Below are 141,131 nucleotides of genomic sequence, written 5' to 3'. Positions count from 1 at the left end.
ATCAGTTACCCATACCAAGGTTAAATTACACCTGGAACATGGCAACATGCTCTAGGCCAGTGGTTCTCCAACATTTTGGTCTCAAGACTCCTTTATATTTTTAAAAAGGATGGAGGACCCCAAAGAGCTTTGGTTTATGTGGGTTATAACCCAACATTTACTGTATTAGAAATTAAAACTGAGAAATTTTAAAGAATTTGACTTTGCAGACCTCTTGAAAGGGCTCTGGGACCCCAGGGGTCCCCAGACCAGGCTTTGAGAACCACTGCTCCAGGCAAAGCTCCCCTTGAAGAGCTTTTTGAAAGAAAAATATAGCACATCTGGGCAATTAATTTGTGCAGCATAAAAGGATTGCACCCTCCCCCATATTAAGAACTAGTTCTTCCCCCAGGTGTTGGACCAGGATGTCCTATGAGATGGGTGCCTGGACCCAGAGGGAGGGCATTTTAATGTACTGTGATGTTTTGAACACGTATAAGTCAGCCAGAGTTGCTTGGCATATCAAGTGAACAAAGAAAGAGGCTTGCCCTTGTTGCCATTTGTTTGCCAGGCTCAAATCAAGACGCTGGCTGGAGGACTTATAGGAGACAGTTTCAACCAACTGGCCGATCACATCAGTCTGCTAAAGCCTGGCCTAGCCTTCTTGGAGGAGGGAGGGGGGAGCGGGGCACCCGAGAGAAGGAAAGCCTTGCAACCTATGGTGCTTTTATCCCTTTTTTAAAAAAAATAAACCCTCTTCTGAGCGCGAAACTTGTCTTTTGTGAGCTAAGCAGGCTAGTAACCCCTGCAGTTGTGCTTGGGAGTCACCTGTTCAACAGAAAGGGACTCAATTTCAAGGAAGAAAAGGCCCCCGCCAGAACGTGAGAAGAGGGCCATCACGGCTTGGGAGAAACGAGCCCCTCACCCTGTCCGGAGTGCAGGAGCAGTCGGAGACGAAGGGCCACTGGGTGAACGTGGCGAGACGGTTCTCCTTCAGGTACAGCTCGAGACCCGGAGGGACCTGCAGGCTCGACTCACCGGGAGACATGGCAGTTTCAAACCACAGCGGGAAAGGGGGGAAATAAAGAAATAAAACACAACGGCCGTGCAAGGCACGACGGGAAATACGCTCAGAAGCACCGACGTTGAAGACGGACGCCCGGTGCCACGCCCGACGAGCGCCGAGCGTGCTGGGAAGCGTAGTTCTTCCTACGATCGCAATCAGCGCAAGCGATCTTTGTTTTACAATTAAACAAAAACACTTTTATCTCAACAGCACCTTTTAAAAATGGCTCTGTAGAACCTTATTGATCTGTTGTACCAAAATGGTAAAACAAAGCAAGATCTCCAAGTTGTCATTTCAAACTCTTTTATATGCGGTGTAATAATGGCAGAGGTCCAAAGAAACAATCTATACAGTACATTATATAATTGTATAATGTACTATACAATTAATATTCAAAGGGAGACCGTTTTCTGTTTTTTGCAGCAATAAGAGCGAAGATTTTTGTGGCCCCTTAAATACAAACAAGTCGGTTTTTGGTCTGTTATTCAGCATTGGTCTGGGTAAATGCCGATGAAGCTGCAGTAGATGGCAGCACCTCGCTGACCTTGACTCAACTGGGTAAAAAGTTAACCAGGGTTGGGTATGGTTAGTTATTGGACCAGGAAATCCCCTAGCTGTAGGCTAGCCTAAGAAGTTGAAAAGGACTACTGTATAGAGAAGTCAATCATAACCCTCTTTCATACTGTATTGTGGTCCAGAAAATTACTTGTGGTTCCCCTAATTCACCTGGAGGGAATCTTTTTAACACTTACTGAACATGATAGAAGTCATTTTTGAGTGCATATATAAACATAGATAAGTTTAAAGATTTTTTTCCCCTTGGCAATGCTCTAAAAAGGAACTTGCTGACTGTCAGATTCAGCTGGATCCTCAGGATCCAAATGGGATCCATCTGAAATTGCCATCAAACAGATCAGATCTATTTGTACAAAAGTACCCATAACAACCACTGATCTACCATTTTTTACTGCCAATATGGAAAAAATAATAGGTCTATGGCATAGATCTTCACAGAACCATATTTTTTACATGCAAGCAAGCAAGCCATGGGCTGAAACATTTGTAGCAGAGATACAGTGCAAAAACATGGATCTAAGATGCAGGTCCTTTTGAATCCTCCCAATTGTACATAGGATCCATCTGAAAGTACCATTAAAACAGATCACTTCCTTATGAATAGAATGAGTTTTAAAAGTCTCCTATTCAATTATTTTTAGGCAAGAATGGCAGAAAATGTGGCTATAACAGGATGAAAAAGAATTGGAACTGTGATTCTTTGCAGACAGCTGCGATCTGGGTTTTGACAATGCTCTCAGGTGGAACCCATACACAAATCATGAGGACCCATAAGGAACCACATGGATCTCACATCTTTCTTTTTAAAATAAAGCAACATTTTACTTTTTTTCAAATTATATGATTTGCCAGGGAGAGTGAGCACAAAGTACAGCAAAAATAGAAATGATATTTAAAGAAAAGTACATAAGAAGCTCATTGCCCAGGCTAACTCTATGCAATTTATAATTTTTTTTCCTACAGTTGCATTGTTCTTTGGTTAGCATGCCCTGAATTGCAGTTTTGAGGTCCAGTTGTAAATGTAAATTCTTGATGTTTTCTCTCTCCCTGCTCTTGCCTGCCTTTTTATCACACTTTTGCCAGTTAACTCTTTCTGATCTTTGCTAATGTTTAATACATAGACATCAACTATATTTTCTGCTAGCTGAACTGAGTGGCTATGTCCTTGCTCTGATCTAGCTGTAGGGATTAACTAAGATTATGCTGGGTGCAAACTAAGCTGGAAATTAGCCACAGTAATTTTCCAACAAAAATTGCTTTGAGGTAGGAGGAAAATGGGCTGGATGATTCCTTTCTCTTTTTTTGAAGGCGTATGTAGCCCTCACATGCACAGGGAGCTGCTGCCAATCAGAACAGATACCACTGAGTTAACTCATAGTTTTACTACTCTGAATATGGCGGCTTTATGCACCCAGAACATCAAATATGCAATTGCTATTCAAAGGGAAGAAAACTCACCTGCATTTTGAGACTAAGTGAAATAAAATGGTAATTTATGCAGCAATTTTGTCTTTCCTGAATCTCACAGATTCATTTCCAAGCTGTATCCTGTGGGCCAAATGATTTATAGCTACAGTAAAGATGCAGTTCAGGCTCTGGTTTTATTTAATGTTTTCATCTCTCATGCCATAATAGAAGTCACAGTGTGGGAGCAGAAGAGGGCTGTTTCGAAGTTTCATGTGCAGATCTCTGGTCCCAATGCATCTGCAGCTGAGAAAGGAAAGGGGCAGGAAGTTCACTCCTTGTCTGACCTAAAAGAGCACAATGGAAAGGCAGTGGAGAAGGGGACAGCAGGCAGACAGCTGTTGTTTCATTCCTGGCTTCAGCCACTTGAAATCATGTTCAAAATCACCTGGAACACCAAGAAATAAGCAGAGATTTAGTTCTTTTCTTCTTGCAAGAGTGATGAGTTCCCATTGAATCAGCTGCCACATCATTGAGTCAATGTGCGCTTGCAATGAGCCTGTGAGTATAGGCTTCTTTGCTGTGTTTTACAAAATGGACTTGACAAACTCCACAAAGCAGAAGGTCAGGTTGCACTTTGGAGACACGTGCATAATCCGTATTGTTCAAAATGGCCAACTGAATGTATTTTGGCTTCCTAATTAGCTTTCCACTGAAACAGGGGACAGATGTGGACAGAAAAAGCCCATGTGACCAGCCACATCCACCTTCATGCAGGAATAAGTGTGCTTTATGTTCCCTAATAAGATGGGATCCTGTTGTAGGTCCGTAATGCTCATGCTTGGGCATTGTGTGGAAACCTCCCTGCTTATTCCATTTCTAGCCTGCTTCTAGGTTGGCCCATTTCTTCAATCCTTGAAGGGCTGGATCTATCCATAATTTTAACTGGATTCAAAGAGGGATACAGAAACTACAATTTTCAGTTCTCTGTGAGTAACAAATTACTTACTGAACTATAAATGTCAGGCCCTGTCTGAGGCATAGTTTATAGCACAGGTTCAATCCAACCTATTCCCGAATGCTGTCATTTTTACTACCAATCTCTTAAACACTATACCTGTGTGAGGAGATAGTTCTCCTGGGAGAGCTGCTCAATGACATCAAAATGATCTGTCTCTCCAAGGTCTAGCACGGAGACCCTCCAACCTGCTGTACGAAGAGCCTGTGGTGAAACAACAGGAATGTCAACAAACTGCTCTCATCATGGGAGTTACAAGTGCTTTTGCCCTAAGTTCCCAACAGGTAGAAAGGCAGAAGATAAATCAAAATAACAGCAGCAATAATAATGTAGAGTGGGCAGATCTCAGGATAGGAGAATATGTATTTAAGAAAAACAAAAACCAACAAACAAACTTTTGTGACGTGGGTGAGGCTAACACTTTCAGATCTATTTGTCTACTTGGGGAAGCTGAAGTGTCACAATGTAAGGGATTCATTTGACAACTCCTTGGGCACCTCTCTCCAAACAGAAAAAATCTGGTCCAAATATCCATTTTTAGTCTTTTAGATATATACATGTGAGTACACATTTTACATGCACTTGTAAATACTTTGATTTATCCTCTATTATTTCACACTGGGCATTCAAGATCACTAAAAAAACAATTAAAAGTTAAATAAAAGCAGTTAAAATTATTAGTTATGCCTCTTAAAAGGACTGGCAGAAGAAGATGTAATTCCGTTCATACTTGTTTAAGCCCGCATGAAATATTTCTGAAGGATCAAAACACTTGCATGTTTGTTCAGGCACACGTATTTCCATACCGATGTGATGGAATGTCTCCCTGAGGAGTGGGGTGATGTGATGGATCTCGTTGCTGAGGGAGGAGAGAGTGCTTTCCAGGGAGATAAACATTCTCACAGCACAGAGAGCACTGAGAGGCCAACAAAGAAAGTTAGGCTAGCCCAGCCTTAGAGTCCCAGAGTTAGGGTACCTTTAGTCTGGATCAGTTAGGGTACCTTTAGTCTGGCAAGATTCTGTATATGGTAGGAACAATAAAGAAACTAGAGTGCAACTCTGGCTAAGCGTGGTTGTTGCCAGTTTTCCTGACACAAAAGGGCATGCACAGATTTTTTTTAAACCGCTTTCTCTGGTCATTGAATCCCTACATTCCATGCTTGTATATAGCCAATATACCTGACAATACTCCTGAGACTGTCTGTGGAACTCAGGTGGGTCGTGTTGGGCTACCGCAATGAGTATCTGGCAAGCTTTCTTGCCTTTCACCTTTGGCACACACCACACAGGGCTATTCTGTTGGGCCACTGCACTGAAGAAAGAAAACACACTGTTGAGATGGTGCAGTGATGAAAAGAAGGCAGACTTTGACAGATGAGCAGGCCTATGAATGAGGCAAAAAAATAACCCTTTCTACATATAACTCTAGTTTGAATGCATTTATTCCACTGGATGCAAATGAGAGAACAAAGTCCATGGATTCAGAAAATCTTCATGTGGGAATATGTCTACTGTGTTTGGGATATAGTATTTATGCACATAGGCTGAAAAGGCATTGTGGTATGCAAATGGAGGAGACAAGAAGCTAAGAAGCAAGGTATATATGCATACATACATAGAGTGCACAGAAGGCGATAAAGAGAAAAGTTCTAAATCAAAGATATTCAACCAATCAGAGATTTAAATTATTTGGTCTTATACTTGTCTCTCCCTGTACAGATCACCCAGGAAGTTAAAGGGTTATTAAGATAGATTATATAAATTACTGCAGATCTACCTGTTCATCTAACAGTACTTCCTACTAGAAGCCAACCTGAAGAATTGGCAATTGCAAGAGACCCACTATAGTTTTTCTGCTCTGCCCAAATTAAACAGTTCTATTCTAGGAATGTTCCTTACCAGCTCATGCGCACTAGATCATTAACATAGGTGTGTGTGATGGGCTCCAAGTCATAAATGCCACTCACCAAAAAGGCACCTAGGGTGAAAAATAAAAATCCACACTGGATTACAGTTTGGTCTGATATTCCAGAAGTGCATGATGTTCAAGCAAGAAAAACTGAGGAAACCATGAGGCAAAAAAAAAGAGAGAGAGAGAGAGAAAATGGGATGAATTTCTCCCAGACAATACCTTTGATGTTTGGCTCAACACCAAATTTGGTCCAATCTGTGGAGAGCACCATGGCTGCCAGGTGGGCTCCTGCCGAGTGCCCAAGCAGGTAGACACCACTACAAGAAAAAGGAGACATATTTACAATGAGCAAAGAAGAGGTGCTGACTGGGACAGAGAAAGGAAAATTGGCTGAGGAGTCAAACGCCCAAAATCTACTGAGCTGAGTTCTGGATTTGGGCAGGTTATCAGTGGACCCCAAGCTTCTCTTTCTCAAGGTTACATGTTTATTGCCCATGCAACTTTCATAGCCTTTCCTACCTGATCCCTGTGTATTGCTGAACTGCAAAAGCCACACTACGCCGCACCTGCTCGACCATCACCTCCAGCTGGCCTGTGCGGAGAGCAAAATGTCATGGTTAGTCAGAGGAGAGCAGGGTGGAAAAAATATCTGTGCCACCGTAACATACCTTTTGGAGCCACATCATAGCCAACTGCAGCCAAGGTAATGCCTTGGTTCACTAGGGGGCATGCAGCAAAGCCAGAAACATCTTTGCTAGACAGAAAGAGCAATGTCAGTTGTTTATACCAGTGAATGCCCCCCATCTATATCCCCCCTCAGGCCAGGCAACACATTGGTCAAAAAAAGTGGTTCTCCTAGGCAGGGTGCCACCCACTGAGGTCCAGCAATCAGAAGACATGGACCATAGCAGCCTCCAGTACAACTCACCTCAAGCTTTGCCAGTAGCCACCATGAATATAGAGAACCAGAGGAAAGGCTGAAATGGGATAACAAGTGACCAAAAGCATGTCTCCTGTAACTTTCCCCAAATGTACCACCCCTCCCTTTCTTTGTTTGTCTTGTCTCTCATACATAGTATCAGCCCTTGGAGGTAGACCAGGTCAGGATATTGACACCACAAGGACTTCTGGAATTCTCGTGTTGCAGGGTATACAGTAATAAGAGAATATTGAAAGCCTGACAGAAACTCCCTCTCTCACCTCTTATATCAAAAGAATCAAGACGGGGCAATCTTGAGTTTCTTCCTCACCCCCTCCTCCCTTTCAGAGCTGAGGTTTACCTAACAGCTACCTTCTTCAAGGCCATTTCCTTACTTATCTACCTACAGCCAGACTTTTAAACCCTCCATTTTCCTATTTCCCTATCCTACTCCTTTCAGAGACCCCCTTGTACTCTTACTTTCAACATGCTTTTTAGGAAGATACACATCCAGTTTCTCTCCCTCACTGGAGCCATAGGGGACATTCAGCAGAGTCTGGGTGAATGTGTGGGCATTTTGAGTACCTGCAGGGTATTGGAAGAAAACACCAAGAAATGCAGCAACCATCCTTCCAAAACATTTTTGGACTACCCTCCTAAGAAGTTCCAGAGGTCACTGTATCTGTAGAGTCACAACTGCATGCCATTCTGTTTGCTTCCTGGGAAATCAGAGGGCTCTCCCCTTTGATACAGCTTTGAAGGAAGGAGGTCTCCTCTTTATTGGAGGGTTTTTTTTCCCCCAGTCCTGTCCAGCTATTCCCAGAATATGTTTTTCTTCCCATACCAGGGGATGGGTTGTCTATAGATCTGTGTGGCCTTCTCATTAGAAATGCCATACCCACCAATTTATTTCAACATTTTCCATCTTCTGGAAAAAGCTGAAATTTGAGCTTTTCTGGAGGGCTTGTTGCCATCTGTTGTGTTTTGGGCTTTCTTTGCTTTATTTTTATGCTGCTTTGTTTTATGGTAGTTCTTTGTCTTATGATCAAGCAAGAGTCCTGTGATCACAGCAGCATTCAAATTTGATAGATAGATCAATAAATACATACAGTCAGAGTTTACAAAGCAAGGGTACCCCTGCCATGACATAACTAATCCTAGCAATGTAATCCTGTGTTCATAAAAGCATGCATGTTGCCTGGAGCAGACTCAGGCCCTCTAGTATATTTTGGCAATAAAGCCAGCAGCCAGAGGTACTGGGTGGTCTACAGGAAGGCAGTCTTTCTGCTAACCCCATTATGCTGCCTCTAGGGTAGCCCGTACCTTCAGTCACTGCTTTTATGTGAGCCTCAATCACCGCATCCTTATCCAGCCGTGGAGACCACCTGCTAGGGGAATACTGAGACTCCAGCTCCTGCATGGAAAGAAAACAGCACAAATGCAATGGCATCAATACAGAATATGGACAGTTTCAGAAATACTTGCAGATTGAAATGATACTAACCTCAACTAAGAGAAAGTGGGTAGCTACCTGCGAGAGAGAGGCAAGAAGGTGCCTACATGAATTGCTGCACCTGTGGACCCCTCCCCCTGCATGTTCAAAATGCCTTGCTGATTTATTTGCCATGGGTTAATTAAGTTAACCTTAAATTTAATATTTTGTGAGTGCTTATGTGTGTGTGCATCACAGTAATATTTTCCTAATAGTAATATGCACCCTTCCAGTCACATACCATTTATTCCCTAGAATTCTCTTAGCCTTAAGACTAATAACATTGATCTGAATACTCGGTTGAGCAAGTCTCCTTTCTACCACTCTTGCCTCTTCTCTGAACCTGGATACAAAACTGCAGTATGTTGCAGAAGAGCCAAGAGCAGGAGGAGGCATGGATTGGTCCTCTGAGAAGCCCTAAAGAAGCAAATATTTGTAGCTCAGGGTTGAACTTTGGAGTCCTTGGTGCTCTCTGAGCCTTGTTGTTTTCTTGCAGACGTTTCATTGCCAGACTAGGCAACATCTTTAGTGCAAAGAGGGAGTAGGCCTTGCTCTCAGTTTATATACTGTGGCTTGCCCTGCTTGTGTTGGTAGGGGTGTTGTTCTCTCCTTGGGAGTTCTTTGATTGGGTTGTTGTTTGCTGCTTGGTTGATTGCCTGAGTTATAGTTCCTTGATTAGGGTGTATTGTGCTGTTTGATGGCTCATCTGGTGTTAATCCTAGTGTTGATTTTTGCATATCTGGGTGTTGACTGCTGGCAAGGGAGTGTACTGGTCTTTTGGCTTTTCTATTGTCTCTTCTGAATGGTATGTAAATGTTGTTTACCTCTATGTGTCTGTTGATGGCTGCTTTGTCTGAGTGCCAGGCTTCCAGGAATTCTCTGGCGTTTTTTGGATTTGGCTTGGTTTAGGATGCTCACAGTTTCCCAGTTGAAACTATGGTTGAGTCTGTCCATGTGTTGTGAGACTAAGGAGTTTTCATCATGTCTTCTGACTGCTAGTTGGTGTTTGTGGATGCGCTCTGCTAGTCTTCTGCTTGTCTGTCCTACATAGTGGCTGTTACAGTCTTTGCATTGTATGTTGTAAATAACTCGTTTTTTCTTCTTGGGCTATTGGGTCTTTTGGGTTGCTTAATATGTTTTGAAGAGTTTTAGTTGGTTTATGTGCTATGGTGATGCCATGTGGTTGTAACAGTCTGTTGGTGGTTTCTGAGATGTTTCTGATGTATGGCAGTGTTATCCTTTTCATAGTCTCCATTGGTTGGGTTGTAGTGGGTTGGGTGGTGAGGCAGTTTTTGATGAAGTTGAGCGGGTGTCCATTTTGTTGGAAGATGCTGTGCAGATGTTCTTTTTCTTTTTACAGGTGTTCTGGGTTGCTGCAGTGTGTAATTGCTCGTCTGAATAATGTTCTTACATAGCTTCTCTTGTGGGAGGTTGGATTGTTACTTTGGTAGTGGAGCACTTGGTTGGTGTGGGTAGCTTTCCTGTAGACTTGTGTTTCTAACTTACCATCATTTCCTCTACTGATGAGGATGTCCAGCAATGGTAGTGAGTTGTTGTTTTCTTCCTCCCTTGTGAATTTTATTCCATTAAAGATGTTATTGATGGTTTTGTGGGTTTCTTCCAGTTGTTTATTTTGTATTATGACAAAAGTGTCATCTACATACTGGATCCATACTTTGGGTTGCATGTGTGGGAGTGCTATCCTTTCCAGATGCTGCATTACGTTCTCTGCTATAAGTCCTGAAATTGGTGATCCCATGGGTGTTCCTTTGATCTGTTGGTATATTTCTCCATCAAACTGAAAGTAGGTTGTAAGGCAGAGGTTGATGAGGTCCATTATCCTGGGTATTTCTATTTTGGTGTATTTGGCTAGGTCAGGTGTGTTGCACAGAACTGCTGCCATAGATTCTTTCGCTACTGCTGGGTCTATGGATGTGAAAAGAGCTGTAACAACGAATGATACCATGATCTCATCTTCTATTTTTATGTTTTTTATTTTCTGGAAGCACTGTAGTGGGGAGTTGATCGAATGTTCACTCTCCTCTGTGAGGTGTCTGAGTTTCTTTGTAAGCTCTTTAGCTATATTATATGTGGGATGAACCATCAAACAGCACAATACACCCTAATCAAGGAACTATTAACTCAGGTAATCAACCAAGCAGCAAACAACAGCCCAATCAAAGAACTCCCAAGGAGAGAACAACACCCCTACCAACACAAGCAGGGCAAGCCACAGTATATAAACTGAGAGCAAGGCCCACTCCCTCTTTGCACTGAAGATGTTGCCTAGCCTGGCAATGAAACATCTGCAAGAAAACAACAAGGCTCAGAGAGCACCAAGGACTCCAAAGCCCTAAAGAGCCATGGAAGCATTTTACACTGCAAGGGCAGTTGCATTGCAGACTGCGCCAATATTCTTGCCACAAAGGGAGCTGGTTAAACCTTCTGGGCTTCACTTTTGTGCTGGGCATAATCTTTGTGGCAGGGCCCAAGAGCAGCCTCAGGTAGTGAGGAAACTAAACTTTCAAGCAGATTAATAACTCCCCTGGGGTGAGTCATTTCTTGTTCCTCTCCTCTCCCCATTCTGGAAACTCCTAAATCTTTTTTTGTAACTGTAAGATCCACCCACGTAAAACAAACACTGAAAATCTCTCTTCCCTCCCTTCCACAATCATACACACACAAGCTCTACAGCCATACCTCCTTTGTCATTTCCTGCCACTTTCTCATAGCAATGGCTAAGATGTGGCTATATTTCTTCTCCTGGCGACCCTGGGCTTAGGGTAAACAAAGTGACCAGAACATGTGATCCAATATAGCCTCTGACAAAAAGCACAGACCAGATCAGGTGTTCCTCCCTGGCCTATGCCCTGCTCTGACATACCTCAGCAATTCCTGATACATCAGCTGTACTCATTGCTCATATCTGCATTGGGACTGTACTGAGAGCAACTGTTTATTTGCTGTCATGTTCACTGTAGAACAGAGACACTGAGTAAACTCTGCTCACTGCCTTCCTTGTTGCTGCAATATTCAAGCGCACTAATTTGGGGGAAGAAATTGTCTTAGTTAGGCAATGTTATCTCTCCCCCACCCCAGTTTTTCTAGTTAGTTTTAATCTGATCTCTGTGTCTTGTATGCAAATTGTTCTGCCGTGCCTTCATAACAGTAGGTATGCTGAAAATGAGTCATTGGCAAATAAGCTAAAATTTAACAGTGGTTTTAAGCAGAGATAAGTGAGAGAGGGCCAATCAGCTTCTAAAAATAAACGCTGTTTTAGAAAAGTTTTTATTCAGCATACATCCACTTTTAGTTCTGACTGCACCCATGCATTATTAATACAGGCAGAACATTTACATACCCAAAGGACTTTATTCAACCTGCAAAACTATTTTAATTTTTTAATTTGCTTTAATATACTGTTGGAATATTGTTTACAGTAAGGAAAGATTGTATAGAAAAGATAGAAATGCCATTTATAAAGGCTGGTTCCTGCCAGTATAAACAAATGAATATATCACATAGCAAAACCTATGTAAAGAAAGATATATATCTTATGTATAGAAAAAATAAAATGCCCATTGTTTTTGTTTTTTTCTCTTCTGGACATGCATGCATAATTCTTTCTCCTTTGTTACATGATTTCTGTACTGTTTTTTGTTGTTGTTGTTGTTGTTGTAAGCCACCCACAGTTCTCATAGAATCAGGCAGCTTTATACATTTTATATAAATTAAAAAAAACGCAGCTGGACTGAAATCAAAAGATGTTTTGTTTGAATATACTTCCATTCCACAGTTTTAGACAATCTGGAAAAACCAAGTTGTTTTAGCAAACTTGATTGGTGATTGGATGAGCACAATTACTAAGGCCCCTATTAGCACATAGATTTAAAAAATTGTAGTTTTTAGTCAGGGATCATTCCCAACTGTAAATTTATCATGTGAATAGGAGTCAGAATCATGCTTCCACTTAAGACCATCCAAATACTCCTTGTAGCCTTTAATGCTAGAGATAAGAATAGAATCTTGACTAAAAAAGGAACCTTTCTGCCCCATGATATCAGAGGGATTGCAAAATAATTATTTCTGCTTCTGATTTCCCCAGAGTGTCCTCTAATTGCCTGACACACAAGCCAATTATTCCAACACCAAATTATATATAACAGGAGATAAGGGATATTTTTAATGAGTTCCACAAGATATAGTGATAGATAATTCCATTTGTAATAATCCTGGCTGATGGTTCACAATAGCACATTTTATCTAATTAGTAAAATAAAAAATAGAACAAAAGAAAATATATGTATCATTTCACCAAACTTTGCTACAAACATTTGAATTTATTAATATTAAGATGATAATTACTGGATAGAAAGAAGGGCAGAAGGCACTTTTTACTTTCTCTTTGATTTCTTTTTCATTTTTCTTTATATTAGGTTGTATTAGTTTTTATATTCTTTTTTAAAAGTTTCAATAAAGATCACATATAAAAAAGGGCAGAAGGCATAATTGTATTTTTTTTCATTTCTTTCCTTTTTTTCTTTTTCTTATTTTCTATCTTTTTGTTTTGTATACTTTTACTATATTGAAAAATTCATATATATATATATATATATATGTATATGGAATACCCACAGAAATATGGCAAGCAACAGAAAAAAGGAGTCAATAAAGGTTCTAACCAAGGTATGCCAGCAAATCTGGAAAATGACACAGTGGCCAACAGACTGGAAGAGTCAATCTACATTCTAATACCAAAAATGGAAACTTAACAGAATGTGCAAACTATCATACAATATCCTTAATTTCACACACTAGCAAAAATAATGCACAGTGAAAAAAAGGGACTAAAATTAAATATAAAAAGACCAAACTAATGACCACAGGTACAATATCCAGCCCTAGAATTTACAATGAAGATATTGAAGTAGCAGATAGCTTCTGCCTTTTAGGATCAACCATCAGCAGTAAAGGTCAAGAAATATGCTGCAGCACTTGGTACAGCAGCCATGAAGACTTTGGAAGAGATATTCAGAGGCCATGATGTGTCTATACCTACAAAGATCTGCATAGTGTGAAGCAGTGATATTCCCTATGACATTCTAACAAAGCAAAAGTTGGACTTTGAAGAAGCAGGATAGGAATACTGATGCTTTTGAACTTTGGTGTTGGAGAAGACTCCTGAGAATACCATAGACGGCCAAGAAAACACACAAACGGATCTTCAGACAAACCAACCCAGAGTTCTCACTGGAGCACAAATGACCAGGCTGAAATCATCCTACTATGGACATATTATGCAAAGACCTAGCTCTCTGGAGAAGGCTCTGGAGAAGACCATGACCAGCAGCAAGTGGATAGGCAGTTAGGAAACCCACAAACTAAGCAAAACATCCAAGTAGCTGCCTGAGGCTGTATAGTTGGAATCCTAGTCTATTTCACCCTTACTTGCTGTGGCCAGGCTGCAGTGCACCTTGAAACAGTTGCTAGAGTTGCAAGGGTCAGCAAACAATTCAGATCAGCACTAGCAACCATTCCTAACCACAGTGATAACCAAGATGAAATAAGTATTATGACATCACTACACAAATTCTACCCATTGCATTCTTTACATTCTTGCATCACTACACAGATTCTACCCATTGCATACTTTACATTCTTGCATTTAAAGTTGCATTGCAACTTTACATGCAAGAAAGTAAGGTAGAGTTTACCTTGTGATACTTATTTTATCACAGATGCCTATGGAGATCAACACTGGCTGCAGTCCCCCACTCCTTCTGCTGCATGACCAACAACCATTGTAAAAGCTATTTAGAAAGGCACCTGGCAGCTATGCCTGCCTTGTAAAGCAGCCTGTCATGAGCACCGTTGAGCTGATTGTGTCAGCACAACGGCACACATAACAATACCAAGGAAGCAGGGGCAAGAGATTAAGAGATATGCAAGCAACGCACAAAGACAGGCAACAGACACCGGCAACAAAGTAACGACTCCAGCCGGAAAGATCCAATCAAGAAGATACATTGTTGCAAAGGGCAAAACTGACAACGCCTGAGCACAAGGCACGCCCGTAGCTGTCAACGGAAGCGCAGAAGATCATCGCCCGGCTTAAAGTCATCACCGGCCGGAGAAAGATTAAGCAATACGCCCGGGGCACCAGCAGGGGCCCCGCGACCCCTCACCCACCGGCAACGGGGCATTTGGGGCTCGGGGAATTGCACAACAGAGGGAAGGGGGAGCGCTGACCGGCGCGGGCTATTTAAATCCCGGACCGGCACGCTCCCTCCACTCTCAGCTTTAACTAGGCATGCACTATACTTGAATAAACTCAGAACCTGATTTCTCCTAAATTGGCATCTGTGTCTTATTGAGTAGCAGGCAGAGCCTGACAGAAAGCTGAGAGTCTTGAAAACCAACCTCGCCAAGCCCCACCGGATGAAGACAAGCCACGGGAGGAACCAGACAGCGAGAAGCAGAACCGGGAGCAGCGATGGAGCCGGCAAACTGCACCCAAGACGGACGAGACAGTCAACAAGCGGCGGAGGCAACCCGACGACGGCCGGGGGCGACATACCCCACCGGAGCCACGGACACCCTCCTCGCCCACCCCACTCTCCAGTCTCGGACCCAGCAAGAGGCAGAGGCGACCCCGCAACGGTTGGAGACGACGCACTCCACCAGAGCCACGGGCACCCTCCCAGCCCACACCGCACCCCAGTTCCGGTCCTGGAGCTTCAGCCCAGCCGCAAGAAGCGCAGCAGAGGACGAAGTCACGGACCAATCACTCCGTCACTGGGCCGATGGGGTAGAACACCGGATGGAGCCACCCTACCCGAATTTGGAGCTCACCTACCCCGAAACACCGACCGGACCATTCCCAACAACATCGCGGCCAGCTGACAGGGACACGCAAGTCAGGCTCACAGCCATGGAAGCCCAACTACGGGACCTAGGAGCCATGTTACAGTCCCTGATAACCAATGGACCCTACAAGACGATGCCAACGCAGGTACCCACCCCAAACCAGACCCCGAACGGGAGAGGGCACACCCACATGCAAGTCGCAGCGGCGAGTGCATCCACACCGGCAGAGCCCATGAGCCAAAGCACATGGAGGGGCGACCCACAGCACGCGAGGTTCCCAAGGGACTTTTCAGTTACCTTCGACGGGAACCCCACGAAGCTGTCCTTCTTCGTCACCAACGCCAGAGAATACATGGCCCGCCATGGACACTACTTTGATTCAGAAGCAGAAAAAATCTCGGCGGTAGCCATCAAACTGCAAGACAGGGCGGCGGACTGGTACGTCCAGCTATACGAGTCCAAGTCCCCAGCCCTATCAAACTTCCATACTTTGCTCGCTGACTTGAAACACTATTTCGAAGACCCAATGGCGAAGGAGAGGGCGAAGTGCGCACTGCAAGCACTGAGACAGGGCAAAAGAACTGTAGCAGATTACACCCTGGAATTCAAAGCCCTCGCAGACAAAATCACCGAGTGGTCAGAGGCCACCCTCACCGAAATGTTCAAAAGGGGACTCAACCGGGAAGTGCTTCAATGGGCACTTTACCGGAACAACCCAACCTCACTTCATGAATGGATTTGCCTCTCTGGCAAAGCAGAACACGCACACCGCACGTTCCTGCTGTTGACCAGAGATGACAAACCCAAGAGGACCCCCCACGCACACAGGGCTAACCGGACACGCGGACCAACAGCAGAGGTTTGCCCGCGGACCGTGCGCAAAGTGCGGGAAAATGGGGCACAAGGCGGCAGACTGCTTCGCAAACAGAGCACCGGACTGCACACCCTGACCCACACCGAAAATGCCGCTCAAACCAGCAAACCCACCTCCCCGGCGACTGACAGGAGCTTTAGCGGCCCCAGATGAGGACGCAGATGCCTACCTTGCTGGGGACGACAGCGACGCCCCGGCACAGCTGGCGGGAAACGCTCCCCGCCTGCTCTAAGTCGCACCGCGGAGCAGGTGGTGGAAAAGGGGCGCAAGGCACACAGAAAGAATGATGACAACTCCATCTTGACAGGAAAAATCAGACTCACCTACGGCCCCAGAGCCGCCGAGGCGTTAGTGGACTCTGGGTGCTCCAAAAACCTGATTCATCCTAACATCATTGTGAAACTCAAGCTGCCCTGCCTCCCCCTCCCCAAACCGCTGGCGTTCCATCAACTGGATGGCTCAACAGCGGGGGGGAAACCAGCCACACAACAGACCAAGACGGTCACCCTAACAATGGGCACCCACAAAGAACAAATATCCTTTGTGGTGACCCAAATCGGGAAACCCATCATAGTGCTGGGCATACCGTGGCTAGCAAGCAACAACCCACGCATCGACTGGAGGAAATGGACCATCCAATTCAGCGATGGCACATACCAAGCTCCAGCACTGGAGAAGATACCCACCCCGACAGTAGGGAGGGCTGAGGGAGTCGCCCAGGACAATAACCCAACCCCAGACGGACTACCAGACCAATATGCCGACTTCACAGACGTCTTCGGAGAGGAGGAGGCGGACCAACTACCCCCCCACTGTAAGACAGACTGTAAAATTGAGCTACTCCCAGACATCCCCCTACCCAAACCAAAGATCTACTCCATGACCCAGAAGGAGCTGGCAACCCTCCGGGAGTTCATCGACAAAAACCTGGCCAGGGGTTTTATAGAGCCAGCGAATTCGCCCGTCGGAGCGCCCATCCTTTTCTGAGAAAAAAAGGATAGCACCTTACGGCTCTGCACCGATTACCGGGGACTCAATGCCGCATCTTCCTCCAATAAATACCCACTGCCCCTCGTAAAGGACATGCTCGCCCACCTGTCAACGGGCCGCGTGTTCTCCAAACTCGACCTCCGCGAGGCATACTATAGGATCCGAATCAAGGTGGGGGACGAGTGGAAAACAGCCTTCAACTGTCCCCTTGGCGCCTTTCAATACAAGGTACTGCCATTCGGGTTAGCGGCGGCCCCGGGGGTGTTCATGCAACTCATCAACGAGGTGCTACATGAACACCTATTTAAAGGGGTACTAGTGTACATAGACAATGTCCTCATTTACACGAGGACACAGGAAGAACACGAATGGTTGGTCAGACAAGTACTGGAGAAATTAAGGGGGGCTAAACTCTACGCCAAACTGTCCAAGTGCGAGTTCCACAAATCGCGTTTGGACTACCTAGGGTACCGAATCTCCGGCAAAGGCGTGGAAATCGACCCCGCAAAAGTCCAGGCAGTTTTGAATTGGGAACGCCCACACAATAGGCGCCAACTTCAAAGCTTTCTGGGATTCGCAAATTTCTACAGGTCCTTTGCCAGGGGGTTCGCGGAGATAGCCCTCCCCCTAACAGATCTACTCAAAACCAAAGGAGTTAGGGAAACATGCAGAGTCAAGAACCCGGGGGCCGTGCTTACTTGGACTCCCACATGTCAAGCAGCATTTGACAAGCTGAAAGCGCTGTTCACAACGGAGCCAATCCTTGCACACCCGGACCCAGAACGGCTGTTCGTAGTTCAAGCTGACGCGTCTGACTTCTCCCTGGGTGCCATACTGCTTCAAAAGGAGCCCGCAGGAATCCTTAAGCCATGCGCCTACCTGTCAAAAAAGTTCACAGAGACGGAGAGGCGTTGGCACATATGGGAGAAGGAGGCGTTCGCGGTGAAAACGGCGCTGGAGTCGTGGCGGCACCTACTTGAAGGGACCTCCCAACTGTTTGAGGTCTGGACAGACCACCAGAACCTAGAGGCCCTCCGGACGCCCAGACGCCTCAGCCCTAAGCAGGTCAGATGGGCTCAGTTCTTCAGCCGGTTTAACTTCCAACTGAAGTTCATACCAGGCAAGAAGAACTTCCTGGCAGACGCCCTCTCCCGACTGCCCCAAGACGAGGAGCCCATCCCAGATATGGTAGGGACCGTACTATCCGCTTCCCAGCTGGGGATGACAGCGACCACTCGGAGCAGCGCACGGAGACAGCCCACCCCCACGACACAAACGACAGCAAGCCAACCAGCTAACAGATGGCGCCGACCGCAACTACCAGGGGGGATACGCGCAGACCTCACCGCCGCTCTCAAATCCAACCCCTGGGTCTTGGCCAACCCTGACAAGGTGACAATGGAGCAAGACTTAGCATGGGGAGAAGGCAGACTATACGTCCCAGACTCGCAGCGCCACGCGATCCTCAACAGATCGCATGACAGCAAGCAGGCGGGACAGTTTGGATTTTTAAAGACCCTGCACCTAACACGAAAGCAGTTCTGGTGGCCCTCATTGAGACGGGACATCAAGGCATACATCGCATCTTGCTCGGTGTGCGCGATGGCCAAACGGCCACCGGGAAAACCCCAGGGACTGCTGCAAGCGGTGGCGGAGCCCTCCCGGCCATGGGAGGAGATCTCCATGGATTTTATAGTCGATTTACCACCCAGCCAAAAGAAAACAACCATCTGGGTGGTGAAAGACTACTTCTCCAAACAGGCACATTTCATCCCCTGTGCAGCAATCCCGTCTGCCCAACAACTGGCTAAACTCTTCCTCGTACACGTGTACAGGTTACACGGATGTCCTGTACGCTTGGTGACCGACAGGGGCACACAATTCACCTCAAAGTTTTGGCGGGCTTTTTTAAAACTGATCGGGACACAACAAGCCCTATCCACAGCCTGGCATCCCCAGACGGACGGAGCCACGGAGATCCTCAATGCCACGCTAGAACAATTCCTCCGCTCGTACATCAATTACCACCAGGATGACTGGGTCGATCTTCTCCCATTCGCGGAAGTCGCCTACAATAACGCCATTCACACGAGCACGGGGAAAACCCCGTTCGAGGTGGTATCAGGTCGCGAGTTCGCCCCCATCCCAGAGCTGCCGCAACCCCCGCCCCCCCCGGGCGCTGATGACTGGGGACAGAAGATAGCAGAATCGTGGCCAGTAATCACAGCAGCGCTGAAAGAAGCACAGTCAGCCTACAAAGAACAAGCAGACAAGCACCGGCGCCAGCAACCGACATTCCAGGTAGGAGATATGGTCTATCTCTCTACCAAATTCATAAAATCGCCCCAACCCTCGAAGAAACTGGGCCCGAAGTACATTGGGCCGTTCCGGGTAACACAAATAGTTAACCCGGTCACAGCACGCCTAGAACTGCCACACAATTTAAAGAGACTTCACCCAGTATTTCACTGTAGCCTTTTAAAGCCGGCAAGTACCTCCCGATGGCATCCCAACACGCCCCTACCCCCCCCTGGTAATGATAGATGGCCAGCAACATTTTGAAGTAAAAGAAGTGCTCGACTCGTGCCGGCAGCAGGGCACCCTACACTACCTGGTGAAGTGGAAACACTTCCCCCACCCAGAATGGGTCGCCGCATGACACGTCAAAGCACTGGACCTAATTCGCACGTTCCACACTGCTTACCCCGACAAACCCACGGGTTAACCATTTGGAAGGGGGGCAGTATGTCATGAGCACCGTTGAGCTGATTGTGTCAGCACAACGGCACACATAACAATACCAAGGAAGCAGGGGCAAGGGATTAAGAGATATGCAAGCAACGCACAAAGACAGGCAACAGACACCGGCAACAAAGTAACGACTCCAGCTGGAAAGATCCAATCAAGAAGATACATTGTTGCAAAGGGCAAAACTGACAACGCCTGAGCACAAGGCACGCCCGGAGCTGTCAACGGAAGCGCAGAAGATCATCGCCCAGCTTAAAGTCATCACCGGCCGGAGAAAGATTAAGCAATACGCCCGGGGCACCAGCAGGGGCCCCGCGACCCCTCACCCACCGGCAATGGGGCATTTGGGGCTCGGGGAATTGCACAACAGAGGGAAGGGGGAGCGCTGACCGGCGTGGGCTATTTAAATCCCGGACCGGCGCGCTCCCTCCACTCTCAGCTTTAACTAGGCATGCACTATACTTGAATAAACTCAGAACCTGATTTCTCCTAAATTGGCGTCTGTGTCTTATTGAGTAGCAGGCAGAGCCTGACACAGCCTCTCCCCCTGGAGATCTGGATGGCCTGGGCCCTGCATGATGGCACTGTTTCACTGAGGGGGCCTGGAACATGCCCACCCTGCCTGATCTGGTACGACAGGCAGAAACAATTTTGGGATTGCAATGGGTTGGTGGTAGGGCCAGGCTGGTGCTCCATCCAGACCATGGCCACCACAAGACCTGACTGGTCATTCCCCTGTTCTTGCTCTTCTACGCAGGGAAGGCCAGCCTTGCTGGCTGGCTGCTCTGTGAACCGGTTTACTAGTGTCTGCCTTTACCCTTTTGGGGTTATTTCCTCCTCACTAGTCCCAGTGCCTTTCTTTTGCTTTTGCAGATGATTGTACACATGGATGCCTTCATACCTCCTTCCTATTTACCTCTCTTGACTCCAACACATACCCTGTCTTTTTTTTCCATTATGGTACCATAGTAGCTCTTATGGTACAATACAGGTAGTCCTTGGGTTATGATGGCAATTGGGACCAGAACTTCCGTTGCGAAGCAATGCAGTTATTAAAGCACAATGTCACATGATTGCATTGCTTAACGATGGCAATCCCAGCAGTCCCTGTTGCCATCATAATCCCAGGACTGCATGGGTCATTAAGCAGGAAGAGGCAGGAGTTCCAGGCAAGCAGGCTGGTGGGTGAGAGCTGAAGTTGGAGAGGGGGGCCCCACGGGCAGGCATTATGGAGTGTGGGGAGTGTGTGGGTGCCACAGGGAGTAGGGGAGTGCCACGGGCAGGCACTATGGAGAGAAGGCAGGCAAAAAAGTGGCAGGCATGGGAGCGACTTCCAACTTCCTGCTGGCTTCCCCATTAACCTTGCTTGTGGGAAGTCAGGGAACTTTGGAAATTGCAGTCAGATGACTGTGGCTCCCTGCAACGTTGTAATCATAAGCTAGGCACCAAGTGCCCAGATCGGGATCACATGACCACACAGATGCTGTGACAGCTGGAACTCCAAGGACCGGTCATAAGACCCCCTTGTTCAGCACCATTGTAACTTTGAACAGTTGCTGAACTAGTGATTGTAATCCAAGGACGACCTGTAATCAAAACAATAGGGAACAGGTTGTTCGTTCATTTCTACCTTCCTCTTTAGGTCCATAGAAATGTTGCATCAAGGAAGAACTGATAATTCAGTTTCATGGAAACAAAGTAGTACTGTTCCTAGCTGCAAAATAAATGTTTAAAATAAAGGGAAGGGAAGCTTTGCAGTACGGTGGGTAGGGAAAGCAAGGGGAATCTGCTTCCTTCAAACCGAAAGGGTCTCGCTGGGAGATGTAAGGCTTGAATGGAGCAGGAGCCTCTGTGGTTGAGGACGGTTCATTGACTCAACCTCAGGATTGTAAAGAACAGCCACTGCTGACCAGCAGAGAACATTGCAGTCCAGCAGCCCAGGGTGAAATAGCCGCCCAGGGCGGTGACCAGCTGCTGGAGGGGAGGGGCTGTGCTAGGCCCTGCAGCCCCTTGGAGATGGGGCTGCTCCTAGAACAGAACTGAGCACTGGAGACCACCTGCCCTGAAGGGCTTAAGACGGCTCAGGCTGGAAAAACAGCAGTTTTGAGCCAAAGTTGGAAAACAAGGGTCCGGGGTGCATTTGCAGTGGACGTGGGAGTGAGAGGAGGACAACATCACCTGTTCCTGCACTCAGGGAGCAGAGTGGCCCATTCTGGCAACAGATCAAGTACATAGTGTAGATTTGATTCTATTTTTCCATTCATTTCTCTCATGAGAGATTTAATGTACTCAGTATATGCAAACTGCATGCTTGGTGTTTATAACTGTGATAATTCAGTTGCCTATACTTTTATTATTTAAGCTGCAGGCATAATTGATATCTTTCTCCCAGTTAATTCTTTCCAGCTTAGCACTGTGACATTGAATTACCTGAAGCTCCATCTCTGAATGAATATGCACATCAATCCTCAATTCCTAAAGAAGCAGGTGTAAATATCATGCCCCATACTGACAGCCTTCCTCAAGATAGTGCTTTCCAAATTTTATGACAAAACCAGTTGTAATCTCAAGTTATCCGTTAGACAACCGGCTGGAGAGGCTGAATGAATCATTTGCTTTGTTTTTTTTTAACCTTCCATTGCCTTGCCAAAAGATCCCTTAAAGCAGAAGATGTTGCAACAAAAGCAGGAAGATGCTCAGCCTGAAAAGCATTAACAGCAATAGACATAGTCCCGATATGTCCTTCTTCCCTTCCCCCTTGCTTGCTTTGCAGAACATGCTCGAAGTTCGCTTACAGACCTTCTAGTAGGAATCTCGATGAGTACTTTCATAGAAAAAAAATGTCCCGCCTTGTCAGTGATTGGCCAAAACTCAGAGAAGTTCTTTTTTCAAGATCCGCTGACTGGAGGGAACCGTGCCGATTGGCCAGTTACCCTGGAAGACAAAAGCGGCGCGCGCGCCTGAAAAAACCGCCTTTCGGGAATTCTACTCTGGAACGGAGTAATTGGTGGGACGCAGTGGGTGTTATGAATTGCCTGATGATACCGGGAATGCAACCAGGATCCCCGCACAAGGCCCGCGGCCAGATACAGGTATATGAGAGTTTGAAATTATGGTATTATAGTTAAGGGGTGGATAGGTTTGAAGTTAGGGAGAAAAGGGGCTCACGTAGGATGTGAGAAGCTAGTCTGCAAACAGACTGCTCAATATTTTTCTTCTTATCGCAGGTCATCTTTGGACCCATGTTCTCTGGAAAAAGGTATGAATTTGAAGATATTTAAAAAAATAGCTTGCACTGGTATCTAGATGCTTGACTCTGGCATGCTGCTCTAAGATGGCTAGAAAAGAAGATGGGATCTTCAGGTGAGAGAAATTGCTGGGTGGGGCATATCTGCACAAGAGCAAGACAGTCTGCAGGGCTGGTTATTTTCAGCTAGGCCCATGCTTCTCCTTGCCTCAGTGGACCAGGGCTTAAATGTATGGCTGAGATAATAGGTTAGACATGTATTAAAATATATACAAGAGTTGTTTTTTTTAATCTGTTCAATGCTGTCCAATCCTCAGAGACTGCCTGGACAAGTCCCTGCAGTTTTCTTGGCAAGATTTCATAAGTGGTTTGCCCTTGCCTCCTTCCTAGGGCTGAGAGGGAATGACTGGCTCAAGGTCACCCAGCTGGCTTTGTACAAGAGTAGCACTGTCTTATTCTTTCAATTTTTTGGCTAAGAATTCTAGGAGTTTAAGCTTTAATATAATTCCAGTACCACACTGGAGAAGGCTGGAATAAGTAGGGCCATAAATTAACTACCATTTCTTCTATTTCTGATACAGTATCTAAACTGGAAATAGCGTAGCTTTGGTATCTTGGGGTAGTGTATTATCCAAGGGCTTAGATGCTCAATTACCTTGAAGCTATATGACCCAAATTATCAAACATGAGCGCTTTGTATACAAGAGGCTTTAATCCATGATAGAATAAAAAAGATGTTACTTTTTATGAGGAGTGCTTTGGCTTTTTCTGAATAGCATTTGTCACAACAGAATCTTAATTCTTGTTTTGTAGCACCGAACTGATGCGCCGAGTCCGTCGGTTTCAAATTGCACAGTATAAATGTCTTCTAGTCAAGTATGCTAAAGACACACGCTATTGCGTCAATGGAGTCTCCACACATGACAGGTGAAAACATAGTATGGGCAACAAAATAATAGTTTACCACTTGGGGAAAACATTTTACAGTAATATACTTCTTGGTTGTTCAGGAAAGCAGGGTTCATATGTCTTGTACTGTAATATCATTGACTGCTTGTGGATTTTGTTTTATCATCTTCAAGAAACTGCAATTGGGATACATACAATATATCTGACAAACTACGCTGGCCTTAAAACTGTAGAGTGAAGCTTCATATATGTCTTAGCATAATATAAACTTTTAGAGAATCAGAAAAGGAACTTACAGATAGTAGAAAAGCATACAAAATTATTAATACTTGTGGATAGAAAAAACTTTTTGCCTCACAAAAATAAGGCAAGTTCATTTCCTTACATAGTAACTTTCCCAATCTTGGGCAGTGATGTGTAACTATTTTGTTATACCTATAAATTGGACTGGTTTACACACAGCTCAATATTTCTCCTCAAATGCAAATATGAAATGGTACCTGTCACTTTGGGGAGAAGGAACAAAATTGCAGGAATAATATAAAAGGTTTTGTTAGTTAAATGCTAACTAACAGCCCAGGGCCCTTCTGTGTGCAGTTATGTTTTCATCATGAAATCCTTCTTGTGAGAAAAATCATCCCAAACTTTGATTCAGTCAGCTATAACCAAATACACTTCTTTATATAAGTTTTGTTCTTCTGAAAGTTAAATGAGCTAAAATTGTGATCCCCTAATTCATCATATTGGTTGAATCCTTCAGAACCTCAAACTTTATCTTTACAGAAAACATCATTATCTATTTTCTATATAAATAGACAATTTCAGGGAGATAAACCATTTTTCTACATCTTTTATTTGAAACTATCTTCAGTGAAATGTTTGCTATCACATGGTATTTAGGATTCAAAGAACTGTCTTAAAAGAGAATCTGCAGGATTTGGCATTTGGAAATAATTACCCTTAAATAGGTTTTTACCCTGCAACAGATACTTACTGTTTTTCTGCACAGAAACACCATGGAGGCCATGTCAGCTTGTTACCTCAAAGATGTACAGCAGGAGGCTCTCAATTCTGCTGTGGTTGGCATTGATGAAGGCCAGTTTGTAAGTTTTTATATTACACCTGAACGTTTAAATGAACTGTCAAGTACTAATAATTGTTTCCATGCTTAACAGAGGTTTGGATCGTAATTCTATACACGCTTATGTAGGGTAAGACCCATTTTGTTCATTGAGATTACTTCTGAGAAGACATATTGAGCAACAGTGACAATATGATAGATCCTTATATTCTCTTGCCTTGATTTTAAATGTGAATAGTTAAAATTCAGTCCTATGCCTGCTTAGCCTGGCAGGTAAGCCCCAGTAAACTCAGTAGGACTTGGTTCTTAGCAAATGGTTAAGATTGTGCTATGAATACCGTATAAATGCTTCTAATGTCATAATCTATAAACAAATTGAGAGTGCAACCAGACTTGGAAGTACAAGTAGAATTTTGATCAATTCATCTCAAAAAGAGCATCATAGGGTTAAAAAAAGCACACAAACCCCTCAGATGTATACAATTTGGCTCTCTTTTGGTAAGAAAGAGGTTGAATGGGGGGATAATGTAGAAGTGTGCAAGTTCATTCTTTTGAACTGTAAGACCTAGAAATTAAGCTGAATGATAGAATTGCAAAAAAAGGGAAATATTTAAAAGAGGATTAGAGCTGTTTATGGGGGATAACTTATACAAGTACCTTTAGTAATCTGAAATACTAATTGCTGGGGAAGATCAGTGGGAGGCTGTGTTGACCTCCTGTCCTGCTTGTGAGCTTCCTAGAGGCATTTGATGTACCAGTCGGAACAGAATGGTGAACTAAATAGATCTTCAGCAGCAGAATTCTTAGCTTTTGGGAAGAACATCACTAACTTTATTCATAACAAAATGATGGTGTCCCAGACATCGTTTCTAAGACTGTGGTATGAAGGAACGGTGCATTTTTAATTTTCCCAATTAGTTTCCAGATATAATTGAGTTTTGTGAGACAATGGCCAATGAAGGGAAAACTGTCATTGTGGCAGCCCTTGATGGAACGTTTCAGAGGAAGGTAAATTACTTTAAATTCCTAATTGTATTTCCTGGATAGTTTATGCCCCAGATCTACAAAGTATCTCATGGTTTCACTGCAGGCTTTTGGGAACATCTTACAGCTAGTCCCCTTAGCAGAGTGTGTGGTGAAACTAAACGCTGTTTGTATGGAGTGTTATCGTGAGGCCTCTTATACAAAAAGGCTGGGAACAGAGAAAGAGGTAAGACTGCAGTTAGAGCTTTCCCTTTCTTTAAAGGATTCCCATCTACCTGTGTGAGAAGTGTGCCTGTTATGGATCAAGAACAGCAGAATGTTTTACTTTTAAATTTCCTCCTTATCCTACTAGGTGGAAGTAATAGGAGGGGCAGACAAATATCACTCAGTCTGCCGGGCCTGCTATTTCAAGAACCAACAGTTGACATCTGAAAACAAAGAGAACCTACCAGGTGGGAATAAACAGCTGAACATTAATACCTCCAGAAAAGTCTTGTCTACCCATCAGATCATGCAATGGAGTCCATCTAATTAAAGAAAGGAAGCAAGGGATCCAATTCCTAGGTGGATTTAAGAGAAACAATCCTGGCCTTCTTTATATTGTTAAACTGATGTTCCTCCAAGACACCAGAAAGAGTTGTTTTTATGAGGAGCAACAACGCTTGAGGATACTGTAACATGCTATGAATGTGGATGTTCTATGCTAAGAGCTGCAGACTGATGCACTGGTTCTTTAGTCTCTAGGGGGAAGATTTTGTAATGTCATTAGTGGCATTTCCTCTTGCACAAAACTTCCCCAAACGGTTTAATTCAGAGTTTTAACGGCCACAATAGCTGAGGTAGGCGACATTTATTAACAGCGGGTTGCACTATGAAACTGAAACATCATTTCTCCAAATCCATGAAATCAGGTTTTTTGGGGGGTGGTGGAAATCCTTACTTTATTCAATAGGTAGTTTGCTGACAGTGGAGCAGGCTGTTGGGCTTTAAAGACTGAATAGGCTAACTGAACAAAATACATATTTGGTACTCTGTATCTGCCTGTAATTAAACATCTGGGATATGCAAAGTAGCTGTAGAGACTTGCTAACTTACAGAATAATTGTAAGGGCTGGAGAAAGTGTATCAGGCCTTTAATTGCTGTCTAACCTTTCTGTGTAGAGATTTGACTCCTTGCATTATTGACTTAAATCTATTTTCTACAACTTTTGCTTTCCTAATTTATTAAACTGGCTACTAATATATCAGTCATTGTTTATATAATATATTCCTGCTTTATGTACTTTCTAGTATACTGTCTAGCATTTTGGTTTTACTGCTGTGATGAATATCAGCACTTCCTCTATTTGAGTAAATTTAATCCTTTTGCACTGGAAACGTCCTCAGAGTGTCCTGCTTCTGTTCTCTCAGGAGCAGAAGGGGTACTGTCTTCTGCAGTGGTAATTGAAGGGTTGATTTTAACTAATGATGCATTGAATAAATAAAAATCTCACTTTTACGTTTTATTTAGACCTTACAAATAAAACTTAAAGTGAGATTAATTTTACTGCAAAAGATAGTACCAGATAGCTATGCAGCTAATCTTAAACAGTTCAGCATGACAAGATCCTCACTGTTGACTTAAAATGTCTTCTAGAGTTATCCAGCCACTTTGTGTTGCTGTAACAGGCATTATATTGCCCTAATAATAATAAAGTGACTTAGAGCCACTAGCAGGGAAAAGGTTATATGTATGACATTCAGTGAAGGGGAGTTAAAGCTGAAAGTGCCAAAATCGTTTTCCCTGGGAAGCTTAAAACTAACTACTGCCAATAGTCTTACCCTAGCTATTTCTAAACAGTACAGATTATCTTCACACAAAAACTACATAAGGAATATAAATCCAGGCATATAAACTACTAGTGTGTTGTTTTTTCCAGACAAAAAGCAGCTCAGGCAATAAAGGCTAGCCTAAAAGGTCTCATGCTGTTTAAAAACTCCACTGTTTTTCTATAGACAGTATACCCTTGCCCAGCTATTAATCCCTCTGAATCAAAGTATTCATCCTCTCCCCTAAAATTATAGAAGGGTACAGCAAAATTCATACATTCTAAGGGATGCAAATAATGTAGCTTCTACTACGACAAAAGATTTTAAACACTTCACGCCCAAAGACTGCAGCATTTGTGAGACTAAATGCACGAAGTTTGGCAATTAGGAAACAGCAGTGTCAACAGCCACAGGCTATGGATACAAAAAGGCCATTATCTGAAATGCTTGTTAATGGGGATGTGTAAAACATTTGGTGTACAGAACAGCCATTTTTAGGGGCCTGAACTCAAATACACCAATTTTGGATGTTTTGGTCTGTATATACACTAAAATGGGGTCTGTTTTGTTCCAGGTGTGGACTGAAATATAGATGGTTTGGGATGGGGTAAGAGGTGCCACATGCAGAGGCTGGCAGTCACATCAGGGAGGAAGGGAAGGTACTGCAAAGATTGTGGGGGGGATCTGCAGTGCTTTGGGGCAGGGGATGTGAGATGCTGGGAAGATCAGGGCAAGTGAGGTGATGGGACATGCCATGCTTTGGCACTGACTGTAGTTGAGAGGAGGGAAAGAAGAGTGGGCACTCAAAGGGCGGCTAGTGCCCAAGCCAGGGGCGGGGGGAAGAAGGGCAACATGCCTATTACTCCATTTGCCTGAAAAATCCTCTGGATTTTGCTTTGATCAAAATGCAGAACAAGTATTGTGGCTATTGCTTCTGCCTATCCAAAGGTTCTGAGCTTCTAGAATACAAAGGTTCAAAACAACCTATTTTCCATTTCATGCACATTCCTACTGTTAGTGATTTAGGGAAGCTTTGTAAAGGTGAGTTTATCTTCCTTTAGTAAATTATTGAGGACCTGTAGGTCACTACTAGAACAGGTCTCACAGGCTTCAAGGAGCCAGGTCCTTCCCACTTTGAACCAAAGAAAAGGTATGAGATAGGTAAATCCAATTGAATCACTAATGCAGAATGTCCAAAGCTTTATCTACAAACACTTTTAATTGGCTTTGGTATCAGCAGCTGAAATGACAGAAGGAAAGCACTGCAGATGTATTAGTGTAGAAGGGCAGCACCACAGCCACAGGAGCACCAGACCCATCTGGGGCCTGGAATGGTCAAAATCAGCAAGCACACCAAGGCACAGGTGTAACAGCACTGGGCAGATTGCCACTTGAACAGCAGCAGCAAGGATTCCACTGGGGCAAGTACAGTAGAAGTGCAGTCTTCCTTTCCTGCAGAATGCCTCTAGCTATTTTCAGCAAGCAGCAGAGTTAGCTGCAGCGGCAAGAAAACCAAGCAGTCAATGCCACTTCAGCAATTAATAATTCCTTGCAAGTCACACACAGGACAGAAAGCAAGCTTCCTGTGCCCTCGAAAGAAAGCTTTTTCTGCAAGAAGCAAGTTTTGGAAATAGTTTAAAATGACAGAATATCCCAGAACCCAATACATATACATGCACAACACACCCTCTTGGTTGCGGCACCCTTACGTTTCACAGTAGACACAGTTCCCACCCCAATAAATGAATACATTGCACTAGGGTGGCTATCCCTGCCAGCTGCTTTGAACAGTGTTAGTAGCAATCAGTACACAGGTGGAGGCTGGTAGCCTTCAGAGTTCTCTGGAGTGCGAGTGAAGGGTGGCTGCTGGTAGCTCTCATGACTGACATTGGGGTAACTGGAGTATGGAGGCACAGGACCTGGAGCTGGGTCAATGTAACTGTGGTCAAAATCTTGGACGCCCATACGGTAATGCTGAAGTGCAAAGGCAATCAGGAATCCCTATGGAGAGGAACAGTTATTAGTAGGAATAGTAGGAACCTGCCCATGAAGATTTGCTTGCCAGAGAAGCAAGTACCTTCTTCAAAATTCAGCACAGTGGTCAGTAAATACACCATCACTTTTAATTAATTGTGCCACACTGCTGCTTAAGGAATCAGACTGAAAAAGTTACCTCTCACCAAGCCACTTCTATTGTAAAAGGCACCTGGATGCATTTGTTTCCCTGGGATTCCTTCCACAAGGGATATTTTATCACAGCCCTTCTATAAAGCAGAATAACTTCCCTGTTCCTCATGCAATTAGAAGGCTATGCGAATGACAGATTTGAATTAGTTATTCTCTGGTTCTGTGCTCAGTTTCTTAATGAAACAGCAAAGGAATTACCAGTTTCGTATCCTATTCCCCCCCCAGGCAAAATAAGCCTTTAAGCTGCTTGATCTTCCTGGGCTGACAATATTCATCCCTGGGTTTTCTTGAGACAGAGGAAGAAGCTCCTACTCACCCATGAAAAAATGGAGAAGAAACTGAAGGCAATCGACGCACGGGCAGAATCAGCTCCAATTTTTACATCTTCGGGCTTTGTTGATGCCCACTGGTTTGTCAGCACACAGAAGCCAATAAACCACAAAAATGTCCAAAGACCTGGACAGAAGAAAAGGGAACACTTAACCATATACTTATAGATTACATGATACAGTAACATTTTACCATAGTTAGTTATGAAAGATTACAGTACATTAACCCTATTCCGATGCTCTTCTTTTGGTGTGCAAGTCAGTATTGCTACATTTGACAAATGGCTTAGAGCAGACTTCCTCAACCTTTTGACCCTGGAGGAAACCTTGAAATATTTTTTCAGGCCTTGAGGAACCCCTGCACATTGAGGTTCAAATATAGGCCCAAAGGTACAAAATTATTCTATTTGTTTCATGGGTAGGCCTGTATATATACATTAACAGTGTTCTTAAACTAAAAATAAAGACTGAAACTTACCTCTTTAATATGAAGTTGCCCAAATTTGAAATATTTTTTTAAATGAATTGTGATCTCCCAGGGAATCCCAGGTGATCTCTTACAGAACCCTAGGGCTCCATGGAACCCTAGTTGAGAAACCCTGGCCTAGAACATGGGCAGGCTTCATTCTAACTCTGTTAGTTGCCTAACAGGCATTAGACAACTTGATACCCTCCAAATGCTTTGGACTAGATACCCCAGAATTCACTGGCAATGATTGCAGAGACTGATGAGGACTGTAGTCCAAGATGTTTAGATGGACTCGTGTCTGGATCAGCCTGCACTTTCTATTGTAGCTAGGACCATGATAATGGCTTTCCTTTACCCAATAAGGACATTGGGCTGGGTGAGATAGGCATCTACTTGCAACAACAAAATTTATTTTTAATTTAAGATTTAACTCAAGTTTTGTTTCACAATCAAGGCCCAGGATGGAAAGGGAGCCCAACGTTTTCCTAAGTTGGAAGTATTACTGTCTTGCAACCCTGGTAAAGCAACTACAGGTAATCCTTGCTTACCAACTGCTCATTCAGTGACTGTTTGAAGTTACTACGGTGCTGAAAAAGGAGATTTATGACCGGGCCTTGAAATTGTGGCTGTTGCAGTGTCCCCCTGGTCACGCAATCGTGATTCGGGTGCTTGGCAACCAACACACATTTACAACAGTCGCAGTGCCCCATGGTCACGTGATCACCATTTGCAACCTTCACAGCCAGCTTCTGACAAGCAAAATCAATGGGGAAGCCTGCAGGAAGTCACAAGTCAAGGTCACGTGATATTGTGCTCAATGACCACAGGTCATTTGCTTCATGACAATAACCAGAACTGACACTAAGCGCTGTCACATGACTTTTCACTTTATGACTGCATCACTTAGTGACAGAGTTGCCAGTCCCAGTTGCAGTTGCAGTCAGTAAGTGAGGATTACCTATACTGACTTTTTATTCAAGGCATAAGACACAAAGGCTTAAACCAGAGAACAGGCTCCAATTCTATGGTCTCTTATCCTTCAGCATTATGCACATGAAGAAGCACTCAGATTGAGGTCATCTCCCTAAAGCCACTTTGCACTCTCACAAAGCAAACCTTAGAGGCCACTATTCCAAAAGATCTGAGCAATTACACATGCACATGCAAGGGAATGGGAACCCAAAGGGAAAATGCTGCCCAAGTCTGGAAGTGAAGGAAGAGAAAAGAGAGAATGTGGACAGAACTCAGCTGTTCTCCCCAGGGCCTTGCCTGAGACCACATCTCCCAGGAACATACCTGAGAAGGCTAAGTCGGCCATAACAAGGTACTTGCGATCAGTGGCGTTGCTGATCTGTGGGAAGTAGATGTCAACCATAAAGAAAAATACACAAGCCAGGAAGGCAACCACGCCAATGCCGATACCATAACGACAGGCATCCTCATTATGATTAAAGATGCAGTAAAGATTGTCAGAAGCGTGGGTGTTGGTGTAACCTTCCGCAATGATGCAGGAGAAGACAATGAGTGCAAACACCTGCAAAATTATAAAAGGGAAAGGGAAAATATTAGTACTAACACTTTCCAGGGCAATGGGGGAACCCAGGGAAAGCACATTTTAACCACTTTAACTTATCAAGTTACTAACAGATCCCACCGAGTTCCGAACTCTAATACTCATGCGCAGCATTACTCAAGCGCAAGAAGCCAACCTGCAATATATGCACACTTTATTTGTATGCTGCCCAATCCTCAAAGGCTCTAGGCGGGCTAATAATATGGCCATAAAATAAAGATTGATAAAAAGAAAAATAAGTAACAGAAGAATTTAAAACAAAACACAGGCTCATGGTCCAATGATAAAACGCAGTAATCAGCTAGCTCTGCTATTCAAGCAATTCCCTGAACGGAGTTATTCCCCTTCAGTGTTCACAGAAATGTTCTCACCTTTCTCTCCACAAACACAAGAAACTCTACCTTAAAACAGTTTCCAGGTTTCCTGTTAAAAAACAATGGGATTCAAACTAGGCCCCCAGACTACAAACTAAAAGCTTATCACAGGTCAGTAAGCAAGCACACCCCTTCTTCCCCCAAGCAGATGCTTCTCAAGCCAAATCAGCATAGCAGATGTTTTGTGCACAGAAGGATTGACTTGCAGTACAATTTTTTGAAGAAAATGATAGAATCTTCTAAACGTTTTTTAAAGCCACAGAATAAATTACTTTAAGTCTTTAACTAATTCAAATTTCCCAGGATCTCAGGCCACCCACTCATCAGGCTTCGCTGTTAAAAGAATGTAAGAGTATAGGAGAGTCAACAGACAGCTGCGAACCAGCTATTTTGGCCAAGAAAACCAGAGGGATGGATCGAGCTCGACTTGACTGGGTCTTTATCTTTTTATGGGTACCTAGACTTTATTTTCCTAAATCTATAGTCGCTGCCCATGCGCAGGGGATTGCCACGTTCTTTGCAGGGCAGGGCTGGGCGCTAAAAACAAGGCAGCGCGGATCCATGGTCGTGCTTATATGCCGGTCATCCTCTCGTTAGCCGGTAAGGAAGCCAGCCCCCTCGCGCGGCCCGTGGTCCCTCAGCTGACGTCCATATGACTAGGCTGCCTCACAAACAACATTCGATACAAACGGAGGAATTTCATCCGGCCGAACTGCCCAGTCTGAAGCAAAGCAGCGACCCTTCGTCACCTCCTCAAGGACCCGAAAGAGCCCTGCCAGGCGGGTGTCACAACACGCGCGTCTGCTCTGCAATGCAAAGGGCAAGAATTTATCACCGGCCCGAATCGGCCGTTACTTTCCAAAGTGGCTCGCCGCCGCCGCCGCGATTTTGGAAAAGCGAGGCCCCGAAGGGAGACCTGAAATAAAGCAATTATCCCCACCTGTGAACAGCCTGGCCATTCCTCCAGCTCGGGTACTAGCAGGGGCCTCCGCTTCTAACAGCGTCGCATGACTCTGCACTGCTACGCCCAGGCTACTTCCCTTCTAGGTACACGGTAGTAAGCAGACACCCCTCTAGTGGTCCCCCCTCAGCTGCTCCCGGAACACCTAACCTGGCGGCACCCCGGCCACGTCACGCGCCCTCGTCCACACCCGAGCCGAGGTCAGGTGAGCGGACCCACTCCCCGCGCGCCCGCGAGGGAGGGAAAAGAGAAGAAGCGAATCAGTCTCCAGCAACCCATTGTCGTTTCAAGCTACTCCGGGCCGGACCAACCTGAGCCACTCACCGCGCTCAAAATGCGTGCAATGACCTGTGGCTGGTGCAAGAAACGCCACGGGTCAAACGTGCCGCCCGCTTTAGCGGCTCCGTAGGCGCCTCCGCCACTCTCCATAACTCTCGGACGCTGCTTTCCGCGATTGTCCCGACCCGGAACTCTCTATGGCCGCCTCGCCCAAACTTGTGTTGAGCGTTCACAAGCCCCGCCCTTTGGGAGGAGACCCTGCCCGGGACGCTGGAGGCAAGGTAGCGCGTGCTTGCCGAGAGAGACCGGGGTCCAGGCTTGGACTTCTGCCCGCCTCAAAGCAGTTCGCATTCTCTCTCCCCCTCATTAAGAAAGGAAGACCGTGTGGTCCGTCTTTACACGTGTAATGACTTTCCCGATGCGGTTCAAGTTTAGACCCATTTGGAAAGATGATGATGCCGCGCAAGCCTGGTTGGGGACAATACCAAGGCAAAAATTAGCTTCTCGTCCAGTCTCCTGAATTCGGGCAAATTTCTAGATTGCATTTGGGTAAGCATAATAGCTACTTTTTCGATTGACCCGAAAAAGCGGATCCTGCACCTGCGGGAAAAACGCTAGGAAGAAAAAAAAATCGCTACTGGAGTGACTGCACACCCAGCCAAACTATCAAAGAAAGCAAAACATCCATTAGCATAACACTAAACACACTAAATTAAAAATATTTTTAAAATTAATAAAATGTGAATTTAATGTAACGCCCACATGGCACCCCTATGTAAAGCACCAGTTGCCAATGGGCTTCTGGGTGCAATTCAGGGTAGTAGCTCTTACCTATAAAGCCTTGTATAGCATAAGGCCTGGCTATTTGAAGGACCACCTACCTCTCATGGTTTCTGCCCATCTGGTATGATCTGGCAGAGTGGTCATGCTCCACATCCCCTCAACTAGACAGTGTCATCTTTCTGGAGCCAGGAAGCCTGCTCTCTTTCTAGCGGTGGCTGCCCTCTGGAGTGAGGTCCACCCTGAGACCCTTGCAGCTCCCACCCTGAAGATGTTCTGGCGGGCCTTGAAAACCCTGAGGTAGGATGGGTGGGATTCCCATTTGTGATGTTTTATGTTTGCTTTGTTGTTTGGATTGCCCTCTTACAAATATTTTGTAGTTACTTTTGTACTGCTCTGGTTATTTCTTGTATTTTGTTGTTCTTGTATTATTCTAGTGTTGTGAGCTGCCCAGAGAGAGTTGGAGTTGGGCAGCACCCAAACTGAATGAATGAATGAAATGTGGCCTGTTATATTGAAAGAAAAGCAGGATACAGATTGAGGATTTTTGCTCTTTCTCTGAAGAGCCTATTCAGGGTGGAAAAATTTTTAGCAGAACCTGTCAGGGTTTGAATGACATAATTTGAATCAGGGCCACCATGAAAAAAAGAAATATTGAATTTTTAAAATATTAAATACAATAAAGGAAAGATACTGAGCACATAGCAAGTTTAACCCTGAGCAATTCTAGCACTGTTAATCCAATGAGATACACTTATCTTGATTTCTGTTACTAATCTGAAATACACTGATTTTCCAAACTCTGCAGAAGTGATTTTGACTCATTTGAACCAAATTGTATAGCTGATGGCTTTTCCCCACTTGCACCCAACTCTCACAAACACGCCGACATATTTTTTCTGCCATGTTCCTATGACATGGCCTTCATCTTGGCTCCATTTCATGAATTGCCCTTAGCTGTACCATTGTTGAAACAATGTTCTCCTTATTCTGATAGTGCTGAAGGCTACCTTAAGTTATGTAAAATCTGTTAGTCTTTGGCTCTCATCACCTTAGAGGGAAATCAGGGGCCTGCAGTGACTTGAAACAGAGGTAATAGAGGCAAATCAGCAAAGACGACAGCAGATTTCATGCTAGGTATAGCTTTCTGTTCCCACCAACTCAGTAGTAGGGAAAAGTCCTGAGACTTGTTGGAATCAGTTTTGAGTTCAAGCTGTTGTAACTGATTCAGTGTTTTAGATCCATTATGATTATGCAGCAGTTTAGAAATCTAACACATGTGGTTCATTAATAAAACTTATTTAAACCATGACTTGTATGATGTGCCATAAAATAAGATTGAGTGGATCCAGGAGTCAGGTTATGCTCTGGTCAAGTGAGGTCTTCCAGCCTCATGTCTAGTCATTTTCTGCCTTCTCTAGTTAAAATAGTTTATCTGTACTATTTTGTGGGTTTTGCGCTCCTCAGAAGACAGAACATTTTCTTGCTCTATCATCCTGCAGCTCTGCCCCCAGCTTCTCACACTTCCTTTCTCTGAGAGATCTTTTACATCAGATTTAGGGGAATCCCACCAGAACTCCACTTTCTTCACTAAATATCACTTTTCCTAGACACACAAAATTAAGAAAAGAGGTTCATGGTTTTTCATGGCTCCAAGAAAAGAGGGGCCACATTACATTAAATACATGTCAAAACAAATCTTCCCATCAAAGGTAATCAATTCCATTGTGGATATTAACGCATGCCATCCAACATCCTTCTACAAAATTATCAGGATTGCTCACTGTACATGTTGCCTCTTGAGTCTTTAATGCTTTGTCTATTTGCCTGTGTTTTGAAGTGTAAAGTGCAAGGACAAGGCTGTGGAAGAAAAGGAGAAACCATCACGCAGATGCCAATAGTTCCTGCATTTAGTTTTTACTTCCCTGTATGAATAGATAGTGAAACAAAAGTGTCAGTTTAAGGATATCACCATGAAAAAACAAATTTTAGAGATATTCAGGTTTGAATTGTGAAAAAAGCAGTTGGTGTTAGAGAATTTGCAGCTATATAACTTACCAAAAAACAGACTTTGTCATCAATTGCAGCTTACCAAGGTAGAACCATGCCCTGACAACACTAGTCATCTTCCTTAGACCATGACATGGCCCTGTGCATGAATGTCATTACATGTACTAGTATAAAAGCCAATGGTATCACAGCACCATGGTATATAAAATCTGTAATGCTTTGTCATCTATTATCTTGAAGATGGGGGTGGGGGTCGAGTAATCTGTTGTAGGTGATACCAGCAGTATGTGTTTGGGAATAGTAAAACTCACGCTGTTACTAGCTCTCCCTTGGGAATCCAGCTATAGCCCCCCACCCCAGACACACTTTCTTCACATTCCTGGGATCCAGCCAGATTCAACAATTCCCAACTACCTACTTTTCATATATAATGCACAGCACTGCCACCAGCTGTTGAGATACCTGCCCAGATCTTCAGGATTTATAACCCACCTACTGATGTCTCAATACTACTAGAATGAAGTGGGAATACTGCTTCAGATGCTAGCAGATTTTGAGCACATGAGAGCATTAATCTAGTGTCTGCAAATCTTTAAAACAGTCACATCTTTTCTTGAGATGGTGTGGCTGCCATGTGATCCCAGAAAAGACAGCTATTCTTAAGAGTTGCCTATAGGTACTAAATCTGCAACTTTCACTCTCTTCAAAGTACCTTTTTGGAACTGAATCCAAAGCACTGTGTAGCTCTACATGTTAACAATTACTATAGAAGGGCATTTTCTTATCTGGTTGCAAAATAGAATCTGCCGGGGGTGGGGTGCTATTTTAAAGGGATGCAAGTCTTCTCCCCTGTATCTGAACATCCAGATTGCTTCTGATAGGGAGGATGGTCTCTCTGATAAATTTAGTTTATATATATTTCATATTTTGTCACTGCCCATCTCACTAAGAGCGACACTGGGCAGTTTACAATAAAATAACTAGATTAAAATACAATAAAAACAAAATTCTTCATATAAATATAAAATATAAAATCCAAGATGGTGAATCAAAAGATCTTAAATACATATAATTCCCCAGGGCCTCTTCAAGGCACTAACCACCCCCACGATTGATTACCCGCCCCCGCCCCAAGCGAGGTGGCAAAGCCAGGTCTTCATTCTCTTTTGGAAGGCTGGGAGAGTGGGGGCCTGCCTCACCTCTGGGGGCAACATATTCCACAGGGATTATGTATCAGAGTTATATATCGCCCAATAGCTGAAGTGTATAAAATAAAAACCCCATACAATGTAAACCAAAGTCTGGCTGCCAACCAGTGACAGAAATGGTACTTTAATCTCTGACTCCCATCAGCCTCCTGTAACCAGAATCTTGTCATCTTCTGGATCCATAACCCAGATCCCCTTGAACATATGCACATTGTCCATTTTTTATTTAGTATGACACAGCAAAGCAATGGCAGAATTGGAGAGATGTCTGTCTGAATCCACATGAGTATTTGAGCCACTACAGTACTTTGAACATTATGTGGCCCTGGAACTTCTTGTTTGCCAAGCTGCTGAGCCAGTGCAGAGGATGAATGCTTAGCCTATAGCCAGGGAAGAGAAAAAAATGCATAAAGGGCAAGTCTAACCTGCAAATTAGGCCTATGTCTCTGTAAATGACCCACCGCAAGTCGCAGGTTTCTATCACTATCTCATTGAAAGCACATACTTTAATCCTCTACAAAATTCTCTGCATTGAATGTTAGGAATATTAATAAAGAGATCAAAAAGGGAACCCCCTCAAAGTAATTGTTAATCTGAGATGTGACTCTCGGGGTGCTGGGTACTGCCCCAATGGTCACACCTCAAAAATAATATTGCAGATATGCTAAAGCTTTAGAAAAGGACATCCAGAATGATCAGGGAGCTGGAGCAACTTGGCTAATTGAAAATGTTACGACCTTTGAGGCCCTCAGTTTAGAAAAATGGCAAACAAGGGGGGTATAAAATTCTATATGATGTGGAGACAGCACCTCTTTCATAATTCTGGAATCAAGGTCATTTGATTAAAAAGAATTAAGGGGATTCCAAAGAAACACAACCAAGTACTTCTTCACACTGTGCATAGTTAAGACAATGAACTCTGCTAACACAAAATGTGGCAAAATCCATCAGCAAACAGCTTTAAAAGGGGGTTAGTCAATTTCACATGAGATAGGTTACCTCTTATCTGTATCTATCATTAATGATGGTTAAACATCAACCGTCCAGTCACCGGGCAGACAAAGTGGGAGAGTGCTATGACCCTCATCCCCTGCTTCTGGCCTTCTTGTAGATACCAAGTTTTCACTGTAGAAACAGAATAAGACAAGGCTTCGGCTGTCACTATGGTTTTTAATATTATGGTTTACGTTCTTATGCTACTATTGCTTGTATTCTTGGCAGGATGGCCAAATAAAGATCTCTTGCCTAATAGGTCCAAAGGAATGATGGACATGCCCATAAATAAAAGGGACCTTTGCCTGCTTTCCACTGTGGTAGGCCAACAATCAAGGAAACCAGGTTGCACATTTAGTTAGAATTGTTTATAATATTTTACCTTACCTATGGGAAACACTGATACGAAAGACACAGACCAATATAGTCAGGGAACCAAAGAGAGCAATTTTGTACATTTCCTATCCACTGAGTTTCCCAACACTACATGTGGAAGCAGAACAAGAGAAAAAAATGGCTGGAAGGAAGCAGAAGGAGAAAATTACTGGCATTTATTAAATGCACAATTATAATCTAAAAATTTAATACCCAGACTTTACATTCAAAGAAAGCGTAGCACGTGCAATATAATTGTAGAACTAGTTTGCCTCTCATTCAAAAAAAGTATCACAATTTCAGAGACAGAAGATGGTATCCAAAATCAAACAGGACTTTTCTTTTGGTCAAAGCAAGAAGTAACTTTCAAACTGCAGTGAGAAATGGAATCAACTAAGCAGGTAAAAAAATGAAACATCAACAGAAGAAAAATGCTGGGGAAAAAATCAGTTGTCTGAGTGGCCACACAGCTATTGTCTAATTCAGGTTCTCAACCAGGGTTCCGTGGCACCCTAGGGTTCCGTGAGGGGTCACTAGGGGTTCCCTGGAGGATCACGATTTATTCAAAAAAATATTTCAAATTCAGGCAACTTCACATTAGAGAGGTAAGTTTCATTCTTTATTTTTAGTTTAAGAACACTGTCAGTGCATATCTACAGGCCTACCCATGAAACGAATATAATCATTTGGTAACTTCTGTCCTGTATTTGAGCCTGAATGTGGAGAGGTTCCCCGAGGCCTGAAAAATATTTCAAAGGTTCCTCCAGGGTCAAAAAAGTTTAGAAAGGCTGGTCTAATTAAAAAACAAAACAAAAAAACCCGAACAACTAGACAGATGCTTTATAGACCATGTCTCTGCACCGAAGGCAACTAACTTTCTGCTTTCTAGATAAAACTAATGTCCTGCTTAAGAACAGTAATGATAAACCATTGTTTACTTCGAGATTCACACTCAAATTCTTCCTAAATAACTGAGTAAGTCCCTGCCTCAGCCAACTTAGTAGTATCTGCCCAACCAGAGTCCAAATATTCCACAACACATTTTAGATGGTATTTTCATTTTTATTATCTAGCTGAGTTACATTAGTGATAGGCTATCCTTTCCCTTCTGAGGCTTTTAAATGCAGAAGAGGAATGTGGCAAAATGGTTTAGGTGTTTCCTTTTTACAACAGCTTCCCCATCAAAGCAAAAGGAAAAGGGAGGAACTTTGACAATTTATTTTATTTCCTTTTCATGTAGAGGAGATATTTGTTCCTCCCGTGGAAGCTCAGGGAGTAAGACACTACTGAACACTGCCTTTGCATTGTCCTAGTGATCAGCTGGAGCAACCACTGACTGGCTTATACATGGTCTCAGTGTTTCAAGGCTGGATAAAGTACAAATGATCACATGGCAGCTTTAAATTGTCTCAGGTGGGACTGGGAAGGTGCAAATGCTGTGGAAGTGGCAAAATGCCACTGCTTAGATGCTAGATTCCTACATTGTGCTAAGCCATTCTTTTTAAATGATGTTGAATTAACCATAATGGTTCATATTTCACACTAAGCTATAATCTGGTGGTTTTTGCTGACAAATACTGACTTGGTGCCGAGACTGTAATCATCCTGCTAAAAATACAGAGATGAATTTAATACATATGGAGAAGAGAGTTATAAACCCTCTTTCATTACAGTTTCCTAACTCTAGGCATGTTTCTAATGAAAATCCAACTCAAAACCCAAGATAACAGTGTCACTATCTGCAAAATGACCATTTCTTATGAAATGAATGCATCCTGTTAAACTCAATAAAACTAAATATAAAGTGATGTACATTAGATTTCTGTTTTACTACTGTACTGCTTCAGAGCATGACCTCTTGCTACTGCAGTCGAACTCCAGTCTTTCCCAAATCCCTATATTCTAGCAGGAATCACTAGCTCTACCAATTAGGGACTCTGGAGAAAACACACTTTTGGTCCAGATTTGGACACAGCCACTTACAGCTCCAGCCTAACCCTTACCCTGATTAAAGATTGGGCCTGCCAGGGAACAATTAGAGAGTGAAACAGAAAGCAGCAGCCCTTAATAGCAAGAGGATACTATTGATTAGCAGGCAGAAGAAAAATGTTCAACTACTAAGTAGGTCTGCTGTTGGTTCTGTACATGCCAAGTTTGCTCTGCTAGACCTATCTGCCAAGAGAAAGAGTCATCTATCGTTTCTGCAATGAAGCCTGTAGTGGAACTGTTTATTCTACAGCTTTAAGCACACAATGAAGAGGGCAGTTCTACAAGCATATGTGATCATAACACCTTCAGGTAACAAGTTGTGTAATATTCTAAGTTGGAAAAAATACCAGAACAATAAGAAGCATAACCCTTTGTCATGCTGGGTAGCATCCTCCAAGGAATAAGAATTATTCTTTATTATTCTTATAGAACCTAATTCTCCTTTCTTTGGCCCAAGTCAGGAATGACTAATTAAGAATGTCTGATTTTACAAAATATGCTTACAAGGAAATGACACAAGATCCATGGGAAGATTGGAATACAGCATTAGCACAAGGGACACATTCTCCTAGGTCTGCTTCAAATTGTTTGGGACAGAGTTGTATAATTTTATGCACAGCTTAGAGAACCAAGGAAAATTCTATTTTGCCTTAAGCTATTTCTTCACAAATCCCTTTTCAGCATTCCAGGGGTATTCCCATCTCTAGTCTCTAAGCCAGAGTTCCCAACTTTTTTGAGTTGGTTGACTTACCTGTAATTCTGAGAATACCTGATCAAAAAGGGTTGCTACAGGGAAAGATTGCTCTTCAGAAAATAATTGTTTATAGTGGGTCTGGCTAGTCATAGAACACCAATTTATTAAAAGGCAACTTGGTGAAGTTGGTCTCTGCCATACCTTCTTAGCCCCCATGATGCAGTTCTCTCTAAACGATATCTTCTACTGACTTACTTCCCCAGTGAAGATACTCTGGAAGTGTTGCCAGAAAGAATGACTGGTGCCATAACTGTAATTCATGCACACAGACTCTAAACGTTAGTGTAGGGGTGAATCCAAGTGAAGCACTTAAGGCTTATGCTCCAGAAGAGACATAGAACTCACCTGTACCAAATTCTTGTAAAAGACAACTGCATCAAGAAGCAATATGAAGCCTTTGACCAACAGTGTGGCTGGAATGTTGATGAAGAGCAGGAATCTCTAGGTGAAACAGGAGTGGACGCCAGAGCCAAAATTCCCTATGTTTTCTAGAAGAAAAATGGGCAACTTGGGCAGATAAAAAGATTGGCATTAGATGAGATGGGAAGATGAAGGATACATTCTTGAGAATCTTCTCCTGGATCTACAGTCCTATCGTCCCTCATACTGAGTTTCTATCTAATTTGAATGTGGCCTTGGGAATTGTGCCTGCTGGATATATTATTTAGCTCAACTTCAGTGCTAGTCATTACACAGGTATAAATTTCCCATGCATTTAAAAACAGTTAATCATTAACATACACCACCCCATATTTGTATTACACAAAAGAAAGCTTGCCCTTCATTGTTTTTAACAACCTTTGTAGATAACTGGCCTCTAGAGGTCTCCCTTGCCTTACTCACCAGCTTGATTAATGGTATAAAGATTATTAGCCCTGTACAAGGATGAGCAACTTATTGTCCTACAGATGTTGCTTAACCTGCAAAGCCAATCATGAAGGTAACTTAACAACATCTATAAAGCAACAACTTGGTTACTTCCATAAAGGCTATAACAGGGATTCCCAACCAATTTGGCCAAAGGGCAATTTTTAAGAGCATGTCACGTGCATTCAAAAAACAAAACAAAAAAAGTTGTGATGAAGGCTTGTCCATTCACAAAATGATTTCCATTAACTGGTTTGACCAATCACCAATTTATCAAAGGGCAAATTGCCCTAACTTCCTTGCCATCTTTTCTAGGCTTCCAAGATCCTATTATTAATCCAGAGTTTAATTTTGTATTTTCTTTGAACATGTAGGCACATTTAAAAACAAAGCGATGGGCTACAACATCTGCCATTTTTATTTTCTATGAATAGGAACCTAAGCCATTATGGGGAAAAGGACAACTAGAGGCTGGTGTTTTGCTTTGCAGCAGCTAGTTTGTTTGGTGGAGATACCAGTGCTATTCAATCACCAGCTCTGACTTTTAAACTAGGGGAGGGATTGGCATTTTTTAAGGAGGAGGGATGGAAGTAGTTTCTCTCCTCCTCTGGGTGGTGTCACAGTGTCATGAGCGTGCCTTTTTGGGCCATCCAGGTGGTAAAAGGGTAAATTGCAACATCCTCCACCCCTGCAAACATTGCCCCACCCTGTGTTGTACTACCAAGTCTCCTCTCATCAGAGAACAAAATTTTCTCTTGGTTGCAAGTTAGCATTTAATTGAATATCCCAGCTACTTTCCCTTTAGCCATCGCCTGGATTAATCATCACAATGACTCAGTTGACTTGCCAACCCCTCTCAAGCATATCTACTTGTCCAGCTGAGAAATGATTCCCTGTTGCTTTTTCTATCTCACCCAGAGGAACTCTCCCAAACTGGAAGACTCTGGTTGATTTCCCTTGAAGCTGCCTCTGGACACATCTGTCTTGCTAGATGCTCTCAGCTCCTTTGTGAAAGGATATGATATCATGTCTTCTAAAGGTTTGGGAGATAGTTAGAAGGAAGCAACATGTTACATCCTCTATTCCTGTCAAGGATACACACATATTTGTAGTAAGGAATAAATTATTTTTCTCTATTCTATCTCTCACAACATATTTATGCCTCCTGCTCCAGTATCTATTTTGTAGATACCATTTATGTAGCAAACTAAAAAAAAATGTTATGGAACTCAAAAAAATTGGGTTGAGTAACTATAGGCAAGTATATTGTGCAAACCTAACCTATATGTTGTTAAGTGTTTGGCCAATATCATATTGGAATTATGCATGTTTCTTTATGAGAAATATGCTTCCTATTTTTTCCAAAGTGTTTCAACAAACCTACTTAAAAAAAGAGAATGTGTTAGAGAAGAAATCATCCCAGCATGCAAAACAATATATTTTATCCCTACATTACAATTAGAGTTACATTACAACCCCTCTAGTTTGCCTCACCAAACCACAGACCCCAAAACTTTTAGCATGAGTTTAGACACCGCATGCATGGAAGTCCTTCACCCGATCATTGCTCAGCTGAGGCCAACAAGTATCTGAGCTTGAGGGAATATTTCAGGTTACAGTTGTCAGCCTCTCTTTCATAAATACATGCTAATTAATCTACTATAAAACTGATAGTGGCTATAGTTACAGATGTTAATTTTAGACCTTGAAATTACCCCTATTACAGTTCCCACGCCCTTGGTAGAAATGTGGTAGCATTTAAATTGTAACTATGAAGCATATTGTTATTTTTCTCCTCCTCTTCCCTACCATTTTCTGTTATACAACCATTCAAATATTCCTGATAAGTTACTTGGAGAAACGAAAACCAAAGTTTGTCACCTCTGATTTTAAGCAAGAAGGAAAACACTGAACACGGACAGTTTCCCATTGTAAACATAAATCATAGCATTATTAGAATTTTTTATATTTCCTTATGTTCGTTTGAGCCGGGACCAAAGAAACAGGCAGTTGCATGAAATTAAGTTCTTTATTCTTCACCCAAGAGCAAAAGCAATGACAGCAAGGTGTTAGGTGGGCAGCCATGCAGGACCCCCTTCTTACAGCACATTATATACATTCCAGTCAACTCCTCCTTTAGAATGCCACCCCTTACTCAGCTATCCATACTCCACCTTACCTCATTCCATATTAGGAATTTCCTTCCTTTACTCTATCTTAATATCATTCCATATAAGGGACTTCCTTCCATCCTAGCTAGGGCGCCTTGACCATTATTAAATAATGCCTTTCCTCTGGAGAAGCTATCCTTGGAATGTACACCTTATCTTGTTTCTATGCACACAGCTATCTATCAAGGCCTGTAGGCCTCTGAGAAAGGAACAGGAAGTAAACAGAACTCTTCTGGGAAATACAACATGGTTTCAGGGCCATAATACAAGTGCAAATGTTTCTAACCTATGAATACTATATATAAAATATATGAAAATGAAATATATTTGTATTTAAGTTCTGTAAAATCTTCTATCAGCATCATTATGACTACAGGACTAGAAGGGAATTTGCTTTGGCCTGATGCTAAGCAACTTTGCTTGGCAATGAGTGCCATTTTTTTGGAAGAATGGTTTTATGGAGTCATGCTTTTTAGAAGTAAAAAATAACAAAATAAGCATAACCATAAATATTCCTGATCTGTCTCTCAGCTATAAACTGTTTTTAAAGTAGAATAGAAAACCACACTACTGCAGTATCTTAGTTGCAGTGAGCACTAAAACATCCAGATAGAGGTCCTGGGCCTGTTTTCCACCCCCAGCCTGCCTTCTGCTTCCATCATCTCTGGGTTTAATATTTCCTTAGCTTCCAGGACGACCCCACTTTTTACATTAAAAAATAAATATATACAAGTTTACATACTGTATTACATATTCCAATATTACCTTTATTTTCAAACAGAAAATATCTGGACCCAAAGGAGTCCTGTAAGCTTTCTTAAAAATAAGGATCATAGGCAGTGATAGTCAAATGCCCTCCAGCCTAGAAACAAAGAGGATGTGGAGGCAGCGAAAGGGGTTGGCAAGTAGCATTCTGGTAAATGTGTGCTTTGTTAGCTAGTAAACAGTATCTACTTTGTGAAAGAGCAACCAAGAGCCATATTGTGGGGGTATCTACATGTTCTCACATTCCAGTTGTGCTCCCCACCAGCCCCCCAAAAGTTGAAGACTTCAGAGCTAGAAGAATTTGGATTTCAAACCTGAAATCTACTTTTAGCTGCATCACTGATTGTAGTATATACACACAGAGTGTAGAAGTTCTGCAGAATCTTAATTATCATCATCACCTGGCTGACAATATCTAGACTTGGAAGCTAAGCAGAGTCAGGAGTTGGACAGGAGACTTCCAGGGAACACATCTGTAATCTAGATTGCGAAATTGAAAAAAACATCCCAGAAGGCAAATACAAACCATTTCTCTATTGTTGCCAAGAATCTACATGATGGTTTCTGTGAATGTACCAGGAATATAGCTCAACTCAAAATTAATGTATGTGGATTAATTTCCAGAAGAAGGTAACTATGCAAGGAGTTTTCCCCATAAGCAATCTAGTGTAGAAAAAGGAGGGAAATATCTACCTACAGGGCCTTTTTTTAGAGGAGGCAATACATCACTTCTCATAATTCAAACTCTTCTTCCTGAGAATGGCTTAGAAAATTACCCTTATACTATTCTGCTAAGAACCAGCCAAGTCAAACATTTTAAACTGCTTTTTTCTCATGAGAAAGAGTAGAAATATTTATATGTAACATACCTGTACTCAACTCACCTTCTCCTACCGCTCTAATATATGAGATCCACAGCTTCTGCTATACCAAACCAATGCCCATTCTGATTGGCCCTTATGAAGATTCTACACCAAGGAGCTGGAAAGAAGTCAGCATGCTGGCTGGGGAATTCTGGGAGTTGAAGTCCACACATCTTAAAGTTGCCAACTTTGAGATAACACTCACTTAGAAGTTGTATACCGTGGGCTGGTGAAGCCTCCTGATAGATTAGTACAGTTATTAAAAACAGGTGGTCTCACTGGAGATTAAAGTTGCTCATTTGAACAAAGGAAACTTTTCTTCTCACAAGCAGGGTTTTGCCTTTCAGTTGTGTAGATCCTAAAGCAAACCTAATAGGTGCTTCAGCAAAAGAACTACAGCTCCCAGAGCCCTTTGTTGTTCAGGTAAAGCACAGGGTGTGGTCTGGCTGCCGGGACGTGGGTTTCCTTTGGAGACAAAGTTTTCTTGGTTTGCGGAGGAGACGTTTACCTGATTAAATCTGCAAGAATAACTCACAAGGTTAGTGAAAAAGATACTTGATGTAACTGGAGGGCTGTCTCGTGATTCGGGAAGTTTGTAAAAGGGCTCTGTTTCCTTTATTTTGTAAAGTCTTGCTTTTTCTCGCACGTTTTACCATTTTTTATATGTAATAATCTGCAGCTGTGCCTCGTAGGGATCTCTTGGCTGCAAATTGGGGCCTGGATGTGATTTCCGTTAATGTGATCCCTGTCCTGGGTCTCAGAAATTCCATTGTCCAGCGTAGGATTTGCTGCAGGCGGGAAAACCACCAGAAGTTGTGGTTACAAGGATTCCTCCATGGAGTAAGTGACCTCCGTGTTTCTTTTCTCACACCCACGTAGCTGCTTGTAGAAGAAGTGAGGCCCTCGTTCTAGGATGGCTGAACCATGGCCTAGCCTTTGATGGACTAAGAAGTTTAATAGAAGAGGATGCAATAAAAGAAGCAATTAAAAAGTTGCGTTTGCTTCCTTTCTAATGCATTCCCAGCCCAAAGCAAAAACAGAGGGGCACAACAAGGTTTGTTTTTTTGGCATGGGGAAAGCCTTATAATTAATTACAGGATCCTAAGGCATTGGATTCAAATCAGGTAGGATTTTCATAAAAAAAAATAGTATGTCTATCTGCCTTTTGAATGTCTGAAAGGCCCAAATAGAAGCAGTAGATATAATGTAGAGGTAAGTCAAAAGAGATAAGATTTTAACATGCAGGTCTCCCTGGGAAAACTGGGGCAGCTACTTTAGAATAAAATACCACTTATTACAACCCACATACTGCATAATTTACTCCCAGTAAGAAGCTCAAGGAAGAGGTGATGCTTTCTCTTGCTAAATATAGATCTTATAGACCTATTATGATGAAAAAATGTAAAAATCTGCAGAAGCCTCAGATACAAGAAAGCATTGACATTTCTGGACTTCAAAATTCAGTTATAACAAAAATGATCCTGTCGCCTTTTCTGAATAATATGCCTATGTTTTGTAGGATTAGCTTGGCCCCGCTTTTTTCACCACTCAGAAGGAGGCCTTTCAAGAAGAAGAGAAATGCTAAGGTCCTAATCAAGTTTAAACACCAGTGTTTAGAGTAACTTTGTTCCCAAGTAAATAGGCTGGGATGCTCAGCATGAACATGAGAAGTAGAAGAGTTTGTGGAGGAATGATCCTTTCTTAATCCTTTTGGGATTCCTGATGTATCAGGCAGCTAATTTTAAGGAGATGGCTGCCAAGAATATGCCCAGAGAAAAGGGAGGGTGGAAGATGAGACTGCAGCCTGGATTGCTTGGCACAGCAGGAGCAAAAAGCCTTGGGCATGCAGCCTGTCCATTTTTCAGAAGCTGCGTGAGAGGGAGAATGTAAAGGAGTTTGCCATCAGCCAGTGGAATAGGATGCTCTAGGTGGAGACAGTGTTTTACCTTGGGACTATGACAGATTCCAGGAGCTAAGGTGGCCTCTGGACAGCCTTGTGTTGGTAAGTAACCAGGCTGTAGTCTTTACTTTGAGGAGGGAGCTACCAAATGCACAATAGGTGCACCTGACCAACTTTTTTTCTATCCCTTTCTTTGATGGATGTACTGAGCTGCCAGAGAAATAGGTTTCTTTGGAAGTAGTGGGATCACCTCCTCTGAGGTCATTACCCAGCTTTCTGCTGGGAGCCAGTTTGTTAGGTGACAACTTTTGTGTCGTCTTATCCAGTCTCCCTCCCTTCCCCTGCAGTTGTGCTGTCATCTGCCTTTATGGTTATGAATTTCTCTGGGCAATACCATTCTTACTGGCAAAAGTATAGAACTGCATTCAGGTTATTTTATGGAAGTTAAAACATTTCTGTTTCACCATATATACACAGTGGAATAGATTTATGAAAACATCATCTGCCTGAATGAAATATTCTGTCTCTCTCCTTAACTTACTCTCCTGTACCTGCACGCTACTTTTGTAATGTGTGTATGCACACATGAAATGGAGAATGAGCTAGGACAATGGCTGGCTGGATAAATCCTGATTGGCCCCTTAAAGCTCAGCAGTGATCATGCCAATTATAGATTCTTTCCTTTTGTGGCCACCAAGAAATGATCAAAACTAAATGAGATTTGGGTTACACCAGCTGGTGTAGCTGCTGCCAAAAATCTTCAGTTGTAGTTTGGTTCTTAGCTGAGCAAAACAATCAGATCAGGGTTTAAGTATTTCTTCTAGGAGAAAAAGGAGCAGTGCTCTCTAGCAGATTGGGGGTGGGTGGTGGGGAAGAGTACAAATCCTATAAACTGATGTATTCGCATGGCAAAACCACTTGAAGCCCCCCCAAAAATAATCCCATAGAAACAGGGAAGGTACAAATATTTTCATTGTGCAGATCAAGGGTTTCTTCAGTAGGTGTTCTCCAAATCAGGCTGAAGGAGGTACACACATCTCCTTGCATGGCTTGGACAGTGATGAAGTTTTGTTATTCTGTTGAATTGATGCCAAAGTAGGACAAAAGGCTTCTAATTCATTGGGAAGGCTGGCAGCCATGACTGGCAAGCAGATGCATTTTATGCATATCACTTACGCAGCAGCTGGCTCCTTGCATTCTTTTGAAGTGAAAGAACATGAAGCTTGACATTTATGTGTAGTCCCTACGTCCCTACTCACGCTAATCTGCATAAGGAGTCTTTGCTGGGGTAATGGATCATAAATTGTACCTTTCATAAGAAACAGGAACCCAGTGCTGTTCATATCAAGCATGAAGTATTTTAGAGCAGAAGTGGGCAACTCCCTTGGCACCCACCAGGTTCCCTGCCCGTATGACAATTTGTTTATATTCTACTTAATTTAAAACAATAAATGGAAATTGAGGTGCTGCAAAAAAAAACAGCCAACCTCTAGCTGCACCTGTATTTGCATAAAAGCCTTTAAATAAAAATGGTGGGTGGCAGCCATGTTTTGTTGAGAGAGGTGCACCTGATTAGAAAAAAGACTTTCCCTGCTGCTGCTGAGTTGAAGTGCTCTCTGGACATCCTTGAGTTGGCAGAAAACTATACAGTACAGGCTGCCCTGGGCAATGTCATAATAAACAGAAAAATGCAACTTTAACCAAGTACAACTAAAGGTGACTTAAGACTGTCTCACTCATGGGTTGGGAATGACATAAAGGAGTGTCACGGGAAATTGCAGAAAAACTAGTGCTACAGTATGCTGAACCTTTGGTTAGGAAAGAATGGGGAAAGACCCACAAATTGGTTGGATTAGTAAAAAATAGCCTAGGCTGGTTTTTCTTAACCTCAACAGCTTTAAGATGTGTGGACTTCAACTCCCAGAATTCCCTAGCCAGCATGGTGGCTGGGGAATTCTGGGAGTTGAAATCCACTCATCTTAAAGTTGCTGAGGTTAAGAAACACTGGCCTAGAGGTTTGCTCAGAAAAATGTAAGGAGATGACAATAACAAAACAAATCAGCTGATAGCTGGGAAAATAAGAGGAGCATGATTAATCCTTTGAACAGGAATATACTTATCTCATCTAATCCACTAGTCTTTCTATTCCCCAAACATCCTGGTGAACCAGAGGGCAAGATTTGTGGAGGGACAACTCATTCTCCCTAAGTCCTCCTTCCTGTCAGGACAAGACAGGAGGCAATTATTCTCCTTCTCTGTGAAGAAAGGGGTGCTTTCCTTTGCTCAGAGAGTGATGGGGAGTGATGCTCTCCCTGCCATCTCCTGGATGGAAAAGGACATTCCATATAGAGGGTATCAGGTTCCTGTTTGGCTCATTCTGCATTGGGTGGCTTCCTTCATCCAAGAGGACTTGGAGAGCCATCACTCCCAGGAAAGGAACGAAGCTGCAGAGCTTCACTGCTGCCTCATTTGTTCATCAGGAGTGACAAAGCTTGCATAGCTGAGGCCCACCGTGTTAAGGCTTGGAGTATCAGGAAGTAGTAGTTTATCCTCAAAGGCTTCAGGGTGTTCTGAGAGACTTAAAACAGCAGCTGTTGAGTAAGCTGGATTTGCTGTGCTTTTTCTTTTGTTGACACACTCATAGTACCCCGAAGCCATGGCTCTTCCCAGCTTTGTTCAGCCCTTGTGTATTTTTGGGTCAGGAAAAGGTTAAGGCTGTACAAAGTACTGAAAGCTGCCATTTCAGAACAATCCTTGCCCTGAAACTGTGACTAAGCTGGAGCTGGCTTCCAATTTTTTCAACAGGGGAGACGAGTGTATGGATTTGTGGCTTCAGGATACTCTGAGTTCCTTGAAAGTTTGGTTTCTGTCTTTATCAGAGGTCTGCCAGTCCATATTCAGCCTCTGTGGTGGAGGATCCTTGTCTCTCTGTATCAGAAGATGAAGACTTGTGACATATTGCCCTTGTCTTTTTCTTGCCATTTTAATGAAGTTTCATTTTACCCCCCCCCCCTCCCTGCATGACAAGGTCCTAAAGTCTGCAAAAAGCCAGATGTCCCAACAGCCAGATTGCTGGACCTTACGTAAGGGGGATGATAGATAATGTGAGAGAGTTCAGACTGAGAAGCAGAAGTGGTTTCTTCCCAGTTAAGGGCTGCCCTGGTGGAGAGAATTGCTTCAGCACTTTCACAGGCAGAGCCCGTACTGACCTTACACTTAAACTACAAATGTATGATTTCAAAAAGCAAAGGTGCTACAGAGTTCTTTGCTGTTGGTATAGCAAAATATGAGTGTCTTCTACAGAAACAAAATGTCCTTCTGAATAAAAGCACATTGCAACTCTCGCTGAACTGAGCAGCACAGAATGAACCAAGCAGTTCCCTGGCTTTGAACTCTGACAATATGCTCAGTTTTTATCTTTTACAGTACAGGCAACTACCTCACTTCCCTTCTTCATTCTTCTTGTGCTCTATCAAGAGCTTTAGTCCTCTGGACCTGCACAGTCTGTGGTAGAAACTAACTTCCTGTCAGGCAGGAAGCCTGGCTGCTTTGTTTGCTGGTGTTTGTGAGGAGCACTGGCACTCTCCTCCCAGGAATGCAGGAGCTGGACTTTTCTAACCCTTGGAAGCCAAGCCCATCCTGGTGCACTGAAAGGCAGACTTTCTTATCTCCCTGGTGACAGCTGGGCTGTTTGACAACGGTTAAGACAGTCAAGAGAAACTTTAGAGTAACTCTGCTGGCAGTGAAAGCATGAGATGCACCTGCAGGTAAGTTCAAGGGAGCTTCCAGTTTTGCTTGAAGACATGATTTGCTTTTCCACTGTAAGCAAGAGAGTACATAGTTCGAGCACCAGCAACTTATTTGCATTGTCTGAATTGCAGGCATCCAGACTGAATTGCAGCCTTTGTCTCAGCCTTGTTTTCCTTCCTTTTGCATCATTTGCTCACAGCTGACCAGGCAGCTCTTGTGATACACACTTTCTAAATCTTGTAGTAGGAGGTGGCGGGAGAGCCGAGTACGGCTCTGCGCGTCTCAAGTTGTGTTCTTTATGGCATGTAGGCTTGAACGTTGTGGCCTGCTCTGATGACCTTGAGAGTTAATAAGAAGACATCAGATATTAGACCAGAATCTAAATGAATTCTGGTAGAAGATGTGGAGCCTGAATAATCTCAATGGAAGCAGCTTTATTTGACATTGATTCTTTTTGTAACCTGCATTTGGAAATGTTGAACTGAGAAGTGCAGAGGCAAGCAAATCGCTTGTGCAATTGTTTATCAAGATGTCCCACACCGTGGCTTTCATCTTTCATGATCCCGAGAACAGAGACGCTGCCAGGTGAGTGTGATTCTTTTTTAAATGAGTCCATTTTTAAAAAGATTATATGAACCGTATTCATTCCTGTCTTAGAAACAGAAAGTATGGTCGTCATATGGTTAGAGTACTTCCAAACTATTTAGAAAGCTGGCACTTAGCATGTATTTATTTCAAGGCAAACTGTTTTTAAAAAGCGTGAAAATGAGGCTTTTCTTTTTCTGTATTTAATTATCAAAACACTAAATTCTTGTGTAGTGTAAGGCATGGGATGGAATGTTGGTCTGTGGGAGTTCTGCTGCCTGTTTATGAAAGCTGGAGAGAGGAGTCTCGGGCAGCAAATGCAAATTAGTACCAACATTGGGAAAAAAAGTTGGTGAACTTTTATAACCTGATCTCCAATATGGTTCCTTGGGAATGAGAGGGTAAGTGCATAAATTGCCCTACCTTGATTTCAGTTATCTTCAGAATAGTCTAGAGTGTTAGGAAAAAGTTAATCATTGCTTCTAAATGTTTTGAGCATTCCTGCCTTAGATCAGATTTTAAGATATAAGAAAGGTGTTTTATCCATTATTGAATCATATGGCAGTAAGACCCACAAATTACTTTTAACAGAATTTTAGCCACAGAGACCAGAAGTATGGGATTTATACATTATACGTTCTGGAAGAAACAGGAATTAGTTAATTCTATCTCAGTATTAGACTGGTATATAATAATTATTAACCCAGACTTAGGACAGAACATACCATAAAAGTATACAGCTAGTAATAGAATTTACAGAATTTGAATGTAAATACATTAACATTTTTAATTAAATTAGGAAGAAGATAAAAATAAAATGGAACAATAAAATGCAGTTACTAGAGCCTAAAAGATTAGGTACTTGAGACTAATCGCTACATTACAAAACTACTTTCCAAATGTGTAATAACCAAGACTTTGTTATTTGTAGTTATATTGTTTAAACTTGTAAGACTGTAGTTTCACTTTCATTAGGTACATCTCCTGGGTGCCATTAGTAGATGCTTACATGAGGCTCTGAAGACCCTGATGGGAAGTCTCTGTAAGCCATGTTTGATCAGTGGGCTGCATATTCTCCATCCCTCTTATGCATTCTGTCTGCGTCTTGGATTCTGCTGCGGTTTGCTGTAAGAACTGTAATGTTCTAGTATGTTTTGCCTGCTTCCATTTAGTCACTACGTATATCCGACTCCTAGCCTAATCCCATGTGAAGCTGGTGAGATGCTAGAGGCTGTTGTTTTGGGGATCCTGTTAGTTGAACAGTTGGGCAGACTGGTTCTCTCTTCCCCACAGCCAAGACCCAAGTCCGTATGATGAAGGAGCTGTGCATGATTCCTTCCACCAGCTCATTAAGGAGCAGAGCAGTTTGGCTGAACAGGAGTTGGTGGAGATGCAAGATCTGACTTCCAGGAGCAACGGTGAGACAAGCCACATCTATAGCACAGAGATTTGCTGATGATTATCAGGAATATTAACTTGTAGATGAATAGTTGGGATGAAGGAGAAAGGTGTGTGACTTTTAAGTAGTTATTTCCTGATTTGTTAGTTTCCTCAGAGAACCATGTGAAGAGCAGGGGAAAGGCTGTGCAGCCTGATGTAACTCACGATTTTTAACTTACAAAATATGGATGGAGAGGTGTTTCTTGTTAGAAAGCATTTTCTTTCTTTCAAACCATTTTATCTCCATATAACCAGCACCTACAGCGAAACAAAAGTCTTTGTCTTGTTAGCTACCTTTAACAATCCTGTTCATGGTAAAAAGTAGGGTGAGAAAAATGCATGATCCCATTTTATCCTCACAATAACCCTATGAGGTAGATTGGCTTCAGAAGTAGTGAAAACTCCCCAGTAGGCTTATAGCTAGCATGGATTTGAATTTGAGTCGTCTTGGGCCTCATCTGACACCAACCATACCATGTCTCCTTTCAAAAGTTGGTGAGTTCAGTCTCAATGAACTTCAATTCTTTTAACGTGTACAGCAGAAGTGCCATTAATTGATTCTCCGTTAATCTAATGGAATGCTCTGGAAGCAAGCAGCCCAGCCTTAAGGGTTTTTTAAGGAAAGACAAGAGCAGGATTCCATAACCAGCACAAGATTTCATTACCTATATGGTAGGGGATTTACCTAATTTTTTCTGATTTCTGCTCTTGCTGGATGAAATCCCATGTTCCCAAATCCTCCAGTACCTGTTGTTATACTTGTTTCTACTGTAATGACAGAATTATATAGTTTCAGTTCTGTTTGTAAAAATCGTGCTGGTGGCAGTAGTAGTAGTAATGATGACCTCTTTCACAAGATTAGTGTGATACTAAATAAGATAACTGAGGCGGCATTGGAAATAACCTGAGGTGAGCCCACAGACAGACAGTAGGTCAGATCAGAACCGGAGGACAAACCAAGAGGTAGGGTCTATGGGTGAGCAAGAACGAGGGCTATAGGGACACACCACCACCCAGGAAGAACTCAGCCAGAACAGAAAACCCCACTGTCTTCCTTTTCTGTCCTTAGGATCCAGTAGCTCACAGAGAGCTGGGTCAGTCCAAGGCATGAGTACATTTTACTGACAGTATTTTTGCATTAAAGGACTATTTGCCAGTGCAGGGGGTTGGCGTACAATATTATGGCGTAAAATATGTCTGTACCTTTGATCATCTTCTGCCTCAAAGCAAACCCTTGCGGGAGGGGAGAACTACAGGTAGTTGTTTAACGACTGCCTCATTTAGCAACCATTCACAGTTACAGTGGTGATGGAAAAGTAACTTTGCAACCAATCCTCGCATTTATGTCCTTTGCAAGTCTGAAAAGCAAAGGAAAGCTGAAGTAAGATCATAAGCAGTCAGTTTCACTTAGTAACCGCTTTGCTTAATGACCAAGTTGCAGGTCCCAATTGTGGTAGATAAACAAGGACTACCTGTAGCCCCAAAGGAGCCATTCTCTGCCTCTTTTCTCTACTCTGATTCTCACACCACCCCTGGCAAAAGAAGCTGGGGCAAGGGAAGAAGCCTGCCCCCCTCCTCTTACCATGGTGGCACAGGGAAGCAGAGGGAAGAAAGTGGGAAGTGGGTCCTTGCTGTTCCCTAGCAGAGCAGACATGGCAGCACCTAATCAGCAAGGGGAGTTGCATTTTTTATCTATATTTAGCCGCCCTATGAAAGACTGCCAGACATGGTGCAGCAAGTGCATCTACCCAGCCAGCCCCATGGATCAGGTACTGCTGTGCCCACCCTGTGATGGCTAGGTGGGGAGTGGTACTCTGTGGGGTGAGGTGGCTAAAGAGTCACTTTTCTCCTACTGTTACCCTGACAGTTTTCCAATGCCACAGGGTTCTTCCCTGGGCTAGGGAGCTGCTTCCCCGTGCACACCTGTCCCTCCCAGTCTTGCTGGCCTGGGGATCTGTTGCTGGATCTGGGCAGTTGGCAAAAGAAGGGGGAGAGATGGCTCTTTGGCACAGGGGGAGAGCCCTGAAAGACAAATAGCCTTGAGAAACAGTAAGCAGAGAAGGCGGAAGGGGGCATGTCCCCAGCAGGCTCAGGTGGCCAGTCAGAGCAGGTGCCAGCTCCTAAGTTTCCTCAGTGCAGTGTGCTGCAGACCATTTGAATGTGTGTGTCCACAGAAGGTTGCAAAGACCTCTTTAAAACTGGGAGAGGAAAAGACAAACATAGGTTGTCTTCCTGGAGGATCAGGAAGGAATTGAAGATCACATCTTTTGTCCACGTCTTCCTGAAATCACCAAGGCGTCTTCCTGCCCTGGTTAGCAAGCTGTGCCGAAGAGGCCTGAGAAATGCTCTGTCTGCATTTCAGTGGTTCACCACATGGGGCAGCTGCACTCAGACCCAGAAATGCCTGAAACAGAGCTCCTTAAACGATTCATATACTGTATACATTATGAAAGTGAGTGTTAGGATATTAGGATGATATGCTCTTCCCAAACAAAATTTTATTTATTTATTTATTTATAAATTTATTCACCGCCCATCTCTGCCTCATGGGGGACTCTGGGCGGTTTACAATAAAATGAAGTTAGAATATTATTTTCCTCCCCATCAAAAGCAACTCATTAGAGGCCCTGTGCTTGGACTTCTCTCATGCAATGTTTGTATTTTATCTACTATTGTTCTAAAGCTGATTTTGAGCATTTCATAGTTACGTTATTTGTGAAAATTGGACTTGGAGTCTTGTTTTTTCTGGATCAGTGCTGACTTTTCTGATTTTCATGACATTCTCGAGAAAAACAAAACGTCCGTGAAAATAATGCTCTAAATCGCAATTCTCTGCACAAAGCAGTCAGCTGCTTGCACACTACTGTATTGGCACAAGGATCTCTGCACTGAGTCTCTGTGACTTAGCCCAACATGTGAATCTGTCATGGTATAAATGTTTGCTGTAGAAGACAGTAAAATAAATTCAGAATGAATGGCTAAGTTGTAAAAAGTTCAGGAAAAATGCTATGCTGATCTTGGGAATGGGCACAAAAGGAAGATGAAGGGTAGGTGTGGAGATTCCAGCTCTGACAGGACAGTTCGTAGCAACTTGGCAGTGCAGAGATTGGATCTGGGGCTTTTCTTTTCCTCCAGAAAATCTGGTTCATCCCCCTGATCGGACTGAAGCTTGGAAACCAAATGAACAGCTGGTAGAGCACCCTGACTTCTCTTCCACCACATTGCGCATCCTTGCCAATATGCCCAGCCGTACTGTTGGTGAGTTGCAGTAATTCTGCCATGAAGTTCCCCTGCAGCCCCAGCCTACTTTTCATGAAGAAGGATTTCAGGATACGGCATGTGAAATACAGGAATGAGCAATAGGATGATTCTGGAACAAGTACCTTCTTTTCTCCCCTCCATCATGACGTGCCTTCCCTTTTGTTTGCAGGACGCAGCAGAGGAGCCATCCTCTCCCAGTATTACAACCGCACTGCCAGACTACGGCGTCAGAGCAGCCGTGCTCCTCTCCAGGAAGCATCCCGTTCTGCACGGCCTAGTTTTCGGCAGCTGGTTCTAGAGTTGGATTCCAGTCACAAGGAAGAAGACAGTAAGTAGACTAAAAGAATAGGAAGATGCCTGCTAAGCAGAAAGGTAGTGCAAGGAAAATAGAAGTGTGTACCTAACCCTAAAACATATTGTGCAGCTATTATAACTATGAGCATCATAGAGAAATCATCCCGATCGTTCTCAGTATGTGATCCAGCCATCCAGATGTTGTAATCGCTCAAGGCTTCTCACAAAATAGTGATGAGGTATTACAACATGTCCTGCTAGGGGGCAGCAGCTAGTCATCTTTGATTCTGCAAACCTAAGCAGGGTCAGACCTGACTTAGATGGGAAAATGCTAATAGGGAAGTTGAGAAGTATTTTGGAAGAAGAGGGTGGCCAGGAAAACTAGGGATGTGCCCATGAAGTCCTCAAGAGTCAGACTTGATTTGGGAGAGACCATTATAATAACCCTCACTCAAGGAGATGGAACAATGTGCACTTCCAGAAGACCTGAGAGTAGTCTTGCTCCCTTACTTAACCTTTCAAGATGACTTTGTCAGGGCTCTTTTCTTGGTCGGCCTTGCCATGAAAGGCCTCGGTATGTTTGCTTTTATAGAGAAGGTGCTATTTCCTTTTTCACTTTCTTATACCTGTAAAGAAAAAGGTGATCCCAGTCAAAAGTGGAGGAAGGAAAGTATCCTTTTTCCTTTCTACAATCCAAATGTTTGCACTGGAGATGCAGTTGGGCTGCCTGACCAATGATCACCTCTGCATTTCCTCCCTAGCTAACCATAATTTGCTGGTAAAAGAACTCCAGAACCTGCCAGCGCATCAGCGCAATCACATGCTGCAGGCGATGCCTCTAAGTTTGGCTGAGAAGCGCAGGCTCAGGTTAGTGCTTTTAAACCTTGTAGGTGTACTGGTTCTAAGCTGCTCTTGGAGGAGAGAGTGAATGCACCTGAGCTGGTCTAGCTCACTGTTCTTTTTCCCAAAATAACTTCTGCTATGCTTTTTAAGTTCACTTCTCTCTCTCTCTCTCTCTCCCCCCCCTTTCAGGCAGGATTCAAGTGGGCATTCGGGCACCTTGAGGAAACCCAAGCCAACGGGTCCTTTGTCTCACTGCAGCTGGCTTAACTACCACATCCTAATAGTAAGCTACACACCCCACTTGCCTTTTGTTGTGGCAGGTGGAAAATAAGCAGACTGAGAGGGCTTTCTGTAGGAAAGGTGTGGCTTCCTGCGCCTTTCTGACACCACCATGAGAAAGGAAACTTTCATTGGGTTCCTTCCTTGTTCCTATTTGAGGAGTTGGAAAAAGTTCTCTGTAAGGTCTTGGCTGCCTTTTTGCCAATTCCTGGTGTCCTGTTCTTATCAAGAAGGCATTAGCAAGTTTTAGGAAGCTCTTTTTAGGTTACTGCACTGAATATGAAGCAGAGGGTTGCTACTTGCCGTAGTGGTGAACAGGACAGGAAAAGTGGCTTTTGGTTCAGATAGGCTCCGCAAAGGAGGCTAGAGCGTTTTGGAAAATAGGAAAGGGGGCTGCAGTGGTCTTCTTGCCAAGAAACATAACTTGCCAGGCAAATAGAAATAATTCCTATTTGGAGGCACAGGGTGTTTCTTCACTGCAGTGGAAGCTGCAAATCCTTATCTTCAGCAACTATTTTTTGTAGTACAAGAGCAAGACGGGGAAGAATTATGGCACCATCCTTCAACATGAGAACATTCTGAGTTTGGGGAAGACTTCTCTCTCCATACTTTTAACGCTCTTGCTCATAGCATTCTGGGCCTGAGAAAGAGGCAGTTACCACACTTTTCTATTGTGCTAAATGTTGTTTCAAATATTTACTTTAATTTTAGTTTTTTGCAATACTCCATTGAGTAGGTAATTGCAAACCCCATTTCTGCGGCGACACAGTAAGGTTGAGAGAGTTTTCTCATAACCGAGGCTGGGATGGCATGTTTGACATTTCTGATACACCCTGGCCTATGCTGTCATTCTGTGGCTAATAAAAGGGATTGGATGATTACTCCAAAGTCGTCGTCGTCCTCCCGTTTTTTCATCTGAAGGTGACCATATCCTATTTTTCTTGCAGGGGTTCCGGAATATCGGTTACAGCCTGCTGTCCCTCAGTCCTATTCTCCAGCCCTGGCATTATTCCCTCAAGCAGATCAGTGGCCGCTTTGGCTCTAGCATCCTCTCCTATTTCCTATTCCTCAAGACTTTGCTGTTCTTCAATCTCTTCATGTTCCTGGTCCTGCTCATCTTTGTGGTGGTGGTGCAGGCTGCTTACCCTTCTGCCATACCCAACAGTGTGGCCTTCACAGGGTGTGAGCTCTTGACTGGAGCGGTGAGTGTTCCTGAAATCGGATAGCTTTCCTTTAGAATAAATCAACAGAGTGTATCCTCCAGCACATGCAACTGTTGAAAATGATGTTTCCCTCTAGTCCTTCCAGTTGCATAGCAGAATTGTTTGCTTAGCCCATGAAAAGATGGTTTAAAAATCCAGACCAAAGCCTGATTCCTGCACTACGAGATGGAATGGGAAAAATGTAGGCTGTTGGTGTCCATCTATTTTGCCTTTGAGCTTCAGTCCATAATCCCCTACCAGAACCAAACTTTTGCTTGTCTGTCCAACAGATTAGGCTGTTATTATAGTAAAGTGCACACTTGTTGACTTCTGGTCTGTAGCATCATGCCTGGATGGTTCATAGATGCCTGCCCCACTACCAGTGTCTCTACTTGTCTATACATTGGAGGTGTGAACTAGTTCCATAAAAAAACAGCTGTGTTTGAAATAGCCAAAGGAATATAGGTTACTCCTATTTGTGACGTCGACATCTGTGTAGGACCATTTCCATGAATCATCAGTGGGTGTTGCTTTAATGGAGAGAGAAAGATTTCAATGTTGTTACCACCAGGGCCATCTTCTTCAGCAAAGGATAATCCTCCACAGGATTGGCATAAGTTTTTCTTTTCTCCACAGGGCTACTTCAGTCACACACTGCTGTATTATGGCTACTACAGTAATTTCACCCTGAACGCCCCTGATGCTTCTGATGCTAACAGCACCCATCATGGGCAACACACGCATGTCCAGATGTCATACAATATGCCTCTGGCCTATCTGTTTGTTACTGGTGGCTCCTTCTTTGGAACCTGCATTCTCTTGGTCTACAGGTGAGATGCTGGCTCTCTTCCCTTTGCAGGGGAGCCGAGCTGCTCCTTTTTTCCTATTAGGCATCATCACATTTGATGTGTACCTGCATCCCTTCCAGATAGGATTTAAATAAAAATGATTTCTACTGTTAACCCAAGTGGTTTCCTCCTGCCTATCAATATTTATATTGATAGGCTGTGATTCTCTGCACCAGGGAGAGGAAACCCTGCTGCTCACCCATGAGATGGGAGGTGGAGAAATTCAATAAACAAACAAATAAATAAATAAAATTTCAAATGGACAAAGAGCAAGGGATTGTTGGACATATTGGAGGCACCAGACTGATATACAGGGAGTCCTTGCTTAACGACCACAATTGGGACTAGAATTTTGGTTGCTAAGCAAAGCGGTCATTGAGTGAGTCTGACCCGATTTTGCGATATTTTTTTGCGGCAGTTAAGCGAATCACACAGTTCCCCGTTGATTTTGCTTGCCAGAAGCTGGCCAGGAAGGTCGAAAATGGTGATCACGTGACTGTGGGGATGCTGCGATGGTTATAAGCGTAAGGACAGCTTGTAAATTGTTTTTTCCAGCACCATCGTAAGTCCAAACTGTCACTAAACAAATGGTTGTTAAACGAGGACTATCTGTATAGGGTTGCAGCTGAGAAAATGGTTACTCAAAAATCAGCCTCATTGAACTTAGGGGGCCTTATTTCTGCAGCACAGGATTATGTTGCAAATCTTATATAATTTACACATAAGTTATTTGAACATAAATGTTGCGGATTGTTTCAAAGCAATTTCAGGCTTCCAACATAATGTAAAACAGGTTTAAATAATTAAATAGGTTGATAGCCATCATTTTCAAAATACCAGTATTTTCAGAGAGAGAGTTTGATACCAAGCATTCTAAGTTCAAGCATTGTGCCTGTTTCAAGGAATATACACCTATTCTAGTTTTCCCAGTATGTCTTGATCTTAGGAACTTTGCCTCAGAGAATCTACTCAAATTCGTAAATGTTAAGCTTGCCCGAAGCTACAATCTTACATATGTGTACCTGCCTATTAAATACAGTGAAATTTGCCTTTAGCCCTGCCAGTCTTTTCAGCCAGGCAGTTAATTCCACGCTTGCAGCTAACAGAGTGACCATGAAGATTCTTCCTTGGAGAATAGTCTAAAACTGATGCACGTCTAACAAGCAGACATTATGGCTTTTCTTCTCCCCACAGCATGTTTCGCTCCTTTGGGGAAAGCTACCGTGTAGGCAGTGCATCAAGTTACCTGGCAGTCAAAGTCTTCTGTGCCTGGGACTACAAAGTGATTCAGAAACGCTCTATCCAACTCCAGAGCGAGAACATTTGCACTCACCTGAAGGTAAGTGCTGAATGGGGCTATGTAGTCTGTGGAAGTGCAAGAAGTAAATTAACTGGGAAATAAAATCTTTGTCTTCTGCGTCAGGGAAGCAGACAATAGAAATGAGAAGTCACAAGGTACTTGAGACTCCCTTTGAAAGAAATGGTGCAGCCCTTTAATGCTGAGTACACCCAAATCTTTGTTTTCACCAATCTTTCTGCAAGTTGGCTGGCCAGTAGCAGTCAATTCAGACTGCCATCTTGCCTGCTGTTTCAGCCCTAGAGTGCAAAACAAGGAAGGAGGGGACTTGTTCCAACTTCCTATTATTTCCTTTGGCTGAACATTTACAGTGTTTCAAATTATGTTCTGACTGAACACTTGAGCCATTTTCTTCTCTCTCCTATGACTGACTACCTCATACATGCTAGCAGTAGTGCCCATCCCATGTGGTGCCTGAAATGTCTACTGCCTCTCACGATACAGGGCATTTGAGTGAAAGAGAATCAAACCTATTGCCCTGAACCCATGAAGTTCCCTGTCTCAACCAGATCATTCTGTAGTGAGGACAAAGGGACTTCTATCTGCAAGAAAGAAATACGTGTAGCACATTTTACAAGGGAGGCAAGAAAAAAAAAAGCCCAGCAGCTTGTATGTATCATTGTGCTTCTTAAGTCTAACACTGTAGATGGAGTGAGCAGCTTGCAGGTTTTGGTCTCTGCAAGCAGCCAGTTCAGTCATCTGGCAAGGTCCCTTCCTTGGCAAGTAGAGAGGGGGAGAAGGGATGGTCCCATCACTGCTGCAAGTGACGTGTCAGTGACAACATGGACAAGATATACCCCGTGGAATTTGGACCTCATAACAATAACAACAGAAGTTGCCCATCCTATCTGGTTAGCAACAGGAGAGAGGACGTGGCCAGAATAGGAAACCTGGCTTATTCATACTCAGTGGCTGGGCATTCTCGGAGTTGTAGTGCAAAGCATCCAGAGAGATCCAAATTGCCTCCAAGGTAAGACATTATGTGCCCTGGAGATTTCAATATAATTTGCCCAAAGCCTATCTTTTCCTGTAATTGCATAATTTTGTTTTCACCACACTCCTCTTCAAAGCCTATAGCTCACTCTTGTGGCTCTAGTCTCTCTCCAGTGATTTCCTTTACCAAAAATTAGTGCTCATTCATTGAATATCTGCTTATGTGTAAGACATAACTTTATTGTTACACTTTCATTATTGGGTCACATGCTTGGATAATGGTATTGCATTCCCTTTGAATCATGAATTTAGCTCTGTGTGTGTCCCCTGTTTTCCTTATTATCTTTTCAGGAGTGTCTGGCTGAGCAGAGTCTGGATTCCTATCCTTTACACTTTTCTAAGAAACTGCAGGGACTGGTAGTCTTGCTGGTGGCCTGGACTGTATCCCTGAGCACTGTTCTAGGCACTGCCATTGGTATACACTACTTTTCTGAATATATACACCAGGTACGTGAGCAACAAGGTCCCTGTTCAGACACCTGCTTCTGCTTGCTGGGAGAGAATCATGAGGATGAGATCATTTCCTGGGCTCCTGCAATAAATCAAGGCACAGGACCAGCAGCATCTGTGGAGGGGAGTCAAAACAGGCAAGATGGCGGTTGCAGCTTACATGTACAAAGGGGCAGGACTTTAGCTGCACTGCTGCAACTGCCATCTTGCCTGTTTTGACCCTTGCCTGCAGATGCTGCTGCTCAGGACATTTACACCAATAGCAGTAAGTCTTGGATTCATGCATCTACATACTCCCCATAAGCACCTATCAAGAAAGACTGTTCCCGGTATAATAAATAATAGATTTAACACTTTTAGTGTGAGATTATCTTTTTAACAACAATGTTTATCTGTTACCAGAAAGCTCCTATTATTGGACAGATTAAAATATAATTTATACATCAATGAAGAAAATAAGGGGGATGTAATAGAGCATAGGTCTCAGTTGTAACAAAGTGATCTTTCCCAACCTTGCATTCTCCAAGCATGTTGTACTATCGTTCCCATCATACTCAGCCAGCATTTCATGCTTGGTTGGGTTGATGGGAGTTGTAGCTGTAGAGAGCAAACAGACTGGTTATTAGTGATGTTCTCTGGCTTCCAGAAAATAACCATTCTTGTGAATAAACTCTTAGATCAGCAGAAAACATAACTGGGGCCAAGAGCATTGAACTACTGTCAGCCATCTTAACAGGGAAAGAGGCTCTTTTTTCCAGATGGCTGCTTCAAACAAATAGTAGTTCTTCAGCCATCACAGAATTACTGCACACGCTTCGCTGCTAATTAGAGTGGCCCAACTTGGCTGTTGGGATTTGACTGACAGTTCAGTTCTGAGGGAGGCCCTCCATGTTCCATACTGACAGTTCCATTTGCATTAAATTTGGATGAGCTGGTATTCCTGGTGGTTTCATGCACCCTTTGGGCAAGGAATGCATTGAACAGCCCGGCAGCATAGTGCCCTGATGAAGACGTTGGACTTGGACCAGGGTGACCCAGTGTCAAGTCTCTACTCAATTGTGGAGCTTATTGGGTGACATTGAGCCAATCAATTTATCTCACCCCAATTTACTGTATGTTGTTGTTGTGGGAAAAACATTAGGGAAGACGCTTTCTATGTTGTCTTGAGCTCCCAGCAAAAAAGTGGGATGTAAATGCAATCAGTGAATGATTCCCTCCTCAGGTTCTCCATGAGGAGCCCTTGACGAGCAGCCATGTTGGGAAAGAGGTGTTGCTTCTTGCCCTGCCTCTGGTTGTGTGTCTCATTAACTTGCTCATGCCATACTTGTATTACCTCCTGGCTGCGTGGGAAAAACAGGAATCTCCAGTCCAGGAAGTGTACATTGCCATTAGCAGGTAATAACAAAATCTTAAAGCTGAAGTGGAGAGTGGGCTTGGCTCCAACTGTATCCCATTGTTGTGGTATTATTAGCCATTTATAAAAGGGATTTAAAAGCCATTTCCACCAGCATTACTGCACAGGAAGAGTTCAGCCCTCAGTGCCTTTCTTCTCCACTCTCCATTCCCTATAAACAATCTGTGTAGTCCAGCCAGAAGCATGTGGTAGGACAAAGGAGGTGAGCTTCCAAAAGTGAGCTAAACCATGGGCTACACAATTTTCTTGTTTTGTAATACAAAGAGCCATTGTGTATCTTTAACAACTGTGTAGCTAGAAAAGAGGAAGCCCCTGGGGCTTAGTCTGCTTCCCTCTTCTTGTTCTGTCCACACACTGCTTTCTTGCAAAAATGTGGGGCACTTGCTTCAGCTGTCAACTGGAGGGAGATGAGACAAGCAAGGTGAGATTACTCTGATTACGATTACTCTCATCTGAAAACAATCTTTTTCTTAGGCAATGCTTTTCTTACTTCTTCCTCAGGAACTTAATGCTCAAGATAGTCATCTTGGGCCTGCTGTCCTACCACTGGCTGAGTTGGAAAGTGACATCTTCAGAGATTCAGGTCAGTAAAAATTTGAAGTACCTAAGGCTGTTCCTGGAACAGTTCAAAAACGGTTGGCAGCTCTGTCCCCCAAGCATTAGGCCAACCATGAATAAACAGTTTTAGGGGATGTAGAACAAAAGAGCTTTTCTCTTTGTCAATCCAGTCTGGGTTATTCCAGAATGACAACTCGTGACTGTCAGTTAGGAAGAAAGAAAGGGCCTTTAAAATGTGAAATGGTTCTGCAGTGAGTAGATTTTCCCATTAAGACCGATTGTCCAAACTAAGTGTGGTTTTTCTCATGGGGCGTAGGCTGCAGTGAGTGGGTTGAGGATGTGAAATGGCTAGATGCACACCACACGTTGGCAGAAGCAGATGTTTCCTTTTTCCTTTGGGGGACTTCTTGTTAAACTTGATTAAACCTATTTGGCGACCGATGGTACAGTTTTTCTGTGCTTCCCTTGGTAAACATTTTCCATCTTTTGGTAATCATGCTGCCCAAATTTGCCATGCAACTGGAGAGAGCAACAAAGGGATTTGGAGATTGCCAAATGCCCACCTTTGATACAGCCAGTTCTGTAGCATTATTAAACTATGCTGCATTTTTATATATATAAAAAAAAGATGCCTGAGCTTTAGACCACAACCCAGACTAGCTAGTATATTCTCTCATTCACCCTGTAGCAAATGGAGCCCCTGCGCTTTCCAAGGTGAGACATTTCTTCTCAGACTTAGAAAGCACTTTCTGCACGGCAGGAAGGGACTCCGATATGCTTAGTGCGTGCTTCCCACAAGAGAGAAGCTGATGGGCAGAGAGCTCTGGAAAGAGAGAGAGAGTTCTTTGTGCAAGAGCAGATTTAACATTGCATTACTGGGCTCAAGTACATCTTACTAGGTTTGTGAGTGGTTGCATGTCAGAGAGAGGTATTTGAGCACCCCTGTAGTATTGCAGCTAAGAGGACAGCTGAATTATAAGTACTGTAGTAATAGCAACTGATACCCAGTGGTACGGTGTCACCTATGAGACTTCCCATATGGCTGCAGAAGATGCCAAGTTACCCTGCCCTGCTTTTCCACTTGTATTGTAGGCTCCTCAGCCTCTTCTCTTTGAGTCAAAACGCTGGCACAGGACTCTGTAACCCTCTCCTCCCTTACGATCTCAGCAGCTTGCTCCTAAATGCGAGCCAAGATGATACAGGCAAAGAGCATAAGGGGAGAACTCTTCAGGAGCTATTGTGATTCACTCCCCTTTGTGGTACTCAGGAAGCACCACTGCCCCTTTGAGCTTTGTTCTGTTGAAAAGTCTCTGCTACAAAGAAGCTGTGAGGTTTATAGAATGATGGGACTTCAGCCTGAAGGACTAGAAGCTGCAAGAGTGGAGCACAGATCCTGCATTAAACATTGCTAGCTTCATATGGGAGTGATGGGGTTCCAAAGAGCTGAGCACCACATTTTTTGTGAGTTTGGTTTAGTCTGCTGCTCAGTGTTCATTTGACTGCTGCAGGGACTATAGGGGAAGGCTGAATGGAGAGGAGCTCATCTGCCTGTTCTGATGCAAATGGCGTTTACCTTTCCATAGTGCTGGGAAACGTTTGTGGGGCAGGAGCTCTACCGCTTGATGGTGATGGATTTGATTTTCATTCTCCTGGACGTCATCTTTGGGGAGCTGATATGGAGGTAATAATCATAATGGAGATAACATGGAGGCAATCAGATGTCCCCCACCTCACTTCATCAAGTGGTGGAGCACATACTTGTTCCTTCTTAACATAGACAACATAAATCTTAATACACAGGTAATATGCAGAACAACTTGCTATTCTCTTTGTGTGTGTTTATGAATGAAATTAAGAATATAGGCTGTGTAGTTCTGAAAGAGCATAGGATGCTATTTTGGGGCATTAAAACTTAGCGAGAGATTTACCCTTTATTGCAATGGGAAGGAAGATTTGATCCATACATTATACATGTAGTCCTTGCTTAGTGACCACAATTAGGACTGACAACTGTGATTAAGCAAAGCAGTTGCTAAGAGAAAAACCAGATGACCGCAACTGTGCTTATGATTTTACTTTGGCGTTCCTTTGCTTTACAGTGTCAGAAGGACATGACCCCAACAGCTGGGTGAGCTCAAATGGTGGGGAAGGTTTCCAGCACTTGACTCACAAGGAAGCCAGGGAAAAGGGCAAATCTTATCCTCCCTGCCCTTTAGAATGCTCACCTCAGCACTGTAATAATTAGCAAGAAGAGAATTGATGTTTGTATTTACATTCATTGGAGAGGAAGGGATTACAAGAGAGTAAGCAGGCACACAATGGGGAATACACATTGGAAGGAATGCACTACAGGTAGTCCTCACTTAACAAATTTAATTGGGACAGGAATTTCCATTGCTAAGTGATGCAGGCATTAGGTGAAACATCACATGACTGTACTGCTTAGTGATGGCAGTTTTGGTCCCAGTTGTGGTCCTTAGGCCAGGACCGCGCTATTGTTAGGAGAGGACCTCATGCTTCTACTGCCCTGCTGCGTTTGCCTCCACTTCAACTCCTCCCCTTTGCCTATTTCTGCCCTTTTGGTTGCCCTGCATTTGCCTGCCCTGCGCTTCGCCCTGAACCTCTGCCACCCTTGCCCCCTGCGCTCTGCCTTGAACACCTGCCATCCCCAGCAGCCTTCCTGAGGCCTTGTGTGAGTTTGAAGCCTCGTGAGGCCAGCAGCTGCCTTGTGAAGCACCAGGCCGGGCGTGCCTCATCAGCAGCAGGAGGAAGAAGACAGTGAAGGTCAGCTGGGGGCGGCTGAGTACAGGGCAGTGGGGGTGCAGGGTGGCCGAAAGGGCAGAAATGAGAATATAGGGGGGGGGGGGTTGAAGGACCCCTGCAGTTGTAAAGGTGGGTGGGCTGCCAAGCATCTGAATTTTGATCACATGACTCTGGAGGTGTTGCAACGGTTGTAACTTCTAGGACCAGATGTAAGTACCATTCATTCAGTGTTGTAACTTTAAATGGTTGTTAAGGGAGGACTACTGTAGTGCCAGCCACAAGCCACCTAGGAGGCAAACAAAAGCCTTTAGTGTGAAACTGGTTACATTCTTGTCAATTTCACAGCTGGCTAATTAAGGTCAGTGAGCTTGTTGACTTTCCCTTAGCACTTTCTAAGGAATGTGAGAAAAGCAGCTCTGAAAAAGATACCTTGTTTTGTCAATCTCTCCCTGCTATGTGGGTGTGGGAGTGGGAGAAAAAGATGAGTCAGGCACAGGACAATGCATACTGACTGACTGTAATGGCGAACACCTAAGAGAGACCCAACAAAGGTTGCAAAGTTTTTCATCACCACTGTAACTCTGATGCTGTCCGGGGCGTTTGCTAAACGAGGACTACCTGTCCTAATTATAATTACAATGATGTTAGGTGCATTAATCAACCATTGGACTTGTTTCAGAGAAAGCTTCATTAGAATTGAGTTGTCAGCCCCTCATGATTATGCTGCTCCAGATAAATACTAACATAATGGGTCAACTCTTAAAGCAGGAATTTTGGGGGTCTGAAAAACATATCTTGCTACTTGGTAGACAGGTATTCCAGAAATGAGGTAACTTACTTGATACTTTGAATAAAAAAGTGTTATACTTGTACACTTATATTGATCATAGTTACACAAAAATCAATTTTTGCATTTTCAAGGTAGGCTTTTTCTCTCTCCTGTACAGGATCATATTGGAGAAGAAGTTACGAAGTAAACAGAGACCTGAATTTGACATTGCTAGAAATGTGCTAGATTTGATTTACGGACAAACCCTAACCTGGTGAGAACTTTTCCATCTATTTGTTGCTTTCTGCTCAGTTCCTTATATGAAAGAAAAAAACAAAACACATTAAACTACAAGTTTCAAAGGATACTGATCTTTGGAACATTGGAGTGCATTTGTTTAAAATAATTGTACCCTGCCTTCATGTATGCAAGGCAGAACCTTGGTATTCACTACAGTTCATTATCACTGGCCTCTAGTCCACCTGTCTCCCTCTCTAAGTAAATCAAACTTTTTGGTTACATAAGCAAGCAGGGTGAGGTGCAGAATTGTGTAAGTGTCTTGAGGAAATCACTGCTAAGCAATATAACAACATTCATCTTTTTAAATTTTTCCTAGGCTGGGGGTCTTCTTCGCCCCACTTCTTCCTGTGGTCCAAATCCTCAAATTGCTGGTCTTGTTCTATGTTAAGAAGGTAATTTAGCTACCTGTCTCCTATTGGTTCTACTGCATGTTCCATTGTTCCTGGCAGCATGAGTGGACAAAGGACAGGGTTATGGAAAGGGGTGCGATACTATGGGCACCTGGTCAGGACGGAACAGTTAGCAAATCATGATGAATGAGAGGAGCTGCATTGACCAGAAGATAGTTTATGGAAAGGGAAATCTGTCAGGAGTTCTGGGCCAAGAGGAAGATGCTTACTTCACACACTACTTATTCAGAAGCAGCAGAGAATCAAATGCATGTTACCCTGAGATGTAAATTAGGCTCTCTGTGTAAAATAATTTTTAAAAAAAGCTTTGGGAGGTTATATTTGGGAAAGGAGAAATGTTTGACCATTATTTCCCCCCCTCAAAATCACCCTGCGCTGTTTATTCCTTTGCAAAGTTTAGGTGTATGTTACCCTTAAAGGAGAGGAACAGCATCCACTGTCTGTAGTCCCACCTTTTTCAATGTACACACACATGTAAGTTTTACTCAGAAACTGCTGCTGTTAGGAATAAGTAAAAATCCTATGAATTTCCTTATGAATCCCTCTTAGGTCAGCTTGATGAGAAATTGTCAATGCCCCAGTAAACCCTGGCGTGCATCTCACATGAGCACCATCTTCATCTCTTTGTTGTGCTTCCCTTCATTCCTGGGTGCCTCCATATTCCTCTCCTACATCATCTGGGCGTGAGTAATTTTCAGTGCAAACATAACCTCTTGCTGTTACATTCTAGGTGTGAAACATTTCAGACGAAATAGTCATACCTTCCTCTTCCTCCTCCTTTCTGTAATTTTCATTCTGTTATCCATTCTGTCTGTACAAAACAGATACAGCTTTTGATGTTTTGCGGGGGAGGGGGCTCTCTTGTGTTAAAAAACTTGTGTCTCCACCCCACATAAAAGTTACATGTCACCAAAATAAGTCTTCCCTTCATCCTTCTAAGAATCCAGTCTTCTACCACTGCTAGTCTACTGGCCCTCAGAGTGGAAACTTTTTGATGTAGCCTGTTGGTCAGGTCAGAAAAATCTGAACTGCATTTCTGTTAAAGTGAGCCTGTGACCATTCTGTCACTGCAACCTTTAGTGTAATGTTATTTTAACGAAGTCCTTATTTTTCCCTTGAAAAATCTATCATAAGCTTTGCTTGTCCCATCTGGTTTATAGACCATACTGCAAATTGCTCTTTTCATTATTGGAGTTGCCATAACTAACTCTGTCTTGTCTTCTGTTCTCACAACTCCAATTCACACACAGTCACATATTCAGTATCTTTTATATACTGTTAAATAAAGAAGGGATGTATGTCAAATAAGACAGGAAATTGCTTTTTATATGCTTGCTATATATTGTGTTAATAAATTAATACTGAAAATACTGATTTTATAATAATACAGATTATATACAGTATGAATCTGTAAAAAGAAGAATTAGATGTGGTAGTTACATGAATTACATTTCCTTTTGCTTGGCATTTTGATACTCAAAGCTCTTTTTTCATACAGAATAAAACCATCAGAAAAGTGTGGACCTTTTCAAACCTTTGATACCATCTATGATTCTTGGAAGGTCTGGGTACTAAAGCTGGAAGAATCCAGTCCAAACATCACTTGGTTTACCTGGATCCATCAGAACCTGTTCCAAACTTCCTACTTCCTGTTGTTGTTCACTGGAATTTTGTTGTAAGTTGAAACGGCAACATTATTTATGTGAGCCTAGAAAACCATAGACAGTTGTTAGCCACTATGTTAACACCATGTGTTGGTTTGGCAGACAGCATGTACCATGCAATGGTGGTGGTGTAGTATGGATATGCATGCTATTTTTCAACCTACTGTAGCATTAGAATATGATCAGACGTTACTGATGGTTTCTGCAGCTGGGCACATAAGTCAAACAGGAGTAATTGTTATAGATTTGAGTTTGATGGTAGATTTGGCATTACCTGAACTACTAGGAAGACGCCTGGAAAATTGCTAATTTGCTTTCTTCCTAGCAGTGTAAGAAGTCTTAAAAAGTTAAGAACTGGAAGTGTATAACAATAAATAATTAACAATTTGGAGAAGTAAAATGGAGCTTTTATTATGGGAAGATACATAAAATACAACTGATATTTTTAAAAACTGCAATAAATCTCTTGGTACAAGATAAAAAATTATGTACTAGTAAAGAATCATAGAACAGTAGTCACTGTCAGTTAATTTTTTTTTTTTAATCTGTTCAATCATGTCTGATTCTCGGAGACTGCCTTGACAAATCCCTGCAGTTTTCTTGGCAAGGTTTTTCGGAAGTGGTTTGCCATTGCCTCCTCCCTAGGGCTGAAAGAAAGTGACTGGCTCAAGGTCACCCAGCTGGCGTTGTGCCTCAGGCGGGACTAGAACTCATGGTCCCCCCGGTTTCTAGCCTGATGCCTTAACTGCTACACCAAACTGGCTCTTAAAATGTTTACTTATTAGTTAATAGATATAATATAGATGCATAAAATGACTTTATATACACCTCTCTAATTTACATATTTGTATTTGTGGTAACTGTTAAGTTAGTAATCCCTGATCCACAGTGTGATTCAGAATTAAACTAATTATCCAACATGAAATACAGATTTTTGAGTTATTAAAAGGAATAAGGACTGAGGCTGATAAAGCAGCATGGTTACATAGAAAATGATGTGTATGAGGTGATCTCTGCAGAAAAAATAGTGCAGGTATAATTTATTTATTAAATTGATTAAATTTATATCACCGCCCATCTCCCCCAATCTCCCCCCCCCATAATTACATTTGGAATGAGGTAGGTTTTTTAATATTTAGAAGCTCCCGTTTGTTGAATAGTCTATGCAAAACTAAGTAAAATACTTGAAATTTAGTTGAGAGTTTTTTTTAAAATACTAGTTTAATTAGATGTAAGATACATTATATTATTAAGATCTTGAAATTTGCTATTATTTTTAGGTTTTGTTTGTTGAGACTTTGTATTTTTCTTTCAATGAAAATTCAGGAACCAGAAAAAAAATGTTTTATTTTCTGCTGAACGGTTGATGCCAAAGAATTGCTTGTTCACAATGTAACTACTATATACTTACACCCATAGTGATGTGGCATGTTTTGTGTCCATATATCTCACAATGTCAGCCCTGTAAGGTAGACCAGAGTAAGAAACCAATGCCATATATGTCGGTCAGGGCTACTTTTACTGTTAACAGCTACAGTGACAGAATCTTGCAAGTCTGAACGTGCTTCCTCACTTTATCTTCATGTGAACTAGGGAGGGGCCTGTCTGAGACATCCCTTGGAATGGGCTCAGGCTGCGCTCGTCTGATCATTGCCTTGGTAGCGGCTCTTCCTCCTGCCCTTCAAGGCCGTTCCTGATGCTATCTCCACATAGTGGGTGAGGTCTCAAGATGCTCACTGGAAGTCATGTTTTGGGTGTGCTGGCTTATCTGGTCTTAGGTCATTGATTGCTCTTGTTACTCTAAAGGAGTACCCTCCCTATTATCTGTTTGAAAATACTGGGCAAAGCCATTTCCACTTGGCAATTCTCTCACCTTTTTTGGGGTGCATGTTGTTCTTCTGTGTTGCTTAATTTGTCAGCATAAGTGTCACATTCTGCAATTTGTCTTTTACAGTGCTGTGATCTATTTCACCATTGAGGTGGTAAAGGGTCTGCGGAGAATAATTTCATTATTGAAGGAGCAGATTGCCAATGTGAGTGCTGAAGGGGAGTTGCTCTCCTTTCAAACACTTTTAATTTAAACATATAATGAATAAGAAGCATTAGTAAGAAAAAGAAAGAAAAAAAAAAGAAATCCTATCAGAAAAATAGAAGGTACCCTAAAGCAAATTTTTAAAACCTGCATAATTTGAGATTATGCATACATTCATTTGAAACACACAAATATAAAATTCTGGATTTAGAAGCATGCTCAGCACATCTTATACCATCATCCACACAACCCCACATCTTCCAGAGCCTTCACCAGGGTCATTAGCTTTCCCCCATCCTTACCCTCCCAATTGACACACTTCTATCTAAAACAGGTCCAATTTGTTCCATTTCCAGAGCAAACACGCATTTTGATTTGGACACAAGCCCCCTCCCCCAAACCAGCAGTTCTGGGCACAAACCATTTTGCACATCCCTATCTATTTTCAATATTTCTATGTAAAAAGACAATTTTAGACAGGGATAAAATAATTAGGTGTTACTTGATTGCACTGACTAAAAAAATGGAGACTAAATATGATTGAAAACTTAGAAACTTTACTGTATTAATTCTCAGGCAGTGCTGTTTTCTACACTTGTAAAAACCATTGATCCAAAGAAAAGTGTGTTTGGTTTTCTGTAGTACTTTGTTATATGGCAGCTAACAAAAAATATTCATTTTTTATGTTGGAAAATGGAGAGCAAAACTGTACAATTAATTATTAACACTAATTGTTTATCAATTTTCCTCAAAAACTTTCAACCAAAATGGGTAACTAAATGGTGATTGCCAAAATTGGGAGCATTCGCCATTTGATTACACCACCCCAACTCAGTCTGCTTTTCTTTGTGACTTTTTTAGGAAAAAAGAGCTTGTCTTCCTGCATGGCCCAACTTCCACTAGTTCTAGCTAGGTAATTGGGAGGACGGGGCTTCAAACTGTGCACAAAGCTGTACAGACAAAATGGACCTCCCATTCCAGGTACCTGCACGGTATATGGCTCTCCCGTCTGTACCTAGTTTGCCAGTCAAAGGAGCATAAGTAAAATCCAGCTGTATTAGGAAAAAAGCCAAGTGATCCTACATTGCATTCGCTTAAGCATTCATAATGCCCACATTCTGTTAAGATAGTCAGTTTCCCACTGCTCATCTTAAATGTCTCTTGTGTTCCAGGAAGGAGAAGACAAGAAGTTTCTCATTCAAAGACTTCATACTATATATGAAAAATGAAAGGGCAACAGGGTGAAAATGAGGTAAGACTTTGGAATTAATCAGAAAGTTCCATAAAAGTGACAGGACACTGCTACACCAAAGAGGGGACCCAAGAAGTTGGCTAAAAGCTTTGCTGAAACTATACAGCCTATGCTAAATCCACACAGCTTGTGACCTCACGTTTTGCAGTTCAGTTTTGGAATGTTGCAATAGTTTTTTTTTCTGTTTTTTCTCTTTTAGTGGACAAAAATATGAAGGGCAGGCTATAGGTTTTCCTAAGCCCTTCAATGAACAATAGTGAATTACCAAATTTTGATCAGAAAATTACAGGATCAGAAGCAAATAGATTTCCCTCCTGGGTTCATAACGAGGAAGGCACTTATCTCTTGTTTTTGCCATGCACACACACAAATGAGAAAGACTATCCCATTACCCTTAGGATAGTGTGTTGCCGTGACTGCTGCCACTTTCTATGGAAGGAGGATGACTTAAGCAGCAACATGAACAAGTGGATGCTAAAATCTTGCTATGACTAACTTTTCCCTAATAAGTTTTTTTCTTCCGTTAAGGCTCAAGACTAAAAGTACTCCCTGCCATCAGAAGTAATGGCAGGCAGGGAAATGATGATGGGGGTCTGGGGGAGGGAGGAGAAAGCACATTATAACAGAGGCTTGTGCTGATATTATATTTGGTTACATATGGATACTAGAAGTCTTTAGATCATCTATTCAACACATGGGATGCTAGAGGACATTATATAGTAATTCTTTCAAGTATTATATTTACAAGCAAAGATAAGGATGGGCCGTATTTTGCAAAGGACTGAAAAACGTATTCTCATTAGGACATGCATTGTTCGTTATATTGACTGTAAGAGCATCACTAATTTTCGTATTACATTACAGCTCCATTTTTCCTTCGCATCTTCCTCAGCGAATGTACCAGGTGAACCTTTCCCTGAAGGGTTCCTTAGGAAAGGGAACATGGATATGGGACCCACCAGAAAAAGTCTGATGAACATGTTCATGCTGCTGAAGACATCTGACACTCTTGTCTCCCTTCAGGCTTCCTGCACATGAATGTTGTCTACCTTCAGTTGAAGAAGTTATATTCTTACTGTTTGCTGGCCATTCCAGTTTCTGTCCTCAGGCAAATGGAAACTTTCCCTGAACCAGACCAAGAGCTCCTGAACTACCTGAAGATTTTTACAGAGAATTTTTATAACAGGAAATTCAAACTGATCTTTTAAAATGTGCGATGGTCCTAGTAGTTAGTTTTGCCAGGATTATGAGATCCATGATCCCACATGGAGAGTGTACACAGTTGCTGGAAAGAAATCTTTCTTGTAAGGGATCTCATGGCTTAATATTATTAAAAATGACTGTTTTTGGAAAGCACCCTAGTTACCTGAAAGTAAATTACATTCCCTTTTAATTCCCTTGTTGTTAATTGGCTGATGGTGAACCGTTGTCTTTTGTTAAGTTCTCATAGTGTGTAGTTACTCTAACATGATTGTGCATGCCTGCATTTTAGCTCATGCCCTCTGAATATATTTGCACTTCAAGTGGGAGCACTAATCTGTAGAGGAAATCTTAACTTGGTGCTACCTCACTTTTATTTTCTTTGTGGAACTGGGGTGTACAGTTATAGGGCACTTTTCACAATTTCTATGTTCTAGACAGTAAATAAAACCTGCAACTTTCTTTTTAGAATTGTCTGACCACCTCTAAGCCACAAGAGCCAGGTGAGTGAAAGGGGGAATCAATGTGTGTAATAGTGAGGGCAAAGAACGTTTTTTTTTTCAATAAAACTTTGCAATCTAAGATGTGCACTCATAACTCACTGAAAAATTCTAGCTGCTCTACCAGCTAATGCCTTATGGAAATTAAGGAAAGGAGTTCCACTGAATGGTGCATGTATGTTATCCCATCATAAAATCCCATGTTCTTTACCTCAGCTGTGCAAAATGTTCTGCCAAATATGTTAAGACTGAAACTGGCGGTGGAGCTGCAGATACTAACCCCGTTTCTGGACATGTCATATCACCAATCTATCCATGTTGAACATTAAGGATACAGTAGTCTGTGCTTGCTTGAATTCATACAACTGGAAATTCTACTTTAATAATAAATTAGGAAGTATGCTTTTGAATCAAAGCAAATCTTCAGGAAGCAATATAACAGGACTAATGCCAGCTCTAGGTCTTGGAGGGGAGCAGCCTTTTCTTACCCGCCCTACTTCTTTGCGTATTCCCTGAGCCCAACCTAATTCCTCAGGGAGACTATAATTTATTTTGGCCTGCAAATGAAATACCTTGTAAAGAACAAATTACTAAGACAAAGTTGCTAGTAAATTTCAATACAATAAAAGTAAAGTAATGAGTAATGTACAGAATGGTGCTGTAAGAGTTGCTTAATCATTAACAATAGTTTTTGTTCTGTGAAATATTTATTTCAAATAGATATTTAAATGTCTAATTTGGAGCATTGGGATGAAAACACCAGTGAGAAAAAGTGGCAGCGTTACGTAGAATAGTTCATAGCTTTCAACTGCATTGAGTTCGTAATCAACAGGCTTTTGGTATTAGGAATTCAGTGCAATTCATTAAAGCTCCCATTAATCTGGGTGTTTATGGAGGGTGAATATAGAGGGACACAGCATGTCAAGAGATGGGAGATTCAGCTCTACTGGGTTGAATCCACCCATTTTGTGAGATCAGGAAGAGGATGTCATCTGCAGGTACCCTCTAGTTCTGCCACTTTGTGATTGCCCAGCAGTAAGTACACTGGGTTGGATGTCAGCATTCATTTTGTAAATATTCCTTATTACTTTTAACCCTAGTGTATATTTGGTTTCTCGTAAGCCATTCAGAGACTCTGGAGAGTCTATGAATTGGAATAAATAAATAAATGCATTCAAATAACACAGGCTAGTGGGTCTGATGAAGGCTACAAGAGAATAAAATGGAAAGCTGGGAGGATAAAAGTTTGAAGTGAAAGAGTGACAGAAGAACTGAGGTTTAAATAGAATACATTCAAGATTTATAAGGCGCTCATGTTGTTACATCATAACTTTACAACTTTTAATTGGCTGAAGGAATTATTGAGTCATGCAGAACTTTAGAATTGCTACATTGCATACCCACATAATTCAACTCTTATCTACTGAACCATTCTAGACTTTGTTTTTGGTGGTGCCACATGACTCAGCTAATGTGGTTCACATGATGGTATGAACTCACCAAAAACCTGAATTCCAAGAATATGAGATTGAACAAATCAAAGGAAACACCAGCGTTAACTTATTTCTAATGTATCTCATAGAAAATTAACAGTATACAGTGCAGCAAATACTGGATATGGTATTTAATACAGTAGGTCAGTGTTCCCTCTGTATACTGGTCTGAATGGAATTTCTGGCTGAGGAACGGCACAAATTTCACCATTGGCAAAAGCCATCTGCTAAAGCCCATCATGTTAATGGTGGTTAGGATTGTGAATTTTTGGTCGTCAAAGTTAGGTGATTCTTGTTGTAGAAAATAGTTAAAACTATTGACAACTAAAACAGACAATGCACACAAATTCTTGAAAGTGATTACTCAGGCTTGAGCAATCTGAATTTCTAGTGTGTTATGGAACTGGATTTTGTTCGCCCTGTACTTCCATCAAATCTGGCTTCATGAACCATAAAATAATACAAAGCACAGAAACATATGACTGAAATTAAATTTCATGTTACCTACAAAACCTAATGGGTGCCCCTGTTACAGCCATATTCTATTTGCCATTATTTCATTTATGCAAATACCTAGAGAAAAATGCTGCGCTTACAGTTAGAAGCTACAACGTGTTCCCTTTCAATGCATCTACAGTAGCAGCGATCCAATTTGCCAGTTAAGAGGCAATCCACTGAATAATTTAAATCACGTATTTCATATCTACGCTGCAATGTTGATCCACTGCCTGCAGGAAACAGCTCTGCTTCCTGGCATTACCAGACTCCAACTTTAATCACGCAGGGTGGATTGAAACCACTTCGTTACATCGGATAAGCCCCTGCCATCCCGTGCACTGATCTCGACCACAGTGATAGCCTGTTTGGCACAAGCAATGATATCCTGGATTCGGAGTAACGACTTCATCTCCACTAGGGACATGTAGCATGGTAAGTCACTAGAATCAGAACAGTGAGGGGAAAAAAATAGTTACATACCCATTTCTATCTGTTGAATTGACAAAAGCCACCCATGTAAGTCTTTCATGTGGAAATTCAACTTAATTTTCTTACATTTTGTTGAAAATGAGGAGGACAGGAACTGATGTTAGCTGTTCAGCAGAAAGGAGGGACAGAAGCTGGACACAGGATGAGGAAACCTGGGTAGGATTGGCAGCATCAATCATGTACTGCAGGAGAGAGGGAGCCATATACTTAATGATATTCTGGAGTACTGTATAAGGTGGTTTATTTCACTAGTTTTGTTGCTTGCCATATGTCAAAACTAGAATACATAAAAATTTAGCACAACGTGAATACAAAACATGCATAAATCTTTTCCTGTGCAATTGGAGCCCAATTTTCCCAAAATGTTATACTCCCCCAGACAATAGGATATAAGACTATATGAGTAATAAATATAATATATGCATACCTAGGTATAAAAATCTGTTTAAACAACACATTACATACAGGTTTAGGATTATACTGAGCTTTTCTTACCAAGCTATGCCTCTCCCCAACTGTCAGCCTCATGAGATCTGGCCGAAGGGAGATGCTCCGGGTCCCATTGATTAAGGAGTGCCATCTGGCAGGGCCCAAGGAGCATGTAGTGCTGCCTGCCCTTGGGAGCGCCATTCCTCCCAATATTAGATGAGCCCCAAACCTGCTGGCCTCTGCAGAGCCCTTAACACCTGGCTCTTCTTTCAGGCATGGGGGTTGGGAGGTAGCTGAGCTTCTGAGTTGCATACATTTGTTACAGATTGGTTTATCCTTGGCCATTTTTCATTTTTGCTTTCTGATGTGTTTTTGCTTACTGTATTTTGTTACTGCACCACTGGAAAACCTGAAGGACCAGATTAGCCTGGAGAAAATCTTATCTATGTGGTCATTAAGAGTCAACACTGACTTAATGGCACATAATCAAATTTGTTACTGTATTGATGTTTTCATTGTGTTAGCCACCCAGAGTCAGTTTCTGTGAGATGGGTGACCGTATAAATCTAATAAACAAGCACTCTAGCCCATGCATAAAAGTAGGGCACTTGCTCAGCAACAACAGCCCCAAACAGTAAACATTTACATCTATATATTAAATATATGTTGGCAAAAAACTTTCAGCAGGTTACAATAATAATTGTAATAGAGCACCCATAGCACAGTTATAAATTCAAACTAAATACAATTTTTAAAAAAAATGTATTAAAAATTAAACTGGTCAAGTGAGAGACATAACCAGCAAACAGAAACAATAAATTGCAACAAATCAAACGCCTTCTTGAATAATTCTATTTTCAGTAGTTTCTGAAAGCCTAATAAAGTGGGGGCTGATCAAATTTCAGGGGCAAGATATTCTAGAGCAATTTAATCTGGTTTGGGCTGCACTTTGGAGTTCTGTGGGCCGCATGCAGCCCACGTGTTTAACACCTCTGCTCTAAAGTACCCTGTAGCTGCATACCAACCACATTTTTAATAACCATGCCCCCAAAAGGAAGAATAGAGACACAGTGGTAAGTATCAAGTACAAATGGGTCCAGGGAGAGCCTCTTGAGCCACACCACAGCCTCTTTCAAGGCAGCTGACATTAACTCCTTCAGTGGAGCACTGACCACCTCCCAGATCCAATCTGTTGCCATTCTCCCAGACACCCAAAGGAGCCGAGAGAGACAGGAATGAAGCACATAATTGACCAGGGACAACCACTTTATTAAAGTTCAAAGGCCAGAACCTATTCCAGGAAACATGGCTAGATGGACCACAAATAATCCAGACTTTGATGAATCAGAGCAGCTTTCACAAAAATGCTGGGTTAAACAGTCAAAGGAGCGTTCTGCCTTCCTTTCCCTAAATGTCCTATGCCAGCAATTAGATCAGAGGTCTTTATGGCAGCTATAACTCTTACCACAGTACAGGAATGTGAAAGGAAAAACAATATTGCTTCAGACAAATCTTCCATGCAGACAAATCCAAGTTCCAGGAATCAGAGCTAAGTATATTCTTGTGCCAGTCCAAAGGTCACAGGGAATCAGAAACAGCACACAGTCAGAAAGTCAGATCCAAGAGTGAAAAGTTGCTTGCCAACAGAAATCTGATTCCCAAGCCCATTTTTTATATGATTCAGGCATATCTATTTTCCTGAGTCAAATCTCTTTCTTTTGAGGACCCTCACTGAATGTCTATGTTCTACTCAACTGATATTTCTATGTGTTTGAGGGCTGAGGAATTTTCTTCCTTCTTGGGTCTAGATCAGGTGACTCAGCTTGCTGCTGTGCTTCTGTACCAGGTGGCTGATTACCTGACTGCTCCAGACTTGCAGGCTCATCCTCCAATATGTCCTGTTCTTTCTGAGCTTCATCTGCATATCTGAGAGCCTGCTGGTTCCTAAGTTGCAAGGGCAAAACATGTCAATACTTACTCTCTCCAATTCAAAGCCTGACTCTTCAGGCCAAAACACTCAAAGGGAATTGTCCACCATAACAAGGCTGCTGGATAACAGCCCTCTGATGCAGCAAGGGAGAAGTCATTACACTTTGCCTCCCTTATCATCATGAAGTAGGCTCAAACTTGAGCTCATATCAGTTCTGCATTAGATTTTTGGCTTCCTCCACTGGTGCTCTAGGTGTCTCCTTTACCACTTAATTTTCCAAAGCCTTTGGTGTACCGAGAAGCCAACTGAGATTGGCTAACAGGGTGAGGTAACTAGGGAGCAATTGTGTCTAACTTCTGAGTCACCATCTGCTGCTAGTGGTTAACCAGACATTCAGTGGAATCATCCACAAGTTTGCTGGGAAAACCCCCAAGTGCCACCAGAAAATATCCAGATTCATTAAGAACCTGAGGTGGACTGTTCTATTCGGTCTGTTTGCCCTACTGAGGTCCCAGGTGGCAATTAATGTCATCTGGAGAAAAAAGTGATCTTGCCATGGCAAAGGGCTGATGGAAATGCCTTCCATATCCAGATTATCACACAACTGGTCCAAGACGAAAGTGAGATTTAACTTGTTCCCACCTAAAAGTGTCATGCCAGAGATTACTTGGGGTAAGCCCACGGTTGCCATGAAGGCCATGAACAAATGAGCTCTACTCAAACCAGACCTGAGGGCATGGAAGCTGAAGTCACCCAACTTCAAAAGGCATGGTGACTCCAATATCATGTTGCTACAATCCAATTTAACAAATAAGCATTCATCCCCCTGGGAAGGTGAGAGTCCCTGATCATAGGTAAGGTGTCTATAAAGATTAACATCTTTCCCATTGCCTGCCCAGGCATCAAGGTTGATAAAGGAACTTTAACCCTGAGGGCAGATTTCTGAGAAAGCAGTATCATTGCCCTCTCACAACCAGTTTTGGGGAATAGACATTAGGTCTGCATGCTCATCAAGTTGTGGACAAGAAAAGTTTTACAAGGACTGCATTTCAGCTGACAAATGCATTCCTTGCCGCATGTGCCACTATGCCAGCTAATTATGCTCCCACAGCCTCCAAGAAGCTTTGCAACACTCTAGCCCAGTGAGTAGCTGCTCCACTTCCTCCCTCTTTCTGTCAAGCATCTGCCATTGATCTGCTTACTTGACTTCACTAGATACCATCCTTTTCAATTTACAGTATTGCACTTTATTGCCAGCTCCAACATTCCAGGATAAGCATCAACATAATAGTCCAAGATCTTCAACTCTACCAAAAATAATTCCAAGCAGCATTCTTCCAATCCAACCTAACTCTCCCTTTCAAACAAGCCTTCACCATTTAGCTCCATCTTTCATTCCTCTGCATCTATATAAGCAGAAAAACTGATATGGATAGCTATTCATATAATTAATGGTAGAAGTAGAAAGGCCAAGGCCATAAAATCAGTTATAACCTTGCAAATTTATTATAAAAATAGCGCCCACCAAATTATGCACAATATATAAATGAACACTCACCAGGACAGCATGGCAGTCACTATAGTAACTGGACCAGATAGGACCCATGCATCCTCCTAGCTCCCGAATGGTGATCTTCTTTCCTATTGAGAGATCAGTAAGATTTGTGCCTACCTGCAAAAAGACAATCATGCAACATATACACAGATGTGCAAATGAATTATTTTCTACTGCATAGTACAGTGAATGTGCAAGTATAACATACCATAGATTACATTAGGTTTTATTCCCAAGAATGTGAGCATAGAACAGTAGATACTGTCTTCTACTCTGTCAATTAGGCTACCTACTCTGGGTATAGTATTCCAACTCTCTCAATTGTAATGGGAAAGGGCAAAAGTTGGAATATTTTCCCATAAAAAGCTCTGGTACACAGTATCAAAGTTGTTTTCAGGATCCTCGGGACTACTGGAAGCAACTTGAGTTCTGAGGATCCTAAGGACAATCTTCAGTGCAATGTATCTCATAATTCACTAAAGTGCCAGAAGACCTTCTGCTTTCATTGGGGGTATGTTTTTTGGGATTTAAATATCCAAAAATATCCATGTCACATACATGCCATTGAGCTATGACTAACATTTCCTCAGGCACTTAGCTTTTCCAAGACTTTGGAAAAAGTGGAAGTTGAAAAATGGCAAGTTAGGAGGGAACATGATAATAATTCAGCAACATATAGTGGATACTATTGGGAATACATAAGAATGATAAGCCACAGGTGGAAGCACACTATATCAACACAAACTACAAATATAATGGAAGGAAAATCATAACAAATGAATAGAGGGTAGCAAGGTTTGTCCCAGAACAATCTTGAGGGCCACCTACTGGCTTTGGTTCCACAAGGAAAACCTGCTTTGAAAGAGTCTACAAATATGCATGGACATGATGATTAGCAGTTACAATACAATAGTGACAAGTATAAAATGACAGCTACAGCAGCAAAAAAAAAAAGTTTGCAAATTCTTTAGAACTATCTGTAATCCTGCAGTATTATGATGTACAATGTGATTTGAGCTTCATTTAAGTCCTGTCAGTAGATAGAGAGATTCTGGTTAAAAAAAACACACAAAATGGTATAGTGTATCATGTCTACTGAACACACTAAGCCAACATTCACTATCTTTGTTGGAATATTTGTAAAGATTTAGTAATTGATGGTACTTCCTTTAGCAGTGATAACTTCAACCAAATGTTTTCTGTATCTGTTAATCTTGTCATTGGCTTGGAGGTATTTTGGCCCATCTCTCTTTAAAGATATGCTTCAACTCGTTGATATTTGGGCTTACAAAAACAGGTGATGCCACAATATTTCAACTGAGTTAACATCAGGGCTTTAACTTGGCTATTCCAAAACTCACATTTTTTTCTCCTTCAGCCATTTTGTTGTAGATTTATATGTATTTAGGACCATTGCTTTGTTGCATGATCCACATTCGTTCATTTGCCTCAGTTCATGGACAGATACCCTGCCATTCTCTTGTTGAATTTGCTGATATTGCCCAAAATTCACTGTTATTTCAAAAACAACCCTTTTTCTGAATCCACAGAGATCTCTTTGAGCTCATAATTCACTTCTGCAAACCTATGTCATGGAGGACAAAGGAGGTAGCCAACTTTTATTTAATTGAGGAGGGTGTCTCAAACTCACACCTGATTGTCATCACATTAATAGGAACATCTAATTCAACTTACTTCTTTAAGAGAGCTGATTATCCTATTATCCTGTGTTGGAGGTATATTATCCTATACCTCCAACACAGATATTAAAAACTGACTCAACTAAAAAGACATGAAGTTTTGAGTATTGTTAGTTGGTATAGTGGTTAAGGCACCAGGCTAGAAACCGGGAGATCATGAGTCCTAGTCTTGCCTTAGGCACGAAGCCAGCTGGATGACTTTGGGCAGTCATTCTCTCAGTCCTAGGAAGAAGAAGGCAATGGCAAACCACTTCTGAAAATCTTGCCAAGAAAACTGCAGGGACTAGTCCAGGTAGTTGCCAGGAGTTGACATGAAGACACAAAAAAAGAGCTTTCTCTATTATTTATTGAAAAATACATAGAAATCTAAGCATACAGTATATCCTACACTGTACCAACTATTAATTTACTAGCATAGCAAAATATATTCAATACCTAAGCAGCACTCTATGGCCACTCCCTGTGCAGTCTGTGGAGTCTGACCCACAATACTCTGCTGGCCAGCTTTTCAGCCATCAGACAGGAAAAGAGCCTGATGCAGAGGGCATATACTTCACTCTTGCCATACAATAATCAGAAAAGGGGAGGGAAAGGTAGAAAAGGCTGTATAAGGGCATGTGTATACATGTGAGAGACTGAATGTAAGGATGGATGTACATGCATGTCCTAACCCCATTCTCCAGTGCCTCATATACTGTACCTACCAGCTCCAACTATTTATGTAGGCTCAATTCTAAAAGCCAATCAACCTTGATCTATTCAAGCAATGGTGGTCAAAGAATTATTTTCACTGGGACAAAACTAGTCAACCAAAAATAATAAAAGCCATACCGTTGGCAATGTAGCTGGTGGCTCTCCAAGGTCCTTGGCACCATCTCTGGAGCTCAGCTGTATCAGCCATTAAGGAAGATGGTAGGAAAGAATAACATGCAATGCAAGAACACAGGTAGGATTGAAATAGTTATTCCAGAATAGCCATCCCCAAACCAATACTCGCAGATGTCTTCAACAATGTGTTCCATTGCCCATGCTGGCTGGGAATTATGGAATTATTTATCAAAGATGATTATATGGAAGACAGCAAGCTACAACTAGGAAAGTCTGCTCAAGAACAAGATCCTCTCAACAGAGCAAGGTTTGAAGGTTCTATGTCAAAAACCTATCTTCCAAATACTAAGCAGGCCCTTTTTAATTCAGTGTCAGCCCCAGGATTCTTGCAAGAGAGACCAAACTCATTATAAATTCTTCTGGGCCAAAGGGTGCGTTTTAACTATTTAGTATTGTGTTGTATGTTGCACTTCAAAAAGTAATGGATGAGGATAGAACAAAACCCATATTCCAAGCCATTCCTTTTACATTTAAACTTCATTAAAATTAAATATAGCCAATGCGTTTTCAGCACCGTCATAAATTTAACGAAACGCCCTCCTCAGCCCCATTTAAAACCATGGTTTAGTAACCACTTTCGGAGATCTCTGAAGGCCATCCGGAGCCTGGGGCCTCAGTCTGTGCATCGCCGCCCTGCCAGAAAGGCAAGACGCACCCACCTCCTTAGCCGAAGCGTCTCCTTGCTTCTTTCCTTTTCCCTTCCTCACCAGTCCCTGTTCGACTACCTCTACCTTTGACCCACGGGCCCCCGCTTCCCCCTCCTTCGTCGGGACCCTCGGATATTCTGCAGCCGCTTCACCAGCAGGGTCTTTCCCACCCCCGAAGCTCCGAGAAGCAGGTACAGACAAGCACAGCTTCCCGCCATTCCCATAGCAACCAAGGCCGACTGTTCGGTCGCCCCGTTCTCCGCAAGCATTCATTGGTTCGGAGCGACAGTTTACTTCATTCACGCTTCACCCAATCGCTAAGGCTTGCCGTCGGAAAGCCCGCCTCTCCGCTGACGGGAAGCCGGAAGCAGGGCCTAAATTGCGGAGACGGTTTGAGGCGGAAGAGCAGTGGTCGGTCCAGCCTGGTCTTGAGCGGGGACCACAATGGGGCGAGGCGGTGGCACCTTCGAGCGTCTTTTAGGTATTGAGGGGGGAAGGGAGCCTTGGCCTAATCCTGCCCCAGAACTTCGGCCTTCATTTTAATGCTCGCTCGAGGAGCGGAGCTGGGTTTCCTTGTTTTCCTTCGACCTCCCTTTCTGCGGGGCTTGTGCAAATGCCCTCTGTAAATCCCGTCTTCCTTTTTTGAGATCTCCCTTTGCATCTGAAAACCACTCAGGCTTTTGAAGCGTTTTCCTTTCGTGCCCTTTTCTTCCCCATCCATCCCCGCTCCTTATATTGATTTCCCTGTATTTACTCGTAGGATCATTGTCCTCGCTCCACAAACTGCTAGGCTGAACTTTATCGACAAAGAGGTCGACTGCGGTGATTAACACTGTGATACAGCCTAGTGTCACATGATGGGGTTGCAGAATGGCAGTATTATTTCCTCTATTTTCCTTTGTGTAAATAGGAGGGGGGTGTTTTTTGACTAGTTTGATCCATCGTGAATATATGGTGATACAAATGTATCAATTAAAAAAAATCTCATTTGTTTCACATGTGTTTGTAATTGTACAATGCTGCTGACCTCATCATTGTCCTAAAATCAAGTTTTGCAAGGTAACAAGGTGACTAACTATGTACCGGGAAATAACACAGCAAGGCCTGACTGAATCAAGGACAAACATGATGTTTCATTAGGGCGAATATCAGTGGAAAGAAAATCTGTATCACCTGCCATTGACTGTCAACAAATTAACAGATATTTTTGGGGTGATGGAAGGGAAGACAATTAATGATCAGCTTTTCATTGCCATTTATATATAGTGCACTACTTGAATTTGGAGGGTTAGAATATACCAGAATATACCATGCCAAAATATACCCAAATCTCTTTTAAGAAATTTATGACAGCGGAGAAACGAAAAGGTGAGAGGGTGATATGCACAAAGATTAAATATGTACAAAAGCAGTTACATATAATTAGGATTTATTTTAGATGAATGTAAAAAAGATTTGATACCAAAGTTTTTTATGACAGAAGGAAGTTTGGAGGAAGAATTGGAAAGAAGAGAAAGAGATAGTAATAACAAAGGCTACCTCTCTTGAAGAGGTTATAACCTAAACTTTTTAGTGATGGAGATTCTGGAGTGCCCTGATAAAAGAAGTCTACCTGTTGGGAATGATAAAGATGAAGTCATTTAAAGAAGTAGCAGATATCTGGGCAACTGACAAATGGTGTGGTTGGAGGAGCAAATGTCATGGTTAGGATCAGGTTCTACTGCCAAGAGGTCAGTTTTGCTGAGAGAAACTCTTTATAAATGCTTGATAATAGCATACAGTAAATAACTGTAGACATGTTCATGATCTGATGTTCTCATTTCCAGTAATTCCTGTCAGAAAAAAGTTCCTTTGTCCATCTGTTCTCTCACAGAAAATACAAATTTTAATTTGTGCCTGAATGGCTAATTGTTATTTCAATATCTTGCAGATAAGGCCACAAGTCAGCTTCTGCTGGAGACAGACTGGGAATCTATTCTACAAATCTGTGATATGATTCGTCAGGGAGATACCCAGTAAGCGCTGAACTCTATGCTATCTTTTCATTTCTCTACTTTGTCAAGCGCTTTATTGACAAAAGAGGCATTCTGCTTTTTCTCATTTTTTTCTTGTTGCAACTAAACTTTGTGGACAGTTAAGCAAAGTATGTGTGGAAGGAAGCATGCTGCTGAACAGGGATTTTAACCTGTTGTTGTTTATTCGTTTAGTCGCTTCCGACTCTTCGTGACTTCATGGACCAGCCCACGCCAGAGCTTCCTGTCGGTCGTCAACATCCCCAGCTCCCCCAGGGACGAGTCCGTCACCTCTAGAATATCATCCATCCATCTTGCCCTTGGTCGGCCCCTCTTCCTTTTGCCTTCCACTCTCCCTAGCATCAGCATCTTCTCCAGGGTGTCCTGTCTTCTCATTATGTGGCCAAAGTATTTCAGTTTTGCCTTTAATATCATTCCCTCAAGTGAGCAGTCTGGCTTTATTTCCTGGAGGATGGACTGGTTTGATCTTCTTGCAGTCCAAGGCACTCTCAGAATTTTCCTCCAACACCACAGTTCAAAAGCATCGATCTTCCTTCGCTCAGCCTTCCTTATGGTCCAGCTCTCGCAGCCATATGTTACTACAGGGAACACCATTGCTTTAACTATGCGGGCCTTTGTTGTCAGTGTGATGTCTCTGCTCTTAACTATTTTATCGAGATTTGTCATTGCTCTTCTCCCAAGGATTAAGCGTCTTCTGATTTCCTGACTGCAGTCAGCATCTGCAGTAATCTTTGCACCTAGGAATACAAAGTCTTTCACTGCTTCTACATTTTCTCCCTCTATTTGCCAGTTATCAATCAAGCTGGTTGCCATAATCTTGGTTTTTTTGAGGTTTAGCTGCAAGCCAGCTTTTGCACTTTCTTCTTTCACCTTCATCATAAGGCTCCTCAGTTCCTCTTCACTTTCAGCCATCAAAGTGGTATCATCTGCATATCTGAGATTGTTAATGTTTCTTCCAGAGATTTTAACTCCAGCCTTGGATTCCTCAAGACCAGCTTGTCGCATGATGTGTTCTGCATACAAGTTGAATAGGTAGGGTGAGAGTATACAGCCCTGCCGTACTCCTTTCCCAATCTTAAACCAGTCCGTTGTTCCGTGGTCTGTTCTTACTGTTGCTACTTGGTTGTTATACAGATTCTTCAGGAGGCAGACAAGATGACTTGGTATCCCCATACCACTAAGAACTTGCCACAATTTGTTATGGTCCACACAGTCAAAGGCTTTAGAATAGTCAATAAAACAGAAATAGATGTTTTTCTGAAACTCCCTGGCTTTTTCCATTATCCAGCGGATATTGGCAATTTGGTCTCTAGTTCCTCTGCCTTTTCTAAACCCAGCCTGTACATCTGGCAATTCTCGCTCCATGAACTGCTGAAGTCTACCTTGCAGGATCTTGAGCATTACCTTACTGGCATGTGAAATGAGTGCCACTGTTCGATAGTTTGAACATTCTTTAGTGTTTCCCTTTTTTGGTATGGGGATATAAGTTGATTTTTTCCAATCTGATGGCCATTCTTGTGTTTTCCAAATTTGCTGGCATATAGCATGCATTACCTTGACAGCATCATCTTGCAAGATTTTGAACAGTTCAGCTGGGATGCCGTCTTCTCCTGCTGCCTTGTTATTAGCAATGCTTCTTAAGGCCCACTCAACCTCACTCTTCAGGATGTCTGGCTCTAGCTCACTGACCACACCGTCAAAGCTATCCCCGATATTCTTATCCTTCCTATACAGGTCTTCTGTATATTCTTGCCACCTTTTCTTGATCTCTTCTTCTTCTGTTAGGTCCTTGCCATCTTTGTTTTTGATCATACCCATTTTTGCCTGGAATTTACCTCCAATGTTTCTAATTTTCTGGAAGAGGTCTCTTGTCCTTCCTATTCTATTGTCTTCTTCCACTTCCGCGCATTGCTTGTTTAAAAATAATTCCTTATCTCTTCTGGCTAACCTCTGGAATTTTGCATTTAATTGGGCATATCTCCCCCTATCGCTGTTGCCTTTTGCTTTCCTTCTTTCTTGGGCTACTTCTAGTGTCTCAGCAGACAGCCATTTTGCCTTCTTGGTTTTCTCTTTCTTTGGGATGTATTTTGTTGCCGCCTCCTGAACAATGCTGCCAACTTCTGTCCAGAGTTCTTCCGGGACCCTATCTACTAAGTCCAGTCCCTTAAATCTATTCTTCACCTCCACTGCATATTCCTGAGGAATATTCGTGAGGTCATATCTAGCTGATCTGTGGGTCTTCCCTAATCTCTTTAGTCTGATCCTAAATTGTGCAAGAAGTAGTTCATGGTCTGAACTACAGTCAGCTCCAGGCCTAGTTTTTACCGACTGTACAGATGTCCGCCACCTTTGGCTGCAAAGGATGTAATCAATCTGATTTAATTTTGTGGACAGTTAAGCAAAGTATGTGTGGAAGGAAGCATGCTGCTGAACAGGGATTTTAACCTATCCATACTCAAACCCAGCATTTTAGGTATTGGCTACACTGTGTCTCTAAAGAACTAGTTGTTCCATAAACACTCTTAGGCCATTCAAATAAACCATCGACTAGCATACGGCTGCATGATGTGAGACCTCAGGGCTATGTATAACTCCCCAAATCCTTGGCAGCCTCTAGATTGTTGATAAATTGTAATTTTTAGTATAACAGAAGGAGAAAAATATTAAATACCTAGGGAACAATCATGTCAATGTTATTGTAATGTTAATGTTAATTAATATTAGTTTCATTAGTTTTAATTATAATTAATTTAGGCTTTGTCCTGGGTCCTGCTCACTTTTTGGAGTGTGGGCTTTAGGATACTATTCAAAAGCTAAGTGCTGCCATCATTCAAAAAGGGTGCAAAGCCCTAGATTAGTAAATACAGTAGATTGTTTGCTACCCTCCAGATATCATGGACTTCAGCTCCCATCACCCCCAACTAGCATGACTAATATCAATTAGTCACTACAGGATTATTATCCAGTACATAAAAATTAAGAAAAATCCTTCCAGCTCAGGCCATAGATCTGATTAATGCACTCTCTGTGTTGCACTGTCCAATCAGATGCATTCTGGAATCTCACAAGCAGGATTTGAAGTTGGTAGCCTTTCTCCATTATTACTCCCTAGCAACTGATATATAAGATATGCTGTCTTTGATTCTGGAGATAGATTATAATTGTAGGCATCTTGTACAATCCGAAGTGACACAAAATGTGCATTGTGATGTCATGGCACAAATCCTAGGCTTTTGTACTTTCATCCCAATGTTGTACACAAGTATGTAAGTCATGTGGTTTGTGTCACAGGTTTTGCCCCCTCTCCCCATCTCTCTCTTGTAAATACCTATAAATATAGCCATCAACATGAATAGCCATTAATATCCCTAACCTCCATGAATTTGAATCTTGCTACTCCTGTTTCGAGAGCCAGTTTGGTGTAGTGGTTAAGGCAAACCAAGAGACTGTGAGTTCTAGTCCTGCCTTGGGCACAAAGCCAGCTGGGTGACCTTGGGCCAGCCCCTCTCAGCCCTAGGAAGGAGGGAAGGGCAAGCCTTGCCAAGAAAACTGCAGGGACTTGTCCAGGCGGTCTTGGAGCATCAGACACGATTGAACGGATAAAAAAAAAATTCTGTTTTAAAATAATTTAAATAGTGGTCAGTGTCTACTGACAGTGAATTCCATAGTTTAATTATGTGTTGTGTGAATAAGATCGTTTTCTCATTTAGATTCAGTGGATAACTCTGCATTCTAATACTGTGTGTGAGAGAAAAGATCTTTTCTCCTATCCATGTTTTCCCTTATATGCATGATTATATCATACCCTCTTTTTATCTGCTTTGTCAACTAAGAAGCATTCAATACTGTTTTTTGTTTTGCTCATTGCTGCATATTTTACAGCTCTGCAATGTTCTTTTTGAGATATAACTAAAAGTTCATGCAGCATTTGAAGTGCAGTTGTAAAATTGATTTATATTAATTTATTTTGCTGGCAGTTTTTATTTTTAATCAATTACCTAACTATTTCTAGGAAGTTCCAGAACAGAACTTGGTTGCTACTTGGGACTAAGCTTATAGTTGGTTACATTCTGGTTGGCTCTTTGAACCGTTATTCTAGGACATAGTTGTTTAGGGTATTTGTAAATGTCTCCGTGTCAGAACGTGTGTTTTCTTAGTCTATGGCATAATGCACTGTCATAATACAATTTTTTTTGGTTTTGTCTTGGCATATTATGGGAATCTAGCAATTGTGGTTTGCAAACCAAGATTTATAAAACCTCTATATGTTGTGAGAATCCAGTGAATTGTGACTTACTGCATTTGATAAACCACATTTAAAACTATGTCAGTGTGAGGAAAAGTAAATAATGGGTGATTATTATTACCTTTTAAGGATGTCTCTGGGCTGTTTGTAACTGGCATATATAATTTTTGTAACCTTGGGCTGTTTGTAACTGGCATATATGTTAACCTGCTCCAGGACCTGGATGGCTTAGTATCTGGAAGATGTTTTATTAGCTACTATACTTTTTCTTTAGTCAGAAAGGAATGTTTTAAGTCAGTAAGACACACAATCTCACGTTGGTTTATAGGGGATTTTAAAGTACAGCAACATCTCAGAGTTATTCATCAACCACATAACTCTTACAGCTAAAGATTACATCTCATATCCTAGAAATAACCTGGCCTATACTGAAGAGGCCTATACAGGAGAATGCTTTCATGGGCTTCTAGTTCTCAGGGACTCAAGAGTAGCTGTGTCAACCCTCATACAAGATAAGACTTATGCAATATTTGTACGCCTTGTTGAAGTTCTAAGTATTCTGCTTCTGTGATTCACAAGGGAGGGATATATAGAAAAGAAAGGAGAAGACAAGAAGGGACTGGAGATGTTTCCAAATATTTTCTAGAACTGCTAAAACTGACACTTATAAGAAAAAGAAATTTTCTTCATCATAAAGCAGTTTCTGAGTTTACATAGGAAAATTACTGATGTACAGAATATGGAATACCTTTAGATTAAATAAGTTTGATTAATGAAGAGGGCCATTATTTTAACATTACTTAAGGGATCTCGGGGGCTTATACTTTAGCGCACAGCCTCCTTCATCAAGTGTTTGCATTTTGTAGGTGATTATATTATGTTTCATGGGAGAAAAGATGTTGGGTGGCTTGGGCGATCCTTGCCCTTGTCCAGACTGAGCTGGTGTTCCCTTTTTCCCTGTGATTTCCCAGGGCTAAATATGCTGTGAGTGCAATAAAGAAGAAAGTCAATGACAAGAACCCTCATGTGGCTCTCTATGCACTAGAGGTAAACACAAGTGCAGTCACACTCCCTGGTGAGTAGGGAGGTTTTCTTCATTTGGGCCCACGTTGTATGCATTTATTCTAGAGAAGATCCAGACTGCTTGCTGTGGAGTCTCAGAACTTTATCCAGGAACTAACTTTCGTGTATTTTTTCATGCAGGTCTTAGAATCTGTAGTGAAGAACTGTGGTCAGACAGTCCATGATGAGGTAGCTAACAAGCAGACCATGGAGGAATTGAAGGAATTGTTGAAGGTAATAGTGCTTAGGCCATTTCTCTTCATGGTAAGGGACAAGGAGTACTTTGGGAGAAGTTGTAGCATCCTTCGTATAGAAAGCCATCTCTGACAGATTTCAGCAATCTCTGTTTAGACCAAATGAACTCTCTATATGTAAGCTTGAACAGCTCGAAGAAATTACAGTAATTAGAAAAAAAGAGAAGCTCGAGAAATGTCTGCTATTGGAAGGCAAAGAAACAGCTAAACTAGGGAAAAGCCTTATAATGGAGTGAGGTGGAATAGATTGACCTTGCTGTTGCTTTTTCTCCTTGAATTTTTGTATTACTATTACATGACAAAAATATTACATATGACCTTATGTTAAAGAAGGCAACACAGAACAAATGCCAGACTTCTAAAATTGTTATTTAAAAAATCTGTTTTGGGCATTATAAAATTTAATGATCTTACTAATGTGGTGTGTGTGTGTGTGTGTAAATAAATATATGCACATACACACACCCTATCATATTTTAATTAGCGTAGAATAGTTTTAGAGCACAGTCATTTCCATGTCCATGCATGTATTTGTGTATCAAGGATTTCAGCTTGAATAGTTGTGCTTACTTATATCAATATATGTGCTATTGATACTTTCATTGCTTGAATACACTCTCTACTGAGCCATTTTCTTGCTTATTATCATATTTTCTAATGTCTGGATTTTTTATCTACTAATGCCAAATAAAGAGAACACTTTCAGTGCTTCCACGATATTTCTAAAAAATCTGTGGAGGAAAATGAATATTGGACAACCTTGCTGGTCTTGTACCCTGATTTTCTTGTTCTTTAAAATAATATATAGATTTAATGTGTACTTATTTACATATAATAGTGCTCCTGTAGCTGAGTGGTGGAACACATCTTTTTTCTGGAAGAACACCCCAGATTAAAATCCTGATCTCTCTGTTTGCACCTTAGAGTAACACAGCTCTCCTCCCACAGTACCCATTATTATTGTTGTTATCTTTGTAGTTCTCTCTCTGGAGGACATTGGAACTAGCATGTACATTAACCTGGGAAAGGATCTTGTCCAAAAAAATGGAAAGTCTTTATATATGTGCTGGATAGACTTGAGCACCTCCATATGTTCTTTCAGAGGCAGGATAACTCTGTAGGGGTAATTCTATTTAGATTTTGTTCCCATGCTCCTCCTCGCCTCATTTCAGCCTCATTCCATCAATTGTTCTCGATGGAAGCAGTATGCTATTATGCAAGGTGAGAATGTGCTTGGGTCTGCATTGTCAGTAATACAGAGGTAACCCTAACGTTCAGGGAAGAGTGTTTTTATACAACAAGAGCCTTGCTGTACCTTTGACTTTATTTTTTTAGCTTGTTGCCACAGGAAGAGCCTTAAAAAAATTTATATGTTTGTGAGGTAAGAACAGTCATTTGTATACCAAAACACATCTTAAAATCAGATGTACAGTTTTTCTTCAGCAAGAATAAATTTTAGGAAGAAATCATTTTTGGTCCCTAGTCCATAGTACATGATTGTACAAGCAATGACTAAAGGAAGGAAATAGTTGAGTTTAGTTTTTGATGTTCTGTGGGATGATGCATCACGTATCATTGTCATAACTCAAATAATGAAGATTATGGGCTCAGTACCACCAGGTACAGTGCCTGACCTTGACCCTTCCTATTATCTGCAGAGACAAGTTGAGGCAAACGTTCGCAACAAGATCCTGTACCTGATCCAGGCATGGGCCCATGCCTTCCGCAATGAGCCCAAATACAAGGTGGTCCAGGATACTTACCAGATCATGAAGGTAGAAGGTGAGGAGACAAGCAGCTTTCCATTGTGGTATTAAGGCCATTTGTGTGGGTGGTGTATCTGCAGCTGGGAATTTGGAGAAAGAATCAGAACTTTCCTTTTTTCTGAAAATCACCTCATGGAGTTACTGACACTATTGAGGTGCTGGTGGCAATTCTCGTTTCTGTTTTTCAAATACTGATCATAGCCATTTCACTTCTTGGGCCTATCTTAGTCTTCAGATTCTGGAGCCAACCAGATACATTGGGTTTCAAATCCTGTAATTTTTAGCCCCTCCAACTCCATGATTCTGATCATAGTGACAGTCAAAATAAACCTATGCTCAGTTGTAACACTGTGGCAGTAATGGGATTTGGTGGGTCAAGTGATCAATTGGAGTGATTCTGGAGAGCTCTTGAAACTAAATTTTGCCCTGGAGCCCCCTATCTTTAGTGGGAAAGAAAGAGGGTTCAGGGTAGATAGCTTTGCCCACATGAGGCAGAGCATAGGGAAGCATGTGGACAGTTGATCATGCCCATCGTGCAGTCCTCAGCCCAATACCCAGGCCCCAAGGTTTGGCATGCAGTGGCATGACAGTGTTAATCTACCTACAGGTCATGTTTTTCCAGAATTCAAGGAGAGTGATGCGATGTTCGCCGCAGAAAGGGTAAGTATCCCAGCTGGGAAAGCGACTCACCTCATTTGGGGAAATAATTTGGACTTTTCTGTAGTAATTACATTTTGAATGTGCAGTATACATTTGCTTTCTCTCTGTTTTGGTACTGTTCTAATGCTGAGAATTTGGGATGAATCAATCGCCAGCGTAACTGCTGGTTGAGACGGGTGATAAAACCCAGCCTCTCCTATTTTTTTACTATCTACATTCAGACTCTGAAGTTGTTGCAAGATAATTTTCCTAATCCCTTTCTTCTCCCCTCATTACTTCACATCTGTAAGTGTTGTGTCATTGCAGTTATATTCACACAGATTGAAAAATAGCTAATGTTTTTTTCAGTGCCTTCAACTTGTAAGTCAACAAAAAGATTACTTCACACTGAGCTTTTACTGTCCATTTACGACGCATTATGCATTTCCTCTATCTGTAATGCACTCTAGCATAGCAGTACCCTTGGAAATCTTTGAACATTTAGGACCACTTCAAGGTGTTATAGTGGCCTTTTTGGTACTCATAATTGCTGTGTTTCTGTGCGGCTAGGCTCCTGATTGGGTAGATGCAGAAGAATGCCACCGGTGCCGAGTCCAGTTTGGGGTGATGACTCGCAAGGTGAGCACTACCAGCATCCTCTGATCCATGCTGAATGTGACAGAGTTTGGTCAGGGATATCAGGAGGGAACAGGAGCATTGGCTTTAAGACTTATGTTTTCCTACCAGATGTTTGTCTGGGATAATCCTGATGGTTCTGGTGTGTTCACAGCATCACTGTCGGGCATGTGGGCAGATCTTCTGTGGAAAGTGCTCATCCAAGTATTCCACCATTCCCAAGTTTGGCATAGAGAAGGAAGTACGAGTATGCGAGCCTTGCTATGAGCATCTCAACAAGTAAGAGCTTAGCTATGGAAGAGGCTGCTGTACTGACATTCCAGAAACAATGGCTATGTTGGCATCTCTTCTTTCTGTATGTGTGAATTCTGAGGTGTGGGATTTATTTCTATAAAAATGAGTGTTCCAGCCTACCTTCTGTCCTACAGAATGCAGTTTCCAGAAAAATCACTAACTGGGTCATTACGGATTATAGTGCAGCTGTTGCTGGGCCCCTCTGCTTCCTCTCCCCAGTCAGCTTAGCAAGAGGCTAGTTCAGCAGCAGTCATGACCTTGGCCTTTCCACCCATGCAGGAAGGCAGAAGGGAAAGGATCTGCTAACACAGAACTTCCTCCGGAATACCTGACCAGCCCTCTTTCACAGCAGTCCCAGGTGAGCCCTTGGCTGGGTTAGGTAGCTACTCATCTTTAATCTCATTGGCTAGTTCCACACTTTAGGTACAGTGACTGCTGTTTATTCTGCCCATAGCTGCCCCCAAAGCGTGATGAAACTGCCCTACAGGAGGAGGAGGAGCTGCAGCTGGCAATTGCGCTTTCCCAGTCTGAGGCAGAGGAAAAGGAGAGGATGGTTTGTGTCTCGATCACGATTGCTATAAGTTCCCGTAACTAATTTCCATTAGCTGTCATAACTAACGATCCTCTGGATTCCTCGTGCTTGGCCGCTTTGGGCTATTAGAAGAGTTCTTGTAGCTCCGTCTTCTACATAATCAGGTGTTAGCTTTCTCCTGTGGCAGCCTGATGTCCGGTGGTGAGAAATTTATGCTGATGTCAAACCACTCTTGCCTCTAAGCCGAAGGAAGCCCCTTAATGACCAGGTAGAGGTTTGTCTGATAGTCTCTCTCACCTAATCTGCCCTTTGGAAATGATCCAGAAATTGAGTTCCTCCAGACTTACAAATTTGTGTTGCATTCAGATCACTACACTGTCATCGTTCATGTTCTGGTATCTAGTTATCACCACAGGTGTACTGTATCTTAAGGAGATACCCTGACGCATAAGGTGTGGTAGTTCTGACCATCACAAGGATGCTTAAGGCTTCCTCATGAGGCTGTGTAATAATCCAGATATGAAGGGGGAAATGTGACAGGGAGTGTGCAGGGGCACTTAGTTTTGCATGTTGCTGACTTCTTAAAAACGTCGTGTCTTGGTCTCCCTGGTCTTGTGTGCAATCCCAGGGAAAGACAAGGTTGATTTAAGGAGGCGTCAGAGGATGCTCTGAATTAACTTTTCCCCCCTCTCTGTGCTACATCTCTCACGCTGATAGGCAGCAAAGGGTAGATGAGGGTGTTATTCTTACATCCTTCTCAATCTTCCGTTTCCTCTACAGAGACAGAAAAGCACATATTCTACCTATCCCAAGGCTGAACCCACACCAGTCACCTCTTCAGCACCCCCAGGCAGCACCCTCTATTCCTCTCCTGTGGTAAGAGTGCAGCCTTTGGCAGAGGAGAGCCAGCAGAAAAAGCTGCTTGGCCCATGTGGGCTAAATATATTTAATTGTCATTTTTGTAATTGTTTTAATTGGTTGGTTGTTGTATGCCACCCAGAGTCATGTTTGTGAGATGGACAGCTATATAAACCTGATCAATCAGTCAATCCCAGGAATCAATCTCAGAGCCCTCTGTGGCTCTTAAGGCACTTCATTTCTCATTTACCAGGAAAATTCAATAGTATCTTGATCAGTGTGATGAAGGACGTTTGGAGGATGAAAATAAGAATTGGTGTTTCCTCTCATCTGCCTTGTTTGAGCAACTGCTTTGCCAGTCTACTCTAAAGGTTAAATGAGAAGGTGTTCGATACTTATTTCTAGAGGATGATTTAGATGGTAGGATGTTTTCGTGATGTTAATCTTAACTAAGAATAACGAATTGCGTGTCTGTCTTTTTCAGAACTCCTCTGCACCCCTAGCAGAGGACATGGATCCCGAGGTGAGACTCCAACCTTTTCAAGCTAATGGGGAGCTGGTCTGAATGAGATCTGACAATCAGTTGCTGGTTTGAGTGATGGAGTGACAATAGGTTGCTTTCATTTCTCAATGTTTCTTGGCAGTTGGCTCGGTACCTGAATCGCAACTATTGGGAAAAGAAGCAGGAGGAAGTGCGCAAGAGCCCCACCCCTTCAGCCCCACTGTCTATGGGGGAGCCAGCAACCCAGGCTACTGAAGCCCCACCTGCCCCACTCAGTGTGGTGGAGGTAGGAACAAACCCCTTCTTCGTTAGTAAAGTGTCACTCTCTAAGCATCAGTTGGACTCAGCCATGTCAGTGTGGGGTTTGGGGGATATTTATTTACGAAGTGGGAATAGCAGTGTTAAAGGAAAGTTTAAGAGGGGGCACTAGGCTTTCTTTTTGGGAGTTGTGAGTTTCTGTTTCACAGCAGGTGCATCTATTGTGGTGTGGGGTGTCTGTGTGGACAAACAGGCAGTGGGAGGAGAGTAGCTGTCTTGGAGAACCAAATTCACTTTTAATGAAGCAGTGCCAGGATCCTAGGGTGGGAGGAGGCAGAAGCTGGGACCTCTGGTCAGCGGCTTCCCATCTCTCCCCAGCAGCAATATCAGAACGGGGAGACAGATGAAAGCCATGAGCAGTTTCTCAAAGCTCTGCAGAATGCCGTCACCACCTTTGTCAACCGTATGAAGAGCAACCACCTGCGGGGGCGGAGCATTACCAACGATTCGGCAGTGCTGTCTGTCTTCCAGTCCATCAACAGCATGCACCCCCAGCTTTTGGAGCTACTCAACCAGTTGGATGAGCGCCGCTGTATGTTATCAGATGTCCAGTACCTGACATGATTGAAAGTAGCAGTTTTAGGGTTCCCTCACCCCTGTTGGACCTTAGCAACCTAAGTGACTCCCTTGTATAGTTTTGGAACCGTCTGAACTACTACGACGGCTACTTTTAGATTGGGTACAGGAGGAAGACAGTCTGGTCCTTCCCACTCCTTCTGACAGTTCCACTTCTGCTTCCCTCTTAAGAGTTTTGGGGAGGTGTGACTGCAGCTGGGGCAGTGATGAGACTCCAGTCTTGTCCTTCCTCCACAGTATATTATGAGGGACTTCAAGATAAGCTTGCCCAGATCCGGGACGCACGGGGAGCCCTAAACGCCCTGCGAGAAGAGCACAGAGAAAAGCTGCGCCGAGCTGCAGAAGAGGCAGAGCGTCAACGTCAGATCCAGCTAGCACAAAAACTTGAGATCATGCGGCAGAAGAAGCAGGTGGGGCTCGGACCATGGTGTCCCAACTATGGTTGGAGCAAAGATTCAGATTTTCCACCTTAAAGCATGATGGCCACAGTGTCTGATACATCCTGTGCTGTTCCAACCATTAGGAATATCTGGAGATGCAACGGCAGTTAGCTATCCAGCGCCTTCAGGAGCAGGAAAAGGAACGCCAGTTACGGTTGGAGCAGCAGAAGCAAACAATCCAGATGAGGGCACAAATGCCTGCTTTCTCCTTGCCATATGCTCAGGTATTTGAGTGGAAGGAGACGGGAGAGGCCAAGAATTCCTTTTGCCCTTCCTTTCCCTGCCTGTAGAGTGTGCAGGAGCTAATCTTGCTTTCTTCATTTAGCTGCAAGCCATGCCTCCTGCCAGCGGAGTGATCTACCAACCATCCGGCCCCACGAGCTTCCCAGGCACCTTCAGCCCAGCAAGCTCTGTGGAGGGCTCACCCATGCACACAGTCTACATGAGCCAGCCCACCCAGGGCAGTACCGGGCCGTACACTGCGATGCCTGTGGCAGGAACAGGTAACAGTGAGAAGTCAAGAGAGAGAAAATGAGTGGGTGTGGATTTAGCCCAGTCCTCTACTGATAGGCTATAAAGCTCAATTGAGAAGGATGTCCTTCATCTCGTGTGTGTGTGTGTGTGTTTCAGATCCTGGTATGGTGAGCACCTACATGTACTCCACAGGCAATAATAGTGCACAGGCAACTCCACAGGGACAGGCAGTGCCCACCACAAATCCTGCCTATTCTTCCTATCAGCCTACACCTACTCAGGGCTATCAGGTAAGTTTGATCATCTTGAGCACACCCTGCTCCCCTCGGTCAGGAGACTAGATCCTAGCATTATATTGGCTGTGTGAAGACTTATCAGCCAGTGTGGCACACCGGTTGAATTAGGTCTGGGAAAACCCACATTTAGATCCCTATTCAGACTGAAGCTCACAGGGTGCTCTAGGGCTGATCAAGTCCTCAGCTTAGTTAGGGAGGATTAATTGGGAGGATTAAATAAGGGACAGCTTGACATATGCTGTCTTTGTTTCCTTGTGGAAAAAACAGGCTTTGCCAGCTTTCTAGAAGCAAAATGCATCATGTTTTGTTTGTCTGTCAAAGCTTGTCTAGACTTTCTTTGGAAATCTCTGGGTATCCAAATTTTCTGTGTAGGTGCCATCTTGGTCCACCTGTCTTCTTTACCTTGCAGAACGCAGCAGCCCCTTCCCAAACACAGACGATCCCTGCCATGACACAAGCGGCTCCCCAGTCTGGGGGTGCTATGGGTTACATGGGCAGTCAGTCAGTGTCAATGGGGTACCAGCCCTACAACATGCAGGTGAGGAAGTTGTTTTAATTACTGTGCTGTTTCCTTTGCAGCAGGCACAAGGGGGAAGTGGAGAGGCTCTGCTTATTTCCTTTGATGAATCTCTTGCTACATCATTGCTACACCATTGCGGTTTCTTTGTGCTGTTCCCTCAGTGGGGAGAGGAGAGGAGAGCTGAGCCCTTGGTGTTGCATAATGTCCCAGTCTGTCTGTCTGTAAATGAATGAAAGGGCCATCAGCAGAAAGAGTTACAGGGGGATATGTAGTTGCATTTTCATGGAAGTAAGAAAGCTCATTGCTAAGGTCCAAGTGGCTGCATTTCAAGAAGGGGCCACTTGTTCTGGTGCAAAGCCTGACACCCTCTTTTTCTGCTAGAACCTTATGCCAACCCTCCCTGGCCAGGAATCAGGTCTGAGTAGCCTGCCACCCCAGCAGCCTTATCTGTCAGGACAACAGCCTATGTATCAACAGGTAACTCTTTGACCAAATTTTCAGGGTAATCTTTTTCCCCCCTGACTAAATACTAATGATAATGCTTGAATTCCTTCACCTTATTGGCTGTAGGATAATGGCCCTTTACCAACCATTGGGCTAAGGGAGCAAGTGCTGCTAACCCTTTCCTATAGTAATTTCACTGGAAGAAGTGTGCTCTCCCTGTGCTAACTTCCATTTATCTTCTTGCAGATGGCACCGCCTGGAGGGCCTCCCCAACAACAGCCTCCTCCCCAGCAGACTCCCCCCCAGGTGCAGCAGACACAAGGGGGAAGTGGAGAGGCTCAGCTTATTTCCTTTGACTAATCTGTTGGTTTACAAGGAAAGGGAGGGGTGGGTTTCTAAAACATTGTAAAACTATCATTTGTTGGTCACTGCTGTACTTGCTACACCATTGCTGTTCCTTTGTGCTGTTCCCTCAGTGGGGAGAGGAGAGCTGAGCCCTTGGTGTTGGGTAATGTCCCACTGTCTGTCTGTAATTTCCCATTTCACCCTGTCTAAAATGCTGCTAGGATCAAGAATCTGTAACATCCTATATGCTATTACTCAGCTGTGGAGAGATAGCGACCCACAGCCCGACTCACCTAGCCTTTCATTAGTTGGATGACCGAGCTTAGCTCTCAAGCAGTCACTGTTATGTGCACCATTCAGGAAACTGTTCTCTTGTGAGAAAAACAGCATTTAAGCATGCTCCAAAGCCAGAATTTGAGATCCAGTGTATGGCATGGCCCTGAGCCTGCATTCTCTTTCTCAGTGGTCATATCTAGCCAAGCAAGTGACCTTCACTCTGCCCAGCACACTTAATCCCTTTCCTCCCTAAGTTCTGACACCCCTCCACCACTTCCCTCCATGTCTTCTGAGAATCCAATCTTGAACCCAGCCTACCCCAGTCCGGTATGTCTTTTCAGTCTCCATCCCATCCAACCTATCTGTCCTTACTGCTTTTGAAGATTTGTGTCTCATACTTAGTGGCTGGTGTAGACAGAATGGAATCAGTGACAATAAACATAAGTATTTAAAACTTTCCCAGTCTCTGCTTCTTTTTAAGCCCTGTGTTGGTGTTTTAGCCTCTGCATGAATGAGCATTCTACCTAATGTGTCACTCGGCTGTGATCACTGAGGTGGTCCATCAATACAGGAGGCATGCTGTGTTCTAGGATGCAGGGAATTTTCACCCATTTATAAATCGAAGAATCAGTAGAAGTATCTTTTTTTATATCCAAGTTTTAAAATCAATTAGATCCTACTTCATGCCACATTGGGTGGAGGTGGTACCATCAGTCAATGTGAAGATTTACATTTGGAGAATGGCCTTTGTTTTTGGAAGGAGGGGACGCATTGGTATCCCCTAGCAGTGTTTATTTGGTCTTAGCCTAAAGCTAGCCCTGACTCTGAATCTTTTTTAATCAGTGTGTGTGTGTGTGTGTGTGTGTATCAAATTGCTCATGCTGCCTTTTCTGACTTCAGCAGACTGATCAATTTGGAGACCCCTGATGCCAAAACATGTGGACAATGCAGGAGGGGCCAAAAATCCTTCTCCAATAAGTTGACTGGATTGGCCTCTTCTGCGTATAATGCATGGAAATGCTCTTCTCCCACCTCATTACAGGAACATTGCATTCCAGGCATAGAGCAATAGCAATCTCCAAAAAGTATCATTTCATATAGCTCTTACTAGCAATTGATTTCACTCATCCGTTTTTCAATGCAATCATTTATGATGTTTTGTAGGATTGTTTGTGCAGGACTTTAGGGTTCACTGTATGGGCACGGTAAGTTGCTCCCAGGCTGATTTTGCATTAGGTATGCACCACTTTTTTCCTCCTTTAGCATGAGCATGTAATATTGTTTGAAGGCACCGTACCAAATCCTCATGCTCTATCAATGAATCTGCATTAGCTTTATTTTCTGCAATAAGTGATATAAATTATGTAAATTTGTCAATCTGTCATAAAAACAATTTTTCCAGTCTACTTTAGATGTGAGGCTCTAACTTCCACTTTCAGATTGGACTTAATCTTCCACATGCAATTTTCCACTGGATGTGCTCACTATTTCCACAGTAGTGTTCACTATCTAAGCAGCAATTAACCTTGAATCTGTCAAAGAATTCAAGCTGTAGGAGAGAGCCACTTGACTTAAAAGTCTCACAGTGGGACCTGTCCAATATGTGTATTCCTCAGATTTAACAGCACAGGGTTCTCCAGCTCAGTTGTTTCAGCTACTCTGGTCTGGCTTCCCCAGGAAATGCAGGAGAGCAGAGAGAAGCATCCAGGCCAAAATGCGTATGATCAAAAACAAAGATGGCAAGGACCTAACAGAAGAAGAAGAGATCAAGAAAAGGTGGCAAGAATATACAGAAGACCTGTATAAGAAGGATAACAATATCGGGGATAGCTTTGACGGTGTGGTCGGTGAGCTAGAGCCAGACATCCTGAAGAGTGAGGTTGAGTGGGCCCTAAGAAGCATTGCTAATAACAAGGCAGCAGGAGACGACGGCATCCCAGCTGAACTGTTCAAAATCTTGCAAGATGATGCTGTCAAGGTAATGCATGCTATATGCCAACAAATTTGGAAAACACAAGAATGGCCATCAGATTGGAAAAAATCAACTTATATCCCCATACCAAAAAAGGGGAACACTAAAGAATGTTCAAACTATCAAACAGTGGCACTCATTTCACATGCCAGTAAGGTAATGCTCAAGATCCTGCAAGGTAGACTTCAGCAGTTCATGGAGCGAGAATTGCCAGATGTACAAGCTGGGTTTAGAAAAGGCAGAGGAACTAGAGACCAAATTGCCAATATCTGCTGGATAATGGAAAAAGCCAGGGAGTTTCAGAAAAACATCTATTTCTGTTTTATTGACTATTCTAAAGCCTTTGACTGTGTGGACCATAACAAATTGTGGCAAGTTCTTAGTGGTATGGGGATACCAAGTCATCTTGTATGCCTCCTGAAGAATCTGTATAACGACCAAGTAGCAACAGTAAGAACAGACCACGGAACAACAGACTGGTTTAAGATTGGGAAAGGAGTACGGCAGGGCTGTATACTCTCACCCTACCTATTCAACTTGTATGCAGAACACATCATGCGACAAGCTGGGCTTGAGGAATCCAAGGCTGGAGTTAAAATCTCTGGAAGAAACATTAACAATCTCAGATATGCAGATGATACCACTTTGATGGCTGAAAGCGAAGAGGAACTGAGGAGCCTTATGATGAAGGTGAAAGAAGAAAGTGCAAAAGCTGGCTTGCAGCTAAACCTCAAAAAAACCAAGATTATGGCAACCAGCTTGATTGATAACTGGCAAATAGAGGGAGAAAATGTAGAAGCAGTGAAAGACTTTGTATTCCTAGGTGCAAAGATTACTGCAGATGCTGACTGCAGTCAGGAAATCAGAAGACGCTTAATCCTTGGGAGAAGAGCAATGACAAATCTCGATAAAATAGTGAAGAGCAGAGACATCACACTGACAACAAAGGCCCGCATAGTTAAAGCAATGGTGTTCCCCATAGTAACATATGGCTGCGAGAGCTGGACCATAAGGAAGGCTGAGCGAAGGAAGATCGATGCTTTTGAACTGTGGTGTTGGAGGAAAATTCTGAGAGTGCCTTGGACTGCAAGAAGATCCAACCAGTCCATCCTCCAGGAAATAAAGCCAGACTGCTCACTTGAGGGAATGATATTAAAGGCAAAACTGAAATACTTTGGCCACATAATGAGAAGACAGGACACCCTGGAGAAGATGCTGATGCTAGGGAGAGTGGAAGGCAAAAGGAAGAGGGGCCGACCAAGGGCAAGATGGATGGATGATATTCTAGAGGTGAGGGACTTGTCCCTGGGGGAGCTGGGGGTGTTGACGACCGACAGGAAGCTCTGGCGTGGGCTGGTCCACGAAGTCACGAAGAGTCGGAAGCGACTAAACGAATAAACAACAAACAACAAGAGAGAAGCATTGGGATTGCAATCTGATCCTCTTTCTCAAAAAGGCATTATTGTTCAGTTACAGGTAATCTTTTCTCATTCCTTACCCTACTAAAACACCAAGGTTTCTGGCATCTAACTATTTTTGTTAGAAGTTCTTTTCTGGCAAGGAAGAAAGGGGAACAGAGGGAGGGGAAACTTCCTGCAGCCTAGGCCATTGGATCCTATGCAGGCTTTTGCTGGAGTAAACCCTGCTGAGTTTGATGAGGCTCACAACCATGTGATATTGCATAAGCTCTCCACGTTTCCTGTTTTGTCACCAGGCCAAGTTTGCAGGAAACATTGGAAAGTGGACTATTTAGGGTCCAGGCAAGAGGGGTCAAATGTAATATTGTGAGTGTTGCTGCCTTCATGCACAACCATGAAGAGTACACAACCCTGTGATCTGTGAAGGAACTAAAATCTGCTTGCTTATTTTTTCAATGAAAGTTGTGGTCCATTTAGGAAAGGGAGGCTCCGTTGGGAGGACATGCCTTCAACAAAGAGTAAGCAGACTTGTGGATGAGTCCTTGACCAAACAGTTAATAAAACTGGATTCCCTGTGTTTGTTTTTCCATTCTGCAACATTCCAGGTCATTGTAAATGAGCAGTGCATCATCTTGCAAGGCTGTTGTTCCTGTGGAGGTTAATAGACCTACAGGAGAACGCTTCATCACAGAGGATACATTATACATACAGTATTCAGCAACCAACCTTCAACTCCATATTTGTGTAAAATGTTCCATAATTCAAGTCTATTCCCTTTATCATATGGTTCTATAAATCTACAAACGTGCAGGAAACTCTCCCATTTCTATATTTGTCAATGATCTGTTGAAGAGCAAATACCTGGTCTTAAAATCTGCATAAAGCTGCATCACACCTCCCAAAGTTTACCTACTGTCTCCCCCTTTTGATCAGAATTCTGACAAACACCTTTCTAGGCACACTTAACAATCTAGTCCTCCTGGGTTTTTTTCTTTCCTTGCATTCACTCTTGCTGCCTTTATATAGAGGAATAATAGCAATCTTCCAGTCATCAGTCATGGGTGCAATCTTCATGTATATGTCAAACAAGTCACACAGCCACTCCATAAGCAAAACTGTATTTTAACACTTCCTAGGTATTTCTTGGCACCGAGTTTCTAGATCACTGAGGACAAAGAATGTTATACAGTTCTTAAACTCCTTTGCCTGAGAATAACTTGTACTAATTACTGTTTTCATGCCCTTTAGTGATAACTATTCCTGTCTTAGTGGCAACTGAAAAGGGAGGAAACAGCCTACAGTCTGGTCTGCAGCACCTACCCACTGACATTATAGACCTTGATGTATTTCTGTTGAGAAGCAGCATTGATCTATACAGTATCAAGTAATGGTGATAAAGGCCTGGGAAAAGTGTACCCCCATCTGTCCTAGAGCCTAGTCTCAGCCTAATCTGTCCTGATTTAATCTATGTAACCAGCTAGCATTTCTAGGATAATTTCTTTATTCCTATTAACCAAGGGGAACCAGTATCATTGTGGCTGATGAACCTGTGCTGCTCAGTTCTTTCAGAATTACTATCTGTCTTTTTTGCCTTCAGCAATACTCAAATGGCCTAAATTAACTTTATTAAACAAGGGCATTACTGTATGTCGAACATTTGTCTGGTAAAAAAAAAAGCCACATATTCCCTTTGCCCTTTCTGTTCAGGCAATTTATAGAAAGGATTTCACATGACTGCATACACTTTTGCCATTGCATTATGATCTCCCTGTTTCGTGCATCTTATGATCTAAAAATAGGATGACCTAAAAAAAAGTAATGCCCACAATCAATTTATTTTTCTTTCAAGGACTATATAATCCCTAAACTATGCTTAGGAAGTTTTTCTAATTTAGTGGTACATAGTACTTCAATGTCAGGGCTTATATTTTGAATGGTACCATCACTTAATGAGGAAGTCAATAAAAAAAAAATAAAGACACCTTGAGCCAACTCCTGATGACTTCTTCATGTGCTAAGAAGAATCAATACAGAAGTGGCTTGCCATTGCCTCTCTCAACTTTCCAGTCTAGTCTACCGCCCTGTGATTTCCTGGACTCTCCAAGTACTAACCAGGTCCAACTCTGATTAGTCTTTCTCAAGGTCAGGGTTGGCAAGATGCTCCCACCTGTTTCAACGAAGAGTAACTAGGTGAAAACTAAGAAGATTTTTTACTGTGGAAAATCATACTTAGTTTTTAATTTTTTTAAAGTCTGTTTTTTAACGCTGTAATGAATGGACGGTGGCAATTAATGTCGTTACAAATCCGAACATTTTAAATATACCCAAGAATAGGATATGCTATGATTAAGAGGCCAAATTAATACTCTGTCTCATTTATCTTTGTGCCATGTTGATGGTACTTAGGATGGTAAAATTCAGTATTGTCTGGAGGAGACAGGCTGTGCTCCATACGTATATGCCCTGAACTTTTCCTGCGTCTTCACTTATTTTGTGTATGAAGCATAAACCTCTCTACATACCGTTTTTGATCATCGCTATTTTATCAATTTCTGCCAAGTACAGTAACAATGCAACTCAAATGCAATGTTTCCTGAAATAAACCTTTGTTCCAGAAGACTATGAAATAAACGTGAAAAAGCTGCTATGAACTGAACCGCGGATAAACAGTGTCCCCACTTCTACTTTCTCAAGACATTGTAGCAGTTTTTCTGCTAAACAAATTAAATACAATAGCGATAAAATTTTCATCTACTGCACTCTCCTGCGTCTGATCTTTTGACTTAACTGCCACGGTCAGAGTTGAAATTAGTCCTCCTCTTGCGAAGCTGTTAATAAGCTCATAATCGTAAGTGATGTTCTCCCATCCTCTGAACCCTTCGCGGAACCCCACTCTTCCGCCTGCACGCTCAAAGCCCAGCCCCCTGCTTTTTCCACTTAGCATCCGAATTGCGGAACTACTAAGTCTCGCGTTGTTCACGGAGCGTTGCAATGGCAGCTGGGTAACGAAGTCTGGCATTGTGGAAGACCGCTTCCTGTTCCCATAGAGTTTTCATTTCTAACATGGCACGCTAGAAGCGCTTGAATCGTCACATCCGTTTACCATCGAGATGTAAAGCTGCACGTTTGTACATCACATAGTCAAACTCGGCGGAGATTGGACACTTCGTTTAACCAGAGAGATGATTGGAGAGAGTGTCCCCGGCGCCCTTTGCGGTGCGCACGCTGCAGAAAGAGGAGACAGTCGGTGTTTCCTTCCTACCGCCTTTTCGAGTCGCCGATATGGCCATGTTTCCCGCGGCAGGACTCGGTACCGCTCTCCGACTGTTACTGCGGTATGTGGTAGGCGAGCGGTGCCCCAGTCGAAGGGGAAGCGGGTGGGGGCGAACTAGAGGCCTGAACGCCAAAATAAAGGTCATCCGCCTGCCTCGCTTCTGCAGACGGAGCTCTTGCTTCGTGGTGTGCGTATACCTGCAGGGGGCCGCCGGAGGTTTCTTTGGCTCCCTTTAAACAACTCTTCGGCCCTTCTGATGTGTGCAGAGAGAATTTATTTTCATAAGCCTTGAAGCAGCCCTGAGAGGTCAGCTCTGTTACCCCCAACTTGCTGAGGGCGCTGAACCTGATGGTGGACTCCTGTAAGCTGGGGTGAGATTTGAACCAGAAACTTCCTGACTTGGGGCTCTGTCCAGTAGAGGATAGGTGCAGACTATGGTTGTGTCCAGGTACTATTAATAAACAAGTTCTAACAGGTCAGACAGTGCTCGTCGCTGTGGTTGTTAAAAATATTGAATTAAATCAGATATATTTTATCTGAGAAACTTCTTACGATGGATCAAAAGTGCACATTTAAAATAAATAAAATAAATGTATCCATATTAAACCCTAATTATTAGAAAAAGTCTGCCCTTACTTTGTCATGTTGAAATGTACTGGCAGAGCAGATTAAGTAAAAATAAAAAAAAGTCATGCAAGATTGAAATCAGATCTTATATGTATATTATAGCTTCTCTTTTGGTTGTTTGTTTTGAGTTACCTCAATTGCACATTTTTCAGTATGAAAACAAACTATTATAAATCTCACATCATGTAATATTTCAGGCTATTGAAAATACTCACTATTTCTGAAACTGAACTACTTCTAAAACGGAATTTCATAACATTTGCTAATAGAATTGCTTGGGGGTGTGTGGTTATCTTTTTCTTTCTTTTCAATAGCATATGCACCAGTCCATACTCATCTTCTCCCCCTGCTATCTTAGCTAGGCTTGACTTGTCATCCCTCCTCTGTTCATCTGAAGTAGCAGATATTTGTCATTTGCATGTATCCTTGTGCTGGGAAACGTGAAGTGTGAGTTTTTTTCTCTGATTTTCTACAGGCAGCATCAGTCACAAGCCTGTGCTGTCCGGATGCTGAAGACCACATGCTCAAAGTGTAGTGAAGTCTTGGCAAGCCCCCGTATGGATGATGCCCCCAAAGAATATTCACCCAAGATTCAGCAGCTAGTTCAGGACATTGCTAGCCTGACTCTACTGGAGATCTCTGACCTCAATGAGTTGCTAAAGGTGCCATTTTTACATTGGAAGCTGGGTGATTAATATGTCAGAGTTAAAGGGGTGGTAGATGCTTCCTGTTGTTTGTAGCTTTTTTCCCTTATAGAGATGGGATGTGGCACTTTGGATTATAATCCCTGCTTGAGTATGCAAGTGATGTAAAAGATGGATAAACTGTTGTTTTCTATGTTCACAGAAAACTCTCAAGATCCAAGATATGGGACTTATGCCAATGGCTGGGATGATGCCAGCAGCACAGTTAGCAGCACCAGTAAGCAACCAGCCTTATTTCTTGTCATTCCCCTGAACCAAATGATGATTGCTTCTGGAAAAGGGTCTGAATGCACCTGGCCAACAAATACACATTCTTGAAGAGTTGGGTATGAAACTTCCAAGCATGAAGGCGAAAGGTGCAGCCAGACTGCTGTTCTCTATTGGTATTTAAAAGGGCTGCTGCCTGGTATAATGAAAATAGCAACACTGTAGTTCTGTATAATGATCTGCAAATCGTAATAAACTCCTAAAAGGTTGGGACAGTATAGAATGGGAAAAAAAGATTTATAAGGGATGTTCTGGAGTTAAAGCTAGCTACTGCTCCATGCAGCTACAGTTTTAGTTAGCTGGATATTTTTCAGTCCTGAGGCTGATCCTAAGTTAAACAGTAAAACAGAAATATTTATTATAGTGGGCTTATAGCAGGCATTATTTTTAGCTGTTCCTTTTAGATATCACTATGTCTGTTTTGCTCACTTATTTGATAGTTTCCTACATATTCTTGTGTAACATTTATTCCTGTAGTTAAGTTTTGCATCATTAGCTGTGGAATAAATATGATCTTTGTAATGCCCCAATTATTCTGAGATCTGCTTCCTGACTAAAAGATTGTAGGGATTTAACTGAATCAAGTGAAAATATTTCTAAAGCTGTAAAAAATCCATCTTAAACTTCAAGATTACCTACTCTCTTACCAGTTTCACTTGTCTTTTACAAGTGGTTGCTTAATTTTACTCACAAGGAGTTCCCAAAGCAATCTCCTTATAGCAGTCCTGGAAATCTGCCAGATTTAGTGGCATAGTGTAGTACTTGTGGACAAGATGCCTTTTGGAGGGTACTCCATTTCCCTCCCCCGCCTTGTTCCACCATCCTCAAGGTTGCTGTCTGCCCTTCTCTCCATTTACCAAACAGAAACAGACACTAACCCCACTACTTTTCCTTCCTTTAATTTTACATTTTGAAAACGTTTGGGCTTTTACTGGACTGGGATGGTGATAAAATCTTCATTTGAAGGTGGAATAAAAATTTGGCAAAATATTAAAATTAAACCTGGGTAAAACTATGGATCACAAAGGTCTGCAGCAGACTGAGCATATATAAGAAGGAGCATGCACTAGCTCGTATCTGAAATAATACATCAGCAATTTCTGGAAATACTCTAACCAGCTCCATAGAGAAGAAAGAAATAAGTGGCCCTTAAAAGCAAGGGGACTTTTCTAGAGAAAATAGCATGCAGGACATCAGGTTCTCAAAAAGGAGAATATATGCTTGGAATGTCTGGGATAGGAAAGTGAAAAAGCTAGCTTTTTCAAGGATGGAGTTTTCTTATTCCATCCTCTCTCTGCCATATCCCAGCTCCTGAGGAGAAGCCAATGGGTTTACTCTATCTGGAAGAAAACTTGCTTCTTATTGGTCAGAATTCACCATTTATCATTTTCTAGCCCCTGTTGTGATTATCCACACTGCCCGGGGAAGATGAGAATTGTCATTTGTGATTAAATTAAGGCAGCTTGGATGCAGAGATTAAGGTCACTGATCAGGCAAACAAAAAAATAAGCAAGATTTCTTAATGTGGATAGGCAAATAAGTTTTACTAGGTTTATCAAATGTTTAACGGGTATATCAAAGCTCCGGAGGGATGACAAAAGGAGCAGAAATAATAGGGAGGAAGACTTACATTATTTGTTTAAAACTGTGTTTCTCAACCATGGCAACTTTAAGATGCATGGACTTCAACTCCCAGAATTCCCCAGCCAGTCTTGCTGGGAATTCTGGGAGTTGAAGTCCACACATCTTAAAGTTGCCAAGGCTGAGAAATGCTGGTTTAAAATATCTATTTCCAGTTAGAAGTTCAGATAAATGAACTTGGTATGCTGTAAGAGAGCATCTGGGTTAAAATAAGTTCCAGAAAAATAAATATTGTTGGTGTCAATACATTAAAAAAAAAAAATCAGCGTGCTAGCTGCTCAGTAAAAAAGGCAAAATTTTAACAGGTAACCAAGAAAAGACGAAGTTACTCAGCACTTATTTTGACTCGTTTGTCAATGAAAAGCTATGTATGCCACCAGGAAACTGAAGGGCAGGCTGAAGGGACAGAATTATAGGAACATGGCTATTAATTCTGAATGAGTTTAAATATCTACAATCAGATGAATTCCATCCTAGCGTATTGAAGAACTAGCTAATGGTCTGGCTGAACATTTATATACTATCTTTAAAATCCTGGGGAATGGGCCAAATGACTGGAAAAGAACAAATATTTTCCCTACGTTGAAAAAAGATGATCCAGCAAACTATGGACCAGTTAGTCTGTTAACAGTATTTGGGAAGATAAATTTTTTATTGGATAACTTCTTTGATAGTGTAATGGTATGTGGGAATGACCTTGGGAGACATGTACTTTCAGACTTGCAAGATTGATGTCAGCCTTGCGCAGATGAACTAATTCTACTTTATTGTAAGGTTACATTAACGGAAGAGAGCCAGTTTGGTGTAGTGGTTAAGGCAACAGGCTAGAAACTGGGACACTCTGAGTTCTAGTCCCACCTTAGGCATGAACCCAGCTGGGTGACCTTGGGCCAGTCACTCTCTCTCAGCCCTAGGAAGAAAGTGGCAAACCCCTTCGGAAAACCTTGCCAAGAAAACTGTAGGGATTAGTTTAGGCAGTCACCAAGAGTCAAAAACTGACTTGAAGGCACCAAAAAAGAAAATTACTAGAATCTTGAAAGTACATTTCTCCCCCGTCACCTTTACAGGCCAAGAAACTAGGTAGAGTCCCTTCTGAGATGCTTGCCACACCCACATTCCTTCTGCAGGCTTGGCTAACCCTTATCCAATTTACCCCTTGGCTGTGGCTCTTCCTTTTGTTTCCCAAGGTCATTCCCACATACCATCAGATAGATTGTGAGAATACTGTACATATAATATACTATGACCAGCTATTTTTATTAAATAAGTTGGATGAAGAGCTGGAGAGAATGCTTAAAGATTTTCAGATGATACAAAATTGGGACAGATAGCTAACACCCTAGAAGACAGAAATAAAATGGCCCCTTATGATTCTATTATCTTTAAAAAAAATCCATTCAATTGTGTCCGATTCTCAGAGACTGCCTGGACAAGTCCCTGCAGTTTTCTTGGCAAGGTTTTTCCAGAAGTGGTTGCCATTGCCTCTTTCTTAGGGCTGAGAGGGACTGGCCGGCTCAAGGTCACCCAGCTGACTTTGTGCCTAAGGTGGAACTCTCCTGGTTTCTAGCCTGATGCCTTAAACTACTACGCCAAACTTTTATTATCATTATGAAGAGATTATTGGATCTAGTCTAGTATCCTGTTTTCTATAACGGACAACTGAAAAAATTGTCTTAGGGAAGTCCACATGCAGGATATGAAAATAGCCATCCATTTCCTGTTTGTCCCTTTAGTGCCACTGTCAGCTTATAATAACAAACACGGTTGTTGCAGTTTAGTGCTAGTTTTGTGCCCCCCCCATCTAAATAAACCAAATAAAGTGCCTAAATAGTTGGATCCTTCCTTGACTATCCGTGGAGACAAGGGGGCAGGCTCTACCTACAGATTGTTAATTTACTTCTCCCTCCTCTTCATCTACTAGGCAGCAGAAGAAGAAGCTGTTGAAAAAGTAGAAAAGCTCAATTTCACAGTACGGTTGACTGGGTTTAAAGCTGAAGACAAGGTGAAAGTTATCAAGGAAGTAAAGAACCATGTGGAGAACATAAACCTTGTCCAGGTAAATTGATGGCTCTTTCCTATACTTGCTCAGCAGATTATACTATTAAGACTTGAGGGGAAAATCTGTTCACTTGAAATGCTTGCAGAATACCCAGGTGCTTAGAACTGTGTGAGCGTCAGTTCCTTGTACAGTAACTGTTGATTTAATAGAAATATTTATGCTGCCTTTTGGAGCATAAGGAGCCTCAAAGTGGTTTACAGTAATAAGAACACCGCTTTGTTAAAACCACTAGGAAAATAAACAAAAATGGTGATCAGTAAAGTTAACGTTGGGTGGAAATATGCTTATTGCCTGCTTAAAAAGCATCAATGAAAGCTCAGGAGCAGGTTCCACAGCTAGGTGCTGCCACTAAAAACGCCATACCTTATGCTACTGCTTCCTTTGATGACATAAAATAGTGGAAACTTCCACAATTACAGTAATTTATGAGCAAGGTCTTGCAGGTAGAGGCTTTCCTTCAGATACTCTGGTCCCAAAATATATAGAGCTTTATAGATAGAAATCAACACTGTTAATGTGTTGTTGAGGTATTTTACCATTATTTAATCTTAATCATAAGTAATAACATTATTATGTAATAATTATTATAAAATTATATTCAAATGCAAAAATCAATATCTTTGCAGCTGCCTGAAAACCAAAGCCAAGATTTTTCAGCCCAAGAATATCTATTTGAGCTATCACAGTATATTATGGTATTCAAAAATAAACCCACTAGGTTTAATGTGACTTTTCCCCAAGATCTGTGATTAGCATTGCAGCAATTGCAACAATAGAACTGTATTACTATGCATGTTTATCTTTCAAGTGTTATGTTCAGTAGGATTTACTTCCAGCAAAATAAGCTGAGGGTTGCATCCCAAGTCAGTCATGGAAAAGAATAGCAGAAATAAGCCTTTTTAAAAAAAGAATTTGCCTGAAGATGAGTAAGAAGCTAATCCCAGTGAAGTAGGTTTCGTATAATATGGTCCATAAAAGGGATATCCTAAAACATTTTACTTCCTTTAATTGCCTTAGTTCATTTCTTAACCAGATTTCCCCAGGAGTCCTACTGTAATGTTTTGATGTTGCCAGTTGGGGGCAAAAAAATGTTTTGATGAAGGAGTATGAAAAAAGATGATGTGGGATGAGTGAAAGTAAAATTAGGATCCTCAGATAGTGGCAACTAGCATGGCACGGTCTGTCATGAATCATGAAACTCAGTGGCATCCATGGAGGAGGAGGGGCTAAAAAAGGCCAGGTGGCAGAAAGGGCACAGCAGTGCAAACCCACACCCTTTGAATGTGAATGTGTACAAGGGCAGCAGGGCCTGCATTGCAACACCACTTCCCCCTTCTTGACTTTTTGACCCTGCCTGCATCTCCCCCCTCCCCCCATGCAAATGAAGCTGGTAAAGCTCCAGAGATGATTTCTCCAAATCTTTGAATTCTGATTACTAAACCCTGGACCTCCAACCTAGGAAATGTTTCTTTGGAGAGGTTTTGGGGCTGTATTGTCTCCTCCAATTCAGGAGGTAAGCAGAAAGTAAATAGAGACGAAGTATTAGCAGAGGTTTCTCTTGGATGTTGTGCTATCCCTTTCATTTTCTGAACAGAACTACTCTATCTTATAGGCAAAGAAGTTGGTGGAATCTCTTCCTCAAGAGATCAAAGTAAATGTTCGTAAAGAAGAAGCAGAGAAGATTAAATCAGCTCTAGAGGCCGCTGGAGGCACAGTAGTTGTGGATTAAAGAGGCTGCCGGGCTGCCTGCCAAAGGACTTCAAGCAGAGCGGCGGAAGGACCCTCTGACCTGTGTCGGCCACCCCTGCTGACTGGTGGTGGAGTACTGTGAGGTTCCAGGAAAGTTGCTCTGCCCCGTTTTTTCTGCTGTGCAGTTTCCCACGGGGATGACTCAGTGTGGAATAAGAATCTTCAGCACATCTTGCAGTCTGCTGTGGGGTTAAAAACCTGAATTCATAAAGAATACACATGATGGATAACACCTGTAAAACAAGTGATGTGTGATGATCCTTTCCTGCGTGTTACTGGATTTTCCCCCATCCAGCAGGTTTCTCAAGTTTGCTTGGGCATCTGGGCCAGTGTCTCTTACTAACATATTTAATCATTTTTCTGGGAGCAGATGGGTAGGTAGATTTGTGGCCATACTCTGAGCTTACCTTTCTAATGTGTGCCAATAGAAGGTGTAAGTAAAACTGATTCTCTTACTTTTAATGAAGAAGAGTAGCATTTTGTGCTATACCCTTGGAAATTTTGATTTTCCCTGTTTTGACTTGCTAGAATTAGAAGTAGAAAATTTTATTCTTTTTCTCTCTGAAATGTTTCCAAATCTGAGCAGGTTAAACTTAGGTGGGGACAGTGCATTCTGCAGGTCCCTTTGTGTAACTTTTTTGACCCCTGAATATTTCCACCCAACCTGTTTTCACACTAAGAACTCTAGCCATCTTCCCTGATTGATGACTGTTCTCTTCTGTGGGTGGCCCTTTTCCTCTCCCTTACCCTTAGTCCCTTTTGGTATGATTCATATCAGCACAGCCTACAAATATCTCTTGCTTGGCACTTGCTGGGTCATGGCTTTACCAAATGGGGCATGGATTGCTCAGTCTTGGCTCCTGTTTGAAGATTTGATATAAGCCATTATTCAGGCCAAAATGAATATTCTTAGTTTGTTTTAGATAGTTCACCCAATGGAACAAGCTGTGGTTTTAGTCCAAAGTCCAAGTTGTTGCAATTTTGTTTAAAGCCAAGCTAAGGTGAACCCTTGGCAGGCAAGAGATTGCCTAAAGGCAGCTTTTAAGGCACACTGCTGGCGCTGATTGTTGAAACGCTGCTTTTGCAGCTTGTATTATATTTTCTCCAGCACAGGGGAATTCATAGAAGAAATTAAAAGTATGCAAATTTCCTTGTGGCTTTAAAGACGTCATAGGAAGAATTGGGGACTTCTTCCCCTTCACTGTCATTTTCTCCCTGCTCTTCTCAAAGATAGCTTGGCAGTGGCTAATTTTTAGAGTTGGGAAGTATGTTTTTCTTGCTAACAATTTATTGGGTATTTTCTGCTATATTAATACAATAAATAGTACCAAATATTGCCCCCCCCCAAATGTACTTTCCATACTTCCACGTCCAAATCATTCTCAAGGTTGCTGAAGCCCTGTAACACAACATTGCCCTTCTGCAGATGTAGCTATGGAGACTTGGGATTTCAGCAAGTGGGCACACTTTTAGCACTTACGTTGTCACAGAAATCACCAGCTGGGGACTGCAACAATCATTGGAAAGCAGCAAATACATCCTTGGAGATTGCAATGATGACGATAGAGTATGGATAAAATGTTTTACCCTAAATACTGTAATTTCTATTGTCTGTGACCAGGGCAGTAAGATTAATCACAGAACATTTAAGTCTCCACTTTTCTCAATGCATTTGTGGATGCTTTTAAAGCAACTGAGTGAGCAAGGGATGCTTTTGCACAGAAAGTAGAATTATAAATGGCATCCCTGGTTGATTCAAAGAACTAACACCCTGTACTGGAAAAAAAATCCAGCAATAGTGTGCAAAATGTCTCATATTTGAATCGCTTCAAGTCTGAAATGGGCCGTTAAAATCATTTTGGAAGCATTTTGCACTTGAAACAGTTCTGAAATGATTGAGCCCATTTCAAAACAGCTGTTTCAGATGCAGAATGGTTCAACTGTAAGTTTTGCATACCTTTATTCAGTACCAACAGTAAATCATGCAAAATGAAGGCTATCTCAGGAGGTTTCAGGCACAGATTCCCTTGAAGATGAGTTTGCTGCAGGATATATGATGTTCAGTTTGCTATGCCAATGGCCATGCTAGTAGGAATTAGGAGAGCTGCAGCCAGTATCTCTGAAGAACACCAGGCCAAGGAAGGCTGCTGTATGCAGTATGATTATATAAACTATTTAACGGGAACCAACTTTGCAAGAGGACAGTGGCTTATGTACACAAGAAAGATTAAACTGCAGGAAGAGGCTTTAAGTTCAGTAATTTGGTGAAACAGCAAGGCATTGGAAACTAAAGCTGAGTTTTGAGTCTCCTTCCAAACAACGCCAGTAACAGTACCGGGGGGGGGGGCAGCAAGACTTGTCCAAAGGATACAGGTTTTAGAATACATTAAATTATTATAGCTAAGTCAACAAAGCATATTGCAGCACCACAAAGGTAAACATTTACTATGGTGTAAATATTTCTGGGTTATAAGTCATCTAACGAAGGAAGAATGATCTTCAACAGGAAGGAAAAAAGAATGGGGAGGGGAAAGGAAGAGTAAAATCCAGGAAGAATAAAGCCTATTTATTACCAGCCAATGCAATAAAATAAACAAGCAGCCTAGGATCTGTGCTATAAGTTAAAAAATATTAATCCTGATTCAAACCCCAAATCAGCAATAGCACTGATTTTTTTTCTGATCAATTGCATCAACCGAAATGAACCCTGAAATGTCAAAGTGTTGGTTGTTGATCATTGTGATGTCCCAGAAGCCTAGCCTGTTACCCTTGCACTGATAGGCTCCTAATACCAAAAAAGTAAAATCAAAGCAGAATGCACAGTTGGTGTAAATGTTAATTTCCGAAAGCTCTCTCTCTAGGATATACCATGTAATATATATCTACAGTATATCTATATCTATATGTAAAAATAGAGAAACCCTGCTAATACTGTAACTTTTTTTCTCTCTCTCATCTGAGACCTTAAGGGAAGGTGGACTGTATTTACCATTCCGATAGCACTTCCTGAGACAATGTAGTGTGACTCCTGGGAATTTCAGTCATAGCCTATCTGGAAGCTACCAGATTGGGGAAGGTTAACAGCTGTGATCTCAAGTGTGCCTCCAAAGAAGTAGTTGGTAGATGACAGTTACCGCATGCCGAATTGTGTGAAAGATGCACCACGTGCCCACCCAGGAAAAGCGGTTAACCGTGGTTAAATTAAACCATGAATGAACCGATGTTACCGAGCCTTTCTTTTAGGTCTATTTGAAAAAAAGCTGTGTGGTCGGTAAGAGTCGACACCGACTTCATCCAATCAACTTCAAAAATTAATCTTAGGCGGCCGTCTTTCAAATGTGCATAGCTTTGCGGCTTGATCGAAATGTCTTCGGCGTTTCCTTCGGGTGTAACAATAATAATCCCGGAAGTTCGACTCCCTCCGCGAAAGCTGGCAGCGAAAGAGAAGTTGTCGGAACGGGCGGGAACGCGCAGGGGTGGCCCCACACAGCCCGGGAAACATCACGCCCCTCCTACAGCTGCGCACCTTTGACCTCACCGTTGCTCTTTTAAAGTCTCCCTGCTCCGTCGCTGCCCCTGCCAGCATTGCCCTTTTAAGGCCGCCTCGGTTCTAGGTCGGCGGTGGAGTGGAGACCGGATCCCTGAGGCTGAGGGGTGGGATCGGCGAAGAGACGTATCGCCGGCAGGATGGTGGAGAAGCGCGTGTCCCGCTGGTACTTCGGCGGCCTGGCCTCTTGCGGGGCAGCATGCTGCACTCACCCGCTGGATTTGCTCAAGGTGCATGCGGTGAAGGGGGAGAGGGGGGGAGGGATCTTATTCCGGCGCTTGCTCGTCTTGCAGCCGATTGCCGGGAAAGCCTCTGCTGGCTCGCTTTACAGCAGGCTGCGAAGGTGGTTGACCAGTTGCGTTCCCTAACTAGGTCCTCTCAGCTGCTACTTCCCCTTGATCAATTTAGGGTCCGGGAAGCCTGGTAGGAGCTGCTACCTGAGGCGATGCGTTGTGTGGCGGGAGGTGGATCCCCCTCTGCCCCCTTGGTTGCGACGGTTCCCTAGCTGCCATTTTGGCTCCCTTTAGTCTGGGAAACTCATCTCTCTGCTGCTGAGAAACGCACAGGAATCCCTAGTTGCCCAGGCGAGAGACAGACGCCGGCCGGAAGAGCGGACTGGCACGTGTGGCTTTTGTGAGATGCTGGGGCTCCGTCTGTCTGGAGATACAAGCTCTCTTCCAGGAAGTATCGGCCAAGGAGCCTTTGCGAGGAGCTTGAAGGTGGCTTCCAGCTGACATAGCACTGAGACCAAGCAGTAGGCCAAGCACTTGACATTTCTGTAGCTTTCTACCTTCCACGGTGGCTTAGTGGTGGTGAAAATGTCCAATGCTTTCATGCTGTCTGAGATTTGTTGGAGCAGGTCATTGAGTGAGGACTTCTGCCTTAAAGGTCGGAATCACAGAAGGAAAGTCATCTGTCCAAAGTCAGAGGGCCAAACCATCAAGAAATCTTTCAACCTTTCTGACACCCAGACCTAATTAATGTACAAAATATTTCTGGGTTATGGAAAAAGCAACATATCCTGCTAAACTTATTTTTTTAGCTTGGAAACTTTATTGACTAATACTGAGAGTCATCCTGTCCTTGTATACCAGCCTCAATTCTTAGTGGACATACTGGAATTCCACCTGCAGCATTTAACCTTGAAATAAAGCAAACCAAGAGGAGAGGGTTAGGTAACATGTTTCATGCATGGGTGGGCAGTTCTTTGAATTGCAGAGTTATTAACTGAGGATTTTAGGAGTTGCTGTGTAAAACATCTGAAGAGTAACAAACTGCTTGCACCTCAGGATGCTTATGTGGTTACATTTTAACTCTAGCAGACTAGGTGAATTTCAAAACATGATAGGTCCTAGCCCTGCCCAAAACATTTGCACTCCTATTCTTTCCATAGAATTCTACAGGGCATTCTAAGAATGGTTGTTCTTAAGCTGCCTGTTGTTCAGTTGCTGTTGTTTTTGGCAATGCTTACCAGAAATTCTGGCAGTTGTAGCCCCAAAGCCTATGGAGGGTATCAGGGTATAGAAGGCTGACTGAGCAACAGTGGTATCCATAGCAGAACGTTGGCTGTGCTCATAATAGCTCAGGTATGCCCTGGGACACTTACCAAGATCAACCCACAGAAGAGGATAGAGGGGGCATAAATTGGTCAGGCTGATTAACCTGGAAAGGCAGTTTGCTTGGGAACAGGTGCTTTGAGGGCTTTGCAGTTTCCATGTCCAGCCTCCGGAGAGTTTCCGGATAAAGCCAGTTCTATAATTCTCACTCCTGCTTTCCTCTTCCCAGGCATTAGGCACACTTAAAGTGGCCTGTGTGGAGGAAAGTTCCTTTTGCTTGTTGTTGCCTGGCTTCTGGCATGTTCAAGTCAGCACAATGGTCCTAATTCCTGCAGAGTTCTTCCTCTTCCTGCATGGCTCCCTCTGCTGGCTGGTTCCTTGAGGAGCAAATTCCAATTTCATGCTCTACAATAGATCTTTGAGCTACCACTGGATATTTGGTACAGTGCCCGTCACAGTCACAGCTAACTTTTTCACTGCCCTTTCCGGGCTGCTGATACTTTTGTAGCTTCACCTAATGTGTATTCTCATCACAGGCTACTTCAAGGTCATTGATTGGTTAAAGAGGATGGACTGGATGTTATCCTTTACTGATGAACCACATTACTAGAAGTCTCAGGATATTGCATCCAAGTGCCTCTTAAGCTACTCATTTGGATTTCTGTTCCTAGGACTCTTCTTGTACTGGGTGGAATGGCAGAAGGCTTGAGCTCCTAGACTGGGAGTGTTTGTGCTTTCTCCTGATATCTCATACATACGATATCTTCTCCTTGTCCTGTTTGGCTCTCCCCCTTCTGCAGGAGGAAGGGTAATCAGCAACCCAAGTAGCCCTGCTATGTTGTTTGATTGTTAACTTTGGGGCCTTTCACCTAGAACTTCTGTGTGGTTGTATTATTAACTTGAGCTGCTCCATAGCAAGATAGAACATGTAGAATAGTTGTCTGGGAGCTACTGTTAAGTTGGATTTCCATGCTGCAGACCTGGATGACTTAACAAGCTCCCGATGTTGCTGGGTCCTGTACAAGCATTGGAGCCCTTTGCACAGGCTAGAAGATGTGCTGTTGGCTTTTAACTGTTAAAGCATCCAAAGTTAAGGGTGCTAATTAGATGGGCAGAGAAATGCTAATGCATTGAAGAAGGCAGGACAGAGCTCTGTCGAGAGAAGGGGAAGAAGAAAGGTGAAATTGGAGTGGCCATGGCTGACAGCTAGAATTTGGTGCTTCTGGATAGATAGTTCCATCTGAGTAGTTAACGTGCCCTGTTAGACAGGGAAGGATTTGTCAGAGAAAGGTAGCTAAAAGCCAGCTATAGAGTCTAGAAGAAGAAAAGGAATCCAAATGTTTATATTCTAAATTTCTAGGTCAAAAGTATTACTTCTATGTCGAACTGGACAGATCAGTTATAGCTACTGGGAATCTTTTGTCTTTAAGGCTAGGGGAAAATGTCTTCTATAAGCACCAGTGCAAGGTTCAAAATGAATGTAAATGTGAGCTCCTGGGATCTTGCTGATAGAGGGATTGCAACCTTATGGGCTTCTTGCATCAGAAGTGCTCCAGGGCCTTCTCATTTGGCTCTCCTGGGATGCCCTTCAGCCGGTGAGATCCAGAAAACCTCAACCTGACCTTTCTGCCATTTCTGCTTAGGTCCATCTGCAAACTCAGCAGGAAGTGAAGCTACGCATGACGGGGATGGCGCTACGTGTGATTCGCAATGATGGTTTTCTAGCACTGTACAATGGGCTCAGTGCCTCACTTTGCCGACAAGTAAGCGTTTGGCTGCTGCTAAGGTGGCTTACCCCATCACTTGCCATCCTGTCCCTTGCGTTGTGTGCGCCAGCTTCTTGCTTCCATCATTGTCTGTGAGGATTCTGCACTTGTGCCCAGCACATGCTCCTAAAAATCCAGGTTGAGCACTCCAGTGGCATTCAAGTTCCCAACCAACCACTTATGAATTGCTGCGTGCTCTGAAACTGTCAGAATTGTAACAAGATGTCTGTAAAATACTAATGATGGAAGACAGAACAGTGTTGGGTACCCACAGCCAAATCGGTGGATTAGGCAAATTCTAAGCATAGAAATTTCTAAAATAAGCCTGTCTGCTCCCAGAGTTTAGAAAAATTAGGTAATGTGTGCAGTTGAGAATGAACTTGCAACTGCAGCAATTTCTTTATAATTATTTCTACTTCATAATATCTTGACAGTGACAGCTTTTTTTCTTCTGCACCAGAACATCTCTGTTGCTTTTTTCACATACTGCATAAGCATCCTGCAGCAGGTGATTCTGCCTCCCAAATCAGTCACTCCATATTATTCCAATTGCAGTGCTCGTGTTCATGATTTTTCTCATTAAGCAGGATCTGAGGAAAAAGGCAGACTCACTTGCGGTCACGCCATACATTTTTTACAAGCACAAGAGCAGGCAAACTCAGCGGGGGGCACATTTTTAACAATTAAAAAAAAAACAGCAGGCAAAACTGTGACACCATGCTTTTTCAGTTTCTGGTAGGATATAACTTGCAGGCGCGGGGGTGGGGGCTCTGAAGTAGAACAGGCGTGTCAAGCTTGTTTAACAAACTTATTTTGCTTATTTTTCATTTTACAAATACATGCTGAAGTTTATTGCTGCCCAACTTGGGCAGTGCAATTAAGAGGAATCACCACAGGTAGCAAAAAAAAAAGGAGAAGGAGAGGAAGGACGAGGGAGAGGAGGAGGAGAAGAAGACGACAACAACAACAGAGGTTGCATATGGCCCGTGAGCAATAGGTTCACCTACCTGTGTTCTAGAAAATACGGTAGGAAAATATTTGTCAAGGGAGCAGGCATCACGTACTGAATAATGCCAGGACTGTGGCCACACATGGGCAAGCGTTGGGTACTTGTAAGGCTGGAATTATGGGTATTCTGTGATTCTGATGAGCAGTTGCCACTTCCTCTTGTGACTCTTTCTGCTTCCTCAGATGACGTACTCTCTCACCCGCTTTGCCATCTATGAGACGGTGCGGGACCACTTGAACCAGGGTGCCCAGGGGCCGATGCCCTTCTACCAGAAGGTGCTGCTAGGTGCAGTAGGAGGTGAGCAGGGGCTTGGCAAGTACAGGAAGAAGGGTTAGGTCAGATCAGGCTGGGCTGTCCCTTTTCATCTGCTCTCCTCTTGTTGCAGGTTTTACTGGTGGATTCGTGGGGACCCCGGCTGACATGGTAAATGTCAGGTCAGTGCCGCCCCCGCCTCCTCCTCCTCCTCCTCTCCAGGACCCAGTGAATTAATTCTTACAAGGATCCTAAATTATTGGGGGTAGAGAAGGATTTTATGCTGCCCAGAGAAAAGGGAGCATTATCATGACTACAGTTTGGTGAAATCTGCACTCTTGGGACATTCCAGTGTCTCTACTTCTTAGGGTTGTTTGGAGCAAACAAAACTCTACTTGGTGAGATGGTGGCAGAGGGAGGTTTTTTCTCTTTCCAAGTCTCCATCATGCTGTAATGCTCTTTTCCAGGATGCAGAATGACATTAAGCAGCCGGCACACCTGCGGCGCAAGTGAGTATCAGGGCTGTAGTTGGATGCAGTAACTGAACCAATATGGGAAGGCAAAGAGGAACATTGGGAGAAGGAAGGTGTGCTGTGAAGCCTTTCCCTCTTCAGAAAGAGCTCTATTGACGATGCATGACCACAAGTCTGAGATCCCTTTTAAATTGGTGACAATCCCGCCACAGAGACTTAAGTCGCATCTGCCAGAGCTGTCAGACAGAAAATGGGATTGAGGCCTCTGATAGCAGCCAGCTGGTGTAATGAGTGCCTGTCAGAATTACATGGATACTGACAAAAGCTGTTGATTGTCTCTTGGTGCTTTCCAGCTACTCCCATGCCCTGGATGGCCTGTATCGGGTGTTACGTGAAGGTAAGAATTTAGCCAGTTTACAGCAGAAATATGTTGTGATTCTAGGAGACCCTTGCTAAATTAAGCTTAGTTGAAGGAAAAAAGAATCCATTGAGCAGAACATTCTATAGTAGATCTTGTGGGCAACTGGTGGCCCACCAGTTGCCCACAAGATCTACTATACAGGCAGGGCCACACTGTGACTTTTGTGGGCCCTAGGCACTTTTGCCTTTGTGGGCCCCACCCTCCAAAAAAATAATACAGGTAGTCCTTGCTTAACGATGGTAATTGGGACCAGCAATTCTGTCACTAAGTGACGTGATCGCAAAGCGTGATGTCACGTGACTACGCTGACTTATGATGGCAGTTGCAGCAGTTCCGGTTGCTGTCATTAAGTGAATCCTGCACTGTCATTAAGCATGACATCATGTGATTGCCATTTGTGACAACCTGCCAGCTTCCTCACCGACTTTGCTTATTGGAAGCTGGCAGTGAAGGTTGCAAATGGCGATCACATGACCACGGGACACTGCCACCGTCATAGTTGCAAACTGGTTGCCAAGTGCCCAAACCGTGATCACATGACCGTGGGGACACTGTGATGGCTGCAACTACAAGGCTCAGTCCTCATTCAGGTCCATCATAACTTTGAGTGATCACTGAATGAGTAGTCATTAAGCAAGGACTATCTGTAGTATTAAAATGATATTTCATATGATTTTCAATATTTTCTTAGGATACTTTTCTCTTATAAGTTCTTATAATTTAATATAACGAGCTCCTGCGAGAAGTATTAGATTATCTCAGTAGCATTTAATGTATGACTGAGCTTTTAATTTGAATTGTATGTATATTTTATTTGTATTTTATGTATTTGTATTCTATTTATTGTGTATATTTTCAAGACCGAACAATGAGGCATGAAAATAATTAACTTCTACTTCGCTTTTATTCTTCCTTCTGTAAAAAGAATTAAAACACTTTTGTGGGCCCTAGGCACTGTGCCTACTGTGCCAATGGATAAGCCAGTCCTGCCTCTAGATAACACTGACTACAACTTTCAGCAATCCACCCAGTGGAGATGGATGCAGGAGCTCAGGTTCAGCAACGTCTGGTTGCTGTGACTGCCCTGTCCTGGTGGTCCTGTGTCTTCCCTCTTTTCAGTTGGAGGATGATCCTTAGGGATCAGTCCCTAGAGTTATAGGCAGAAGGCACTGTCAACTAGTTCTTGAGGAATGGGCAGGGGGTTTTGAAGCCAGGTCCTTGGCGTCCTCCTTGCCTATGCACTCGTGCAGGGGGACAGAAGGTAAAAATAAAAGCCCTTCTTGATGATCCAGATTCTGATTCTTGAGAATAGAATCATGCCCTCCAGGTATTTGATCTGAATTGTCTGGTTTACAGCCTGCATCGTCCAATGTGGCAGCTAGTGTCCCATTCAAATCTCACTTTGAAGCCAGAGTCTGAGCAGCTTGTTTTGCCCAAGAATACTAGCTCTTAATTGGAGTGCAATGAACAGGAAGCCACCAGGGTTATTTCTGAAACTCAGCTCCTGGCAGAGCATACAGAATGCTTTTGTATTAGCCAGACCTATCTGTGCTATGGTTAGAGTCCATCCACAGGCTTTTAACAGGGATTTTCTCTGGTATGTTGATCTCTATCAGCAGATGCATTGTTTTCCTCTTTCACTTGTGGCCACATTAATTGAGGCATTCTATTTGAACATAGCTGTTCAATCTTTTTATACCCATTATACCCAGCCTGTGATGAGTATTGTTGATCGGTCTATTCTGCTCTCCAAGTGTTTTCATAAACTATACTCTGCCATTCCTGTATCTTGGGAGTAATAGAAGGTATCTATTCTTGAGTGATGCCTTGTGGAGAGGGAGAGTTGCAGCTGCACAGGATAAGCGGAAAACACAGTTGGATGGAATCCCTATTTGGTAAATTCCAGGCTTTTGTCTTTGCAGAGGGTGTGAAGAAATTGTTCTCAGGAGGAACAATGGCATCAAGCAGAGGAGCCTTGGTTACTGTTGGACAGGTAGGAATCCAGAGTCAGTGTTGCCTGTGATCTACTTCTAAATATAAGCAAGTATGTGCAGCTAGGCCAGAAATTAGCAGCCTTTTCAGTTGCATGCAGTGCTGGGTGGTGGATCAGAACCTGTAGATACATGTGCATATTCATAAATTTTAAGGGTGTACAAAATTTAGTGACCTGGAACAGAATATTTGAGGGAACTCCAGAACACTCTGTTCCCCTTCCAGAGCATGCCATTCCAGGGGCATTTTGGTGGTTTATGGAAATAAATTCCCTGGGAGTGGTTCAAAATACTCCAAACATGGCATTAAGTCTGGGGCTCTTTGAACATGGGATTGATTCAGGAAACTGCGAAACTGCCTTCAGAGTGGCACAGCCCACAGAGGAGCTGAATGTTCCACAGATTTTCAGACTGTCCATTTCCAAACCATTCAGTTGTACATATCCTTAGTAAATGTACCTCTCTACTCATTCACATGTACCTTAAGAACTTTTGCCTCCTTCCTGCAACAGTCTTGGCTACATTAAGATCCCAGTGGGGGAGAGATGGAAGCTATCCCACCAACTTTCTTGATGTCACTGCTATGGCTGGGGTAGAAAAATTAAAGCCCTCCATCCTCTCACCATTTGCCTGCCCCCCTCCAGCCTTAGCATTGTTACAGCAGGAACTAGAGTGTGACAAGAATACACATTAGGTGAAGTTACTCATGTTCTTAAAAGGTATATTCCTGTAAAGCCCACTATCCATAGAAGCTTCTGAGTGCTGAAGCTAGAACATGTGTGTGTGTGTACACACATACATACCTACATACACCATTGAAGAACTTCTGTTGTCACATGACCTGGCAGGAAGAGACCCACAGCTTGTTCCTGGAATGTTCAGCAACCATTGAAGTAACTTGCACCCACAGTAGGGCCAGAAGTGGAATGTGCTGAAAGGTTAGGCAGCTATATAGGCACTCAGAGAAGGCTACACAATGGGCTCTGAAGGACCGGAGCTTGTCTGTCCTTATCCAAGTATCTATCATAATTTATTTTGAGAATACTTGTATATCAATCTTTTCAATATATATGTATAAATGGCAGATAACTCTTCTAGACCTCGGCATGGGATCAGATTCAGTGGATATTATAACTTGATCTGCTGAGGTACATAATAGAAGAAGAACCCATCTGTAGGTGCTGAAGAGTTAGAGGTGGAGTCCAGCATAGTTTCCATGGTTGAATTTTAAAAACTTGTTTTTTTTATTGGAAAGCTATACAATAGGCAGAAAATTGTATGCATTTGCAAAAGCTAGAGACAGTGCTAATTTACAAAGGAAGGTGAACTCTCCAAATTGGAGAATAGGTATTAAAATGGCAACAGTTACTGAAAAGTGATCTGCATTGAACAAAATATCCTAACTTCATAAATACAGGTAGTCCTTGGTTAATGGCTGCCCTGGTTAGCGACCATTCAAACTTATGATGGGACTGACAAAATTGGTTTAATGACTGGTCCTTGAACTAACCACGGTTACAGTGTCCCGTGGTCATGTGATCACCATTTGCAACCTTCACAGCTGGTTTCCGACAAGAAAAATCAGTGGGGAAGCCAGCAGGAGGTCGCAAGTCGTGGTCACATGATGTCACGCTTAACTACCATGGGTGATTTACTTAACAACTGCAGTGGAACTGACATTGTTAGTTGGTGTCATGTTTCCCCTTTCAATGTTCTGTTAACATTGTAACGTTTCACATGTCAAGTCATTTTCCATGTATACTCGCTTGGCTCGTTCGGGGTTTTTCCATTCCTGCGCTCTCCTTTGTTTTGGATCTTTTGTGGCACAAATTAACCCTGTTACTTCCTTGCAATTTTTAAACCCATTGTTTCTTGTCATGTCCTCTGGAATAACTGTGAACAATTTTCCCCATCTTCTGCATGATAGTCCTTCAGATACTTGAAGATAGCTGTCATGTTTCCCCATAGTCTTCTCTTCCCCAGGCTAAACTTGCCTAGTGCCTCTAACCATCACTCTTAAGTTTTACCTTCCAGACTTTTCATCATCTTCATTGTTCTTCTCTGGATGTGCACCAAAGGTCTATAAATACCTTTTTAAAAATTTGATGTCCAGGACTGGACATAACATTCTAGGTGCGATCTGATCAACACAGACAGGAGAGGGACCATAACCTCTTGATCTGGACATTATAATTCTGTTGGTGCAGCATAAGATTCCAGTGATATTCTTTTGCAGCTGCATCAGCTCTTGGCTTATATTCAGTTTGTGATTTTCCAAGACTCCCAGATCACTTTTGCATGTACAATCCCCCACTCCTATGCTCACATCTTCGATTTTTTTTCCCCTATCAAACTACAGGACTTTGCATTTGTTCCTGTTGTAATTCAGCTTGCTAGTTTCTGCCCATTGCTCCAGTTTATCAAAATCCTCCTGAATCTTGATGCTGTCCTCTTAGATATTTGTATTACCTGCAAATTTTATAATCATATTTTAACTCCTCATCCAAATGATTTGTAAATATGTTGAACAACACAGAACGAAGCCCTGCAGTTTCACCACTCAACATTTTCTTCCAGTCTGATGTGGAACCACTGACATACACTCATTGGATCAGATTGTTGAACCAGCTTTGCATCCATCTAATGGTAGTATGGTCCAGTCCGTGTTTTGCCATCTTCTCTATTAGAATCTCATGGGAGACTTCATTGAATGACTTGTGCCACAGTGTCAACATGTGCGCTGTCATGATCACCTAAACTGGTCACTCTATCGACAAAGGAGATCAGGTTGGTTTAGCATGATTTATTGTTGATAAACCCATGCTGGCTCCTGCCAAGCAATGCATTCTTTTCTAAATGCTCATAAAACAACAGTTAAATAATCTGTTCCAGAGTTTTGCCTTGTATCAACATCCATGGCTACTTGGGCCCTCTTTTCTCCCCTTTTTGAAGATAGGAACAACATTTGCACATCTCCAGATTTCTGGCACTGCACCCATCCTCCATGATTTCTCAGAGATCACAAAAAGAGCTCTGAGATGACATCTACAAGACTCTCAATGGAGCCTTAAGTTCATTCATGATGGCCAGGTGCTCCCTAACCCTCTCTTTTCTTTTGTCAGTTGTTCTTTTTTCCATTTGAACACAGTTGCCCTTTGGGGAGAAGCCCAAAGCAAAGTAATAGTGAGGACCTCTACTCTCTCTCATTCCTCGTTACCACACGGCCTTCTTCTCCAAGCAGCAGGCCCGCTCCTCCCTTTTTTCCTGACCTAGCCCCCAAACGCTTTTGTTTGCTTGCTTTCACCTTCCTTTGCAAGCCAAAGCTCTTTTTATGCTTTAGCTTTTCTGACTTATTTCTGAAAATACTTGCTACTTGCTGGTACACCTCATTGTTGGTGACAGCCATTTTCCATTTTCTGTATGTGTCCCTTTTAAGTCTGCGTAATCAAAAGGTGCTTATCCATCCACAGCAGTTTCCCATTTTTTTAAGATACTGTTTTAGTTATTAGATAAATTCCATGTGGGATGAGGCTATTCATCTCCAGTAATGGAAGATAATTCCTCTTCATACCTGATGCTGGAGTACCTGAGGAGGATACTCGGCATTTGTGTCCTCCTTGTGGGCTTTTAATTGGCATCTGGTTATGGAAATTCTGGACCTACTAGAACCAAGCTCTTTCTACGGTTCTTATATCATACAGACATTCTGATCATTCCTAAATCTTTGTGATTGCAAAAAGATGGGAGAATGGTATTCCATGGTGGCCAGAAATGTGTGGCCATGTGACTTCAGTTTTCCTACTTAGGATTTTTAAAGTATTTTAAGCTTCTTTCTCCTCTGCTTCTCATCCAACAGGACAAGAGTTAACACACTGGATGTAATCATTTTGTATCCTGTGTTTCTGGGATTGCAGAAGTAGTGGAGGGTGGAGAAGGTCAGACTTTGAGGGGAATATGTAGTACTCCTTTTCTGCAGGGAAAGATCTGTATGTATGATGGCATCATGCCTGGGAAATAGCTCATGAGGCCACAACAAGGTTAGGGAGGGAATGTAATCTCACAGTCCAGTCCCAGCTTGGCATCTTTGCTGGGTTTAGATGTTTAACAGTTGCAGGCCCCTGGCATCTTTGTGTTTGTGGAAAGGAGAGGTGCTGCACAAGAGCACTGAGGGCTCCAAACTAAAAACTCATAAACTCGTAATTTAGGTGCTTGATGTCCTTGTTCTTCCTGATCCCTTGGGGTTTAGCAGAAGTTTGAGCCTACCTGCTTAGTTTCCAAATCTGCTCACTATGCTCACAAGCAGTCTCATTGTTTTCTGTTTCTTTGCAGCTCGCTTGCTATGACCAGGCAAAGCAGTTGGTTCTTGGGACCAGCTTACTCGCTGACAATATTGTTACTCATTTCCTGGCCAGTTTTATTGCTGTATGTATATATCTGTGTGGGCGCAAAGTCAATTAGGGTGCGTGCATGCATTTGTAAGAGTTATTGCCACTTATTATGTTAACATTCAAGGCCATGGTGCTCTGCCTGTATCCTTGGAAAGGTGGAGCTCAGCCTGTGTCCCAGAGCTGCCAAGGCTGGGATTAGTCTGGATTGCTGCATATACAGGCATGCTTCGGACGTATTGTGGGTCCAGTTCCAGACCACCGCAATAAATTGAATATCGCAATAAAGCAAGTCACACAAATTGTTTGGTTTCCCAGTGCATATAAAAGTTAGGTTTACACTATATTGTAGTCTATTAAGTGTGCAATAGCACTTTAAAAAATGTACATACCTTAATTAAAAATACTTTATTGCTAAAAATGCTAAATCATCATCTGATTAATAATAATGAAAATCTTTGAAATATTACCAAAATATGACACAGAGACAAGAAGTGAGCAAATGCTGTTGGAAAAATGACACCAATAGATTTGCTCAACACAGGGTTGCCACAAATCTTCAATTTGTAAAAAATGCAGTATCTGCAAAGCGCAATAAAGCAAAGCGCAATAAAATGAGGTGTGCCTGTATCCAGGTTTTTCTTGCATGATCTGTGTACATCCTTCCTGCATTTCAATGTTAATAGGGAAAAAATATCTGCTGATTAAGAAAAATCTCATTTCAAGGCTACAGTGTTAGATAAAATCTGCACACAGGTGGTGCTTCACCAAGGCAAATAAAACAGAGGAGCAGTTGGCATCACTACTTTTTTTTTCTTGTTTTGATGTTTCAAAAATAGATGCAAGGACCAAGTGCCATACTTGGATACTTTGGCTTACTATGGATTGAAAGCTATTCAAGTTTACATAGATCCAACAAGTCCTCCTTATTTTAAGCAGCTGCTAAAGCGTGCTTAGGCGGTATCCACATAGTGTGCAAAGCTATGGTTTAGCCAAATTTTATTAAATGAATAATTGTCTGGATTTACATTACACTCTAAGCCATAGACCAGGAATGGGCAATCTCTAGCCCCCGAGTCCCATTTTTGCAGGCCTTGGAGCCCCCTGACCAGGATTTCTGAAAACAAGGCATATGTTTTGCCATTTTAGCTAGAAAGCAGGTGAAGATTAACAGTGTTTAAGTGTGGTCCTTCACCACCCAGAGGTGCTCATCTGTGTCAGAATTCATGGTTTACAAACTGCCATGGCTGGACTCCCACAGCAAGTTCCAGTATAGTCAGAAGTGATACCGACTTTGAGCATTCTGGACCTATAGAGAGAGATGGGCAAGGTTCGATGAAGGCACAGGAAGGGTCACAGAAAGGGAAGTGTAGGAGACAGTGCCATACACTTGACATAAGAAGTGGGGTTTATAGATCACCTCAAAGACAAAAAACATCAGTTGGCAGGGTAGCTGTCCCAAGCCATGGGTTCGGTATAGCAGGAGGCTCTGGAGCAGTGTTTTTCAAACTTGGCAACTTGAAGATGCGTGGACTTCAACTCCCAGAGTTCCCTAGCCAGCATGCTGGCCGGGGAATTCTGGAAGTCCACACGTCTTCAAGTTGCCAAGTTTGAAAAACACTGCTCCAGAGGGCAATAAAATTTCCAATTCTTCTAGTATAGATCATGCAAGAACTCCAGAAGCTCTAACTTGATCCCCTTCTGGCTGGGGGTGATGGGGATTGTAAATGAACACACCTGAAGGGGGTCAAGTCAGAGAAGACATCTATTCCATTCTTAGTCTGTCTAACTGAAAAATACTGATTGTCTTTTTATTTTGGGCAACTGGTTGTCTCTAATGGCCTGTCTAAGAGAAAAGACCTTTCCCATTTCTAATGGGATTGCAGAGATCTGGTGCATTAGGCATACCCATTTGGTACATGATAATTTGTATTCCGCTCCAGCTAGAGCACAAGCCATTCTCTCTCATGCAGAATCTCAGATCAATCTGAATCTGTTTCACCATCCTTTTTTTTTCTGAACTGCAGGGAGGATGTGCCACATTCCTGTGTCAGCCCTTGGATGTGCTAAAAACACGGCTTATGAATTCCCAAGGCGAATATCGGGTGAGTGATCTGATTGCCGTGGCTGCCAGCTTTCTGTTTGATGGAGAGCAGGTGCCCACATTAAACACCAGCAGCTAGGTATTGCTGTCTTTTCCACTTGGCATCACACCCCTGTCATTTCAGCATTGTTCTGTTCCTGAACTTCATCAAACAGCTAGAGATGAAGCCTTGTGAGAATCGGGATGGGTTCTGGATATAGAGTCAAATCAGCATGTCCTGAGTTCTTCCCATTTTGTTTCAGGGGGTCCTGCACTGTGCAGTGGAGACTGCCAAGCTCGGGCCATTGGCTTTTTATAAGGTAATACAGGAGAAATGGGAGCAACAGTGGGTAATCATGGAATATAGATCAAGCAGGCTCTGGGCTAGAAACCGGGAGTCTGTGAGTTCTAGTCCCGCCTGAGGCATGAAAGCCGGCTGGGTGACCTTGGGCCGGTCCCTCTCTCTCAGCCGCACTCACCTCACAGGGTTGCTGTTGTGGGGAAAACAGGAGGAGGAAGGAGTATTAGGTATGTTCCCCGCCTTGAGTTATTTATAAAAATAATAAAGGCGGGATAAAAAAATCTGAATAATAAAATAATAAAATAAAGAAGCTCCACCCTGCTAGAATCTCTTGCTTCCTGTCCTAGTAAGCACTGGCCTCCATACTGTTTCAGTCTGGCTGTTTCCCTTTATCAAAAATATGCAAGCTGGCCTCCATCCTTTCTCTCCAGCGCCTTGCCATTGGTGGCAACTTGCCTGAGGCTAGGTTCTCCCCTTATTGGTTCAGGGCTGCTACCCAGTTATAGATAAGGCAGAGGGGACAGAAAGTGTACTTCCTCTCAGTGCAGAGTCTTCATGTGCCACATGCCTTTTGATTCCTTGTCCTACCTTGCCTTCTTAGGTCAATGTGTATTGGAGAAGACACGGCCTACAGTATGTGGCTAAAACTCCACAGTGGACAAAGCTGATTTTACTCTTTTCCTCTTCTAGGGCCTTGTTCCTGCTGGCATTCGCTTGATCCCTCATACTGTGCTCACATTTGTCTTCCTGGAGCAGCTACGCAAATACTTTGGGATCAAAGTGTTGACCTAAGGGAGAAGGGACCTGCCTCACGAGAGTAAAAAAAAAAGATGGGGAACAGGGACTGTAGAGTCCCAGAATGGCTGGGTGTCATATTCTTTCCCTCCTTGAGGTGCAGGCAAATTTGAGGTACCCACTTCAGTGCCAGGGCACTATATGACATTTCACAGAATGCCCTTGTTTGGCATCTGCCAGTTCAGTTATTGCCAGCTCTTCAATATGGTTCGGTGCCTACTAGTGTAATAGCCTATTGGGATTTTCAGTGACTAGTCCCAATTGCCTCTCTTCTTTGCCCATCAGTACCCAGTACCTTTTCAGTGTCATAGGCTTGCTGATATCACAGCCTTCCTCATCAACCTACAACCTGTCTGTCTCCTTGCCATAATAGCCAGCTTTCCAACAGTGATGCCTGCTTTATTTCTTACTAATACACTTTCCTTTTGTGCCTCATTCAGAAGGCCCCCTTTTTCTGCTCTCCTAGTTTCATTTTTAGGACATACCCTGCCATCTGTCTGAGTATCCCTTTCTCCCCAGCAGAAGGGTGTTGGCTCTTATGTGGGAGGGAGATTCTTCATCACAAGTTTGGTCCCTTTCTAAATGTTTACAATTAGGGACTGGAAAGGGGTTCTGGTGGCTGCCAGGGGCAGCTGATAGCAATATCAGGCAGGCAGAGACCTTGATCTTACAGTGTCTCCAATTATTATTCAATAATACAGAGAGAACAATGCTTTTCTCACTCTGTCCTGCCTGCTCACTTTCTCCTACCTCAGTCTCCTTTTACCAAAGCCGCAACTAGAGGGGGGCAAGCAGGGCATGTGCCCTGGGTGCCGCGCTGGGGGGGGGGGCAAAATGAGCGCAGAATCCATCTTTGCCCTGGGTGACACAAACCCTAGTTGCAGGCCTACCTTTTACCCTCAGAGCTGCAGTCCAAGGAACAAGCAGTCCTGTGTGTTTATTCCTTCGGACTGGAAGTAGCATAGGGCAAGTGATGTCCTTCCACACACCCCAGTCTGTAGCCAGTCTAATATCACTCTTCTCCTTCAATTGCCTCTTTAAGCTTGTTCAACCAAAGCCTCCTGAAACCAAAGGGCCTTATACTGATGAGAGGCTGTCTTGGTAACTCCTAACTAAGAGGAAACAGGCTTCCTGACTGCGTGTAGATCTTCTCCCATCCTGCAAAGGGGCAGGGCAGCTGCCTGCTTAAATTCAGAGATGGAAGGTAAAAATGGTGAGGCCTTGTGAGGTCCTTGGAACAATCAACAAAAGTAGCCTAGCGGATGGGCTCCTTATTGTCCCCGTGGGATATAAGCTAAGGTGTCAAGTCCGAAGGCCTCCAGTTTTTAGAGTAACTACAATAAATTTGTCAACCTTTTTTCCTGAGCTTTTTTGGTACCACTGGAAGAAGCATCAAAAGCTGTGGAATCGTCCCAGATTGCCTTGCTTTTACTGTGACGTCATCCAGATCTTACTGTAATGTTGATGTACTCTTTGTTTCTCTGGATCCTGTTTAATGAAATGATTTTTGGATGTCCACTGGCATGTGTTTCCTGTCTCATCCCCCACTAGCCTGTGGAAGGGCTGCTGGCCACATACAGTGTGTCATTCCAGTGAGTGATTACCTTGCAAATTCCAAGAATCAGAGCCAGTTACCAGCACTTTAGGAATCATGAAAATAAAGTGATTTGATTGTGAAACTGGATTGGCAAAATGGAGTAACTTTCCGTGGGAATTAGTTTTCAAAACTGCAGAAATGTTTTAAGAATTTGTCTTTCTAAATGATTTTTAATGTTGGGATCATCAACAGTTTTGCTGAAATTTCATTATAGCGTTACTAATTTGGGGATGGGATGTGTGGAATCATCTGATTGTCTACTGATCTACTGTCCCTTTTGACAAATGACCCAATCAGCCAATAATTGGGAAAGAAGGCAAGACTAAAATTTGTCCAAGCAGTTAAAGCAGTTGCTTCACATGGAAAATAAAAAGGAATAGAAGAAGATAGGAGCTAATGATGAATGGTATAGTGAAATCTTCTAAGAGGCTGGTAGCATTAGCCACTTCTCTTACTGGGACAATTGAAGAGATCTGGTTTATCTCTCTGGCTCTAGTTTTTCCTGCTCAGTGTTTTACTGTGATTAAAGGAGAAGCAGCTGATGAAATCCCTTCATTGTGTGAGGCCAAGATTGATTCTTTAGGTGGGGAGAATCACCCGTCATAAGCAATCTTGGCTTGGAATTTGAGCAGCTAGCCCTGCTCTGTGACAGACAGACAGACAGACAGACAGCCCAGGGTTGCCTAGCAGTTCCTAAAATGAGGCCTGCAGGGACAGGGTGGTGGGGACTGCCAATTTCAAAGCCGTGCTCTGACATGGCATGCGTGCCTGAGTGGTGTACAATCCACAGCTACTACATTCCTGGAAACCTTTGCCATGCTATGAGCCTCTTCCTGTGTGGCCTGCCTTGGAGATGAGTCCAGTTAGGCTGGAGAGTGAAAGCTCATCTCCTTAGTGAAGTTTAATGATCAACATAGAATTTTGTTCAAAGTGCGGCTGCTTTGAACAATGATCCAGTGTCAAGAGGTAAAAATAACCTGTAGGGCCTGTTAGTGACTGAGGCCTCCTGAGAAGCAGACTGAAAGGGGTCTAAGAAATCTAACCATGCCTCCTTTGCAGCCATCACTGAATAGGCCCCGGGCCTTTCTGGGACCAGCAAGCACTTTGGTTGCATCTGTTCTGTCACCTTGAATGTTTAGCCTCTTTAACTACTTCTGGATACAAAAGAAATACAAAAACTGTATTGTTCACAAAGGAGGGAAGGGAGCCTTCCTCTTCCCCACCCTGTCCAGCTGGACACTCCAGTACTGAGGTGATGGATGATGCCTCTAACACGAGCTGTGGAGATGGCCGCAGGCACTGTTGCCACTCAGCAGATGGAGCTCAAGCACCGATGGCTCCCTCTACAGCCGCAGTAAGCCCTGGAGAGAGGAGGAAGCACACGCGATTCCTGGTTTTGTTTTCAATTTTCAAGTATTTTTTTGCACATACGTGTTATGATCTGGATCAAGCCAACTCTGGTTGCAACATGGTGACAGGGGAAAGCTTACATTGTTTGATATTCCCTACAGAAGCTTAACTGTGCATGGAAGTATGAAGTGATTATAGCAAGTGGAGACCTTCAAATGTACATAGTACAGCTATGCTTGCCAAGATATTAGGAGTTCATTGCTGTATGGTGGAATGGCGAATTTACCCAGCAAAATGAATCACGTTTAAGTCTAGTATTTTTGGGGAAGCTAGCCCTTGTGGTTAGTTTCTGGTCAGTGTGTTTTGAATTCCAAAACTTGAGGTGAGCAAACTAGTTAAGTTAATCTTGGGTAAACTCTAGTTTATTCTGTGGATTAACCATAGTTAATCATGGTTAAGTGTATCATGCAAACACAGCCTATGTGCAATTATGGAGTGCTGGGTAAGTGTGTACAGTTGGCACCTACACATGCCTCTACATAGATCATTCTCCAGTGTTGCTAAAAGCTGAGCCCCGTAGTTTGGCCCGGCAGCCCCACTTTATTTAAAATGTATGACATGAAAGTAGAGTATTTCTGCCTAAGCAGCTCTCAGTTCTTAACATGGGCCAAGCAACTTGCTCTATTCGAGTCAGGGAGGGATAGACCCAGAGAAAGCTGCTCCTGGCCCCTCCATTGGTGGCCCCGCAGCTCTTGAATATTCTAGACCTAGAATGAAACATCAACCTCAGTTCTGAATAGTGTTTCAACTTTGCACTGAAATATCTTTTGAGATACTCCTCAGTGGGCTTTCTATAATTATTAATATTATGGGATTAATATGGATCTGATCCTTTGTCAATGTTTAAGTTGGATTTTAGATTCTACTCACTTGGAATTAACTTAAGCTGAAAAAAAAACAAATGGATAGGATGCTGATGGCCTAGTTCACATATTATGGCTAAGTCATAATGCAGGTTGTTTATTGGGCAACCCAGGTGATTGAATTACATGGCTGAAGAAAGATTTGAATCCAACTCCAAGGGATCAAGTGGCAAAAGAAATCAAGTTCCAGTCCAAAAAAATACCTCTGCTTTCATGACCATTTCAGTGTAGATTTAATTCACAGACTGCCACCTAAAGATACAACCGAAAAAGGGATTTTCTGTCACACTCAGATTGCCATTAGGAACATGTCTGTCTTCCAGGTCACTGTAACTCTATAGGAACTAGTCTATGGAGGAAATACATCTGATACTGTACATCTAATTTAATTTCTGAATTGATTGTGGACCAGTGGTATGTGTATGGGGAGATGTGTGTTGAAAACGGGTGGGATGATGCTATGGATCTTTGTTACTCCCAGAGCTGTGGAAAGTTGGAGGATGGGGCATTTTCTGAGTCCTGATTTTTAAACTTTCCTGTTAGTCAACTGGAGGAGAAACTGTGCTATATGGAAGTACCATTAGCTTAAATGTATTTCAGACTCAGACCTTGTTTTGTGCTGACACTCCATAAGAATAGCAGATGGTTTAGTTTTTAGTTAATCCAGAAGCAGAAACTGTTGCAGTTGGGAGCTGCACTTTGATTTCTTTTTCTTTCAATTTAGCTTCTAAGATGCACAGTATGTGTGGCTGGTAATACAGTGACATCACTTGGATGGGTAGAAAGCTGAATTATTCAACATTTTTGGTTGGGATTAAGAAAAGACAAAGCAGCTGCATTAAGCCTCATGTCTAAACACTGAAAACGTGCTGCTCAAAATTGGCAGCTTTGCCTGCTCTTCAATAGGCACTGTCTGGAGATGATCTTGAGACTGCAAAACTAGGTCTGGGACACTTGATTTTGTTTGAGGTTAGTAGTAGTGTACCTAAATAAGATAAATGAAGGTATCCAGCATTGTTGCAGACTGCCCCAGACTTTTCTGACATGGGCACTTATTCATATTCCAAGCCAGCTTATGTACTTTGTTAAGTCTGATTGTAAAGCTTTTCTTCAGGTTGCATATAAAGAACAGTGTCTTTTTCTGATCCATTATAATGAATGTTCCTTCATGTACAAACTTTTGTCCCTTGCATGTAAAAATTATATGTTAAGGGAATTATTAAAATGTGGCATATTAATGATGTGCTTTTCAATATAAAAAGGAGTATAGTTGAGTGCATGGGGAGCATGCTTGCAGCCACAAGTGTATATATGTATGTGAGTGTGTGTGTGTGTGTGTGTGTGTAAATCAGTGTTTCTCAACCATGGCAGCTTGAAGATGTGTGAACTTCAACTCCCAGAATTCTATAGCCAACATGCTGGCTGGGGAATTCTGGGAGTTGGTCCAGACATCTTCAAGTTGCCAAGGTTGAGAAACACTGGTGTGGATAGATAGATGTAGCTATAGATCTCTCTCTCCCCCCCCCCCAATAAAGCAGGGGACATGGTAGTAACATAGTGACAGGCACTAGTGGACAGGACCAAAGTTTTCAACATTTCAGCAGCATGGTATGGGAGAGTAGGGGGTACAAATTAGAATTCTCTACTCAAAGTAGAGTTCTGTAGTTCAAATCTCTAATATGCTATGAAACTAGAGGCCCTGGAGTGGCTCACCATCTCTCTTCCTAACCTGACCCACAGAGTTATAGCAAGGCTAATCACCTGAAGCTTTCTGGGAAAAAATGATATTAATAAATATATGCTTATATTTATTGGATTGGCATGAAACATGCCTCAGAGTTCATGCATCTATTTTAAATGTATGTAAGTATATAGTGCCAAGTTTTGTTTTCTTTTTTAAATAGGATGTTTTCCAAGTGAGGAATGAAAACACAGATGATGTTAC

General features: G+C 42.7%; 9 protein-coding genes across 18 annotated transcripts in view; 5 read left to right on the top strand and 4 right to left on the bottom strand.

Annotated features, from left to right (window-relative positions):
- The window catches only part of BIRC5 (baculoviral IAP repeat containing 5), a 5,833-nt gene extending 4,790 nt beyond the window's left edge, over positions 1-1,043 (bottom strand). The window contains exon 1 of the mRNA XM_063296530.1: positions 905-1,043. Within this exon, the coding sequence (XP_063152600.1) occupies positions 905-1,027 (123 nt within the window). The 5' untranslated portion in view covers positions 1,028-1,043. The remainder of the gene's footprint in view (positions 1-904) is intronic.
- Positions 1,044-3,203: 2,160 nt separating this feature from the next.
- AFMID (arylformamidase) lies at positions 3,204-11,254 on the bottom strand. Its single transcript, XM_063293320.1, has 11 exons — positions 11,067-11,254; positions 8,198-8,288; positions 7,355-7,459; positions 6,884-6,932; positions 6,624-6,709; positions 6,475-6,547; positions 6,175-6,272; positions 5,943-6,021; positions 5,223-5,355; positions 4,143-4,247; positions 3,204-3,473 (listed from the first exon to the last, which is right to left on the bottom strand). Exons 1-11 carry the CDS (start codon positions 11,094-11,096, stop codon positions 3,444-3,446), a joined length of 879 nt encoding a protein of 292 aa, XP_063149390.1. The 5' UTR covers positions 11,097-11,254; the 3' UTR covers positions 3,204-3,443.
- An 11,617-nt stretch (positions 11,255-22,871) lies between these two features.
- Positions 22,872-26,601, top strand: TK1 (thymidine kinase 1). Its single transcript, XM_063293323.1, is given in 8 exon segments — positions 22,872-22,937; positions 23,073-23,104; positions 23,906-24,019; positions 25,011-25,104; positions 26,001-26,090; positions 26,173-26,298; positions 26,301-26,384; positions 26,419-26,601. Coding segments are annotated over 8 exon segments (789 nt in total).
- On the bottom strand, positions 24,837-34,272 carry SYNGR2 (synaptogyrin 2). Its single transcript, XM_063293322.1, has 4 exons — positions 34,093-34,272; positions 32,157-32,394; positions 30,379-30,518; positions 24,837-29,876 (listed from the first exon to the last, which is right to left on the bottom strand). The coding sequence occupies exons 1-4, from the start codon at positions 34,195-34,197 to the stop codon at positions 29,679-29,681; spliced, it is 681 nt and encodes a 226-aa protein (XP_063149392.1). The 5' UTR covers positions 34,198-34,272; the 3' UTR covers positions 24,837-29,678.
- Positions 34,273-47,278: 13,006 nt separating this feature from the next.
- Positions 47,279-76,857, top strand: TMC6 (transmembrane channel like 6). Of its 4 annotated transcripts, none has more exons than XM_063293313.1 (21): positions 47,279-47,360; positions 52,716-53,057; positions 54,351-54,475; positions 57,633-57,755; positions 57,928-58,086; positions 58,814-58,919; positions 59,085-59,178; positions 60,122-60,376; positions 61,013-61,206; positions 62,419-62,563; positions 63,866-64,021; positions 65,247-65,419; positions 65,940-66,021; positions 67,580-67,677; positions 69,707-69,802; positions 70,145-70,220; positions 70,788-70,921; positions 71,737-71,913; positions 73,857-73,935; positions 75,107-75,186; positions 76,051-76,857. In XM_063293313.1, exons 2-20 carry the CDS (start codon positions 53,002-53,004, stop codon positions 75,161-75,163), a joined length of 2,385 nt encoding a protein of 794 aa, XP_063149383.1. In that variant the 5' UTR covers positions 47,279-47,360; positions 52,716-53,001; the 3' UTR covers positions 75,164-75,186; positions 76,051-76,857. The 4 variants fall into 4 exon arrangements, with proteins under 4 accessions (XP_063149383.1, XP_063149385.1, XP_063149384.1 ...); XM_063293315.1 differs by having other exon boundaries at positions 47,288-47,360; positions 52,782-53,057; XM_063293314.1 differs by lacking the exon at positions 47,279-47,360 and adding an exon at positions 51,986-52,489.
- A 2,238-nt stretch (positions 76,858-79,095) lies between these two features.
- ARL16 (ADP ribosylation factor like GTPase 16) lies at positions 79,096-86,783 on the bottom strand. Of its 4 annotated transcripts, XM_063293319.1 has the most exons (5): positions 86,600-86,783; positions 85,812-85,868; positions 83,284-83,397; positions 79,433-79,548; positions 79,096-79,317 (listed from the first exon to the last, which is right to left on the bottom strand). In XM_063293319.1, the coding sequence occupies exons 3-5, from the start codon at positions 83,329-83,331 to the stop codon at positions 79,152-79,154; spliced, it is 330 nt and encodes a 109-aa protein (XP_063149389.1). In that variant the 5' UTR covers positions 83,332-83,397; positions 85,812-85,868; positions 86,600-86,783; the 3' UTR covers positions 79,096-79,151. The 4 variants fall into 4 exon arrangements, with proteins under 4 accessions (XP_063149389.1, XP_063149386.1, XP_063149388.1 ...); XM_063293316.1 differs by lacking the exon at positions 86,600-86,783 and having other exon boundaries at positions 83,284-83,366; positions 85,812-85,937; XM_063293318.1 differs by lacking the exons at positions 85,812-85,868; positions 86,600-86,783 and adding an exon at positions 85,416-85,507 and having other exon boundaries at positions 83,284-83,366.
- A 95-nt stretch (positions 86,784-86,878) lies between these two features.
- On the top strand, positions 86,879-103,483 carry HGS (hepatocyte growth factor-regulated tyrosine kinase substrate). 4 transcript variants are annotated; one of them, XM_063293306.1, is made up of 21 exons: positions 86,879-86,996; positions 88,446-88,530; positions 93,766-93,841; positions 93,998-94,090; positions 95,769-95,892; positions 96,499-96,536; positions 97,086-97,154; positions 97,306-97,430; positions 97,725-97,803; positions 97,900-97,998; positions 98,758-98,853; positions 99,320-99,358; positions 99,480-99,623; positions 99,974-100,187; positions 100,469-100,641; positions 100,755-100,895; positions 100,997-101,174; positions 101,302-101,435; positions 101,851-101,979; positions 102,343-102,438; positions 102,652-103,483. In XM_063293306.1, exons 1-21 carry the CDS (start codon positions 86,960-86,962, stop codon positions 102,763-102,765), a joined length of 2,283 nt encoding a protein of 760 aa, XP_063149376.1. In that variant the 5' UTR covers positions 86,879-86,959; the 3' UTR covers positions 102,766-103,483. The 4 variants fall into 4 exon arrangements, with proteins under 4 accessions (XP_063149376.1, XP_063149375.1, XP_063149374.1 ...); XM_063293305.1 differs by having other exon boundaries at positions 96,484-96,536; positions 99,977-100,187; XM_063293304.1 differs by having other exon boundaries at positions 96,484-96,536.
- Positions 103,484-109,596: 6,113 nt separating this feature from the next.
- On the top strand, positions 109,597-116,981 carry MRPL12 (mitochondrial ribosomal protein L12). Its single transcript, XM_063293303.1, has 5 exons — positions 109,597-109,751; positions 110,793-110,979; positions 111,164-111,238; positions 114,851-114,985; positions 116,601-116,981. Exons 1-5 carry the CDS (start codon positions 109,699-109,701, stop codon positions 116,715-116,717), a joined length of 567 nt encoding a protein of 188 aa, XP_063149373.1. The 5' UTR covers positions 109,597-109,698; the 3' UTR covers positions 116,718-116,981.
- A 3,384-nt stretch (positions 116,982-120,365) lies between these two features.
- Positions 120,366-136,026, top strand: SLC25A10 (solute carrier family 25 member 10). The gene is made up of 11 exons (XM_063293302.1): positions 120,366-120,514; positions 123,484-123,603; positions 124,798-124,912; positions 125,001-125,049; positions 125,335-125,376; positions 125,694-125,737; positions 127,684-127,754; positions 132,082-132,174; positions 134,165-134,242; positions 134,484-134,540; positions 135,212-136,026. Exons 1-11 carry the CDS (start codon positions 120,425-120,427, stop codon positions 135,311-135,313), a joined length of 861 nt encoding a protein of 286 aa, XP_063149372.1. The 5' UTR covers positions 120,366-120,424; the 3' UTR covers positions 135,314-136,026.
- Positions 136,027-141,131: the final 5,105 nt, after the last annotated feature.

The sequence above is a fragment of the Candoia aspera genome, chromosome 2 (assembly GCF_035149785.1).
Source record: "Candoia aspera isolate rCanAsp1 chromosome 2, rCanAsp1.hap2, whole genome shotgun sequence".
Lineage (NCBI taxonomy): Eukaryota > Metazoa > Chordata > Lepidosauria > Squamata > Boidae > Candoia > Candoia aspera.
Note: the sequence above shows the minus strand (reverse complement) of the source record. Positions and strands in the feature narration are given on the sequence as shown.

Coding starts and splice junctions, on each gene's coding strand:
- HGS (XM_063293304.1), top strand. CDS start 86,960: ATGGGGCGAGGCGGTGGCACCTTCGAGCGTCTTTTAG. Junction 95,893..96,483: donor CCAGATCATGAAGGTAGAAG/GTGAGGAGACAA, acceptor ATCTACCTACAG/GTCATGTTTTTCCAGAATTC. Junction 96,537..97,085: donor CGATGTTCGCCGCAGAAAGG/GTAAGTATCCCA, acceptor CTGTGCGGCTAG/GCTCCTGATTGGGTAGATGC.
- AFMID (XM_063293320.1), bottom strand. CDS start 11,096: ATGAGAAAGTGGCAGGAAATGACAAAGGAG. Junction 8,289..11,066: donor GGCAGGAAATGACAAAGGAG/GTATGGCTGTAG, acceptor CTTTCCATGCAG/GAGCTGGAGTCTCAGTATTC. Junction 6,933..7,354: donor TCCTAAAAAGCATGTTGAAA/GTAAGAGTACAA, acceptor ATCCCATTTCAG/CCTTTCCTCTGGTTCTCTAT.
- MRPL12 (XM_063293303.1), top strand. CDS start 109,699: ATGGCCATGTTTCCCGCGGCAGGACTCGGTACCGCTCTCCGACTGTTA. Junction 110,980..111,163: donor ACCTCAATGAGTTGCTAAAG/GTGCCATTTTTA, acceptor CTATGTTCACAG/AAAACTCTCAAGATCCAAGA. Junction 114,986..116,600: donor AGAACATAAACCTTGTCCAG/GTAAATTGATGG, acceptor TCTATCTTATAG/GCAAAGAAGTTGGTGGAATC.
- ARL16 (XM_063293316.1), bottom strand. CDS start 85,881: ATGGCTGATACAGCTGAGCTCCAGAGATGGTGCCAAGGACCTTGGAGA. Junction 79,549..83,283: donor GTGACTGCCATGCTGTCCTG/GTGAGTGTTCAT, acceptor TCTCTCCTGCAG/TACATGATTGATGCTGCCAA. Junction 79,318..79,432: donor CTCCTCATTTTCAACAAAAT/GTAAGAAAATTA, acceptor TTCTGATTCTAG/TGACTTACCATGCTACATGT.
- SYNGR2 (XM_063293322.1), bottom strand. CDS start 34,197: ATGGAGAGTGGCGGAGGCGCCTACGGAGCCGCTAAAGCGGGCGGCACG. Junction 32,395..34,092: donor TTGCACGCATTTTGAGCGCG/GTGAGTGGCTCA, acceptor ATAATTTTGCAG/GTGTTTGCACTCATTGTCTT. Junction 29,877..30,378: donor TCTTCTCCATTTTTTCATGG/GTGAGTAGGAGC, acceptor TCCTCTCCATAG/GGATTCCTGATTGCCTTTGC.
- SLC25A10 (XM_063293302.1), top strand. CDS start 120,425: ATGGTGGAGAAGCGCGTGTCCCGCTGGTACTTCGGCGGCCTGGCCTCT. Junction 123,604..124,797: donor GTGCCTCACTTTGCCGACAA/GTAAGCGTTTGG, acceptor CTGCTTCCTCAG/ATGACGTACTCTCTCACCCG. Junction 125,738..127,683: donor GTATCGGGTGTTACGTGAAG/GTAAGAATTTAG, acceptor TTGTCTTTGCAG/AGGGTGTGAAGAAATTGTTC.
- TMC6 (XM_063293313.1), top strand. CDS start 53,002: ATGTCCCACACCGTGGCTTTCATCTTTCATGATCCCGAGAACAGAGAC. Junction 64,022..65,246: donor TTTCTGAATATATACACCAG/GTACGTGAGCAA, acceptor TTCCCTCCTCAG/GTTCTCCATGAGGAGCCCTT. Junction 73,936..75,106: donor TGAAGGAGCAGATTGCCAAT/GTGAGTGCTGAA, acceptor CTTGTGTTCCAG/GAAGGAGAAGACAAGAAGTT.